The sequence below is a fragment of the Nicotiana tabacum genome, chromosome 6 (genome assembly GCF_000715075.1).
Source record: "Nicotiana tabacum cultivar K326 chromosome 6, ASM71507v2, whole genome shotgun sequence".
NCBI lineage: Eukaryota > Viridiplantae > Streptophyta > Magnoliopsida > Solanales > Solanaceae > Nicotiana > Nicotiana tabacum.
This window is the reverse complement of record NC_134085.1, coordinates 12,724,597-12,868,775: the sequence shown is the minus strand read 5'-3', so window position 1 is coordinate 12,868,775 and position 144,179 is coordinate 12,724,597.

Below are 144,179 nucleotides of genomic sequence, written 5' to 3'. Positions count from 1 at the left end.
GGTAATGTCCATACATGGTTCACCGGGTTTTGACAGGAGGAGCCCTCATACTTGCAGAAATGGATGGAGAAGTCTGGCCGAAGCCGATCAATTCAGATGCAGCAAGCGTTACTATATGTAATTGTTATGCTTTCTTTATATGATGTAAATTGAACTACGCCTGACCTGATTCCCATTTAAGAGGGGATACGTAGGCAGACCTATGGGTTCAGTCACAATTCAATAAAGATTTTCATTTCCCCCACAAATTGGAAACTAGGGCAGAATTTTGAGGAGGACCCTCAAAATTCTAAAGTGATTTCAGCCGATCGTCGCACAAGCAACAATTAGAAACATCAACCCATTAAACTAGGGCAGAATTTTGAGGGGGCCCTCAAAATTCTGTATCTAGAGAGGTTGCAATGTCCCGAGCCACGTCACAGTCGTCGGTTCATCTAAAAGCTATTTTTAATTATATGTTTATGTCATATTTTTATAAAATCATGCATATTTATTGTTGAAACTGCTTTGTTTAGCAACGCTACCCCAATGATACATATAGTATCACCAGATCAAAGCCGAGCAGGTCAAGCAAAAGCCAGCAGGGGATACGAACTGACCTGCCCCCCTTACAAAACTCACGATTTCCTTTAGATGCAGGTACTAGGATTGCAAAATCATTAAACATACTGTATGCCCATGAGTAAGACTCTCCGAACCGTTACACTTGCCAACATTTGCTATCAGCACACAAGTAATGCTCCATAGTCGAAATGCTCCCAATAATCACAATGCCATAATCTGCTATCAGCTAAGAAAACTTTACTGTCATTCGCTATTTTATTTTTTTCTTGCATAAGGCTACCATCATGCCTTCCGAGACAAAATGTTGTCTCCAGCTGCATCTGCCTTCCAATTTGCATAAGGCTACCATTCTGCCTTCCAAGACTAAACGCTGTCTCCACCTGCATTCTTGCATAAGGCTACCATTCTACCTTCCGAGACTAAATGTTGTCTCCACCTGTATCTGCATCCTTGCATAAGGCAACCATTCTGCCTTCTGAGACTAAACACTGTCTCCACCTACATCTGCATTCTTGCATAAGGCTACCATTCTGCCTTCCAAGACTAAACACTGTCTCTATCTACATCTGCATCACATAAGGCTACCATTCTGCCTTCCAATCTGCATAAGGCTACCATTCTGCCTTCTGAGACTAAACGATGTCTCCATCTACATTCACATTGCATAAGGCTACCATTCTGCCTTCCGAGGTTAAGCTCTACTCCATCTGCATTCGCATATTTGCATAAGACTATCATTTTACATTCCGAGGCTAAGCTCTGCCTCTAATTTATTTCAAGACTAAGAGCCATCTCAAGTACTATTTATTTTGCTTTTCTTACGGGCTAAGATCTGCCCTTCAATTCGCAAGACTAAGCTCTGTCTTGTCTGCATCATACTACTGCATCCTTCATGGGCTAAAATATCGCCAACTCATCCGAAGGCATCATCGTTCGGAGGCACCATCTTCATAGCCCGAGAATACCATGTCATGGCCTTAGGATCCCTTTCAATCTTTTGCATATCATTATTCAAAGGCGTCATTGTTTGGAGGCACCATCCTCATAGCCCAAGAACATCATTTCATGGCCTGCGAATCCCTTATCATACGCTTCATGGCCCTGGACACCATTGTCTAAGGACGTCATCCTAACCGTCCAAAGACAACATTAATGGTCCAATGGGAATTTGCATCATGTTTAAATTTATGCATAGAATACACTTGTATTGTTTCTAATTGCAGGTAAACCGACAAGCAACAACCATCCCGGTAGGAGCGATCCCTCTCCAGTTCCCACAACCATATCAAACCTAACCATTCCCATAAGCCTATCACTCACCCCGCCCTAGATATTGCATCCGTTTTTGAAATATCTTCATCGGCACACTTCGCAGGTGAATCCTGAACAACATACGACCTAATTCTTGTACAAATAGGGATATGTAGGCAGCTCAAAAGCCAGGGTGCAGCCTAAAATCTTCTTCAAACCGTTCCGCTCGGTCAAAATTGGCCATCATATTTTTACCCGACAACTCTTTCATCCTACCCGGGTAAAGAAAGGCAGCTGTTGATACCCAATTTTTCCCTATATATTTTCAATATGCAAAATAACTTCAAAATAGCATATAAATGCATATATAAGCATGTCTAGATGTTTTATTATTTTTCCATAATTTTTAAAAGGTTTAAATTGATTTATTTTCCCCCTTTTTTATCCATAAAATCTCAATAATTATTTCAAAATTATTATTATTGGTAATTCATCTATTGGATTTTGATATTTATGCCAAAATATGGCTAAAATAAGTTTTGCATATTTTTACAATTTCATTTAGTATTTTTAAAGCTAAATTGCACATAACTGCAATATTAGCCATTTTAAGGTTTAATTGTGTCTTATATTCATAAAATTGAGTCTTTTATATTTAAATTGTTATTTATGTGTTATAAATCATTTTAGTATTTTCAAATTATTTTTAGAAGCTATTTACTATTTTTTATAAATTAAAGAGAAAAAAGTGGCTATTTAAATTTTAGCCCAAATTGGCTTTCAATTTAACCCCAAATCAAACCCAATTCCCCGGCCCAATACCAAGTAAAAACCACTCCTAACACTTTTAATACCAACCTGAACCCGGATCCCCACCTACCCCTTCTAATCTAAGCCGTTGATCATTCAGATCAACGACCACCATTGCCCCTTACCATTTTAACCCCTAAACGATTCCTTACCCTAAATCATTTCTCACCACCCGCCGCCCTTGAATCCCTTCATCTCAAACCCTCTCTGTAACTTCACCTAAACCCTAGCCTCCGCCACCCAAATCCACCCTAATCCTTTTCAATCCCCATCTAATCCATGGACTCCCATGGCGGTTTGAGACGTGTAATCGTCTCCTATGTCAACTGGTTACCTATTTTTATTATTCCATGGACAGATCTCGAAGAGATATGGTCCAGTCCTTGCTCAACCTCTATCTCTGGTCTTTTTCAGCCACCCATGACCGTTCGAGTCAGATCCATGGAGTTTCTAGCTAGATCGGTAACTTTTCAAAGTCTTTCTCACTCTTCTGGGTTCTCTGAAACCCTAGCTTTACGATCTTTCCGATTTTCTTTCAGATCTATCTTAGATCTGTGCATGTTATGAACTTTTTAAGTGTTTTCTCAAAGGCTGTTCGATTTTCTTTCAAAGTGACTCTTCATTTTCAATGATTAGGGTTTTCTCAACCTCTTTTTAAAAGATCTCTTCTCTGATTTCAATGTTATTTTATGGGTTTACTATGTTTGAATGGTTTGCTTATATGTTTTCCTCTACATGGTTCATCGTGTTAAAAACCCTAGGTGTTTTGGTTTTATCCGAGTTCTGAAACTCTCTTTGATTGTTTTACACGCATGCGTGGTTCGATTTAGTTCCTTGTATTTGAATCCTCTTCCTTGTTTGACTTATCTGATTCTGAGTTCCTACCTTTCTAACTTGACTATTATTAAAACCCTAAAAAGGTTTTCCTCACTTATTGCTGTGAGTTCTTTACTTGTTTCTGACTTTCTTTACCTATTAGACTGGTTTCTTCTCTTTGGCTCTACATGTGAGCCCTTACTGCTTGACCTTGTTGATTACCATGCTTTTAATAGTCCCGAGCCTATTCATGTCACTTCTGTCTGTTTATATAATTTTCTTCTTCTTGTCAATATGTTTGACCCTGCATGTCTATACGCCTGTTCATTACTTGCTATTTATATGTTGAATTGCAGAGTCATGATTCTTTCTTGATTGATCTTGATTTCCTCAATGTTACGACTGATTGCAAAAGGTTCCCTTATTAACCCTAATTTTTAGTCATTTGTTTAAATTGATTGATTCCCTTCCTTTAGTTACTGTGATGTTTTACCTTGAATCCTTTCCAAAAATTATGTATATTTTGGACTTAGACTCAAATATTTACCTTATACTTTTACTACCCCTTTATATGGCAAGAATCAATCGTTCTCAAGCTGATTTCTTTCCTTAATTAACCATGTTAGTATCCATTTGAGCAGTAATCCCTTAATTAGAGGGAAGTACTTATGTTAATTGATTCTGATTGTGATTATTTTCATGTCTATGATAAAACCTTACTTGTTACCTTATTCTCTACTCGTTTTCAAAGCTATAAATACCCTACCCTATTTCTTTAAATAGACGATCAATTGAGTTCAAAAACACACTCACACACTCAAAACTCTCTCTTTCTTTACCGCTACTTGTGCTACTGCTTTGTCTATCCGGCTGAAAGCCAAGGCTAGACTGTGGAATCCTTCTTGCTTTACCTTTCTACACCTTGCTTTTCTCTACTGATATGTCCTAGTTAATTTTAAAAGTTTCAACAACAACATGTTTCTTTAATTGTTCCAATTTCTCTCATTCTTGTCTATTTCTGCCTGTGGTTCTGCAGTCAAGTCACTTTACTAGCATGCTATAATGTCTCCCCTTCCCGTTTAGATTAATGCACTCCCTTATGTGTTTTGCAAGGCATACTCTGTAAGTCACTTACTGCGTACTTGCTATCTTATGAATCCTGAACCTCTATCCCCTCCAATGTGTTTATGTTCTTTTGGTTGGTTTGTGATCATGCAGTATTAGCTATTGTTGTGCATGTCCAAACCAGACCCCTGCTAGGGTCATGTGCTTGCAGACAAGTGTATCCCCAAAATCCCTTGACCCCCATTTGTATGACTACTAATTCTGTGTAGTTTTGAGTTTTACTACTATAATTGCTTTCAAATCACCTTTGTTACTGATAACTTTCAACCTAGTTTTTTAGAAAAAACTCTCTTTCAACATGTGTTCTGTACTTCCACTATATTCTTAGAATCTAGGTTCTGCCTCTCTTGTGTGAGCCTTTCCTTGGGACCCTTGAGCTCCCTCTGAACTTGGATACATAAGAGCTGGCCCTTCCACACTGCACTCATTCTATCTGATTATGCAAATCTGGGTGTGAGCACTTCCCGGGATCCCTTGAGATCCTTAGGGAACTCTGACACACCCGAATATGAGAAAGTCCTTAGAATAATATTGGCATTGAAGTGGTTCATTACATAACTCAGAGAGTAAGTCAAGATCAGGCTTCCTTTGGTTGTAATTTCTTATTCTTGCACTTCTTTTGTAATTCAGTCATTTGGTTTGTAATAATTTGTAAACAAGTATGGGGTTGGATAGTGAAAAGGACTGGGAAATGTGCATGATTTAGCTATCAAAAGGGTAGAAAGCTTGTTACTAGGTTTGCATTCCTACTTGCGTAATAGAATCCATGCTTATGACTCATCTCATGCATTAGAGTTCATGCTCCTCAGGATTTACACTTACTATTTTCAGCATGTCCATTTCACTATCATATCACTTAGAAATTCCTGCGCTAAATGTGTTAATAACCAGTGTTTATGCAATCATGTTCCTACTACCATGTATACTTAGAGATCATATTTTAGGTTAACAAACATATCATCTCTGCATATTCTGGAAATCATGTTTTAAACACTGTAATACTTGAGTATATAGAAATCCTGCTTAGGATTCTGCATATACCTCATTCTGCACATTAGATACCATGTCTTTAGGATTTCATTTATATTCGTTTAAGCACATTTAGGCTAACTATGAATGCGTAAAAGGAATAAAACAATTCTTTACTTAGTCTTTACAACCTACTGGCCTTAATTCTATGTGTTGAACACCTAGAACAACATGTTTTAGGTAATAATAATAATCTCCAAATGCCTTAATGATTCTAAATAATTACATATTACTACTTGCGCCTAGGCAAGCCTTAGGTAATTACTTAAACAAAAACTGGAATTGCCTTTGTTAATCATCAACTGCTACAACCAGCAGGCAGACCTGATTCCGACTTCTTTTCTGAGTTATATAATGAATATGGTTCTGACTCAAACACCCTACTTTAGGATTTTAAAATTTAGACCTTAATTGTGTTTAAGTCATGCTATTTCTATGCATTATTTCCGGAGGTATACATGAGCCTTCTAATTGCTTACATGTTTCCCCTTTAAATGTGACTCTACATGTTTTTGTATGTCGCCTTAGCATTTTTACTTTAAACCTGAGAGTCAGCCTAGAACCTCCTTCTTATAGGAATAGAAGTCTCAAATTCCTCCGGGACTGATAGGAAAGGGACGGGTAACATCATGCAATAGAGGTCGAGACCAATCCTTGCTTTAATACCTTTACGGGGTGGAAAGGGTAGATATGGATATGATGACTGGTGCACTAATACAATGTGTATCCCCTCTTCTGAGGATTGTTATACCAGGTATTGCATTGATGTGATCCATATTACAAACAAACCTAGGACCCCTCTTACATTCACAAGCATGTTTAGATTATAACTCTTTTCAAACCTTGACTTTCAGTAATTGTTTTTTTACGCTTGTGTATTCAAACTTAAATCCCCTTTTATTTGAGACTTATCTGTTTTGTTGCTAATTACACAAATTCACAAAAAACTATCTGGACGGGAACCACATTAGTGGATCCTGAGGGGTGCCTAACACTTTCCCCTTAGGATAATTTCAAGCCCTTACCCTAATCTCTAGTAATACAAACTAGTCTAAGAGTTAATCGCTCTAGGTGCCCTAACGCACCTTAAAATCGTTAGGTGGCGACTCTTCAAATACCTAATTCCCAAAAGGAAATGAGTCATTACACCCATGAAAGTCGAAACTCGGACTCCTCTTCGCGGAGGGAAAAAGGGGGGTGCGACATGCACCTATGCGACTCTTCTCTTTTCTTTCCTCCATCTTTTAGCCAATCTCTAGGCTTCACTTTGTGAACATATACAAAATTATGTTAAGTTGTCCCTCTGAAAGTTATTAGCTTTAAGCCATACTATATCATAATTCTTACATCGGCTTATCATTGCGGAGGTCTGCTACCAAATTCCAGCTTACTCTTATTGCTTATCCCATATGTATAAATCTAAGTCCTTTAATACTTTCTCGTTACTGTTCATCTTAAAAATGATGACCTAATGTCAGCTTATACTTTATTACTTTTGTCCATCCATTATGATTTACCTCAATATTGATCTACAACATATCACTGATAATTTGAAACTTCTTACGTAAAACCTTGCCACTATGGCTTACGTTGCATCGAGGAATATTTGAAGTGATTTCCGTAATCGCATTTCATAGTATCTCGATGTGATTCACCTTATGGGGGTATTCTAATCTTGTGCCGTCTGCGAAATCTCTTCTCCTCCTCCTTTGTTTCTTCAAATCATTATTCAATCAAAGGCCCAATCGTCATCTTTTATCTGTCACAATTACACCCTCATTTCATTACCAGGTCAACATTCCATTTCTTCTAAATGTTATGTGTCTTAGACTCCTTTGAGTTCTTTCAAGCTATACTGAGCTTTTTATAACTTAAAGAAATCATCAGCTCTTTTATTTTCCTAGGTTTAATTCCAAGGACTTATCCATTTCTCGTCACCTTCTTACTTGCCCTTTCTTGTCCTTACTCATGTCTTCCCAAAACCTATCTCTTCACTATACTTTAGCTTGCGACCTATACATATCTATTTATATTACTCGCAACCTTCCTTCAACTTGCTTTCACCATAGATTTCCTTGTGTTATTCTGGATCATCAAGTGAGATATCACATCGTCTCTAACTCTTCTTTACTCTCTTTTTATTCACAGAACAACTGCCTAAATGGCAAGAAGAGTTTTAAGGTATTCACAAGAGCTATAAGTTGTGAAAATGATAAGAACATCAGTCAACATTCAAGGACGAATGTTCCAAGGGGGGAATGATGTTACACCCTGCAATATTACATCGATATTATGTCCCGCAGTATAATGTTACGATGATGTTACGTCTTGTAGTATTACATTACGATGATGTTACGCCTTGCAATATTACATTATAATGGTGTTACGCTTCGTAGTATTAAATTATAATGATGTTGTACCCTGTAGTATTGTATGTTGAATTTGTCGTAAGGTAATTTGACATCAGTCCAAGGAAAAGATTATTTGGAGATTATAAGGATTATGCTATTTCAAACAAGTGATGAGTAAGTTCGTGAAGGAGAGGGGAAGCAAGTCAAAGAAAATAAATTTTCGTCCAAGTTTGGCATGTTGAGATAAAATTTGGGCCGAGCGTTAATGTCTGATATTTATGGACTAGTACCATACAAGGTATCACATGGTCATAATAGTAAGACGTACAAAGTGTGTTAAAAGTGAGTAGTATTTTAAATAATTTGAGAAAATTTCTAATTATGTGGATAATTGGATAATTAGTTAATTATTGGTTAATAGGGATTAACAAATTAATTAAGTGGATAATTATTGGATAAATATTAATCCCCAAATATGGCAGCCATACAAAACTAATTAAGTGACTCATACAATCACCAAAGAGGTGGCAAATGTGGATGAAGTTGCCAAGACACTTTGCAACAAATAAGAAGTCAATTGTTGTCTTCTTAGTGGTCATGACAAGATGGATCATGAGACTTAATTATAAACCCCTCTCTTTGAATATTTCTTTATGTAAGGAAAGCCTCCCTAGAAGTTAATCTCAAAAATCCAACAAGAACGATTTCTATGATTATTTTGGTATCAACGGACAGTATTCTTGAAACAAAACAATTGCAACGAGATTTCTTAGCACCATAGCAATGTGAGATATTGCGATTCTAAAAGAGTACGGTTCAACCTGTTCCAAGAATATCATACGGATTTTCCCTACTCCAGGTATGTTAAGGCTATCCCTTCTTTCTTTTTGGCATAATCCAAGTTATACAAAAGAAACGAGCAAACACACAGTTTTCATAAATGACTCTATTCATAGAAATACTAGGGGTCTCTGTGTTCTTGATTCCCCATGTGACATATTATTATATCTTATGTTTATGGGTCTCAAAATAATTCGCAGTTGATAAAGTTTATCCGAAAGGAATATTGAGATTATTAACGTATTTTCATGCATTTCATGCATTTATACATATACATTGACCCATGACCAGATGGAGTTATATACATGTATATTATATGTATATATATATATATATATATATATATATATATATATATATATATATATATATATATATATATATATATATATGTATAAGGGATATGGGAAAAGGTTATGGCGTTATATACGCACCACCACTTGATCAGCAGGTATACGTTGATGATTTTGCCCACAGTGGCGGAGATGATATGATGGGACGCCCTCAGAGGTTGATGATGTTATGAAGCATGTACCTATGCACGACATGATATTCATACGTATATGCATGATACTATAATTACTTCATGATTTACAAAGTTATCCAGACATACAGGTTGTGTCATTTACTCTATATTTCTTCTATGTCTTTTATGTACTTATTTATGTGCCTTACATACTCGGTACATTATTCATACTGACGTTCCTTTTTCCTGGGGACGCTGCATTTCATGCCTACAGGTCCTGATAGACAGGTCGAGAGCCCTCCAAGTAGGCTATCAGCTCAGCAGAAGATGTTGGTGCCCCCCATTTGCTTCAGAGTTGCTTGTTTAGTTAGTATGATTTAGACGTGTATTGTTTGGTATGGCGGGATTATGTCCCGACCTTTATGAAAATTATGTATTCTTAGAGGCTTGTAGATAGATGTCATGTACGTAAAAGATTGTATGGCTTTGTCAGTCTATATTCAGTGCGAGTGGATATTTTGGTCTTATGGGTCCGTATGTCTTATGTATAAGTTGGTATCATATGTTGAATTCTACTTATCTCACAGCAGCTTTCCGGCTCAGTTTTCTATGATAGTATGACATGAAAAGATACGTTATGTATGTACTGAGCTATAATTGGTGGGCATGCCCCTATTGGTCAACCTCTAATCAGATGGTAATTTATATACCGAGCCTACTGTGGCCGAGCGCCTATGAACGAGCCTACTAAGGCAGAGCAGTTATATATATACCGAGCCTTGTAAGGCCGGACATTTATTTTACTTACTATATTGAGAGAGTTGAGTCAGTATCAACAGGTAAGTATACCTCCAGATCATTTTTGACTCCCAGTTACTTTCAGTTATTATATTATCAGTCCAGTTTTAGCTTTCAGTATATAGCCTTACATACTCGGTACATTATTTCATACTGACGTCCCTTTTCTGGGGCACTGCATTTCATGCATGCAGGTTCAGACAGACAGACGGGTAGACCTCCTTATTAAGTGTTGCCCGAGTTCAGCTTGATCGGTAAGCTCCACGCCTTTTGGAGTTTCCGGGTCTAGAGCTTTATGTACATTTTGTATATATATGTATATATGATATAAGTAGGTCGGGGAGCTGTTCTGGTCACAGTATATCCATCAATAGAGGCTTGCAGACATATCCTATCAGTTAGTGCAGTATGTTGGTCTTGTAGGCCTGGTATGTATATTTGGTTGGTTTGTCAGCTGCAATATATATGACGGCCTTGTTGGCACAACTTTATATTGATATTTAGTCAACATTCATAGTTTTCTTGCAATATGGCCCATGGCCAAAGTATCACATCACATGGTCAGAGTTCCTTAGTCGCAAGTTGATAGGAAAGGATAGGTGAGGCACCGGGTGAAGGTCCCGCCCCCAAGTTCGAGGCATGACAAAAGCGGCGCCCGGATGAATAGAGTACCAGTAACTATGGGCCTCCTCTAGAATCAACTCACAAAGTCCATCCACATTAAACACACAAATACGACCCTGCATCCTCAAAACTCCGTCATCTCCAGCTGTAACCTGCTTGGCATCCTCGTGCCGCACCGTATCCCTCAGGACAAGCAAATGAGGATCATCATACTGCCTATCTCTGATATGCTCAAATAAGGAAGAACGAGAGACTGTGCAAGCTAGTACACGGCCGGGCTCAGAAGCATCCAACCTCACGAACTGATTGGCCAAAGCCTGAACATCCAAAGTAAGCAGTCTCTTACCGACTAGAATATATGCAAGGCTGCCCATACTGGCTGACTTCTTACTCAATGCATCGGCCACTACATTGGCCTTTCCCGGATGATACAAGATGGTGATATCATAGTCTTTCAATAGCTCCAACCACCTCATTTGCCTCAAATTTAGCTCCTTCTACTTGAACAAGTATTGCAAACTCTTGTGATCCTTGAACACCTCGCACGACACGCCATATAAATAATGCCTCCAAATCTTCAGCGCGTGAATAATGGCTGCTAACTCCAAATCATGAACTGGATAATTCTTCTCATGGATCTTCAACTGTCGTGAAGCATAAGCAATGACCTTGCCATCCTGCATCAATGCCACACCAAGTCCAATACGAGATGTGTCACAATATACTGTATATGGCCCTGAACCTGTAGGCATACCAACACCGACGCCGTAGTCAAAGCTATCTTGAGCTTCTAAAAGCTTGCCTCACACTCGTCCGACAACCTGAACTGGGCACCCTTTTGGGTCAACCTGGTCAACGGGGATGCAATAGATGAAAACCCCTCCACAAACCGACAGTAATAGCCCGCCAAACCCAAGAAACTCCGGATCTTTGTAGCTGATGCGGGTCTAGGCCAGTCCTTGACTGCTTCAATCTTCTTTGGATCCACCTGAATACCCTCTGCTGATACAACGTGACCCAAGAATGCAACTGAACTCAACTAGAACTCACATTTCGAAAACTTAGCATATAACTAATTGTCCCTCAAAGTCTGGAGAATGACTCGAAGATGCTGCTCATGCTCCTCTCAGCTGTGGGAATAGATCAAAATATCATCAATGACGACTATCACGAAGGAATCCATGTAAGGCTTGAACACTCGGTTCATCAAATCCATGAAAGCTGCTTGGGCATTTCTCAACCCGAATGATATCACTAAGAACTCATAATGCCCGTACAGAGTGCGGAAAGCCGTCTTAGGGACATCGGATGCCCTAATCCTCAACTGATGGTTGCCAGATCTCAAATTGATCTTAGAAAACACTTGGGCACCCTGAAGCTGGTCAAACAAATCATCAATCCTCGGCAATATATATTTATTCTTAATTGTGACCCTGTTCAACTGTCGATAATCTATACACATCCTCATCGATCCGTCCTTTTTTTTAACAAACAACACTGACACACCCCAAGGCGAGACACTAGGTCTAATAAAAACTTTATCAAGCAGGTCTTGCAATTGTACTTTCAATTCCTTCAACTCTGGCGGGGCCATACAATATGGCGGGATGGAAATGGGCTGGGTGCCCGGAACCAAATCAATGCAAAAGTCAATATCCCTGTCGGGTGGCATCCCTGACAGGTCTAAAGGAAATACCTCACGAACAACAGGTACAAAATCCTTAGAAGGAACCTCGGCACTAGAATCACGAACATACGTCAAATAGGCCAAACATCCCTTCTCAATCATACGCCGAGCCTTCATATATGAGATAACCCTATGGGTGAAATGACCAGGAGTCACTCTCTACTCTAAACTAGGTAAACCCGGCAAGGCTAAGGTCACAGTCTTGTCATAACAGCCCAAGATAGCGTGGTAAGGTGATAACCAGTCCATCCCCAATATGACATCAAAATCAACCATATCCAAATGTAACATATCTACTTGTGTCTCAAGACCCCCAATCACATCTATACATGCACGATGCACATGATCCACTATAATAGAATCACCCACCAGTTTAGACACATATACATGGGCACTCAAAGAATCATTAGGCATGACCAAATATGGGGCAAAACAAGATGACACATAGGAGTATGTAGAACATGGATCAAATAGAACTAAAACATCTCTACTACAAACTAGAACAGTACCTATGATAACTGCATCGGAGGCCTCAACCTCTACCCTGGCTGGAAGAGCATAACATCGGGACTGGGCCCCACCACTCTGAATTATGTCACTGGGACAGCCTCTAGCGGCCTAACCTCCACCTCTAATACCTAAACCTCCACCTCTAGCACCTCTACCTCAACCACTAGCTAGTCGAGCGGGCAGCGGAACACCCAGTTCCTGAACCATGGCACGAAAACCCTGATGCTGTGACTGAACACCCACTAATCTCGGACAAGCCCTCCAGATATGACCATACTCACCGCACTAAAAGCATCCACCTGAGTGCTGCGGTGAGGAAATTGAGACTGACTCTGGCGGGTCGGCTGACCATGATGATAGCTCTGAAGAGGAGGTGCTCTGATAGGAGCTGGTTGTCCTAAATGAGGTACATAAGAACCATGTCATACCTCCTTTTTCCTACACCCCCGGAAGGGAGGGTATAAAGGAGTTTTTTTCAATTTAAGTGACAATCGAAACGGGATTATTTATTTTTAAAATTCAGAGTCGCCACTTGGGATAGTTTATGGTGTCCCAAGTCACTGGTTCAAATCCCGAATCGAGGAAAATATTGACTCTGTATTACAGTCCGCGAACACACAAATCCGGGTAAGGAATTCTGTTAACCCGGGAGAAGGTGTTAGGCATTCCCGAGTTCCGTGATTCTAGCACGGTCGCTCAACTGTTATAATTAGCCTATTATCTGATTTTAGTACATGTTTTAACCTATGGTACAATTTTGAACTTTTGAGCCGCTTTTATTTACATATTTTTAGGAAGATTCGACACTATTTAAAACATGCCATGAACCATGTCACATAAATGCACCCACGGTCCACGACACATTTTTATCTAACGTTGTTGAGATTTGGATTTGGGTAACATAAATGCACACCCGAGTTTAGGAAAGTAATTTTAAAATGGTGCGTTTAAAGCAACTACGCACTTTCAACTTTGCGAGGGCCATGGAAATTCAACTAAATGGCAAGCCTCGATTTCTAAGGATTCAAGTATTAATTAAGCGAGGACCATGCATTTTAAGATTTTATTTGGCATGGCGCACCTCAATTTAAGGAGGACTTTATTATTCGAAATTGTTATAATCGGGTTATATGAAATGCACCCCCGATTTGGATTTATGTATCGTGACTATACCACGGTGACCGTACCCATGGACATAAGTTTACGACTTATCATCACAATCATGGAATATTACTTCAGGTTGCAAGCACACTAGCTGTTACACTAATCATTGAAATCCAACATATTCTCTCGTCTCTGTATATGCTAAATTGTCAATTTCAAAATTCCTTCCCCATTTTCAATTTGACATTCCACAACCCATTAAATTGTTTAGCTAACCAATAATATCTACCTTTAAGCTCAAATAACAGAATATACATTCAATTTGATTAACTAAAATCAACGTCACACTAAGGAAAAATTTACTCTATTCAATAGTCAAGCATCAATGAACTCACAGAATCATATCAGACAAAACATCATATATAAGCTTTAAAGGAACAAAGACTAGGGAAGAATTTTGACCTCAGTTTGCTATGTAAACTCGAATCAAACGGATCTGACCTCGACAGGCGACGGACTAACCTAACCTCGTCGGAGAAACTCAAATCTCGCCGACGAACTCAAACTCTATTCGACCCAGAGAACACCGAAACTCAAAGAGCTGACCGAAATTTTAAAAAAGAAAAAGAGCCTCTGCTGGTGGGTGGTTAATGCATTTCAGATATGCGGTGTTTAAAGGCATAAACAATGGAATGAGATTGAGCTTTTCTTATTGAAAATATCTTATCTTACAGCCGCAACTTTTAATTTTTTACAGATGAAATTTTATACTCTAATCTACACGATGAACGAATAGTAGCTTTGAAATGGCTTGAATACTGAAATTGCTACCGTAGCTCGAGCTGAAAAGAACCTCAAACAATTTTTAATTAGCGACCTCAACCTACAAGAACGAAAGCAGTGAGCAAAGGTGGAGCTAATGCCCTTTTATTGTGTTGGATTTTAGGGATTTCATGGCTGTTTTAGAGGTATTTTCATGGAAGTTTTGTGGTATTGGAAGTAGAAGAAGAGGGACGCTCCTGTGCCCTCTCCGTTGCCCTCAACTCTGTTTTTTCCCTCTCTTTGTACCTCTAGCTCTAGGTCTTATGTGTATTTGTGTGTATTTTGCTAATTAGTCCCTAGGTATTTTGTGTTAAGTCCTTAGGGTCTTTTTATTTATTTTTTTGTTCCAAAGAAGCGTCTAGATGGGTCCCTAGGATTAGCTTAATGGGTCTTGGATATTGAGCTTAAAGAATGGGCTAGAAACATGAGCCTTTATGACTAACTATATTTAAAATTAGCTTAATTAACTAAAAGTGTTATCAAAATACTAATTAGCTCTACTTAAGCAAAAATAATTATTAAAATAAGACTGAACATTAAAACAAAACTATTTTTTTGTATTTTTTAAGATTAAAAATGACCACAAAACATTAATGAGCCTATTTTTTGTAATTTTCGTTTTCTTGTAATAAAATAAAAGTAAAAGAGTAAAAATGAGTTGAAATAGCTATATTAGGCCTAAATTAAATATTTACGTGCTAAAATATGAACAATCTTGGGGAGGGTCAAAAATCACATTTCTACAAACCACGCCCCCCTAAAGCCCCATGAGATGCCTGTAGTGCTGAATTAAACATCCTGGAAGGATGGCCCCTACCAAAAGAATCCCTACCTCTAGTCGAGGCACAACTGAACCTGCTAGAATGATGGGGCCTCTTGTCAGACCCCTAACGACTTCCTTGTGATAAAGCCATCTCGGCTCTCCTAGCCACATTGGCCTCATCCTGAAAAGAAATCTTGCTTCCCGTATCCTTAGCCATCTGCAATCGAATAGGCTGAATGAGTCCCTCAATGAACCTCCTCCTCCTCATCTCTCTCTCTCTCTCTCTCTCTTTCTATCTCGGTGGGAAGTATAAGAAGATCATGACGGGCCAAGTCAATAAATCTGGTCTCGTACTGAGTGACAGTCATAGAACCCTGCTGGAGACACTCAAACTGCCTCCGATAGTTCTCCCTCTAAGTGACAGGAAGAAACTTCTCCAGAAATAACTGAGAAAACTGATCCCAAGTCAAAGAAGGTGACCCAGCTAACCTAACCAAACAATAATCCCTCCACTAAGTCTTGACGGATCTTGACAGACAGAAAGTTGCAAAGTCGACCCTATTGGTCTCCACTATCCCCATGTTCCGTAGAACCTCATGACAACTATCCAAATAATCCTGGGATCTTCAGAAGATGTACCGTCAAAAGTGGTCGTAAAGAGCTTGGTGAACTTGTCCAACCTCCACAAGGTATCAGCAGACATAGCTGGCCCCTCATCGGTCTGTGCCACAACACTCGGCTGAACTACTCCAATTGGCTGAGCTGCTGCAATTTGATACTGGGGAGTTATCTTCTCCGAAGTGCGAGTAGCCGGAGTCTTTGCTCCTCCTCCAGCATGAGAGACAGCTGGTACTACAGGAAATATGCATGCTTGAGTGACGCTCTCCATAACGCCCACTAGACGGACCAGAGCATCCTGAAGTACTGGGGTGGCGATGAATCCCTCTAGGACCTGAGCTGGCTCTGCTGGAATGGTCTAGGCTGGAGCCTCCTCCTCAAACTCTACCTGAGGCTCCGCTGTTGGTGCTATTGCTCTAGGTTGAGCCCTGCCCCTACCTAGGCCTCTAGCACTACCTTGGCCTCGTCCTCTGCCCTTCGTAGGAGCTGCCACTAGATGCTCAGGCTGTTGATCAATAAACGAAGAAGCACATGTTCTAGCCATCTACGAAAGAACAGAGTAGAAGTTCAATTAGCATTGAAAAGTCAAATCGCACGATAGAGAAAAATAGATGTGTAGTCATTCCTAAATTTTGTAGCCTCTAGGAGATAAGCACAGACGTCTCCATACCGATCCCTCAGACTCTACTAAGCTTGTCCGTGAATTGTGAGACCTAAGCAACCTAGATCTCTGATACCAACTTGTCACGACCCGGATTTCCACCCTCGGGAGTCATGATGGTGCCTACTAGTGAAAGCTAGGCAAGCCGACAATTACAGATTTTATTTTCTTTTTTCCTTATCTTTTAACAATTTCACAAGTTAACATATGATCAACAACAGAATAAAAAGTGCAGAAGATGAAATTCAACAATTTAACTAAATACTGGCAAGAAATAAAAAATACAACTCCACCCAGAATTGGTGTCACAATGTCATAGACTATCTAAGAATACTATAAATAGGGTTAGAACAAAGAAAAATACATGTCTGTCTATGAAATAAGTAAGAATAGAATAGAAGGGGACGCCAAGGCCTACGGACGTCTGCAGGACTACCTCGGGTCTCCGCTGGACTAAAGGCAACAACTTCACTGTGGTTCAAATGCTCCAACACCGGGATCTGCACACACTGCAGAGTGTAGTATCAGCACAATCGACCCCATGTGCTATTAAGTGTCGAGCCTAACCTCGGCGAAGTAGTGACGAGGCTAGGACAAGACTACCAAATAAACTTGTGCAGTTAAATCAAATACGATAATTAATGATAACAGAAACTGGCAATTAAAGATGGAAGGGGGTACATGCTACGGGGAATATCAAGTACTAACAGAATTTCAGTAGAGAAGCATAAAGAACACCATAACTTCATATCAGCAAGAATAAAGAAAACAGTAACAAGTGCACGACATCACCTTTCATGCTTTTACTCTCATTCTCACCATAAGAATCAATATTCACTTTTATTCTTTCTTGTTGCAGCGTGCAACCCGATCCCAATCATATAATGATGTTGCGACGTGCAACTTGACCCCACCTATCTGCCCTTATTACTCCTTGTTGCGGCGTGCAACCCGATACCATATAATATTGTTGTAGCATGCAACCCGATCCTAATATACAAATCAACACCAATAACAAAAGAATCCTGACAAGGGAATAATGGTATAACAATAATATCCCGACAAGGGAAATAATATCATAAGCAATAACATCCCGACAAGGGAATCAACAATATGCCTCATCTCGTTTCCACCATCACTTCACAACATAAGTCTCAACTTGAGCCAATGCTCAACAATGGTCAATTTCCAAGAATACTTTCATAAGCCTTGTTCAATATTTACAATCATCATATTAAGCATGAACAATACATAACAGAATCACAACAATCATAGTACTTATGGGCATGCTTGACACCAACGTATAGATACTCGTCACCACACCTATACGTCGTACTCAACACTTAACACATAGCAAATATGACCACAACTCCTATTCCCTCAAGCTAAGGTTAGGCCAAACACTTACCTCGATTTCATAGACAAACTAAGCCTCAACTACCGCTTTACCCCTCGGTTCCACTTCCAATTCGCTTGAATCTAGTCATAATGTACTTAACAACATTAATATATGCTAAATAAACAAATTCTAATGCATGAAAAATAGGTTTCCCATTGTTTTTCCCAAAAAGTCAAAAATTGACCTCGGACCCGCTTGGTCAAAACCCAAAGTTCGAACCAAACCCGATCACCCATTCACTCATGAACTCAAATATGTAATTAGTTTTGAAATCAGACCTCAAATCAAGGTCCAAATCCCCAAAATTTGAAAATCCTAACTTCTACCCCAAAACACCCAATTTTCCATGAATAACCCTTGATTTTGAAATGAAATCATGTAAAAAGCTTGATTTTGAAATGAAATCATGTAAAAAGAGGTTATAGATTAAAGAAAATGAGTTAAAAATTACTTACTAATGATTTGGAGAAGAATCTTTCTTTGGAAAATCGCCCAAGAGAATTTAGGGTTTGAAAAATGGCTGAAATCCCGTCAAAAATCTCATTTAGCAGGTCTCAGATGTCGCAATTGCGACATGCAACCCCTTTTGAATCGTGTCATCTTTGCAATTGCGAAGGAAAACATCGCATTTGCGATGGGCAGGCTTCACAATTCCCACGCAGTGCTCGCATTTGCGAAGAGGGCCTGCCCAGGCTTGGTTTGCATTTGTGACGCCTGGGTCGCATTTCCCAAGCATGAGAACTTCGTATTTGCGAAGCATGATCTCGCAAGAGGCCTGGGCAAAAATACCAGATACCAGCTGCAATTTCCTAAGTCTGTTTCACCCTGTAGCCTATCCAAAACTCATCCAAGCCCTCGGGGCTCCAAACCAAACATGCACGCAAGTCTAAGAACATCACACGGACTTGATCGTGCAATCAAATCATTAAAATAACATCAATAACTACGAATTAAATCTCAAATTCATGAAATTCCTTAAGAACATCAAAATTTCTATTTTTTCAAATATAGGTCCGATTTATACCAAACGAACTCCGATTCTTACCAAACTTCATAGATTTAACCAAATTATTATTTTAAACCTGTATCGGGTTCTGAAACCAAAATACGGGCCCGATACCATCAAGAAAATGCATCATTTCACTTCTAAAAGCCCTTTATATTTTCCAGCAAATAATTTTCTTTAAAAAGTCTTTTCTCGGGCCTGGGAACCTCGAAATTCGATTTCGGGCATACGCCCAAGTCCCATATTTTACAACGGACCCTACAGGACTGTCTGATCATAGGTCCGGGTCTGTTTACCAAGAATGTTGACCAAAGTCAACATTAATTAATTTTAAAGGCTAATTTTCTTATTTTACTTAGATTTCACATAAAAGCTTTCCGGAAACGCGCCCGGACTGCCACACAAATCGTGGTGAGACAAAAAGAGGTTTTAAGGCATCAGAATATAGAATTTACTTTCAAAACGATTGATGACCTTTTGGGTCATCACAGGAATATAGGATCTCGATCAGAGACTGTAGAGCTGGGTATGCCATGTAATTTGCACATGTTATCCAAGAAAAGTTAGGCAATTTGGTTGGTTGTATAGGGATGGGTTAGAGTAAAGAAATGAGGAAACTTTGTGTATCTATCAATCACTACCTAGACAACATCTTTTCCATAGGACTTAGGCAGTTCACTGATGAAATTAATTACTATATGTTCCCATGCACGAGATGGTATGGGCAGGGGTTGTAGGAGACCAAGGTAAGCCACATTTTCACCCTTATTTTGTTGGCAGACTTCACACTCTTTGATTTGAATTTTGATGTCTTGGGCTAAACTTGGCCAGTAGAACAGTAACTTCATCCTTTGTTGAGTAGCAAAAATGCCTGAGTGACCACCCCAAGGGTTGAATGCATTTCCTTGATTAGTTTCTATCTAAGAGAGCCATAGTTTCCTACCCATAGCTTACCATAGTGTTTGAGAATCCCTTCTTGTAGCTGTAACCCTAGGACTGCTCCTACATCCTCACTCAATTGTGTGATGAACTTCTAAACTTCATCATCATTAGTGTCTCAATCAATGATATCCTCAGCGCATTTAGGTTGGACTGTTGTAAGCCCACAATAGTCACCTTCCTCAAATCTTCTGGATAATGCGTCTGCAGCCACATTTTCAGCCCCCTTGCTATACTATATCTCGTAGCTTAAGCCCAAAAGTTTAGTCATCCCTTTGTGCTGTAGTGAAGTAGTGATCCATTGGTCCTTTAAAAATTTCAAACGAAAATGATCAGTTTTGATAATGAAATGACTAGGTTGTAGGTAGTGCCTCCATTTCTCCACTGCATGGAGTAGAGCAATCAACTCTTTCTCATATGTTGATAAGCCTAAGTGATTTGAGCTTAAGGCCTGACTACTAAAAGCAATAGGCCTACCATTCTACATAAGTACAACACCTACACCCTTACTGCTAGCATCAACTTCCACCACAAGTAGGGTCGAAAAATTGGACAGGGCCAACACAGGGGCTTGAACCATGGCCTGCTTCAATTCTTCAAAGGCTGGTGTAGCTCCAAAGTCCAATTGAAATGTCCTTTCTTGAGATGGTTTAATAAAGGCTTACTAATGGTGGCAAAATCCTTTATGAACCTCTGGTAATAGCCTGTGAGGCCCAAGAATCCTCGCAATTCCTTAATGGATTTGGGTTGGGCCCAATTCAATATTGCCTCCAATTTAGAACTATCAGTGCTAACTCCTTCACTGGAGATCACATGACCCAAATACTCGACCTTCTTTTGCCCAAAACTACACTTGGACCCTTTAACAAATAACTAGTTAGTTTTAAGTGAACCAAACACAAGGTGTAAATGGCGCACATGGTCTGCAAGCGAAGCACTATACACCAGTATGTCATCGAAAAAGAAAGTACAAAATTCCTGAGGAAAGGGTCAAAGATTTGGTGCATTAAGGCTTGAAATGTGGCCGGAGCATCGGTTAATCCAAAAGGCATAACCCGGAATTCCCAAAGGCCATGACATGTTCTAAAAGCCATTTTAAACTCATCACCATCTTTCATATGAATATAATGATAACTAGATCGTAAATCCAACTTTGAATAGAAGAGAGCTCCATGCAATCCGTCTAACAAATCTTCCATAACTGGTATGGGGTATTTGTTTTTAATCGTAATCTCATTTAGCTTACGATAGTCAACACACATACACCAACTGCATCTTTTTTCTTTACTAACAAGACTAGAGAAGTAAATGGGGATACACTCTTTGTTACAGTTTGTGCCTTGAGCATATCAACAATAATCTCTTCAATGGCATTTTTCTGCTCAAAGGAGTAACGATAGGGCCTGAGATTAATGGGCTTGGCCCCTGGTAATAACTCTATGGCGTGGTCACAGTCACAAGCGGGTGGTAGCCCTTTGGGCTCCTGAAATAACTCCTCATATTGACCCAAAACTTCTGAAATATCTTTGGGGATCTCATTCTGGGCCTCCTTGTCCTCCACCAAGAACAGTTGGGCGACGAAATTACACTGTCCTTTGTAAATAGTTTTAAAAAATAGCCCTGGCATCAACATTGGGTAACTTCCTTTCACTTGGTTCATCCAACAAGGTGACCATCTCATTGGCATATTTAAAGGTAATGCTTTTGGGCTTAGTATGCAACAGTATTGGGGTAACCGAATCAATCCAATCCATTCCTAAAATGATGTCACATCCCACAGCTTTAAGTATTCTTAAATCGAAATGGAATGGCAGTGGTTGCATTTCCCATTAGAAAATTTTGCACACTTGCTTGCTTGGTAGCAATTGCCCATTAGCTACTCGCCTCACCAGGGGCTTGGCCAATTATTGCACATTTCCAACCCACTTCTTAGCCACTTGAGGGTGCACAAATCTATGAGTTGCCCCTGAATCAATTAATACAGAAACCTTGAGCCCTTTGACCCAACCCACTATTCTGATAGTAGTTGGGTTGTCACCATGGCCCAGCATGACATTCAAAGTTACCACTCCTTGTTCAGCTCCTTCCTCCGTCACCTCTACTTCAGGTTCATTGATTTTATCCATAGCATCGACAAACTCTTAGCCTTCCATTGCATTAAGAGATAGAACCTTACACTGATGACCAGGGTGCCACTTGTCATCGCATTTATAACACTAGTTCTTCTCCCTTAAGGTTTCCATGGACATGGTTTTTTGGTTCTGGTTTCTAGTGTGTATAACAGGCAGATTTTTGGGGTAATTAATGGCTAATGTGGGATTTGGGGCTTGGTGTGTGATTCTGGGATGAGATTTAGCATATAGTTGCTGATAAAGAGCATTAAAAGATTTTTCATGTAATGTTGCCTTTTTATAAGCTTCCATAAATGTTTTGGGCTCAACATCTTGCACTAAAGGTTGTATATCAGGCCTAAGGCCTCCAATGATACACAACACATAATATGCTTCATGTACAAAAGGATTAATTAAGGTTAACAAATATCTTAAACTCCTCAAACTTCCTTTTATAAGTGTCAACATCAGTAGTCTGCTCCAATCTATTAAATGCTGCAACAATTTGTACAGGTTGGGTATTGTCGAACCTTTGGCATAAATCAAAACAAAATTGGGCCCAAGTCACTTTACCCCCTCGGTCCAACACATAGCTATCAAACCAGTTGTCTACATAATCCTTTAAGTGAATGGATACGTAGGTCATTTTTTCCTCATCTGAGACTTGGTAAAGGTCAAAAAATTTATCATAATGCCTCAACCAACTTCTGGGGTTCAACTCATCGAATTCTGGAAAGGCTAGCTTCGCTTTAGGCAATTTTGATGATGACCCAACTTGCTTAGCCCTTCCCTGACTCGATTGGCCCAAATCAGCATTATTAGTTGGAAAATTCCCAAAGGGGATCTGAAAATTTGTTGCTAAGGGATAAGTAATTGGTTGGGAAAAAGGGTTAAAGGAGAAGGGGCCAGTTGAGAGATGGTATGAAGAAGAGGGTGGAACAGAAGAACTCATGAAAGTTTGGGCTAGGGATGCGAGGATGTCTGAGGGTAGTATGGGTGAGTAGACATGTGATACGATCCATTAGGAATAAAAGGTTGGGTGGCCATTGGGTATGAGGGCATGATAGGGCGAAAGGACGTAGCAAAAGGATTGAGAGTAGGAGCTGTGGTAGAGTTCGAAATAGGATCTGTATGATTTGGGGCTAGTGTTGTGTTGACAACTCGATTCCCAGTAATGGAAGGGGGCAGAAAGGTGGAGTGTTATCTCTATTGTTACCTTCCACTGACGACTGCCCTGCTTCTACTACCATCCCTCCATGAATGATGGCAACCTTACTCTAGCTATCCATCCGTAACATCAGTTCTTCAATACGTCTCGTGGTAGTTGTAACTTCGCGCCATCTTAGTATCATAACTTGCTTGTTTCTCTTCGATTCAGTCCATTTGTTTCATAGATTCTTTAATGAAATTCTGGAGTTGTACTTCAACTCTTTTCAATCCGTCTTCAACAGACGGATTTCTCTGCTTATCTCCCATGGTGATTTTCAAAATCGCGCTATGATACCAAATTGTAGCAGCTCGGCTGCTATTGTAGAGAAAAAAGAACAAAATACTAAAATGACAAAATAAGAATTTAACAGAAAAGAGAATTCATTTCATTTTGGATGAAAACAAAATATAACGGAACTCTAACATATAGAATGTAAAGGACAATGACAGCTAACTACCTAACAACTCGACACATGGGACGACATGTGTCCATATTCTAGAACCTCCTAATGGACTGGATAGTATAAACCTGAACTGGACTCACTATGGACTAAAAGCCACTTGGGCCTTATTTAAAGAAAAGGGATTTTTACCTATCTATACCATATATCAAACCTTATTACCAAAAATGTTCATAATTTGTTATTTACCCGTTTAGTCCACACTTTTACTACAAATTATATACCAATACAAAAATAGATAGATTTTGCCATAAAAAACGCGCTAAAATGAAGGCACCAGATCTGCGTGTGATTCTGTCAACATTAAATTCGAATTTTGAAACGGAAGGAGATCTCATTGCTGCGTAATTCTCTCCTTCCTCAACGGAAAGAGATCTCTCTTCTCTCACTCAACTACAATTCTCAAAAAACGCAAGCTACTGAAGCTCTAGTAATCTAACGGAAATGAGATTTTTGTTCTTCATCTTCATCTTCATCTGTTCTTCCATATATTTTTCATCATTGATAACCTTTAAAAAGCCTGAAAGCTTTGAATTCAACTTTGGGTTTTCAAAAATCATTATTTGTTTGGATTGGGTATTGTTGTAAGTAATTCGGAATATGTTTAGGAGTTTATATCTCAATTTTGAGGGGTTTTGGTGAAGATTATACTTGGTTTTGACTGAATTTTAGATTGAAACTCGAAGAAGAAGAAGAAGAAGACGTATTTCCAGAAATTGTAGATAAATTGTAGTTAAATTGTAGAATTGTAGATAAATTATAGATAAATTGTAGATTGGGAAGACTAAAACTTTTACAAATCTTCTACAATTATGTTGAAAATGACAATTATGCTACAATTGAAATGAGAATTTGGATATTAAAATTCAATGTATCTATTTTGTAGATATCTTGTAGATAAATTGTAGATTATTTGTATTCTGATTGTAGATGCATTATTTTCTGTTTTCACAAATCCAAAACGACTAAAGCTTCTGCAAAAAATAGTCTACAATTTATCTACAATTTTTCTAATTTGACTACAATTTGACTACAAAATATCTACAAATTATGAAAATATGTATTCTTCTTCTTCTTCGAGTTTCAATCGACTGTGTTAACCAGTAACCTTCAACCACTGCCTAAAAAAAAGAGGTCAAAGATGGAAGTGAATTCAAATCGTGGGGGATACAACTGAAGGTAATTAAGTGCAGAAGAAAGTGATGATAATTGTGGGTGAGAAGAGATTGTACGAGAATGGGGGAAAAACTGAAGGTAAATCGTAGGGGGTGTGGGGGGGGGGGGGGGGGGGGGGTGGGAGGAGAGAGAGGCGGGTAAACGAAATAAAGTGAAAATACGGTCCTAAAATCACGCCTTCAATAAATGAAAGAATAATTATACCCTTAATTTGAATTATGGTATATAAATGGTAGTTTGGTATGCTTAAATGTAATTAACACAATCCTTAAACAATGAAGGTAATAAGGTTTGGTATATGGTATAGGTATGTAAAAATCCCTAAAGAAAACTAACATGGGCTAAACCCAAAACCTTTTCTCAATAACAGACCGAATTCTGAACATAGCCATGACTACAGATAACACTTGAGGCTTTATACTATTGGTTTCGTATCTATCATGCTAATTCGAAATTTTGACTCGCCGGCACATCTATCTATCACGATAGAGTTGAAGCGTCGTGCTGTTGGCACCGATATACTTGCTGCTGAATCGAAAGCTTTGTGCAATTGGCACCGATCCCTATAGAACCAAGAAGCTTCGTGCAATTAGCACCGTGAGCCCCATCATCTCTATCATTTTTTTGTTTAGTTTTTGCAGCATTGGCAAGAGAACTTTATGGAGAATATTATCTGTTATTGGACAAGAAAACACAAGGACCATCTTCTTATTATAGTTGGCCAAAGATGTACATTGTAAATTCCCAATTCTAGTTTTCTCGAAGAAGTGACGAAGCACTCCATTCTTGCAATTTGTCATAGAAGGCCAGATGAAACGTTTCCTCCTTGAGGCTTGGTGAGAAAGAGCCTTGCGGTGACCGTATTCTATCCTTGACGAGCGAGCACGTGGCACATCTCATCCTTGCGGATTGGCACGGAAGATGCTTGAAATTGGAGCGAGCGTATTCTTCTTTGCAAGCGAGCATGTGGCACATCTTATTCTTGCAGCTTGGCAAAATTGATACTACTTGGAGCAGTCCTTTCCAACCTCGGCGAGCGAGCACTTGGCAAATCTCCAAAATAATATTCATCATTTGATGTAGGTGCGATCAAATCACCAGCCGCTTATTCCTAAAGAAACAAAACTCGAAGGGATAAAGCATATAAAAAATTCACAACCAAGTTCCTTGAGGATTAGCCGCAATATTTATTTTTTTAAAATAGATACACATGTTCAGCATTTTGACTTTGCAGCATTATGCGATCTCACCAAAAGATCCATATATCGAGATAGGGGAGCTCCAATTGTTATCCGTTTGATTCCGCAGGATTAGAACTTCATACTCTACAACATATCCAAAATTTAGGGCCAAATTCCATTAGGACAAGCGGGAATAAATTTTTGAAACTGATGCTCTTGTCTGCCATTTTGACTTCACAGCACTATGCGTTCTCGTTGCTAAATTGATATCTCGAGCTAGGTGTGTCCGAATCATGAACTGTTTGTAACATTGGAAAGAAAATTTTGACACCTGTAACACCTGACAATTTCACAGCAGTATTCCCTTTAGAATGGCTGCAATAACATTCTGAAGTTGCTCTTGATGTCTGCCGCACTTGCAATCCAGCTTTGTGCCCTCTAGCTGAGAAATTCATATATTGATCTAGGAGCGTAGGAATTGCTCAGCCATCTGCGTCATTACGAATAAACACAGAGAGAAGAAACACATGAAAATATCATTGCATAATTCCTTTTGGGCTAACCGCAATAATTTCTTGAAGTTTATTAGTTGTCTGCCATGCATTTTTTCAGCTTTGCATGCTCCTGTTGAAAGGTTTATATCTCGAGCTAGGAGATTCCAAATTATGATACATTTATGCCGTTAGAAATTACACTCCTAGAGCTACAACACATATGAATTTCATGGTAGAACTCCTTTTGAGCTGGAAACAGAAAATTCTCAAAATCCGCCTAGGTGCAGTAACTTTTAGATTTGTGTAGTTTCGTCGAAAAAAATCGTATCTTGAGCTAGAGGCTTCCAAATTGCAAACGATTTATGTTGTTGGAAACTAGACATACAAATCTACGATATAAGATGTTAGGGGGCAGAACATCTTCCAGATGGACTGCAATAGTTTTCCAAAGTTGATCCCGGCGTTTGTTGAGCTTGCTTTCCAACTCTATGCTCTCTGAGTTGTCCTACAAATATTTTTTTTCTTCTTGAAATTGACTCTACAGTCTTGCATGTATTAGCTTTCGCTATCATGCATCACAAATCTTATCTCTTCATTTATTTCTTTACAGACTCGCAAAGAAGCTCAAAGGGTCCAGATATCAGACCGAGGTGTCATACAAGATATGGAGCTGGCCCTTCACCAACTGTTGCACTTGATTTGTTGATAGTCTTGAAGTTCATCAATAGAGGCTCCCATAGTGATTGGGACCTTCAACCAACAATTTAGGACTACATCAAATGTGGAGACGTCATACATACTTGGAAAAGTATTTAGACGCGTCAGCAATAAAGCTAGTTTACGATCATCTTCATGATTTAGGATTTTGTATAGAAAAATGTCTAGTTCCTTTTATCTCTACATTTTTGTATATATTGAAGCAATAAAATATATTTTATATGTTAATGCAAATTGTCTCCTTTTTCTCATAGATATGTGCCTCTACACTTGAAAGAATTAATGTAATTATCCAATGTCGCCAAACTTTATTTTTTTAAAACTCATGCAACTGAACTTAGAATGAAAGTCTAAGCTGCCTACGTACCTTGATGGATAGGATCAAGTCATAACGTAGTTCAGAGGGATGAGTTTTGTTTTTTTTATATCCTAATTTTTGCCTATGCCGCCTCTCGCGAGGTTTTCAACCTAGCAGACTTATTTTTTTTGGTCGTACACAGTTTAGACTCATGCAGGCCAGGAGTGTAGCAACATGTAGTTTAGGCTCATGCCTCAAGGAGCGTCATGAATTGCAGTTTAGGCTCGTGCGTCAAGGAGCATAGGCGACTTTCATGAGAAGTACTGCTTCAAAAAGTTTCCGTTGATCGGACCAACTCTGAGACCATCCTTATCGACAATTTTGTATGCGCTACTTGGATAGGCTTCCTTCACAACATATGGCCCATCCCATTTTGAGGTAAACTTGTTGCCTATGCATTTGTTGAGGATTATGGTTCGTCAAACAACTAGGACTAAGTCTCCCACTTGGAATGATCGTGGCCGCACTTTCTTATTGAAGGCTCTAGCTAGTCGAGCTTGATAGCATACCAATTTTTGTTGCACTTCCAATCTTTTCTCATCCAATGCCTCTAACTCTGCTAGGCGATGTTGAGCATTTTCTTCGGACGTGAGTCCTTCTTGGATTGCTATCCGCAATGATAAAATTTTTTGCTCCAACGGCAGGACTACTTTTACGCCGTATACCAAGGAGTAAGGAGTTGCTTGTATAGCAGTCTTGAAGGTTGTCCGGTATGCCCACAAAGCTTCACCAATTTTCTCATGACAGTCTCTTTTGTTATTTGCAACAAATTTCTTCAAAAGGTTACCAAACGTCTTGTTAAAAGCTTCAGCAAGGCCGTTGGCAGGTGCATTATACATTGAAGACTTATGTTGCTTCAAACCGAACTTCTCGCACAGACTCTTCACGTGCTTGTTATCAAATGACATTTCATGATCAGTGATTATGTATCTTGGTGCGCCATACATAAAAATTATATATGACTTGATAAAATCGACAATAGTTTCCTTTTTCACCTCCTTGAGTGAAATAACTTCAGCCCATCTAGAGAAGTAGTCCGTAGCGGCCAATATATACATCTGTCCCTTTGATGATTTGGAAGCAGTCCAACAACGTCAAGTCTCCATGCATCAAAAGGCCATGAAGCCACAAGTGGATGAAGAGGCTATGAAGGTTGATGGATATAGTTGGCATGAAATTGACACGCTTGACATATTTTGGCATGCTCCATGGAATCCTTCACCATTGTCGTCCAGTAGTAGCCCATCCTCTTGATGCAAAAATGGAGCTTGGGACCAGATTGATGTGCTCCACATTAGCCAGAATGTGCTTCCTTCATCGCTTGGCGGGATTCTTCTTTGTCAAGACATAGCAAGAATAGTCCTTCAAAAGAGCAGTGAAACAATGTCCCCTTATAGAAGATTAATCGTGGTGCTCTTCATTTGATGTCTATTCTTTGTCGCAGATCCTCAGGTAACATTCCATGTTCAAGGTACTCTATTAGTGGTTTCCTCCAATCTTCCTCTCCAATCACTCAAACAGACGTATGATGGCTTTTGTTGATTTGAAGATTAAGAAGTCTAGGAATAACCCATTGATGACACACATATACCTTTGTTGACTCATTCTTTCCAAGTGCCATCGTCGTGGCTAAGTTAGCCAAAGCATCAGCCCTGTGATTCGCTTCACCCCGGATATGGTTTAAGAACACTTGGTTGATTTTTTCAAGTAAACCAGAAGCCTATTGATGGTATGGCAAGAGATCTTCCTTCTTTACCTCATAACTCCCCAAAAGTTGGTTGATGATCATCTTAGAGTCGCCGTAGATCTCCAACTGTAGAATCTTCATGTCTAATGCCATTTCGAGACCGATGATCAAAGCTTGGTACTCTGTGGCATTGTTGGAGCGTGTTTCACCTAAAACAAAGGAGAATGGAAAGACTTGTCTTTCTGGAGAGATCAACACAACACCTGCCCCGCACCATTACGACATGCAGATCCATCAAAGAATATTGTCCATGGTTGCAAGTGGATTCAACACAGGTGGATTCAACAAGTATTTTTTTTATTCTTTCAAAAATATTTTGACATGACTGATCCCAATGAAAAGGTATATCCTTCCTCAATAGGTGATTGAAGGGTTGGCACCATCCAGTCAGATTAGAGATGAACCTCCAAATGAATGCTAAGTTTCCTTGGAGACTTCGAAGCTCCCTCAAGTTCTTTGGCTTGAGCATTTTCTGAATGGCGTCAATCTTTGCAGGATCAGCTTCAATTCCACGATGACGCACAATGAAGCCAAGAAACTTTCCTGAGGTAACTCTAAATGCACACTTGAGTGTATTTCATCTTCAGATCAAATTTTCTTAACCTTTCGAAAACAATTCGAAGATCTTCAAGGTGGTAACGCCTACTCTTCGTCTTCACCACCAAGTCATCAACGTAGCATTAAACCCTCTTATGAAGCATGTCATCAAATATGTCTTGCATCACACGTTGGTAGGTGGAACTAACATTATTCAGACCGAAGGGCATCACCTTGTAGCAATATTGTCACGGCCCAAACTGATGGGCCGCGATGGGTGCCCGAGTCCTACCTATTAAACACCTCTAAGCATGCATCTAAGATATAAACCTGAATAATATCTACTGAATTATGAGAATAATATACATGAAGAAAACCTGCCCAAAAGGCATATGTACATATACATGCAACATACGTAGGGCGAGCCGACAAGGCTGCTATAGACAACTATATACCTCAAAACTGGAAGTCAGTAAGGCCACATACTATCCAACTAGACATACTGTCTACAGACCTCTAATAGAAATACAACTATACAAAGATAGGACTGAGCCACGTCATACCCATATATATATATATACACACAAGCATATCATACCAAAATCAATAGCAGCTACGGATCAAGTGGAGCACGCTAACTCTCGCTGATCAAGGATCCTAAGAAGGGGGACCGTCAGCTTGCCTACCTGCACCTAAGAGCATGAAACGCAAGCCACGTGAAATAGGGCATCAGTATGAAAAATGTACTGAGTATGTAAGGCATGAAAATCAGTACGTAAAAGACATAGATGAAACATGGAATAAAGAAATCCATCTGTAAATCTGAATAACTTTGTAAATTCTGAAATATTTATAATATCATGCACGTGCATATAAATGTCGTGTCATGCATAGGTATGTGTATACATAAAATCATCAAGCCTCTGATGGCATCTCGTTATATCATCTCGGCCACTGTGGGCAACATCATCAACATATACCAACTTATCAGGTGGTGGTGCATATATTATACCATAACATTTTTCCATATCCCATATACATATATATACATATAAATACGCGTATATAACACCATCTGGTCATGGGTCAATGTATGTATAAATTCATGAAAATATGCTAATAGTCTCAATATACCTTTTCGGATAAACTTTATCAACTGCGTATTATTTTGAGACCCATGAACACAAGATATAATAATACGTCACATGGGGAATTAAGAACACAAAGACCCCTAGTATTTCTATAAATAGAGTCGTTCATGAAAACTGGGCATTTGCTCATTTCTTCTGTATAACATGGATCATGCCGAAGAGAAAGAAGGGATAACCTTAACATACCTGGGGTAGGGAAAAATCCATAAAGATTGCACCATACTCCTTTGAAACCGCGAAATTTTACGTTGCTAAAAATTCTCGTTGAAATTGTTTTGTTGCAAGAATTTTCGTTGGAAGCCTTTGTGGATTGAGTAGCTTCTGTTCTTGAAATATTTTGATCTAGGAAGAATGGACGTTCTGATTCTTTTTCCAATGGAGAATGGAACAAGAGTTGATAATGGCTAAAAGCTAAACGTTTCAAGATATGAGAAAGAAGGTTAACGTTTTTTTGGATTGAATTTTTGCTTCTTTTGTCTAAATGAAGTTAAACAAGATTTTTAGATTTAATGGAACAAGACTTGTAGTAGGATTGAACTTTTGCTTCTTTTGTCTAAATGAAATGGAACAAGATTTTTAGATTTAATGGAACAAGACTTGTAGTAGGATTGAACTTTTGCTTCTTTTGTCTAAATGAAATGGAACAAGATTTTTAGATTTAATGGAACAAGACTTGTCGTAGTCTTAATTGTTAAATCCTTTACTAACCTTAGGTAGCCACCTAGACATCAAATAACTTAGAGTCATTCTCTTGGTTTTGTGGCCTTCTACCACGTTTTTGGGAAGGATTAATCTTATCCACTAATTTTATTAATTAACTAGGTAATATTTCATTATCCGGTAATTAACCAATTATCCGTATAATTAAGAATTATTTCAAATTACTAAAATTCTATTTATTTTTATTATACTTTATACATCATACTAGGGTGGTCATATGGTACCTTATATGGTACTAGTCCATAAATATCGGGTATTATCGCTCGACCTGTATTTTATCCCAAATCAGCAACCTTCAATGACTCTCATTTTCTTTAATTCGTGTACCCTTTATCCTTCATGGCATTTACTTATTGCTTGTTATAAATAGCATAAATATGTAAACCTCAAGATAACCTCATTCCTGAGTCTATACAGGTTAACTGAAGGCGAAGCTTTAACGTTCTTGAATGTTTAACTATCCGGGATCTGCATAACCTTGGCAGAGTCACCTTTGTAACAATACTACTACCAACTCTTCTTATAGAAACTTAATAATTCAACGCCACATAGGACCACAATCCTTAATAACGACAATGGCCTCATACGGCCAACAACAATAACTGACACCAGAATCCATACATGCACCTTAAGGTTATGACGTCTCAGTCGAACCCTTTTCTGGAGGAGGAAATAAATAGGGATATCTAGACTTCATGTCTTCCTCGGCCATCCAAGTCGTTTCTTCCACATTGTTGTTTCTCCAAAGTACTTTTACCGAAGCTACATCTTTAGTTCTCAATCTTTGAACCTGACTATCTAATATAGCAATGGGAGTTTCTTTATATGATAGTTGCTCTATGACCTGAACGTCGTCAACTAACATGATTCTAGAGGATCTCTTATACATTTACTGAGCATAGACACATGAAAGACTGAATGAACAGACTCCAAGTCCGAAGGCAATTCTAACGCATATGTTACCTGGCCTACCTTGCGTATGATCCTATGTGGTCCAATATACCAAGGGCTAAGTTTTCCTTTTTTTCCGAACCTCATGATATCTTTCATCCGTGATACCTTTAGGAATACCCAATCATCAACCTGAAATCCCAAGTCTCACCATCGATTATCCGCATAAGACTTCTGACGGCTTTGTGCTGCTAATGGCCTTTCTTGTATAAGCTTAATTTTCTTCATTGCCTGTTGTACCAATTCAGGTCTTACTAATGTAGTTTTCCCAACATCGAACCACCCTATAGGTGATCTACACTTATGTTTGTAAAAGTCTTCGTGTGGAGCCATCTGAATACTGGAATGGTAGCTATTATTATATGTGAACTCAATAAGCAACAGATGATTATGCCAGCGAAGTTTATCACACAAGCTCATAACATATCCTCGTGTGTCTGAATAGTACGCTCAGCCTGTCCGTCTGTCTGGGGATGAAATGCCGTACCAAGACTTACCTGAGTCCCCAATCCTTTTTTTTGGAAGGACCTCCAGAAGTTAACTGTAAATTAAGCTCCTCTATCCGAGATAATAGATACAAGGACACCATGCAGTTGTACTATCTCCTAAATATAAATCCTTGCATGATCCTATGCGGAATATGTTGTCCTAACGGGCAGAAAATGTGCTGACTTTGTAAGCCTATCAACAGTCACCTATATCAAATCGAACTTATGCTGGGTACGAGGTAAGCCTACGGTGAAATCCATATCGATTACTTCCCATTTCCAAGTCGGAATCTCCATAGCCTGCAATAATCCACCGGGTTTTTGGTGCTCAGTCTTAACCTGCTGACAGTTAGGACACGGGACAACACACTCCGCTATATCCTTTTTCATTCCTTCCAACCAATATACTTTTCTGATGTTATGATACATCTTTGTCATTCCGGGATATATAGAATAACGAGAATAATGAGTTTCTCCCATAATCTGCCGACATAACCTTGCAACATTAGGGACACATAATCGTCCTCGATATCTGAGGACCCCATCTCCTATAATTTCAAATGGTGTCTTCTCCTTTTGAGGGATGGTATCCCTATAATGAACTAACATAGGATCCTCATACTAGCGTTCCTTTACTTTAGTTACTAAAGAGGATGTTGCAGTATCCTGAATAGTAATTACAATATCGTCTGAGTCCAGTAACCGAACTCCAAGACTAGCTAGCTGATGAATCTCATGGGCTATCCTTTTTTCTCTTTTTCTTTTCTTTTTTTTAATTCTGGCTGTAGATATGATACGCTACCCATAGATCTACGACTAAGGGTGTCGGCTACATTTGCCTTCCCCCGATGGTATAAAATATCAACGTCATAGTCTTTAAGTAGCTCCAATCATCTCCTTTGACATAAATTCAATTCCTTTTGCTTGAAGATATAATGGAGGCTCTTAGAATCCATATAGATATCAATATGAATGCCATACAAGTAGTTCCTCCACATATTTAGTGCATGAATCACCATGACTAACTCTAAATCATGGGTCGGGTAGTTCTTCTTGTGCCTTCTTAGTTGTCTAGAAGCATAAGTTACACCCTTACCATGCTGCATCAATACACAACCCAATCCAACGCTTGAAGCGTCACAATAGATAATGTAACCATCAGTCCCTTCTGGGAGCGTTTGAACCGGTGCTGAAGTTAGTCTGTCCTCTAATGCCTCGAAACTTCATTCACAAGCATCGGTGTATTAAAACTTGGCTCCCTTCTAAGTTAACTTACATGGGTATTCAAATCTTTAACAATTCATGCAATTCCCTTTTTCGAAGGCCCAAACTTTATCCTTTATCTATCACTTTAAGCCCTTATTCCAATACCAAGGCAACATTTCATATTCTAAATGTTACTAGTCTTAGACTCCTTTGAGTTCATTCAGGCTATACTGAGCCATCTATAACTTAGAGAAACCATCAGCTCTCTTATGAGCTTAACCCCAAGGACTTATCCATTTTCGTCACCTTTTCACTCATTTTTTCTTATCCTTCCTCGTGTATTCCTAAAACCTTGTCAAAGGTGCTGAAAGGGAAGAATATACCTCTACAAATCTCCTATAATAACTTGCCAAACCGAGAAACCTACAAACCTCCGTCGGTATTGTGGGTCTCGGCCAAGTCTTTATTGCCTCCTTCCTTTGTGTATCAACCCGGATGCCTTCACCCATAAATGATATTCCCAAAGAAGGATTAAAGAGTTCAACTAGAATTCTTATTTAGAGAATTTTTGCATACAACTTCCCTTTTTTTTAGGACTTTGAGCACTGTACGCAAATGATCTGCATGCCCCACCTCTAAAAGAGAATACACCAATATATCATCGATAAATACAATTACGGATCTAAAAAGGGCCTGAACACACGATTGATGAAATCCATGAATACTGTTGAGCATTGGTCAAACCGAACGACATAACACAAAACTCGAAGTTCTCATATCTGGTCCAAAATGCTATCTTCGGGATATCTTCCTCCTTAACCCTTACCTGATGGTACCCGGACCTCAATTCTATCTTTGAAAAATACTTGGCACCTAGCAACTGATCAAATAAATCATCAATCCTCGAGAGGGGGTACATATTATTGATCGCCACCTTATTCTACTGTCTATAATCAATACATATATGTAAATAACCATCTTTCTTCCTTACAAATAACACAGGTGCTCCCCATGATGATTTACTAAGTCTGATAAAGCCCTTTTCAAGCAAATCCTTTAGTTATTCCTTCAGCTCTTTTAGTTCTACGGGGGCCATTCTATAGGGAGGAATATATGTTGAATACATATCTGGTAGTAGGTCAATAGCAACTCAATTTCTCGCTCAAGTGGAAGACACCAAAGTTCATCGGAAAAAAAAACATCGGGAAACTCATTAACCACAGGGAAGGACTGAATGGTTGGTAACTCTACTTTAACATCCCAAACCTGAACTTAGTGATAAATAAGGTCCTTTCTTATCATCTTCCTTGCATTGAGATAGGAGATAAATTTACCTCTTGACGATGCTGTATTACCTTTTCATTCTAAAATAGGCACTTCTGGGAACTGAAATCAAACCACCTTTGATCTGCACTTGATGTTAGCATAACAAAAGTCCAATCAATCCATACCCATTATATTATCAATTCTACCCAACCAAGCGCCACATACCTTATCCTTATTTATTATAAAACTTATCACGGGCCATTACGGGCACCTCTATATATATACGTAACAATATTAGGACTTAACTTCTTAGAGCTCATCCAAAAAAGAGGTTTATATTGATACATAAAGGCCGACAAGGCCGTAGATATGACATACCCAAAACTATATACAGGATACTATCTGCAGAACCTTTAAAAAAAACATAACCATAATATATATACAAGTCAGGACGGGGCTCCCTACGTCCTCATAAAACAACCGATCACATTCAGAATCCTGACTTGGTAGTACTCCAAGAAGAGGTGGAGCTCACCAACCAAAAGCCGACATCCGGAGGAAGTCTACAGTAGAGGGTCTTTGCCTCGTCCTATATGAGAGCCTCGATCAGACACACTTCGAAGCCGAACCTTCATATCCTTAATAGTTACCTTCCTCCTCTTGGCCCGACTACTATCCTCTTCCTTTGCATATCCTATAACATACACAGATGAACCTTGATTGACAGATTCCCAAGACTGTGAACTATCTAGAACCTCAGAAGAGCTTGTGTCGCAAATATCCTGATATAGTTTTGAACCTGAGGGAAACCTGGCTGTGCCAATCCATGCACTACTCCCCTCATACCCTGATCAACTGGCTGTGATAAAGAAACTAAAGGCCATGGTGAGGTCTGTCGCGCCTCCTTTTTTCCCTCCGTGGAGAGAGGGAGAATTTCGGGTTTCGACATTCATAGGGGGTAATAACTCATTTCCTTTTGGAAATTGGGTTTTGAAGAGTTGCCACCTAACGGATTATGGTGCGTTAGGGCACCTAGAGCGATTAACTCTTAGACTAGTTGGCATTACCAGTGATTTAGGGTAAGGGCTCGAAATAACCTTGAGGGGAAGGTGTTAGGCACCCCTCTCGGTTCACAACGGTGGGTCTCGGCCAAACTTATACTTTGAATTAGTCCTGTTAACAAATAAACGAACACTTGCAAATTAGGAATGTTTTTGACATTCTAAGTACATGTATGGTTCAAGTAGTGAAAACAAGGGAAAAGGTTTGAACATATATAAAGAGAAGTAAATTTGTTTAAAACATATAAGAGTTGGGAAAAGAGGGGTCCTAGGTTGGTTAGCCTATAGGATCACCCCACACAATATCCGGTAAACACTACTCAATGAGGGGATACACATGACATTAGCGTGTAGTTATCATATCCTTACTACCCAATTCCCTCCCTTTGGTCATAGCCTAAAGCGTTCTAATAGCCTTGATAAATGTCCTATGCGTGCACTAACCGTCCCTTCCTTGTGGCCCTGGAGGCATTTAGGACCTCTAATTTAGGTAGTTCTAGACCATCCTAAGGTTTTAAAGGATAAAAATCTAGGCGTCAATATTAAAACAATTAGGACTGCATTTAAAGAGAACAAATTATAGGCTCACAATCACCTCCACCAATATAACAAGTAAGTGCACGTCTTCAAACAACAGTCAGGTATTTAAGAGAAAATTCTAGAACATGATATCTAGGTGAGCAGTGATTATACAATATTGAATTAGGACATAGTGTCAAAGACCTATTTAGCTTGCCTAATGATTTTAGACCTGTTAAATCTGCACAGTCTCAAATAACAAAGCACAGTTTTATAGTTGTAGAATTTGAATCGCCCTAGAGGCTTGCCTAAACGCATAACAGTGGTGTCCTAAGAGTATGATATCTATTAGGAATGCAGTAAAATAATGATCAATTTTTAAGTGGATAATGTGAGATCCTATAGACATGTTTTCTAGCAGCATTAATTAAGGCAGTGTTTGAGAAAACGTGTTTAAAGAAACAGATAGTTAATTAAATCAATTCAATCATAAATTAAACTGATTTGTTTAACTAAACTAGTTTTAAGTTATGTAGGCATGATTTCTATTAGAGATGATTTTAATCCCTATAAGCATGGTTTCTAATACTGTGAAAGTATAGCAAACATAGCAAATACATTTGAATCAACACAACCCTATAGGCATGGTATCTATCTGATTTACCCAACATATATATAACTACCCACCCCTTTTCACTAGCCATCCCCACTGTTGTTTACAAATAATTATTACAGACCAGTTGAATAAATTACATAAACAAATAAGGAAAAGAATAAGTTAACTATAGGGAGCCTGAAGCAAGCCAAAGTGACTTCCCAAGCCTCCAATGGCCTAAAATGCCAAAGTTCCATAGACAATATCATGTCTAGGTGTGTCAGAGTTCCCTAAGGACCTCAAGGATCCCGGGCAGTGCTCACACCTAGACCTTTTCTCAAACAATAACTTATTTAGGTGCAGTGTAGAAAGACCAGCTCTAACATGCCAGAGTTCAGAGAGATATCAAGGATCTCAAGGCAGTACACATGCCATAATGGCAGAACCTAGTATTCTAGGAGTAATGAGAGAGTGCATGATGACTTTGAAAGAGTTCGGTAAAATAGTTAGAAGTGAAAAGATTCAGAAACAACTTTCTTTTAAAAATACTGTGAGCGACTAGTTTTTGAGAAGAATGCTAGGAGTATGAGTAGCAGTTTTGAAATCATTCCGAGGAAAACACACTCAGCAAACAACCCAATTAATCAAAGACTACCCAGATTCACTTAACAAGCAGGCTTACAAACAAGGGGTGAAGGGGATTGGGAAACATATAGGTTTGAGACTACATAAATAGGGAAACTGGTACAACAAATGTCCAGAACAACTAGGAGTATACTTAACAAATTAGTCATAGACATAGAGAAAGAATGTGACAGAATCATGTTGACAACAAAGATATGCTGAACATAATTGAACATAATCAGGATCAATTGAATGCACTAGAAGACTAAATAACGAACAAAGTCATACAAATTAAAGGGAGGGAGAAGGGAACTGGGTATTCATACTGGGCAGATATCAATGAACTTAAATGAAGTCAGTCATGCTAATTAATCATAAGGCAGAATTTAATTATGCTTAATAATAGCAAATAGAGAAACCAAATTGAATAACTAATACTGAAATAAGCATAGATGTATAGGCATAAAACACATAAAGTTGAGTTTCAAAATCTAAATGGAGACATACCAGTTAATGAAGAGAGCACATAATATAGAGGCAAGTGTGGTACAATAACTAGCCTTGGATTACAGCCGGCTAATTCAGTAAGAGTAGCAAGTAACAAGAAAGAGCAAAAATCTTTTATGTGTAAGGGAGAATTGCGGAACTCATTCCTTAGTGAGAATAGAAAGGGGTAAATATATAGCAGTTGAGATCTAGGAAAATAAGGTACGCAATAAATTGTTCAGTAATTGGGGAGTCACAGAATCAATCAAGCATAAAAATCAGTAAGATCTTCCATTAATTAAGGGAGCAATTCACCAATGGTAAAGAACAAGAAACAAATAAGAAAAGAAATCAAATAACTCAGGTACAGAGTAGGCAATTAGGGGTAGATACACAAGGGTTCATTTAAGGAAATAAGTAGTAAAAATCAGTGAATAACACAGTTAGTTACAAATAAGGTAGGAGATAATTGAAGACTGTAAAATATTGAAATAATTGGGGAAAATCAGCACCACAGTAATTCAGTGAATCTGGGATTCAAAATAATACTGGTTTTAAGGAAAATAATATAGATTTTCTATGAATAAGCAAGTAAACCAAGTATAAACAAAAATGATCGAACCTAAAACCCTAATGGAGGCATACTAGGGTAAAAATTTAAAAATACTCTAATTAAACGAGGCAGTAATCATGAGATTTAAATACATAGTAAGATCATGTAGCAAATAATCAAGAATAAACTTAGAATCCAAACAGGGTACCAAAAATTGGGGATTCTAGCATAACTATTTAGGGTTAGGTAAAAGCTTAACAAAAGTAGTCGAAAACACTTAAGAACATGATTAAAACACCTTAAAATCAAAAAACATTTGAAGAACAAAGGTTTTCAAGAAACCCTAGTTTTAGGAAAATAAAACATCGTTTAATAATCAGAAGTTTTCATAGGAAACCATATGAAATAGGTTTGGCTCGTCTCAGATTTGTACAGATCTGAGAAGTTTAAAAGACATAATTAGGGTTTCGAGGAAATAACCCAGAGATGAAAATATCGGCTTAAAAACCATAGGTGTAGCCAAAAAATAGGAAGATCTTACAGGAGATCGAGCCATGAAGGCCCGAGATAGGCTAGGACAGGATTGAGGTAATAAGTGGACTAGCCCTGGTCCCTTGAGGACCTTAGAGATAGCAGAAACCCGACATAGGACAGCCATTGAAGGCTTGAGGGTGGTGATAATCCACCATGATCAACGGTAGGCAAGTAACAGCGAGGGCGATTAGGGTTGGGATTTGAGAGAACTCGAGAGAGAAGGGAGATGAGTGATGGCGGGGGTGTGGTAAGAATGAGGGGTTTGGGCAAGGGATTATTTAGGTTAATTAAAGAAAGATTTAATCTGGGCCGTTGATCAAAACCGATCAACTCCCAGGATTTAGCAAGAATTGGGTCGGGTTAGGTAGGGGTTTGGGTCTGGCGATATTGGGCTAGTTTAGTCAGGTCTTTGGGCTAGTTACATAGGCTACAATTGTAATAATAAAATGGCTATTTATTAAATATCAAAATAAATTAGTTAAAATAATTTGTGAAATAATTGCTAATTGTAAAAAGAAAAAGAATTTCATGCATAGATATGTTTTGAAAATGACTATTTAGCATTTAAAAATATAAAGGACTAATATTTGGTAAAAATGATATGAAATTATATGTATGGGCTATAATTGCAAAGTTATTGCAATTATAGCCAAAAGGTACCAAAATGGGTATTCATGAAATAATTTGGACTTAATGAGACTATAAATAATAAATTAGATCAATAAATGTTTTTTTGAAATCATTTGTGACGTAATTTTGTGATTATTTATTAGGAAATAAATACTGGACAAATTAATAAAATTGTAGGAAAATTGTGGTAAAATACCAATTGAGACCAATACAAGATTTTGAGGGTATATAGGCAATTAAAAATTGTTTTAGGAAAAATTGGGTATCAACAACTGCCCCTCTTTACCCGGGAAGGATGAAAGAGTTTTCGGGTAAGCAAATGATGGCCAATTTTGACCAGGCGGGATGTTTTGAAAGACGAAGGCCAGACTCCGGTCTTCGAGCTTCCTACATAACCCTGGTCTTACAGGAATCAGACCATGTGTAGTTCAGGATTCATCGATGGAATATACCGATGAAGTCATAGCAAGAACGGACGCAGGAGAGGTTATTGTGAACGATTAAGGTTTGAGACAATTGAAGGAATTGGAGCGAGGTTGCTCCTGCTGGGATGGCGGTTTCTTGGACTAATTCACAAAAGATAAGTTCGTTATGGTAAAAGCCTAAAAATATCTCCAGCAGAGTCTCCATGCTGTCGTGCCCCTATTTTTCCCTACGCGGAGAGAGGGAGAAGTCCGGGTTTCCACATTCATGGGGGCAATAACTCGTTTCCTTTTGGAAATTGGGTTTTGAAGAGTCGCCACCTAACGGATTATGGTGCGTTAGGGCACCTAGAGTGTTTAACTCTTAGACTAGTTTGCATTACCAGAGATTTAGGGTAAGGGCTCGAAATAACCTTGAGGGGAAGGTTTAGGCACCCTTCTCATTCCACAACAGTGAGTCTTGGCCGAACTAATACTTTGAATTAGTCCTTCTAACAAATAATTTGCAAATAAATGCATGTTTTTGACATTCTAAGTACATGTATGGTTCAAGTAGTGAAAACAAGGGAAAAGGTTTGAACATATATAAAGAGAAGTAAGTTTGTTGAAAACATATAAGAGTTGGGAAACGAGGGGTCGTAGGTTGGTTAACCTATAGGATCACCCCACACAATGCCCGGTAAACACTCCTCAATGAGGGGCTACACGTGACATTAGTGTGTAGTCATCATATCCTTACTAACAAATTCCCTCCCTTTGGTCATAGCCTAAAGCGTTCTAATAGCCTTGATAAATGTCCTATGCGTGCACTAACCGTCCCTTCCTTGTGGCCCTGGAGGTATTTAGGACCTCTAATTTAGGTAGTTCTAGACCATCCTAAGGTTTTAAAGGATAAAAGTCTAGGCGTCAATCAAAAACAATTAGGACTGCATTTAAAGAAAACAAATTATAGGCTCATAGTCACCTCCACAAATATAACAAGTAAGTGCACGTCTTCAAACAACAGTCAGGTATTTAAGAGAAAATCCTAGAACATGATATCTAGGTGAGCAGGGATTATACAATATTGAATTAGGACATAGTGTCAAAGACCTATTTAACTTGCCTAATGATTTTAGACGTGTTAAATCTGCACAGTCTCAAATAACAAAGCACAATTTTATAGTTGCAGAATTTGAATCGTCCTAGAGGCTTACCTAAACGCATAACAGTGGTGTCCTAAGAGTATGATATCTATTAGGAATTCAGTAAAACAATGATCAATTTTTAAGCGGATAATGTGAGATCCTATAGACATGTTTTCTAGCAGCATTAATTATGGCAGTGTTTGAGGAAACGTATTTAAAGAAACTGATAGTTAATTAAACCAATTCAAATATGAATTAAACTGATTTGTTTAACTAAACTGGTTTTAAGTTCTATAGGCATGATTTTTATTAGAGCTGATTTTAATCCCATTAAGCATGGTTTCTAATACTATGAAAGTATAGAAAACATAGCAAATGCGTTTGAATCTACATAATCCTATAGGCATGGTATCTACCCGATTTACCCAACATATATATATAACTACCGATCCCTTTTCACTAGCCATCCCCAATGTTGTTTACAAATAATTATTATAGACCAGCTGAATAAATTACATAAACAAATAAAGAAAAGAAAAAGTTAACTATAGGGAGCCTGAAGCAGGCCCAAGTGACTTCCCAAGCCTCCAATAGCCTCAAATGCCAAAGTTCCATAGACAATATCATGTCTAGGTGTGTTAGAGTTCCCTAAGGACCTCAAAGATCCCGGACAGTGCTCACACTTAGACCTTTTCTCAAATAATAATTGGTTTAGGTGTAGTGTGGAAAGGCCAGCAGAATAATGCTAGGAGTAGGAGTAGCAGTTTTGAAATCATTCTGAGGAAAACACACTCAAAAAACAACCCAATTAATCAAGGACTACTCAGATTCACTTAACAAGCAGGCTTACAAACAAGGGATGAAGGGGATTGGGAAACATATAGGGCTGAGACTACATAAACAGGGAAACTGGTACAACAAATGTCCAAAACAACTAGGAGTATACTCAATATATTAGTCATAGACATAGAGAAAGAATGTGACAGAATCATGTTAACAACAAAGATATACTGAACATAATTGAACATAATCAGGACCAATTGAATGTACTAGAAGACTAAATAACTAACAAAGTCATACCAATTAAAGGGAGGGGTAAGGTATCTAGGTAAACATTCTTGACAGATATCAAAGAACTTAAATGAAGTCAGTCATGCTAATTACTCATAAGGCAGAATTTAAACATGCTTAATAACATCAAATAGAGAAACGAAATTGAATAACTAATACAGGAACAAGCATAGATGTATACGCATAGAACACATAAAGTTGAGTTTCAAAATCTAACTGGAGACATACCAGTTAATGAAGAGAGCACAGAATATAGAGGCAAGTGTGGTGCAATAACTAGCCTTGGATTACAGCCGGCTAATTCAGTAAGAGTAGCAAGTAACAAGAAAGAGCAAAAAACTTTTAAGTGTAAGGGAGAATTGCGGAACTCAATCCTTAGTTAGAATAGAAATGGGTAAATATATAGCAGTTGAGAGCTAGACAAATAAGGTAAGCAATAAATTGTTGAGTAATTGGAGAGTCACAGAATCAATCAAGCATAAAACTAAGTAAGATCTTCCCTCAATTAAGGGAGTAATTCACCAACGGTAAAGAACAAGAAACAAATAAGGTAAGAAATCACATAACTCAGGTACAGAGTAGGCAATTAGGGGTAGATACACAAGGGTTTATTTAAGAAAATAAGTAGTAAAAATCAGTGAATAACATAGTTAGTTACAAATAAGGTAGAAGATAATTGAAGACTATAAAATATGGAAATAATTGGGGAAAATCAGCACCACAACAAATAAGTTAATCCAGGATTCAAAATAATACTGGTTTTAAGGAAAATAATATAGATTTTTCATGAATAACCAAGTAAACCAAGTATAAACAGAAAGGATCAAACCTGAAACCCTAATAAAGGCATACTAGGGTAAATATTACAAAATATACTAGTTAAACGAGGCAGTAATCATGAGAGTTAAACACATAGCAAGATCATGTAGCAAATAATCAAGGATGAACTTAGAATCCAAACAAGGTACCAAAAATTGGGGATTCTAGCATAACTGTTTAGGGTTAGGAAAAAGCTTAACAAAAGCAGCCGAAAACACATAAGAACATGATTAAAACACCTAAAAATCAGAAAACATTTGAATAACAAAGGTTTTCAAGAAACCCTAGTTTTAGGAAAATGAAACATCGTTTGAAAATCAGAAGTTTTCATAGGAAAACACATGAAATAGGTTTGGCTCGTCTCAGATTTGTGCAGATTTGAGAAATTTAAGAGACAAAATTAGGGTTTCAAGGAAATAACCCAGAGATGAAAATATCGGCTTAGAAACCATAGGTTTAGCCAAATAAAATAGGAAGATCTTACTGGAGATCGAGCAATGAAGGCTTGAGACAGGCCATGACGGGATTGAGGTCATAAGTGGACTGACCCTGATCACTTGAGGACCTCAGAGATAGAAGAAACCTGGTGTAGGAGAGCCATTATAGGCTTGAGGGTGGTGATAATCCACCATGATCGACGGCAGGTAAATGACGGCGAGGGGGATTAAGGTTGGGATTTGAGAGAACTCGAGAGAGAAGGGAGATGAGTGACAGCGGGGTGGTGGTAAGAATGAGGGGTTTGGGGAAGGGGTTATTTAAGTTAATCAAGGAAAGATTTAATCTAGGCCGTTGATCAAAACTGATAAACGACCAAGATTTAGCAATAATTGGGTCGGGTTAGGTAGGGGTTTGGGCCTGGGGGTATTGGGCTAGTTTAGTCAGGTCTTTGGGATGGTTACATAGGCTACAATTGAAATAATTAAATGGCTATTTGTTAAATACTCAAATAAATTAGTTAAAATAATTTGTAAAATAATTGCTAATTATAAAAAAAGAATTTCATGCATAGATATGTTTTGAAAATGATTATTTAGCATTTAAAAATATAAAGGATTAATTTCTAGTAAAAATGATATGAAATTATATGCATGGGCTATAAATGCAAAGTTATTGCAATTATAGCCAAAGGTGCCAAATTGGCTATTTATGTAATAATTTGGACTTAATGAGTCCATAAATAATAAATTAGATCAATAAATATTTTTTTTTGAAATCATTTGTGATGCAATTTTGTGATTATTTATTAGAAAATAAATACTGGATAAATTAATAAAATTGTAGGAAAAATACCAATTGAGACCAATGCATGTTTTTGAGGGTATATAGGCAACTAAAAATTGTTTTAGGAAAAATTAGGTATCAACAAGGTCGGAACTCCTTTCACCCCATCTGCTGCCGGAGTGGTCGAAACAGCTCGAACAAATGACTTATATGGATCCTCGGATGAATCCTCCTCAATAGAACCCATGATTTCCGATGGGTCTGACTCCATAGTGTAACTTATATCTGTTTATAAACTTTCGTAGCCTTCTGACCCATACTAGTGGCTGTAGTCTTCAGAGGCATCACTGAAAACATAACATATCGTTAAGGAACATGAATTCTTATATCGCACGATCTAAGATAAAAAGAGAGGATAATATCCTATATGTCATGTAGCCTCCTGTCTATAAGTATGGTATACAACACACCCATAAACAAGACTCTACTAGATACGGTCTGTAGACAATCTTAGGACAGAACTGCTCTGATACCACTTTTGTCACGACCCAAACCGATGGGCCGCGACGGTTTCCCGAGTCCTACCTGTCAAACACCCCTAAGCATGCGTCTAAGATATAAATCTCAATAACATCTGCTGAATTATGAGAATAATATACATGAAGGAAACCTGCCCAAAAGCACATGTACATATACGTGCAAAATACGTAGGGCGAGTCGACAAGGCTGCTATAGACACCTATATACCTCAAAACTGGAAGCCAGCAAGGCCACATACTATCCAACTAGACATACTGTATACAGACCTCTAATAGAAATACAACTGTACAAAGAGGGGACTGAGCCACGTCATAGCCGTATATATATACAAGCATATCGTACCAAAATCAAAAGCACACAAGCATATTGTACCAAAATAAAAAGCAGCTCCAGATCAAGTGGAGCACGCCAACTCTTACTGATCAAGGATCCTAAGAAGGGGGACTGTCACCTTGCCTACCTGCACCTGCTGGCATGAAACGCAAGCGCCGTGAAATAGGGCATCAGTACGAAAAATATACCGAGTATATAAGGCATGAAAATCAGTACGTAAAAGACATAGATGAAACATGGGATAAAGAAATCCATCTGTAAATTTGAATAACTTTGTAAATTTTGAAGCATTTTTAATGTCATGCACGTGCATAACATCATCAACATATATCAACTGATCAGGTGGTGGTGCATATATAACGCCATAACCTTTTTCCATATCCCATATACATATATATACATATATACACGTTAAGAATCTCAATATTCCTTCCGGATAAACTTTATCAACTGCGTATTAATTTGAGACACATGAATAAAATATATTATAATATATCACATGGGGAATCAAGAACACAAAACCCCCGAGTATTTCTATGAATAGAGTCGTTCATGAAAACTGTGCGTTTGCTCGTTTATTCTGTATAACTTGAATCATGCCGAAGAGAAAGAAGGGATAGCCTTAATATACTTGGGATAGGGAAAAATCCTTAAAGAATACACCGTACTCCATTGGAACCGCAAAATTTTGTATTGCTAACAATTCTCGTTGGAATTGTTTTGTTGCAAGAATTTTCGTTGGAAGCTTTGTGGATTGAGTCGCTTCTGTTCTTGAAATATTTCTAACTAGGAAGAATGGACGTTCTGATTCTTTTTCTGAAAGAGAATGGAACAAGACTTGAAAATGGCTAACAAAAGCTAAACGTTTCAAGATATGACAAAGAAGGTTAACGTTTTTTTGGATTGAATTTTTGCTTCTTTTGTCTAAATGAAATGTAATAAGATTTTTAGATTTAATGGAACAAGACTTGTAGTAGGATTGAATTTTTGCTTCTTTTTTCTAAATGAAATGGAACAAGATTTTTAGATTTAATGGAACAAGACTTGTAGTAGTCTTAATTGTTAAATCCTTACTAACCTTAGGTAGCCACCTAGACATCAAATAACTAAGAGTCATTCTCTTGAATTTGTGGCTTTCTGCCACATTTTTTGGGGATTAATCTTATTCACTATTTTATTAATTAACTAGGTAATGTCCTGTTACCCAATAATTAACCAATTATCCGTATAATTAAAAATTATTTCAAATTACCTAAAATTCTACTTATTTTTAATATATTGAATACATCATACTAGTATGGTCATATGGTACCTTGTATGGTACTAGTCTATAAATATCGGGTATTATTGCTCGACCCGTATTTTATTCCAAATCGGCAACCTTCAACGACTCTCGTTTTCTTTAATTTGTGTACCCTTAATCCTTCATGGCATTTTCTTATTGCTTGTTATAAACAACTTTAATACGTAAACCTCAAGATAACCTCATCCCCGAGTCTACGCCGGTTAACTGAAAGCGAAGTTTTAACGTACGAAAACGTGAGATGTAACATCATTCCCCCCTTAGAAATATTTATCCTCGAATGTTTAACTCTTTGAGATCTACATAGCCTTGGCAGAGTCCCCTTTGTAACAATACTACTACCAACTCTTCCGGTAGAAACTTAATAATTCAACGCCACATAGGACCACAATCCTTAATAACGATACTAACCTCATACGACCAACGACAATAACTGACACCAGAGTCCATACATGTACCTTAAGGTTATAACGTCTCAGTCGGACTTTTTTCTGGAGGAGGAGATAAATAGGAATATCTAGACTTCATGTCTTCCTCGGCCATCCAAGTCATTTCTTCCACATTGTCATTTCTCCAAAGTACTTTTATCGAAGCTACATCTTTAGTTCTTAATCTCTGAACCTATCTGTCTAATATAGAAATGGGAGTTTCTTTATATGATAGTTGCTCTGTGACCTAAATGTCGTCAGCTGCCACGATTCTGGAGGATCTTCGATAAATTTACGGAGCATAGACACATGAAAGAATGAATGTACAGACTCCAAGTCCGAAGGAAAGATTAACTCATATGCTACCTGGCCTACCTTGCTTATGATCCTATATGGTCCAATGTACCGAGGGATAAGTTTTCCTTTCTTTTCGAACCTCATGACACCTTTCATCGGTGATACCTTTAGAAATACCCAGTCGTCAACCTGAAATCCCAAGTCTCGCCGTCGATTATCCGCATAAGACTTTTGACGGCTTTTAGCTGTTAATGTCCTTTCCTGTATAAGCTTAATTTTCTCGATTGCCTATTGTACCAATTCTGGTCTTACTAATGAAGTTTTCCCAACATCGAACCACCCTATAGGCGATCTACACTTCTGTCCGTAAAAAGCTTTATATGGAGCCATTTGAATACTAGAATGGTAGCTATTATTATATGCGAACTCAAAAAGCGACAAATGATCATCCCAGATACCCTTTAAGTTTATCACACAAGCTCGTAACATATCCTCATGTGTCTGAATAGTATGCTCAGTCTGTCCGTCTATCTAGGGATGGAATACCGTACCAAGACTTACCAGAGTCCCCAATCCTTTTTTTTGGAAGGACCTCCAGAAGTTAACTGTAAATTGAGCTCCTCTATCTGAGATAAAAGATGCAGGGACACCATGCAGTCGTACTATCTCCTTAATATAAAGCCTTGCATAATCCTCTGCGTAATATGTAGTCCTAACGGGCAGAAAATGGGATGACTTTGTAAGCCTATAAACAACCACCTATATCGAATTGAACTTATGCTAGGTACGAGGTAAGCCTACGATGAAATCCATATCGATTACTTCCCATTTCCAAGTCGGAATCTCCATAGCCTGTAATAATCCACCGGGTTTTGGTGCTCAGTCTTAACCTACTGATAGTTAGGACACTAGCAACACACTCTGCTATATCCTTTTTCATTCTGTCCAACCAATATACTTTTCTGATTTCATGATACATCTTTGTCATTCCGGGATAGATAGAATAACGAAAATAGTGAGTTTCTCCCATAATCTGCCGACATAGCCTTGCAACATTAGGGACACATAATCATCCACGATATCTGAGGACCCCATCTCGTATAATTTCAAATGGTGTCTTCTCCTTCTGAGGGGTGGTATCCCTATAATGAACTAACATAGGTGTATGCGGCAAAAATCAGAGGACTTGATTTCTCTCTATCAAGACATTTCGGAATAATGCCTCGAGACCCCGAGGACGTGGAGCCACGACCGGTACCCTATCTCAGGGCTTGTCGAGGCCCGTCTCAAAGAAGATGGAGATCGAAACTAGGACAGAGGGGGAAGCTCCCAAGGCACACAACTAAGTCTGACGGGGCCGGCCTATCTAGGGCCTATGTTGAGGTGTCGCGTAAAGCCATCCCATCTCCATACTTTATAATTACTGCCCATGTACTAGTAGCCGAGTTCCCCTCCTATATAAAGGAAACTTGCACTACACTATAGGGGACTGATGGTGCTTCATTTCTCCATAAGTGCAATAATATCTCTCTCTCTCTCTCTCTCTCTCTCTCTCTCTCTCTCTTTTCTTTCTAAACTTGCTCATTCTCACTGACCCGAGGCCACTTTAATATTTACCGCTTTCTTACTTGTTCTTCATTTTATCACTTGGTATTGGCCATAAAGAGCTTTATTAAATCATATTTTAACTGTTATCCCATTCCCGATTGCCCCCATAGCTCAAGCTCGACCCGAACACCAACCTCGAGGTCCCCCATCAACCAGTCCTGCATCCGGGTAACAGGCCCCTCGGTTTGATTACTGCCTCGTTTTAGCTTGCATTTCATCGTTAAACTTCACATTCTTAGCATCAATTTCCTTAAACAACTAGCTCGAGATAAGATCAGGTATTTTTAGAATCCCTTTTACAAATTTAATTGTTGTTACCATTTTCACGACAAACAGTTTGGCGCCCATCGTGAGGCTAAAAATAATAGTGATTATTTTCTTGCTGGTTTCATTGCACAAACGCACGTTATCTTTCACACTTTTTCTTGTCTAATGATCTCTTGATTTCTGGTCAAAATGTCTAGCTCGGTAAACAGAGTCGAGAACGACTACCCCGAAAATCACGGCAAAAACGGTGTGGTTGTTCCAGTGATTGGCGCGACTCCGCAGAACTCCGATAATGCATCTGGGCCGATTCCAGCGGACGTGGTTTTGCGAGCCGCGCAGCAGGTCGACGAAGCCTCGCACACCGATGGGAGCATACAACATATCGACCAATAGGAGGCCCAACAAACCCTGGCTCGGGAAACACGTGAAGTTAGTCTTCAGAATATTTTTGAAATGTTGCAGGCATAGCAGTTGACTGTCACTCAGTAGCAGAACCATCTGAAAACTCCCAGCAGAGTAGCGCCAGAGACAGCTCCCCCCGCCAATCAAGCAGGGGCGGATTTAGGGGGCAAGGGTGTTCACCCGAACACCCTTTGCCGAAAAATTACACTGTATATATAAGGTAAAATCTATTTTTTATCTCTATATATTAAGTTTGAAAACCCTTAACATAAACCAAAAGTGTAGTTTAGTGGTCAAGGGGATTCAAAATCTACATAATGTCATGGGCTCAATTCCCACTAGCTACATTTTTTTTGAACCCCCTTCGTAGAGATCCTGCTTCCGCCACTACGATCAAGTACCTGAGAGATCAAGAAACAACGGATCGATAACAGACCCTGCCATAGCGAAGATGCTTGGGGATCTCTCCAAGAGGATTGAGTCAGGTTCGTGGAAGTTTATGCAACAGTTGTCCCCCGAGGAAGCGGTTCTGGAACCCGTTTCACAGAAATCCGGAATGCCGGAACTCCCTAAGTACAACAAGACCTTGGATCCCGACGAGCGCATCACCACTTACACATGCGCAGGAAAAGTCAGCGACCTTCAAGATGATGAGTTCGAGCCCGTCTCGTTGAAGAAGTTCGGGGAAACACTCTCAAAAGGAACCATGATATGGCACCTAAGCCTAGCGCCTGACCTCACAAACTCGCTTACCATTCCAGTAGATTCCTCTGCAGAGGCACAAACCGATGCCATCAAAGCAGCAACGGGAGAGCCCGACACATCTGAGGCCGAACAAAGAAAGAATGAAATGCCATAGGAAGTCGCACCTCATTCCCTAATAGAACAAATGAGATCGCTCCTGGTTTCGGATGACTGGGCAACATAGGCCTTCTCCCGAAGACTAAACGAACCATGCCCGACGACTCAAGGATATTTCAAACTAAGCCTGATCAGATACCTAGCCGAGATCTGGTCGGATACCCGACCCGGCACCAGCCTCAAATCAGGGCCGTGGACGACTATCCAGGAGCTCCCTCGGGCTCAGTATACCCAAGTAGGATCCCAAAAAAGAAACTAATCCTAAACAGATGGAGGTACCATCCATGTGCCGCGGATAGGAGGAACGCCAAAAGATGCAACCTACCTAGCAAGGATCAAGAAATGGCTCGGGGGAAACATCCTCGATCAATCTTCAGTAGAATCAAAATCAACGGGCATGGACAGCAGGGGTACCCCACCCAGTAGAGTACGATTTCAGCATTGCTATACCAAACATCGTGATCACCATAAGCAAAACCAGGGACACCGAACGACTCAAACCTATTCGACCAAGACCCCTCAAAAGAAACCGCAACTTGGCACGAGAACTGCAGGGAGCGCGCGACTATGGAGTTAAAAATGGCTGCCTGATCAAGAGGACGATAGCCGTGCTACTCAATAAAAATCACCACCGAATACCATCGAGCAATCAATCTCGAATCCAACCCCAAGGGAGGAAGGCAACCGAGAAGAATGAAGCAAACAAGCTGCGACGTATTACCACGACAGTGAAGGAGCGGTGACACCCTACAGAGACTCATGAAATGAAAAGTAAAAATGTTCATCGCTAGGGAAAAATGGGTCCAAGGAAATATTCCATAGGACACCCTTACATCCAGAGAAAAGGACACCGAGACTTCGCCTCAGCCTCACACTGACGTATTGGTAACCCTCTCCCTCTTTTGATCTATTTCAAATAAAACATGTCTTCATGAATTCAGGTGGTTCGATCAAGCACACCAATGATGTCAGACCAAAGTCAATGGGGCGGTCCAGGCTAACGGACCAAATCGCTATCGTATCTCGAATCCCTAACGGATTCCAAATGATGATCGCCACAAAGACCATTCTCTTTATATAGTCTGTCTGAGCTCGGGCTGGAACGCAGAGCTCTATACCATCTAAGATGGTGCAAGGCACGTGCGACTTACTCAGATGGCCACGAGCACTTCACCCAGAGAAAGTCGGCCCCATTTCGCCAAAAGAATGAAATCCCACGCAAGGGGCAGAATTAAAATGGTCGATAGGGAGCAATACACGACAAGGAGAAATTCCTCGCCATATTGTGCATCGCCGGCATCAATACCTCCACCCTCAGAAGGATCAAAGGGTAAGAAAACCACATCTTTAGCTGAGCCTGATCAAACACAACAGAGAGCTATATTAGGGCTCATGCCTCGAAAGGACAGGAACATACCAAATCTAGAAATGTCGTCTACGCATCCTGCGGTAAGGAAGAACCACTTCACTCATTTGTTATTTTTTCACTAACCTATATGCAGACAACCGACCGGGACATTCAGAAGTTCTAACTCCACTAGAAGATCTCAAGGCCTTAATAGGGCCCGCCGCGCCTTTTCCCCTCGATCGAACTTCCGCCCAAAGAGGGTCTCGCTAGCAAGACTATTAGCAGAGCAACATACCCCCAAAGGAGGATCCGACAAGATCACAAGCCTTCTTCTACAGTCAAACGATGAGCGATGATCTTCTTTCAAGGGCGCCATCCCCTTAGAAGGACCGGGGAACGACATCCCTTCAGAAGGACCGGGGAACGACAAACTAAGTTTCAATAGGGAATCATGTACGAGACCAAATGGTCCGAGGAGCCACGCCCGCGCGGGCCGAGCTGACAATAGTGAAATGATATGTGTTGACGCCAAGCAATAAAAGAATATCTTTCAGCATCTCATTCTCCAAACAAGGAAATCGCAGTGTATTTTCGGCATGAACCCTTCCATCGAATGCATCCCGAAATATTCGGGGACTTAGCGCCAACACTTTGGCACCCACACGACCCCAGGTTTGAAACTCCGGGATCATAAAACACCAGCAAGGTAAATCTGATCTCACGAATAAACGGCCTTTGAGCCTAAGCAAACTCGATGACTCGAAGACTATCGCCAATCGCCATGCACTGGGAAATACCAAAACTGTAAGACCCCGAGCGGGAAGACTCGGTGTAACCGTACCTATTCTACAAAGCAACACAAACTGTAAGACCTCAATAGGCTTGACAAAATTGTAAGACCTCAACAGGCATGATAAAACTGTAAGACCTCAACAGGCATGAAAAAATGTAAGACTTCAACAAGCATGAACATCTCGAAGTTTAGGCTATACGTCGCATTTGTAAGAATCCCGAAAGGGCATACCCTCGGTGTAGATGCCTAAACTATCACTCGGGATCAAAAATAGGTCCGGCCAAACACATATGACTACAGTCAAAATGCCTGATACAGTCATATTAATGCAACTCGGGGACGCCCAACGGTCGCTTAACAAAATCGCAGGCCATTACTTTGAATATACTTAAAAAAAACTGGTTAAAATAGGCTTCCCTCAACATATAGAAAAGAGCTTCGACCATGTCAACTCCAAATCACAAGGCTTCAACCTACTCATCCTACAAGCTATGAACATTCCAAGGTGCTCGAACATTGCCGATAACGACTTAAAATTGAGGTTCTTTCCGAACCGATGACGGGTCAGGCAAAATTATTTCAAAAAGACGTTAACGAGTGAAAAACAAAGCCTACAAAAAGCCCATGGGCAAAATGCATAAGAGCCATTGTCGCCAGCCAAACGAGTCTCCGGGCCGCATATTAAAAGGTCTTCACGACCAAACAACGTAAGAGCCATTGTTGCCAGCTTGAAAATTGACAACTTGAGGATTAAAATGAGCTCGAGTCGTAACCCGATTCGGAGACCAAATCCAAAATAGTTAACTAAACAAAGCCTCCGGGACACATACTGAAAGGTCTTAATGACCAAAATGGTGTAAGAGCCATTATCGCCGGCTAGAAAATCGAGAAAACTTGAGGGTCAATTAAAGCTTGAATCGCAACTCGACTCGGAGACCGAACTCGAAATAGTTGAAACAAAAAATGCCCAAGGGAGAGAAATGAAGGCCACCATTGTCCTCCCATGCAGGCAGGAAAGAATTTAAGGGTCAATTAAAGCTCAAATCGCAACGCGACTCGAAGACTGGACCCGAAATAGTTGAAACAACAAACGCCTGAGGGCGAGAAATGAAGGCCACCGTCGTCCACCCATACATGTAGGAAAGAATTAAGGGTCAATTAAAGCTCGAATTGCAACGCGACTCGGAGACTGGACCCAAAATAGTTGGAACAGGAAATGCCCAAGGGTAAGAAATAAAAATAATCACTATCTGCCCGTACGGGAACAGGAGATTGAAGGCTGGGCAAGCTAGGTCAAGGCCTGACTCGGAGACTAAGGCTAAATAGCTGGGCAAAACATGGAGGCCCCAATGCCTGTCACGTCAAGAATCGCACATAAAAGCCTCCAGGCCTGCCTTATTAGTTCCAAACCTACGAGGATCCCGCTAGACACTAAAACCAGCCCACCTGGTCAAAAGCAATACAGAAAGAGATGCATAAGAAATAAAGCGTCAAGTTTCCTCTTATCTTATATACGCAAAAAAGGTACACTCTCCATCTACAAATATGCTCGACAAGTATCAAATACAAAGCAGAAAAATAGCAAAATCTACACTCCGCTCCAAAGGGCTACAACTTGGAAGATTAGCTCTCTACAACGCCAGCAAGAAGTGACCGAGCGTCATACTCGTCTGCCCTTGCTCGAGCCAATTCCTCCAAGAGAACGAAGCCCCTTGCACCAATCTCCTCGAGTACCTCTCTTTGGGATCTACAATGAACATATTCCTCGATCCTCTTCTCCCGGTCAAGGGCTCGCTTCAGCTCGTCTTGGGCATCAACATTGTCCTTCATACGAATTGTCATCTCCTGATCAGCCTTGGTTTGGCTTAATTCTGCTTCAGCCCGAGCATCAATTATCTCAGCCCTGATTTTCGAGAGATCAGATTCAAGCCTCCCAATCATAACCACTTGAACTTTGGCATTGTTAGGAGCCAAGCAAAGTTGGGCTTCGAAGGTAGGGAACTTGGCCAAAGCGCCTGTCTTCTCTAAAGGTTGAGCTTGCACCTGAGCCCTTAGCTCACCAAAAGCATTGCTGATGCGGTCGATATCGCCCTTGAGGTACTCCAAGGCCACCGTCTTTTTCTGCAGCTAATATAACAAAAAGGGGTTAACCTTAAGGCTAAAAAAGAGCGAAGCACGTGCTACAAAAGGTTACCTGCTCCATCAGATAGCTCTCATAATTCGAGCTATGGTACGCCTCATATCGCCAATGCAACAACTCAACCTCCTTCTCCTCGCTAAGGAGCCTAAGGGACTTGCCCTTTGAACAGAATTTTCTGAAGCCTGGCCCCTTGATGGAGCAGCTCGGACCTAAGCCTATCATAGGCCTACAAAAGTAAAACTCAATAAAGGGAGGAGGACCCGGAATATAGGAAAATTGCACCTAAACTCACCATGAAGTGAAGCCGGCGGACTTCATCGAAGTCAGAGCACACTCCTGTTGATCCTGCCTCTTCGGCCCTAGGAGAACCAACATTGGGCAAAGCATATTAACTCAGAGGAACTGCCATCCGGGAATCAGGTACTCCGAGAATAGTAGGCTCGAACAATGCCCTCTCCTCGAATACACGGGCCCGTTCAGCGCCACTAAAATCTCTATCACACTGCTGGTGCCAATCCTATTTATCGCCATAGTCCCTTGGCTCGGAGGCCGACGCCTCCTTCCCCCCTTCGGAAAAGCACTGCCTCATCCCAAAAAAACCGCCCAATACCTGCAAACAGCAATGGCAGTACAAAAAAAGGGGGAAAGGTTACCTCAAATATACGAAGACCAAGGCAAAGGCAGCGTTCGCGCATACCTTGGTATTTCACTCCCTATCCGATGCGGATACAGCTCTCCACCTGTGCTCATCACAGGTCGAATGGGTCACCAGCCTCCGGACCCAGCTGGGCAGATCAAGAACATCGCCCGGCATCCATGAAGTTGCTGAAAAAGGGGGAAAACACAATTACTCAACTGATTTTCGCTATAGGAAAAATTTGAAAAAGTACCAGACTCTCCACTCACGTGCATAATTCCATCCATTAGGAAATGGCAAAAGCTCCATAAGGATAATGTCGGCTGTCCGGACCTGGATAAACCAACTGGCCCACTCTCGATCCCCATCTTCTTCGTCATTGATAACAAAGGGGGTAGATGAACGACACCTCAGGGTTAGCAAGCCTTGGTGATGAAAGGGTCGATATAGCCTGATGAGGTGGTTAAGTGTGAATTCAAACCCAGCCTTCTCCGCAAAGAACTTCATCATCAGCACCACTCGCTAAAATGACGGATGTATCTGCGCCAAAGTAACCCGATACTTTAAGCAAAAATCAAGTGCGACCTTATCAACGGGGCCAAATGCGAAAGGATATAGGTATACGCTCAAGAATCCATCAGCAAAGTCCGTAATATTCTCATCTAGGGAAAGCACCTATAGCGTAATCCCCTCGCTCCATCCGTAGTATCTCCTCACCATCTCCAGATGCTCCTCTCTTATCAAAGACACGGTCTTCAGAGCAAACTCCTGCAAATCCCGAGCGCCGGGAGCAGCACTCCCCACTCCCTGCCAGGCCGGCCCCGAAGTAGTTGCCATGACTATGGTAAAATTGGCAGACCGGAGAAAGGACGTGCGCCAAAGCCTTTTGTGCCTGAAGAAATGAAGGACCCTATGCTAAAGCAGAAGGGCATCTATCTAAAATAAGTGAGGTCTTTCAAATAATCCAAAGTTGCCCCGCATATATGCGAGAAACAACGATGATTCGCCTGTCCGAAATGAGCCCTGGGAGGCTAACGACCTGGACGTAGATCGATGGGGTGATACCCGTTCCCGGAAGCATCCTCTGACGAGAAGCCAGGACTCAAGGAGTCGGCCATATTATCTCCAATTTCGAGGCAACATTATACCTCGAGGATCCCCGCCAAAATGAAGTCGAATTTCAGGAAGCTTTCAATGCCATCAATCAACTCAAGGTAGTACCCGGTCTCATGGTTTCCTTTTCTAAAAATAGGAATAAGAACGCGAAGCTCCGATCATGAAAGCTCCACAAAGGTTCGAGGCAGTGCCTGAGTACAGGGAACTCCTCAACAGAAGTCTATCCTATACGCTTTAAAAAGCTATCTGCATCAAGATCAAAAGGAACCCTTAAGTACCCAAAGCTGACCTTCATTCAGGATAACATTCTCGAAAGCTCCGAAACTCGGCGTATCATCTCCATACAACTTGAAGAGCCTGATAGCCCGAGCCTATCAAATCAATTCAGACTCGGTCCAAGGTACGACGATGGGCTTGGAAAAGAGCCATGTCGATTAGTAGAGGATCAAAAAGAACGCTCGCATTCGAGTTAGATATCAGCGGTCAACAATAAAGGAAGATATTCGAAAGGCCTCAAAGGGCATGAAAGCATACAATTATAAGGCAAGAATCGAAAAGTAGAAGTCAATGAGGTATATTCCTCTTCATAAAAAATCAATGTACAACAGTCTTCGAGGGATCCTTACATATAATTACAAAAACCTACAGAGGTTCTCTACGCCTAAAATAGAGGAACAGAAGGATGTACATGTGGTGTAACCCGAGAGCCCGGTCCATCCTCGAAAATCCATCTCCAGTATTAGCATCCTCGGGTGCCGCCCCCTCGAGCAGCATCCTCGAGGGCGATTCCTCTGACTGCCACCTCCTATAGGTTCCCAGCTCAATCCCCCAGGGTATTCCTGCCGGAGAAGATGAAGAAAAGGAAAAGGCAGGGACTTAGAGGAGGCAAAGAAAAGAGACATGGCCCGCCGAAGCCAAAGGTCGAAGATTCGGCGGGCCCTAGCCCCAATGGCTGGTAATGCCACTTTATCCCTTGGGAAGGAAAAAACCCAAGGGATAAAGTTCCATACCAGGCCTAGGTAGGAGAGTGAGCAACGGTGTACAATCCAAACGACTATCTATATAAGGGGGAAACCGACTCCCTGTCCGTCATCATCTCGGGCCAACAACAGCAACAATGACAAGCATATCAACGACCACCACAGCGACGAGATAGAATGATCATGCTCGACAAAGGAAAGCCCTGGAAAAAGGCCACAACACAATCTAAGGGAGTTCTGCCAAACGGCCTTGAGGCCATGATCCCCAAGCATGATGCTCAAGGATAGAAGAAGATGATAAGAAAGAATGGGCAAATAAGCCAACGAAAGAATTGGGATAGGAACAACAAATGCTGAAACACCCCCATTTATAGGGGGTTACGAGATGGTCATTCTTGAAAAATGGCGGTACATTCACCTTGGGGAACGGGAATCGGCAGTGCATTGAATGAAGTCGAGATGCACAAGGCAGTGGATGCCCCGATTACCACAAAAGATCGCGGCACAAGTTGCACCATTGATGTGACGTTGCTATAAGAAGCTCAAGGAGTCAAGTGTCATAATCATTTCCCTTTGCTTCGTTCTGGGAAACACGGAGACTATCTGTATGCGGCGAAAATCAGAGGACTGATTTCTCGCTATCAAGACATTTCAGAAGAATGCCTTAAGACCTCGAGGATGTGGAGCCACGACCGAGTCCCCTCCCTCGGGGTCATCGAGGTCTGACTCAGAGAAGACAGGGATCGAAGCCAGGATAGAGGGGGAAACTCCCAAGGCACACGGCTAAGTCTGATAGGTCCGGCCTATCTAGAGCCTATGTTGAGGCGTCGCGTCAAGCCGTCCTATCTCCATACATTATAATTAATGCCTATGTACTATTAGCCGAGTTACCCTCCTATATAAAGGAAACTCGCACTACCTTATAGGGGACTGATGTTGCTCCATTTCTCCATAAATGCAATAATCTCTCTCTCTCTCTCTCTCTCTTTCTCTTTCTCCCCCCCTCTCTCTCTCTCTTCTTTCTAAACTTTCTCGTTCTCACTGGCCCAATGCCACTTTAATATTTACCGCTTTCTTACTTATTCTTCATTTTATCACTTGGTATTGGACATAAAAAGCTTTATTTAATCATATCTTAAATGTTATCCCATTCCTGATTGCCCCCTATAGCTCGATCTCGACCCGAACACCGACCTCAAGGTCCCCCATCGACCAGTCCTTCATTCGGGTAACAGGCCCCTCGGTTTGATTGCTGCCTTGTTTTAGCTTGCATTTCATCGTTAAACTTCACATTCTTAGCATCAATTGCCCTAAACAACTAGCTCGAGAATAAATCACGTATTTTTAAAATCCCATTTACAAATTTAATTGTTCTTACCATTTTCACGGTAAACAACAGGATCCTCGTACTGGCGTTCCTTTACTTCAGTTACTAAAGAGGATGTTGCAGTATCCTGAATAGTAATTACAATATCACTTGAGTCCAGTAACCGAACTCCAAGACTAGCTGAATAGTAATTGTTGTAGATATGACAAGCTACCTATAGATCTATAGCTGAGGGTGTCAGCTACTACGTTCGCCTTTCCCGGATGGTATAAAATATCAACGTCATAGTCTTTAAGTAGCTCCAATCATCTCCTTTGACGTAAATTCAATTCCTTTTGCTTGAAGATATATTGGAGGCTCTTAGGATCCATATAGATATCAACATGAATGCCATACAAGTAGTGCCTCCACATATTTAGTGCATGAATCACCGCGACTAACTCTAAACCACGGGTCGGGTAGTTCTTTTTGTGCCTTCTTAGTTGTCTAGAAGCATAAGTTACACCCTTACCATGCTGCATCAGCATACAACCCAATCCAATGCCTGAAACGTCACAATATATAATGTAGCCATTGGTCCTTTCTGGGAGCGTTTGAACCGGTCTGAAGTTACTCTGTCCTTTAATGTTGGAAAATATGTTCGCAAGCATCGGTCTATTAAAACTTGGCTCCCTTCTGAGTTAACTTACATGGGTATTCTAATCTTTCACAATTCATAAAATTTCCTTTTTCGAAGGCCCAAATTTCATCCTTTATCAATCACAATTTTGACCTTATTCCAATACCAGAGCAACATTTCATCTACTCTAAATTTTACTAGTCTTAGACTCCTTTGAGTTCATTCAGGACATACTAAGCCTTCTTTAATTTAGAGAAACCATCAGCTCTCTTATGAGCTTAACCCCAAGAACTTATCAATTTTCGTCACCTTTTCACTCATTTTTTCTTATCCTTCCTCGTGTCTTCCTAAAACCTTGTCAAAGGTACAAAAAGGGATGAAAATCCATCTACAAATCTCCTATAATAACCTACCAAACCGAGAAAGCTACGAACCTCCGTCAGTGTTGTGGGTCCAGGCCAAATCTTTATTGCCTCCATCTATTTTTGGATTGAATTTTTGCTTCTTTTGTCTAAATGGAATGGAACAAAATGTTTAGATTTAATGGAACAAGACTTGTAGTAGGATTGAATTTTTTCTTCTTTTGTCTAAATGAAATGGAACAGGACAAGTGAAAATGTAACAAGACTTGTAGTAACCTTAATTGTTAAATACTTACTAACCTTAGGTAGCCACCTAGACATCAAATAACTAAGAGTCATTCTCTTGGTTTTGTGGCCTTCTGCCATATTTTTTTGGGGAGATTAATCTTATCCACTTATTTGATTAATTAATAGATAATGTCCCGTTACTTGGTAATTAACCAATTACCCGTATAATTAAGAATTATCTCAAATTACTTAAAATTTTATTTATTTTTAATATACTTTATACATCATACTACTATGATCATATGGTACCTTGTATGGTATTAGTCCATAAAATATCAGGTATTATCGCTCGACCCGTATTTTATACCAAATCGGCAACCTTCAACAACTCTCATTTTCTTTAATTCGTATACCCTTTATCCTTCATGACATTTACTTATTACTTGTTATAAATAGCATAAGTATGTAAACCTCAAGATAACCTCATCCCGAGTCTACGCCGGTTAACTGAAGGCGAAGCTTTAATATACGAAAACCTTGTAGCAATATATCCCTTTTGGAGTTTGAAAAGCAGTACACTCTTCATCTTTTGGGGACATTTTGATTTGATTGTATCCGGAGGACCCATCCATGAATGACATAGCTTCATGCCCTGTTGCAGCATCGACCATGAGTTCAATAATTGGTAGTGGAAAGTCATCTTTTGGACATGCCTTGTTTAGGTCTTGAAAGTCAACATAAACACGTATATGACCATTCTTCTTCTTGACAGGTACAATATTCGATATACATGATGGGTACTTCACCTCTCGAATAAATCCCGCCTCGATGAGCTTGTTGACTTTGACTTCAACTCAGGTCGGAACATGCGTTGTGACTGCTTCACAGGGCGTGTTCCACTTTTGATCCCCAAATGATGAACAACTACCTTAGGACTAAGACATGGCTTTTTTTATATGACCAAGCAAAGACATCTTTTTACTCAGTCAATAACTTGGAGTATTCCTCCACCTCCCGAGGCGTAAGAAGCGCACTAATGAAGGTGGGGCATGGATCTTCCGGAGTGCCTAAATTGAATTCCTTAAGCTCATCCACAGTTGATTGTATTCCATCTTTTAGTTGAGGGGGAGCCTCGTGTACTTCATCATCAACGTCAAGGCATGAGCTATCTTCCACAGTTATGTGATAGGATGTTTCCATAAAGTCTGACTTTTCTGTTTTACTTCCTTGGATAGTCAACATGGCTTTTTTCTCTTTCTCTGATTCTTTAAGAGCCTGCTAAGTGTAAACAATGGTTCTCCTTTGCACCTTCAGTGGACCATCTATGGATATTGACAAAATAGACTTCCTCGTTATACATGATAGGAAAGCACTACAGATTTCTTTGTCAGCAACAATTTTAAAATGATTCCGCTCCTCATGGACTTAATCCTTATGTTTTGCCAGTATCTTTCTAGATGGTGACTTCCTTGTGTTTCTCAAGCGACAAAAGACAAAGGTCTTTGAGGTAGTGAAAACTTCCTTTATATGTTTGGAAGATACACGTTCACCTTTGTGACTTAGCCTTTGAAACACCGAGACCTGACAGATTGACCCTCCAATGCGATCAAACACTGAAGTCCGTTATTTTATTTTCATGCCCTTAACTTCCTTCATTTCCTCTATCGAGGCGTATTGTGATGAAGCTATCTCTTTTCTTCTCTTAGTTGAAATTCAAAGAGGCTCTGTAGAACTTAATCCCAACCTAAACTTTGGAGTGGCGACATAGTGCCCTTGCTTTCTCAACTTCATTTGGGACTCATTGAGCCCATATATCGTTTTGCCAGTGACTTCGTCTTTGAGTTCTTCTAGTCTTGATAGATTGGAGAAGTCATAACAAGACTTTTCAAGCAGTATGAAGGCCTTAGGATCAAAGTGCCGTTTTATCTTATCAGCTTGGAGATTGCCTTTAGCAGACTTGCAATTCACGGATGGGATTTGTGCAACTGGGACAGTCATATGCTCCTTCAAATCATGTATCGCTATGTAACTCATTTTATTCTTTGCAGTACATTCTTCTAACAGGGGTTGTCCTTTATTTCGACGCTCACGCGGAACATAGTGAAAAACTAGATGCTCCTTATCAATCTTTGTTTGTATGTCACCTTCAGATGATGATAGCTTAATGGAGACTTCTTCAGTTCTCTTCTTAGACAGCTTGGCAGCGATTCATTGGGCCTTATTTTCATCTTCTGAATTGACATCTGCTTCGTCGACTAATGATGGTCTCTCAACTTTCAGTTCACAAGAATCTAAGTAAAATTTTGCGCCTGCAAAGTATGACTCCATTTCAGTGAAAGACATGATATTTGCATCAATTTTGACCGTCTCTCCATCCCTTATGTACTTCAGACATTGATGCAAAGTAGATTATACCACCCCATTCTCATGAATCCAAGGACGTCCAAGCAATAAGTTGTATGATGTTTTAGTATCTATGACGTGAATTAGGGCGTTTGACTTCATTTCACCAATGGATAATCCTATGCGGATCATACCTATGGCTCGTTGTCCTCTTTGGTTGAAACCTTGGATTGTTAAGTTACTTTTGGATAGCTCATCGATAGAGATCTCAAGGATTTTTAGCACCATCTTTGGCATGATGTTGACAGCCAAACCATCATCAACAAGTATGTGATTGTGATGACCCAGTCAGTCGTTTCATGAGTTATCGCTCCGTTTCCCCCATTTCTGCTTCCTTATGCTTCGTTATCGTATTTTATGGGGTCGAGTTGATTGGTTTGCGTTTGGTGTGGTTTTGGTAAGAAATGAGACACTTAGTCTTTTTTAAGAAGGCTTAAGTTGGAAAAGTCAACTGGATGTTGACTTATGAGTTAGAGGGCTAGGATATGATTTCCGATGGTTCAGTTAGCTTCGGGAGGTGATTTGTGACTTCGGAGCGCGATCAGAATGTGTTTTGGAGTTGTAGAAGAGATTTAGGCTTGGATTGGCGAAATTGATATTTTGGCAATTTGGGGTTGATAGGAGAGATTTTGATGTAAGGGTTGGAATGGAATTCTGAGAGTTGCAGTAGCTTCATTGTGTCATTTGGGATGTGTGTGCAAAATTTCAGGTCATTCGGACGAGATTTGATAGACTTTTTGAGCGAAAGCATAATTTAAAAGTTCTTGGAGTTCTTAGGCTTGAATCTTATATTAAAATGGTGATTTGATGTTGTGTTAAGTGTTCCGAAGTGTTGAACAAGTTTGAACGATGTCATGGGATGTGTTGGCACAATTAGTTTGAAGTTTCGGGGGTCAAGGTTCCGGGATGTTTTCGGCCGGAAATCATAGCTGCAGCAGGTCTAGGAGGGTTGCAGCCCTCGGAAACCACCCGCGCGGTCATCACAAAAAGAAGTGAGGCCGTGGTATGTGCTATGCGGACCGCACAAAAAGAAGTGCGGCCGCGGTAGATGTCATGCGGAGCGCACAAAATGGTGTACAGCCGTGGTAGGGAATGATTCGCTGGTCCTACTTTGGAAGCACATATCTTTTGATCTACAAGGAATTTCGAGAATATTCAAATACGAAAGTTGTAGCCCTTTGTGTCTATTTTCCATAAAGATAAATATATTGCAATTTGGACATCTGTAGAAAAGGTAATGGCCAAAATACTAAAGCCTGTCACTGCAGAGGAAGGCCTGTGCGGTCGTAGTTGTTTTTGCACGGACCCCACTGGCTTGTGCGGACCGCGGTTGATTTGGTGCATCCCGTAGAGGCTGAAATCTGAGGAGTACTCTATAAATACGAGGTTTTTGGTTTTATTTAATATTTTAACCTAGAGAGCTCAGATGTTGGCGATATTTCGAAGGTTTTTCAAGAAATTCATCGGGGTAAGTGATTTTAACTCAGATTTGGCTAGAATACATGAATCTATCACTGAATTTATCATTTAATTTGTGATTTGGGATGGAATTTGGGAAGAAAATTGTGAAACCTTTCAAAAATGTAAAATGATGATTTAAAAGACCAAATGGTATCGGAATTGGATAATTTTTGTATGGTTAGACTCGTGAGGGTATGGGGAGTCTGAAAATATAAATTCTACCCGATTCCAAGATGTGGGCCCAGGGCTCGGGTTTTGCTAATTTCGGGATTTTTGTTATTTTTTCGAATGTTTTCGCTTGGGCTTTGATCCCTTAGCATATTGTGACGTATTCGTTCTGATTTTGGATAGATTCGACGCGCGTGGAGGCCAATTTGAGTGGCAAAGGCATCGCGAGCTAGAGATTTAGCCGGTTCGAGGTGAGTAATGATTGTAAATGATGTCCTGAGAGTTTGAAACCCCGGATTGCACATCGTAGTACTATATTGAGGCAAGATACGCGTGCTAGATGTTGAGCATGGGGTCTTTTACTACTGGGGATTGTGACTTGGTCCATACCGATTGATGATTTTACCGCGTATTTGACTGAAATTTATTTGTTATTATCACGATTTGGGCTGATTGCCATATTTGGGTTTCATGCCAACTACTTGAACCCTTCCGGGATTTATCACTGTTTCTTCACTACTTGACTTATTATTTGAACTCAATCTTGTTGATATCTACTGTTTTACAAACTCAGCCACTTTTACTCAGATTTGAAACTTAAATGATATTTCTACATCATGTTTTGGGCTGAGAACTACTGTTTTACTAATGCCCAAGGGGCTTGTGATGATTTTTGGACTGAGTGAGGCCGAGGGCCATATGTGAGGATATGCTGAGTGATATGAGGCCGAGGGCCTGAGATACTTTATATGCCACGAGGTGGCTTGAGTGATGTGAGGATTGCTGAGTGATGATGCCACGATGTGGCTTGATATAGCGCTTGGACCGTAAGGGGCCCCTCCGGAGTCCGCACACCCACAGTGAGCGCGGGTACCCATTGTTCTGAGTGATTGATGCTATGCCCGAGGGGCTGATATGAGTGATTGTGAGGTAGCCCAAGGGGCTAATACTGTACTGAGAGTGAGCCCGAGGGGCTGATACTATTCTGAGCGATTGATACTGTGCTCGAGGGGCGGATTTTCTACTTGTTATTTACCTGTTAAATTGCCTGTTTTACTTGTTTTAAAAAGGAATATCATTTGATTTCTTCACTGATTTACTAGTTTAAGTGATTTTTACTACTTGATATGGAATAGCTTTGTGCCTTTACGTGTTTTCATACTTTCATCCATTATTTATAATTATTACTCACTGATTTGGAGTACTCACATTACTCCCTACACTATGTGTGCAGATTCAGGCATCGCAGAGTCTGCTCTTGAGTGTTGATCCTCCCAGTCCAGGTAGTGTTTTTGGAGACTACGAGGTAGTTGTTGATGTACGCAGCCCCTGTGCCTCCCTTATCTTATCATTTCTATGTTTTTAGAATTATTGTATCGAAATTAGTGTTCAGTAGACTTGTATCCAGATTTCTTAGTTGCTCATGACTTGTGACACCCCGGTTTAGGCTGTGTCGGGATGGTTTCCACTGTTGTTATCGTTAAATTTTCGCAATCTATGGATATTATATTATGTTTGTTACTGTTTATGATAATTAACTGCTTAAAGAGGTGTTCCATTTTGGTCTGACTGGCCTTGTCTTCATGAGAGGCGCCGTCACGATCGGGTTCAGGAATTGGGTAGTGATAATTTGGTATTAGAGCCTAGATTACATAGGTCTCATGAGTCATGAGCGGGTTTAGTAGAGTCTCGCAGATCGGTACGGAGTCGTCTGTATTTATCTTCGAGAGGCCGCAGAACCTTTTGAGGAAAAACTTCATATTCTTGAAACTCTTGTTGTGCGAACTTGTTGGTCCGAGTACTAAACTTCTGTTATTCTATTCTCTCATAGATGGTGAGGACGCGAGATATCGGACGAGGTGGCTGACCACCAGTGCCACCATCTGAGACCACCAGAGGCTGTGGACGCGGTCGTGGTCGTGGCAGAGGCAGAGCAGCAAGGGCAGCACCTGTAGATCCACCAGCTGCCCTAGCTCTAGATCAAGCTCCAGCTATGGATGCTCTAGCAGCACCAGTTCAGGCACCAACTATGCCCATCGTGATTCCGGGTCTTCAGGAGGCCTTGGCACAGATCTTATCAGTTTCATTGGCCTGGCTCAGGCAGTTTCAGCCACTACAACATTAGCTACTTCACAAGCCGGGGGAGGCAATCATACCCTCATTGCTCACACACCTGAGTAGGTAGTGCATGGACTACAGACACTGGGGGCACCTCCAGCTCAGTCGGTTGCACCAGATCAGGATTTTGTTGTGCCAGTTATGCCGGATGATGAGCAGCGTCGTCTTGAGAGGTTTGGTAGACTCCATCCTCTATCATTTAGTGGTGCTGAGGGCGAGGATGCCCAGGGTTTTCTTGATAAGTGTCGTGGATGCTCCGTACAACAGGGATTCTTGAGACTAGTGGTGTGGCATTTACCACCTTCCAGTTTACTGGGGCTGCCTTCACTTGGTGGGAGGCGTATGAGAGTCGTAGGCCGGTTGGATCAGTGCCCCTTACTTGACATGAGTTCTCCATTCTCTTCTTGGAGAAGTATGTACCACAGTCCCGCAGAGAGGAGCTGCGTAGATAGTTTGAGTGGTTGCGATAGGGGGATATGACTCTGTCATAGTATGAGTCAAGGTTTTCTGAGTGGGCTCATGATGCCATTTGGGTGGTTCCGACAGATCGTGAGAGGATTAGGAGATTTGTTGATGGCCTTAGCTATCATCTTCGTATTCTTATGAACCGCGAGAAGGTGTTAGGTGCTACGTTCGAGGAGGTGGTTGATATCGCTCGCGAGATTGAGACGGTTTGCCGTCAGGATCGAGAGGAGAGGGAGGCCAAGAGGCCTCGAGGATCTGGCAGTTATAGTGGTGCTCCTACGAGGGGCCAGTTTTAGCATGGTAGAGGTCATTCTTTCAGGCCTGCTCAGTCAGCTCGCCCAAGTTATAGTGGGGCATCTTCGGGTCATGGTTATCACGATACTCAGCAGGGCCAGTCATCACTTAGTGCCCTCTCAGCCCAGAGTTCATCTCGTGCCCCATCAACTTAGGGTTCTTCTATGCCGAGTGCATCAGCCGGTCCTTCCGATATGAGGGGTTACCTTCATTCCCCTTCTCCAGCACCTGGGAGTTATTTTTAGTGTGGAGAGTTTGGACATGTGTGGAGGCAGTGTCCTCGTCGTATTGCTAGTTCATCTCAGTAGAGGGGTCAGCGCTCGACTTTTGCTCCAGTTACCTCACCACCCGCCCAGCCAGCTAGGGGTGGAGGTCAAACAGCCAAGGGTCTCCCCAGAGGGGGAGGTCGATCGGGGGGCGGTCACACCGGTTTCTATGCACTTCTAGGCAGGCCAGATGCTATTGGTTGAGATGCTATCATTACAGGTATTGTTTTAGTTTGCCACAGAGATGCCTCTGTATTATTTGATCCTGGTTCCATCTTTTCTTATAAGTCATCATATTTTGCTCGTTATTTCTGTATGCCCCATGAGTTTCTTGCTTAACCTGTTCATGTATCTACCCCGGTGGGCGATATTGTTGTTGTAGACCGTGTGTACCGGTCAAGTGTGGTGACTATTGGGGGTCTGGAGACCTGATTAGATCTATTGCTATTGAGCATGGTGGATTTTGATGTCATTTTAGGCATGGATTGGCTATCTCCGTGTCATGCTATTCTTGACTGTCATGCTAAGATAGTCACTTTAGCTATGCCGGGTGTACCGCGGATCGAGTGGCGTGGTGTGACTAATTATGTTCCTAGTAGAGTGATATCTTTCTTGAAGGCCCAACGTATGATTGGGAAGGGTTGTCTTTCATATCTAGCGTTTGTGAGGGATGTTAGAGCTGAGACTCCTAGTATCGATTCAGTCCCAGTTGTGAGGGATTTTCCCTATGTGTTTCCTGTAGACCTGTCGGGCATGACACCAGACAGGGATATTGATTTTGGTATTGACCTAGTACCAGGCACTCAGCCCATTTCTATTCTGCCATATCGTATGGCACCAGCAGAGTTGAAGGAATTGAAAGAACAGCTTCAGGAACTCCTAGATAAGGGGTTCATTCGGCCTAGTGTGTCACTTTGGGGTGCACCTATTTTGTTTGTGAAGAAGAAGGATGGCACGATGAGAATGTGCATTGATTATAGGCAATTGAACAAAGTAACAATTAAGAACAAGTATCCTTTGCCTCGCATTGATGATTTATCTGATCAGCTTTAAGGAGAGAGAGTGTTCTCCAAGATTGATCTCCGTTCCGATTATCACCAATTGAAGATCAGGGATTTAGATATTCTTAATACTTCCTTCAGGACCAGATATGGTCATTATGAGTTCCTTGTGATGTCTTTCGGGCTAACCAATGCCCCAACAACATTCATGCATTTGATGAACAACATGTTCCAGCCTTATCTGGATTCGTTCGTTATTGTATTCATTGATGATATCTGGTGTACTCGCGTAGTCAGGAGGAGCATGCAGAGCATTTGAGAGTTGTATTGCAGAGATTGGGGGAGGAGAAACTTTATGCAAAATTCTCCAAGTGTGAGTTTTGGCTCAGTTCAATGGCTTTCTCGGGGTACGTGGTGTCCAGCGAGGGTATTCAGGTTGATCCGAAGAAGATAGAGGCAATTCAGAGTTGGCTCAGACCATCCTCAGCCACATAGATTCGTAGCTTTCTTGGGTTGGCAGGCTATTATCACCAATTTGTTCAGGAATTTTCGTCTATCGCATCGCCCTTGACCAAGTTGACTCAAAAGGGTGTTTCATTTGTATGGTCAAACGAGTATGAGGAGAGCTTTAAGAAGCTCAAGACAACTTTGACCACAGCTCCAGTGTTGGCTTTGCCATCAGCTTCAGGTTCATATACCGTGTACTATAATGCTTCGAGAGTTGGGATTGGTTGTGTATTGATGCAGGAGGGTAGAGTTATTCCTTATGCTTCTCGTCAGCTGAAGCCCCATGAGAAGAACTACCATGTTCATGATTTAGAGTTGGCTACCATAGTTCATGCATTGAAGATTTGGAGGCATTATTTGTATGGTGTATCTTGTGAGGTATTCACCGATCATCACAGTTTTCAACATTTATTCAAGAAAAAGGATCTTAATTTGAGGCAGCGGAGATGGTTGGAATTGCTTAAGGATTATGATATCACTATATTGTACCATCCGGGAAAGGATAATGTGGTCGCCGATGCGTTGAGCCGAAAGGCAGTGAGCATGGGGAGTTTGGCATATATTCCAGTTAGGGAGAAACCCCTTGCAGTTGATGTTCAGTTCTTGGCCAATCGGTTCGTGAGATTGAATATTTCGGAGCCCAGTCGGGTGTTGGCATGTGTGGTTTCTTGGTCTTCCTTAGATGATCGCATCAGAGAGCGCCAGTATGATGATCCGCATTTTCTTGTCCTTAAGGACAAAGTTCAGCATGATGATGCCAGAGATGTGACCATCGGTGATGATGTTGTGTTGAGGATGCAGGGCCGGATTTGTATGCCCAATGTGGATGGGTTTAGAGAGTTAATTCTGGAGGAGGCCCATAGCTCGTGGTATTCTATCTATCCCGGTGCCACGAAGATGTGCTAGGATTTAAGGCAGCACTATTGGTGGAGAAGAATGAAGAAAGATATTGTGGGATTTATAGCTCGGTGACTCAACTGTCAGCAGGTAAAATATGAGCATCAGAGACCAGGTGGCTTGCTTCAGCAGATGGTTATTTCCGAGTGGAAGTGGGAGAGAATCACTATGGACTTTGTGGTTAGACTTCCTCGGACTTTGAAGAAGTTTGATGCTATTTGGGTGATTGTAGATCGGCTGACCAAGTCCGCGCACTTCATCCCTATGTGTACTACCTATTCTTCAGAGCGGTTGGCAGGGGTTTATATCCGGGAGATTGTTCGGTTGCATGGTGTTCCGGTTTCCATCATCTCAGATAGGGTACTCAGTTTACTTCCTAGTTTTGGAAATCTGTTCAACGAGAGTTGGGTACTTAGGTGGAGTTGAGCACAACTTTTCATCCTCGGGCGGACGGATAGTCCGAGCGTACAATTCAGAAATTGGAGGACATGTTGCGTGCTTGTGTTATTGACTTTGGAGGTTCATGGGATGAGTTTCTACCACTTGCAGAGTTTACTTACAACAACAGCTACCAGTCGAGTATTCAGATGCCTTCGTATGAGGCTTTGTACAGGAGGCGGTGTAGATCTCCAGTTGGTTGGTTTGAGCCCGGCGAGGCTAGACTATTGGGGACAAATTTGGTTTAGGATGCCTTAGAGAAGGTGAAGGTGATTCAGGAGAGGCTTCGGACAGCGCAGTCGCGTTAGAAGAGTTATGAGGACCGGAAGGTCGAGATGTGTCCTACATGGTCAGTGAGAAGGTCTTGCTGAAGGTTTCGCCCATGAAGGGTGTTATGAGGTTTGGGAAGAAAGGGAAATTGAGTCCACGATTCATTGGGCGTTTTGAGGTGCTTCGGAGGATTGGGGAGGTGGCTTATAAGCTTGCTTTGCCACCCAGCCTGTCGAGTGTGCATCCGGTATTTCATGTTTCTATGATTCGGAAGTATATTGGGGATCCGTCTCATGTTTTGGACTTTAGCACGGTTCAGTTGGATGATGATTTGACCTATGATGTGGAGCCAGTAGCTATTTTAGGTCGTCAGGTTCGGAAGTTGAGGTCAAAGAATATAGATTCAGTGAAAGTGCAGTGGAGAGGTCGACCCGTGGAGGAGGCTACCTGGGAGGCCAAGCAGGAGATGCAGAATAGATAGCCTCACCTATTTGAGGCTTCAGGTATGGTTCTTGACTCGTTCAAGGACGAACGTTTGTTTAAGTTGGGGAGGATGTGACGACCCGGTCAGTCGTCTCATGAGTTACCGCTCCATTTTCCCCATTTTTGCTTCCTTATGCTTCGTTATCCGTGTTTTATGGGGTTGAGTTGATTGGTTTGCGTTTGGTGTGGTTTTGGTAAGAAATGAGACACTTACTGTCTTTTAAGAAGGCTTAAGTTGGAAAAGTCAACGGATGTTGACTTATGAGTTAGAGGGCTCGGATGTGAGTTCCGATGGTTCGGTTAGCTTCGGGAGGTGATTTGTGACTTCGGAGCGCGATCGGAATGGGTTTTGGTGTTGTAGAGGAGATTTAGGCTTGAATTGGCAAAATTGATATTTTGGCAATTTTGGATTGATAGGCGAGATTTTGAAAAAGGGTTGGAATGGAATTTACGAGAGTTGCAGTAGCTTCGTTGTGTCATTTGGGATGTGTGTGCAAAATTTTAGGTCATTCGGACGAGATTTGATAGACTTTTTGAGCGAAAGCATAAATTAAGAGTTCTTGGAGTTCTTAGGCTTGAATCTTATGTTAAAATGGTGATTTGATGTTGTGTTAAGTGTTCTTAAGTGTTGAACAATGTCATGGGATGTGTTGGTAAAATTAGTTTGATGTTTCGGGGGTCCCGGGATATTTTAGGCCGAAAATCATAGCTGTAGCAGGTCCAGGAGGGTTGCAGGCCTCGGAAACCATCCGCGCGGTCCATACAAAAAGAAGTGCGGCCACGGTAGGTGTCATGTGAACGGCATAAAATGGTGTGCGGCCGCGGTGGGGAACGATTCGCTGGTCCTACTTCGGAAGATTATATCTTTTGATCTACAAGCAATTTTGAGATGATTCAAAAACAAAAGTTATAGCTCTTTATTTCTAGTTTCCAGAAAGATAAAGATATTGCAATTTGGACATCTGTAGAAAAGTTTATGGCCAAAATACTAAAGCCGATCACTGCAGAGGAAGGCTTGTGCGGTCGCGGTTGTTTTTGCGCGGACCGCACTGGCTTGTGCGGACCGCAGTCGATTTGGTGTGGCCTGCGGAGGATGAAATCTGAGAGCTCAGATTTTGGTGATTTTTTGAAAGGTTTTTCAAGAAATTCATCGGGGTAAGTGATTTTAACTCAGATTTGGCTAGAATACATGAATCTATCACTGAATTCATCATTTAATTCGTGATTTGGGATGGAATTTGGGAAGAAAATTGTGAAACCTTTCAAAAATATTAAATGATAATTTGAAGGACCAAATGGTATCGGAATTGGATAATTTTGGTATGGTTAGACTCGTGAGGGTATGAGAATTCCGAAAATGTAAATTTTACCCGATTCCGAGATGTGGGCTCGAGTTTTGCTAATTTCGGGATTTTTGATATTTTTTCGAATGTTTTCGCCTGGGCTTTGTTCCCTTAGAATATTGTGACGTATTCGTTCTGATTTTGGATAGATTCGACGCGCGTGGAGGCCAATTCGAGGGGAAAAGGCGTCGCGAGCTAGAGATTTAGCCGGTTCGAGGTGAGTAATGATTGTAAAAGATGTCCTGAGGGTTTGAAACCCCGGATTGCACATTGTAGTGCTATATTGAGGCAAGATACGCGCTGGATGATGAGCATGGGGTCTTTTACTACTGGGGATTGTGACTTGGTCCGTCCCGATTGATGATTTTACCGCGTATTTGGCTGAAATTTATTTGTTATCATCACGATTTGGGCTGATTTCCATATTTGGGCTTCGTGCGAACTACTTGAACTCTTCCGGGATTTTTATCACTGCTTGACTTATTATTTGAACTCAATCCTGTTGATATCTACTGTTTTACAAAGTCAACCACTTTTACTCAGACTTGAAACTTAAATGATATTTCTACGTCATCTTTTGGGCTGAGAACTACTGTTTTACTAATGCCCAAGGGGCTTGTGATGATTTTTGGACTGAGTGAGGCCGAGGGCCATATGTGAGGATATGCTGAGTGATATGAGGCCGAGGGCCTGTGATATCTTATATGCCATGAGGTGGATTGAGTGATGTGAGGCCGAGTGATGATGCCACGAGGTGACTTGATATAGCGCTTAGGTCGTAAGGGGCCCCTCCGGAGTCTGCACACCCACAATGAGCGCGGGTACCCATTATGATCTGAGAGTGAGCCCGAGGGGCTGATACTACTCTAAGTGATAGATACTAAGCCCGAGGGGCTGATAGTGTTCTGAGCGATTGATACTATGCCCGAGGGGCAGATTTTCTACTTGTTATTTACCTGTGTTAAAAAGGAATATCATTTGATTTCTTCACTGATTTACTGCTTTAAGTGATTTTTACTACTTGATATGGAATTGCTTTGTTCCTTTACGTGTTTTCATAGTTTCATCCATTATTATAATTATTACTCACTGAGTCAGAGTACTTACATTACTCTCTGCACCATATGTGCAGATTCAGGCATCGCAGAGTCTGCTCCTGAGTGGTGATCCTCCCAGTCCAGACAGTGTTTTCGAAGACTACGAGGTAGATGTTGATGTCCGCAGCCCCCGTGCCTCCCTTATATTATCATTTCCATGTTTTTAGATCTATTGTATCAGAATTAGTGTTCAGTAGACTTGTATCCGGATTTCTTAGTTGCTCATGACTTGTGACACCCCAGTTTGGGCTGTGTCGGGATGGTTGCCACTATTGTTATCGTTAAATTTTCTCATACTATGGATATTATATTAAGTTTACTGTTTATGATAATTAACTGCTTAAAGAGGTGTTCCGTTTTGGTCTGGCTGGCCTTGTCTTCACGAGAGGCGCCATCACGACCAGGTTCAGGAATTGGGTCGTGACAGTGATTGAGATGTTGTTCCCGAATGGTCCCTACAACGAACAAAGGTCTGTTATGTGGCTTAGACCCCAACAACAAGTCATCACCCGTGAAGGAAATTGTTGCACAACATGTGACAACTTTTCCGCTATCATGATGTTCTTGTATTTTCATTGGAGCAAGCTCATCGTTGCTTTCCTTTGTTTCGTCAGTACTAGAAACTACATGAGTTGCACTAACGTAACCTCCATGAAGGAATTTTTCAGGAAAGAATTCATGCAATGTGATGGGCTTTCAGAACTTCGGCGATAAGGCATCGATTAATCTTCTTGATAATGGAAGATTTGATAATTCTTGGTGGTTGTAGCCTATCCACATCGCTTAGTTTTGCTCTTGGCTTAGAAAGTGGTAGCCTTAGAACTTCTTAATGTCTTCTTTTCTTATGAGTGACTAGAGTCCAACCCTCATCGTCTTTGTCTTTGGACTGAGTGTCCAGCTCTAGTGCACCTTCAAGAGTTTTCCTTGGAAGATCAACTTCAACAAGCTCGAAACTTCCAAATTGTAAGAAGGTAGTGCTTGACACGTTCTGCAATCTTGAACACTCCTTTTCTTTGAGTGCGATAGTTGAATGATTTGCTTCTACTGTTTCATCCATGTCTATGATGATTTTTCCTTAACTTACAAGAGTTATGATATTTTCCTTCAAGACGAATCATTTTTCTGTAGGGTGGCTAATAACGCGATGAAACTTGCAGTATTTCGGATCGCCAACTTTACCAATTTCCTCTACCCTTTTTGATTTAGGGAGATCGATGACTTTCTTGTCTAGAAATTCATCAAGGATTGTGGGTACGTCTGAATCTGGAAATGGATAAACCTTCACCACTAATTCCTTCAAGGTGGGACGACGTTTCTCCTCTTTGGGATATTGACTTGGGGTCTTATCCTCCTTCACCTTTTGCTTGGTTGTGACTTTCATAGAAGTTGCTTTCACCTCCATAGATTCTTTGGTTTGGTGCTTTGATGCAACATTTTTCTTGAACTCCTTCTGATCAGCAAATGGAGATGCTTTTCCATGACTTGTGATGCTTAACTCCATGTCATGTGCCAATGTTTCAAGTTCTTCAAAAGTTCGCGGTTTGATCCCTTGTAGGATGTACAAAAGGCCCCAGTGCATTCCTTGAATACACATCTCCACAGCAGATATTTTTGAAAGACGATCCTTGCAGTCCAAACTTAACTCCCTCGAATGATTAATGTAATCCACCACGGGCTCGTCCTTCCTTTGCTTGGTGCATGTAAACTCTATCATGTTTATAGTTCTTCGGGTACTGTAAAAACGATTGAGGAATTCCTTCTCAAGTTGCTCCCAGCTATCAATAGACTCGAGATCCAAGTCAATATACCAGTCAAATGCGTTCCCTTTCAGAGAACGAACAAATTGATTTACCAAAAGATCACCATGCGTTCCAGCATTGCTACAAGTCTCGACAAAGTGGGCAATATGTTGCCTTGGGTTCCCTTTGCCATCAAATTGATGCAGCTTTGGTGATTGATAATTGGTTGGTATGGTTAGATAGTCAATACTCTTAGTATAAGGCTTAGATTAGTACAACGAACTTTATGATGGTCTGCTATATTGAGCTCTGATGGTGTTTGTTATAATGTCTTGCAATTGTTGAACTTGGCAAGTGAATCCTCAATAGTCGTCTTTTGTGAGGTGGAGCTAGGTGAATGAGGAGGGACACGACTTGACTCTCCAGGTACATAGGCCTCCAATTTGTTCATGAGTTAAGCGATTTGAAGGTCTTTGTCTTCAACAGATTTCTTCAAGACTTCTATAGTCTGTTCCATTATGGAAAACTTCTATCCACGTTAGTTGCATCAGTCATTAAGGCGTTGAATTTCGTTGAAATCGGAGAATCCACCAAATCCTCAAATTCCCCAAGGTTGGAGGTTGTTTAAGAAAATTCGTCAAATAGCGAGAATGAGGTGTTGCCCCCAAAGATTGCGGTTGCATATGTCGTGTGATATCTCCTCTTCTTTGCCATCTCCAAGGAGGCGAAGTATTCGATTTCATCCAAGCCACTAGCCTTGAACTTGCTTTGAGTGATTGGGCCAATATGACTGAGCTCACCCGACGTGGCAGCAGTTGCATCTTTGCATGAAACATCACACTTACGGAAGGCCATTATAGTAGTAGATCTGAAGTTTGTAGTTTTCAACTTGCAAGAAGGAGAGATGAAGAGTAGAATTGGTCCCACCAATCGTGCCAAAATTTGTCGCAACAAATTTTTGTTGTATGGAAAACAATTTTCAACAAAATTAATATGAAGAAAAAGAGATTTTATTGATGAGTATTCTGAGTACAATTCTTTGTATCCCTTGATTCTCCTCTATGAAATTCTCCATGATTCAAGGGCTTGAGAAGCCCCTTTTACGAATGTAGGACGATATAGACCTCCTTGTGATGTGTTTAATCGCCAAGAACATCGAGCAATACTTTATTATTTCGGGTTGATCTCCGGGAAGAACATCGTTGACCACTCATTTGTAGAAGAACTTTGCACTTGATAATTGATCTCTCCCAACTGGCAAGGTCCTTAAATGATCCACCGTGTGCTAACAAGAGGAGCACTCATACTTGCAGAAATGGACGGAGAAGTCTGGCCAAAACCAATCAATTCAGACGCAGTCAAGAGATACTATGTTTACTGTTTACATATCTTCATCTGATGTAACTGAACTATGCTTGACCTGATTCCTATTTAAGAGGGGATACGTAGGCAGCCCTATAGGTTCGGTCATATCTTAATAAAATTTTCATGTCCCCCAGCACCAGAAACTAGGGCAGAATTTTGAGGAGGACCCTTTAAATTCCGGAGCATGTCCAGCCAACGACATCATACGCCAGATAGTCAGAAATTGGTTATTAAACTGGGGCAGAATTTTGAGAATGATTCTCGAAATTCCGGAGAAGGTTCAACAATTTTCATCGCACGCAAAAACGGTCGAAGGATCATTTACTAAACAGGGGCAGAATTTTGAGGAGGACCCTCAAAATTCTAAGCTGCAATGTCTCTAAAATGTGTTACAGTCACTAGTTCATCTAAAATTACTCGATATTTCACTATGTTTTCTAAAAATAACTCCATTTTTATCGATAAATGCATATTTTTGAAAACCCTATACTTGTGAAAGCCAGACGCTACCTAGGGCAACTCAAACAGGACCTCTAGAATAGAGCAAAGCACCGCCTGCCAGCAGACCAAGGCACGAACCAACCTCCCCTTACAAAACTCATGACTTTTCTTTGGGTCGAGGCACGGTGGACATAACAGGAGTACTCGCAAACATACACATATCAAAGTCACTATCAATCAGGCCACCAGACGCAAATATAACTCCAACTAAGAAATATTCTACTCCTATTTGCTACATGTTCACTGCATAATGCTAAACACTGCCTTCTCTTTTCATGAGCCTAAGCCTTGTCTCAAATCTTGCATGAGGCTAAGCCCTGCCTTCATATTTGCATAAGGCTAAGCATTTCCTTCCCCTTGCATGAGACTTAGCCCTGTCTCCAAACTTGCATGAGGCTAAGCCTCTGCCTCCCTATCTATATGAGGCTAAGCCTTGCCTCCGTATTTGCATAAGGCTAAGCATTGCCTTCTCATGGGACTAAGCATTGTCCCTCCCCTACATAAATGTTGCTCTATTCTAAACTTGGCAATATCTTCTTCCCTCGGGCTAAGCTCTGCCCCCAAACTCCGCACAAGACTAAGTTTTGTCTTGCTATCTCTTTTGGCATCATGTCTCTACATTTAATGGGCTGATGTATAGCCAATTCGTCCAAAGGCGTCATAGTCTGAAGGCATCATCCCCATAGCCTGAACACACCATGTCATGACCTGAGAATCCCTTAAACTTGCACATCATTATTCAAAGGCATCATAGTTCAGAGGCACCATCATCATAGTTCGAGAACATCATTTCATGGCCTGCGAATCTCTTATCTCATAATTCATGGCCCAGGACATCATAGTCTAAGGATGTCATCTGCACCGCCCGAAGACAATTTTTCATGGTCGAAGGGAAATTTGCATCACGTTTAAATTCTTGTCGTAACCTATATACTTGCATGCATCGTATTTTGAGTTTTGCAGGTAATCCAAGAGGTAACCGTTCTTCAAACATGAGAAACCTTTGCTCTGGTTTCCATTCATAGCATTTTCACTTTGCCATTATAACTGATCCCCATCAATTGCCCACCTTACTCTATGACCATTCATGTATCTACCCTATAATACATCTGTTATGCTCCAAACTCACAATCATAACTCTATCCGGCATTACTCTTCACAAAAGAACCCTTCACATCGGCTTCATTCACTGATGGGTCCAGAACAACACATGGCCTGATTCCTATACAACCTGGGATAGGTAGGCAACTCACATACCAGGGTTCGGCCTCTATTTTTCAAAACACCCATTCGGTCAAAATCGATCATCATTTATTTACTCGAAAACTCTTTCATCCTTCCGGGGTAAAGAGGGGCAGCTGTTGATACCCATTTTTTCCCTCGTATATTTTAAAATGTTCATACGTATTGTTAAAATATTTTACCTGCATCTACAAACATGCACACGTGTTTTCACAATTTTTCTATAGTTTTTAAAGGCCTTAAATCAATTTATTTCTGTATTTTTAATTATATAAATATTCAATAATTATCCCTCATATTACTTTACAATGATTTAGTCATCTAAATTCATCATTTTTTTCTCATATAAGTGTTCAAATATTAATTGCATTTATTACAATTACGTTTGCATTTTTAAGACTATAATTGCATATTTTGAAAAAATAGCCCCCACAAAAGCATAACTACATTATCTATACAAAAAATAACTTTTCATATTTTTTATAATGTTAAGTAATTATTTTAAATCGTCTTCATGCATAAAAATCATTTTTTATCAGTTAATTAGCTATTTTTGCAAATTGTTTTTTAATTAATTGGGTATTTAACAAATAGCCCTTTAATTAGGTCTAAATACGGACTCCCCCTAGCCTAATTTATATTAACCTAAGCCCAACCACCTCAATCCAAAACCAAATGACCTCTACCCTATCCAAATCCCTTCTAATTGTGGCTGTTGATCTTTGAGATCAACGACCCCCATCCCCCCTTTCCTTTTTTAACCCAAACGACCCCCTAACCCTAGCCATATCTCTGAAGAAAGCCGCCCTTAGATCCCTTTATTCTCTGGTTCTATCTGAAAGTAACCCTAGCGCTGTCACCTAAATTTTCCCCCCAAACCCTTCAAGTATTACCCATTCCATAGGGTTCCCTCGTGATTTGAGGCCCCTACCAGCCTCTTACCTCTTATGGTTGTTCGATTTTTGTTATTTCAAGAAGGGATATCGATGAGATCCAACCCAGATTTTGTTCGAAACAGTTTAAGAATCCAGTTACGGTCATCTCTTGTGAGTACTATTATCTTTTGTTTATGGCTCAAATCTCTGGTTCGAAACCAGATTTTCTTTCATCTTTGTCATTTTCTCTAAACCCTCATCTCTTATACTTTGAATTTGTTCAGATCCTTCGAGATCTGAAACGTTTTCAAGTTTATATGGTAGTTTTTTTTTTAAATTTTCATGTTCTTCTTATCATCAACCGATTTTAATGTTCCTCCAAATTAGGGTTTTGATTCTTTATTATTTGCTGTAGATCTGAAGTGGTTTCGAATTTCTATAGTATTTTTCTTTAAAGGTTTTCTGCTTTTCTTACTGTTAATCGATCCTAATGTTTCTCTAAAGCTAGAGTTCCACTTCTTCTTATTTTTGCAAAACTTTTTCTAAAGTTTCTAAGTGTTTGAATCTGATTATCTTTACTAGTTCTACCGACTCTTTGATACCTATGTTCTAGTCCTTTGTTTGTTCATTTGTCTCACTGTCCGCTTCAATTTTTTCCCGTTATTGTTTATCTTTGTCAATCAAAATAGATTGACTGATTTTATTTAGGGTTTGGATTATATTTTTTCCTGTTAAAACTAGTACTTCCCCGTGATTTTACCTATTTTTCTCATTTATGACTTTTCATTGGTACTACTTGCCTTATTTAGATTAATTAGTCTAATCTATGGTCTTTAGACTTATTGCTTACCTTATTTAACTTCAATCATGCCTACTGACTGATTTCGTATGAGATTCTCCCTAATTTAAGTGATATTTCCCGGATTCTATCTTATTAATTGATTAGGTTTAGCCCTAACTGATTGGTTAATTGATTTGCATACTTTATTTATGTTCTGTTAATTTTCCTTGCCTTATTTGTTTACTCTTCTCAGCTATATAAGCCTCATTCTTTTTCTTTAACACACATGTACACAGACATAGAAAAGTACACAAAGTTCTTGCTCTCTTCTTCTATCACAATCTTCTATTCTTTGTTTGTTGCACTATCTAGCCGGCTAGAAGCTAAGGATAGACCTTTGGACCTTGTTTACTTCACTCTTCCATTGCTATATCTTAACTGGTATGCTTTCACTACTTCTATTCAATTAAACCTACATGTTTCCTTATAATTAGCATGTCTTTCTTTTGTTTAATCAACCCTACGTGTTTCCCTGTTCAGCATGTTTGCTGCTATTCAATTTAACCATATGCCCTATTATCAGCATGTCTACTTCAGTTTAACCTATATGTTCAGCGTGTCTACTTCAGTTTAACCTATATGTTCAGCATGTCTACTTCGGTTTAACCTATATGTTCAGCCTGTCTACTTATGTTTAATTAAACCTATGTATTTCCTGCTTTCAACATGTCTACATGTCTGTTTATATGTAAATCAGACCTATGTCTATTTTTCTCTCAACTAACATGTTCTTCTTGCCCTGTTTTGAGTACTCATCCCTAATAAACTCCTGATTGATTCATGATTTCTATGTTCTCAACCTTGTTACCTTCCTTTATGACCATCTGACCCCAGCATGCTGCCCAATGACCAATATCTGCATATATGATTACCTAGTAATAGTTAATGATTAAGGCCATGCGAAACTTTGCCTTGTCTGTTATTGATTGATGGAGTACAGTGTTGAACCCCTTCCATTAAGTGTGTGCTGCTTATGATTCTTGTGATATGTTAATATGCTTTTATGCACTTCTGAAACCCAAACTATCTTTCTAAAAACAAAACTGTCTCCTATTTTTATACATTGTTTTCAATTCCTACTCTTAGAACATCTAGGGTACTGCCCCTCCAGTGTGAGCATTGTCTAGGAGTCCATGAGACTCCTCTGAACTTTGACACGCTGGGGCTGGCTTTCCGAACTTGCTCACAAAAGGTTTCTTTAAAAGTTTTCTGGTGTGAGCATTGTCCGTGGTCCCTGAGGCCCTTGGGAACTTTGACACACCAGGATACCATTGGGTGCACTATGAGAATATTGGCATATTCATACTTGGTTGAAGGCCTAGTATTTCCAGATTTACTTTTTGGGCCTATCCAGGCTCCCTATAGTTTAGCAGTATCACTTTTGTAATTCATTATTTATGTTTGGTTTGTAACAATAATATTCTTGTAAAACAGATATTGGGGATATTAGTAAATATATATATATATATATTATTGGGAAAGGATAGATACCATACGTATAGGATTTAGAATTAGTCCTGCATTCTAGATACCATGCCTATAGGGTTTAAAATTAGTCCTACATCTTAGATATCATGCCTATAAGTTACTGCAATGTTCATTTATTTAGACACCATGCCGGTAAGTTTAGAATCATTATCTGCATACCAGCAAGGCTTAAATAAGTTTCTGCATGCCTATAAGGTTCAAATCAGTTCTCACATTTAGATACCATGTCTATAAGTTTTAAATCAGTTTCTGCACCTAGACAACATGCCTATTGGGTTTAAATCAGTTTCCCGCATCTGATACCATTTCTATGAGTTTAAAATCAGTTTCTACACCTAGACAATATGCCTATAAGACCTAATGAACCAAACTGTCTGCTTAAAATTATTTACTGGTTTATTGCGGTTCTAATTAACGATTAGATATCATGTTCATAGGACATCTCTGATCCACGCCTAGGCAAGCCTGTAGGGCGATTAAAATCTGAAAATTATAAAAATTGTGCTTCGTTTACTGTTTTCCGAGAAATCAGTAGGCAAACTGATTAAATACCTTATGCCTCACTTTAATAAAAACACTGCATATGTTCTACTTTGTGCTCACCTAGATATCCTGCTATAGGATTTTTGAAGTGCCTGAGATACTGTTGTTTGAGACGTGCAATTGCCTACTTATTTGTGGAGGTAAATGTGAGCCTTTAACTGTTTCCTTTATCTGACAGTCCTATTTGCACTTGTCTCTTAGATTTTCTCCTTTTAAGCACTATAGGAGAGTCTAGATCCACTTTAACTAGAAGTCCTAACACCTCCAGGACTATAAGGGATGGGTAATGCACCCGTAGAGTACGTTTAATTAGAATCACTTATATAACCATTAAGAGGAGGGTAATTGGGTAGTAATGGATATGATGACCTGTGCGCTAATGCTATGTGTAGTACCCCAGCTTGCGGACGATTACTAAGCATTGCACAGAAGTGATCCTATAGGCTAAAAAACCTAGGACCCCCTTTAGTCCTTGTTTTAAACAAAATATCTATTTGTCTAAATTGCTTTGTTTGCTTATAAGACTAATTCACCTAATTTGAGTTTGGTCGGGACCCACCGTTGTGGACCTCGAGGGGTACCTAACACCTTCCCCTCAAGGTTATTTCGATCCCTTACCCAATCTCTGGTAATACAAATCGGTTTATGAGTTATTTGCTCTAGGTTCCCTAACGCATCTTAAATCTGTTAGGTGGCGACTTTTCAAATTTCATACCCAATTCCCAAAAGAAAATGAGTTGTTCCCAAATAAATATCGAAACCCGAACTCTGCGATGAAAAAGGGGCACGACAGTACTTTAAAGAGGCTTTATATTTTGTTCGATTGCATCTTCTCTGATCTTTTAGGCTTGTTGGTGGGAACCTCAAGTGCGATCGCACTTTTTGGTTTGCGGACCATACTTTAGCCAAAAATCCATGAAGCTTCAGATCTTTGTTTGCGGCCACATTTCATATTCTGGGGATGCATTTTCTTTTTAGGCCACATATAAAATTTTGCAGACCGCGCTATTCTTTACATTTTTCCTCTTGATTGATCTTAGCTGAAATTGTCAAGACCAAAAATCCGCTAGTCATGATGGCACCTAACCCAACCCGCTAGGTAAGCCAACAACCATATAATAACAATAAAATCAAATAGCATGGTTTAATAAATTGAACACTGAAAATTTCATGAAATATCTGAGAATATGGCCATAATACTACTACCACGAACCCCAAAATCTGGTGTCAATGAGTACATGAGCACTATTGAATTTCAAAGTACAAGGCCAAATCCCGAATAGTAGAGTAGAAATAATAATAAAGATGAAATATAACTTCAAGATCTGTGGATGGTATGATAGCTACCTCGTAGTCTCCTAAAGCTGACTGTGAAAGAACTCTAGAGATCACCTCATGCGTAAATACCTAAATCTACACACGAAGTGTAGAGTGTAGTATGAGTACAACCGACCTAGTGTACTCAATAAGTAACAAATCTAACCATGGAATAAAAGCAGTGACAAGCTCAAAAGAAAATGTCAGGAACTAATACAACACCTAGTAATAACTCAGATAAAGAAGTAACAGTATTGTGATTACCTTAGTAATATCATGCTCAACGCGTTCACATTTCCAGAATTTAGACATGCTCTTCAATTATAACATATAAAGTCCAATGCAGATAAAATACCCTAATTATCAGCTAGCATGAGGAAAGTACATCTCTATACCTACATGTCAAAATAATAAGGTCACAGCGGATCCGTCAAATAATCACACTTAGCACTGTACGGGTACCTGGCATATCTACCCATCATCAAGTACATGTATAAAACATTGTACCTGCGCTTATTGCTGGTATGTTAGACTCCGAAGGGGCGGATCCTACCCAAGCGCTAATCATAATCATTTAGCCTAATAGTGAGTCTTGGTGCACGCGTCGCCTCAAAACAATAACACTTAGCCCAATATGGGCCTGGCGTACGCGTTACCTCAAGATCAATACAAAACCAGCTCTATCACCCAAACTCACTCATTTACCGTTCAAGTGTTAGATAAACACATCTCACAATATTCAGTTTAACAGTGTTACACATAAGAGACATCTACAACATGTGAGGAATTGAATATGAAACACTGAGACAGGGACATTATACACGTATATGGCATCATGACTGAGAATATGTGTACAAATAAGGCAAATAGCTCAGAAACGGCAAAAGTAGCCCTATCAAGTATCAAACAAATATCACATTGCCTAGACATGGTGTTTAACATGGATTATAGTTCAAATAACCGAACAAGTAGGGAAAACACTGATATAACAATGTAAGACAGTAAAACTAGCCTGGTAATAAGCGAAAAGTGACCTCTAATCATGAACACATCAGTGCACGTACACGAGCCCATCACCTAGTACATACGTCACACCCCAATACCACATAAAGTAGTTCCTAGGGTTAAATACCCTCAAATCCAAGTTTAAAAATGTTACTTACCTCAAAACACGGAAATCAATACTCCAAAAAGGCCTTGTCACGCGTATCAGCCTCCGAATGATTCGAATTTAGTCACAATCAACTTAATACCATCAATAATATCTATAGGAAACAATTCCAAAAGATAAAGCTAAGGTTTTGAATGAAATAAGAAAAGTCAACCTAAAAAGTTAACCCCAAGCTCACACCTTGGAACCCGACAAAATTCACAAATTCCGAACATCAATTCAATTAGAGTCCACCCATACTAATTTCATCCAATTCCATCCAAAAATCTACCTTCAAATTCTCAAATCTTACTTTCCAACAACATAGTCTAAAATCTCCAATTTTCACTTCAAAATCACATAAACTAGGTGTAATAATCAATGGGTACAACAACAACAACAACAACAACAACCCAGTGTAATCCCACAAGTGGGGTCTGGGGAGGGTAATATGTACGCAGACCTTACCTCTACCCCGAGGGGCAGAGAGGCTGTTTCCAGGAGACCCTCGGCTCAAAGAGGCAACAAGAGACACTATATTAGTATTATCAATAGACTCATAATAAAACAACATAAAGTACCATAAAATCCATAACATAACATAAATACCATAAAAACAAAGTAACAGCAATATAAGAGATATAGGAAATACGAGAAAGATGTAAGGTATTAATACACAGGAGATAAAGCCCATCATCAGTAGTTGATCAATAGCATCCTAAGACTACTTCTTAACTGGCTAGTCTCACTCTAGTGCGCTGTAACAAAGACATCACAATTTCCCTAACCTACCACCTTAATGCTCGATCTCCACAATTCCCTGTTTAGGGCCATGTCCTCAGTAACCCTAAGTCGCGTCATATCCTGCCTGATCACCTCTCCCCAATACTTCTTAGGTCTCCCCCTACTTCTCCTCGTACCCACCACCGCCAGTCGTTCACACCTTCTCACCGGTACATCAGTGTTCCTCCTCTGAATGTGCCTGAACCATCTGAGTCTTGCTTCCCGCATCTTGTCCTCCATGGGGGCCACACCCACCTTCTCTCGAATATCTTCATTTCTAATCTTATCCTTCCTTGTATGCCCGCACATCCACCTCAACATCCTCATCTCTGCAACTTTCATCCTCTGGATGTGTGAGATCTTCACCGGCCAATACTCGGTCCCATACAACATAGCAGGCCTAACCACTGCCCTATAAAATTTACCTTTCAGTAACAGTGGCACTTTCTTGTCACACAGGACTCCCGTCGCTAACCTCCATTTCATCCACCCCACCCCTATACGGTGTGTGACATCCTCGTCGATCTCCCCGGACCCCTGAATAAACGACCCCAGGTACTTGAAACTACCCCTCTTAAGGATGACTTGAGAATCAAGCCTCACTTCCACTCCCGCTTCCGTCGGCTCTGCCCCAAATTTGCACTCAAGGTATTCCGTCTTTGTCCTGCTCAACTTGAAACCTTTGGACTCAAGGGTGTGTCTCCAAACCTCTAACCTCTCACTGACGCCGCGTCGTGTCTCGTCGATTAGGACTATGTCATCAGCAAATAGCATGCACCATGGCACCTCCCCCTGAATATGATGCATTATAGCATCCATCACCAGGGCAAATAGGAAAGGGCTGAACGCAGACCCTTGGTGCAACCCCGTAATAACCGGAAAATAATCTGAATCGCCTTCTGCTGTCCTAACCCGAGTCTTAGCTCCATCATACATGTCCTTAATCGCCCTAATGTAGGCAACCGGGACCCCTTTAGCCTCTAAGCATCTCCATAAGACCTCCCTAGGAACCCTGTCGTACGCTTTCTCTAGATCGATAAACACCATGTGGAGATCCTTCTTCTTATCCCTGTATTGTTCCACCGTCCTCCTAATAAGGTGGATAGCTTCTGTGGTAGATCGCCCCGGCATGAACCCGAACTGGTTGTCTGAAATAGACACCGTCCTTCGCACTCTCATTTCTACCACTCTCTCCCAGACTTTCATGGTATGACTTAGTAATTTAATACCCCTATAGTTGTTACAGATCTGGATATCGCCTTTGTTCTTATACAACGGGACCATTGTACTCCACATCCACTCTTCGGGCATCCTATTAGTCTTGGATATCATATTAAGCAACTTAGTAAGCCATTCCACGCCTGCTCTACCCACACACCTCCAAAGCTCAACCGGAATTTCATCTGGTCCGGTAGCTCTGCCCCTTCTCATCTTACGCATTGCCTCCATGACCTCATCGACCTCAATGTCCCGACAATCACTTAGTTCATGGGGGTTGTCGGCGTTCCTCAATTCACCTAGTACAATATCCTGATCCCCTTCCTCATTTAGAAGTTTATGAAAGTAGGTCTTCCATCTCCTCTTTATCTGGTCATCCCCCAACAAAACTTTGCCGTCCTCATCTTTTGTGCACCTCACTTGGTCCAAATCCCGAGCCGTCCTCTCTCTCACCTTAGCGAGTCGGAGTAACTTCTTCTCCCCGCCTTTGTTCCCTAGTTCCTCATACAAACGAGCAAAAGCTGCCGTCTTTGCCTCCGTCACTGCCATCTTTGCCTCCTTCCTAGCTACCTTATATCTCGCAATGTTCGCTCTCTTCTCCTCCTCTCCAGTGCTCCCCACTAACCGCAGGTAAGCCACCTTCTTCGCTTCCACTTTACCTTGTACAACTGCATTCCACCACCAGTCTCCTTTGTGGCCACAAGTGCGGCCTGAAGATACCCCTAACACCTCTCTTGCCGCCTTCCTTATATAGTCCGCCGTCGTCGACCACATAGTGTTTGCGTCCCCACTACTTCTCCAAGCTCTCATTGCTGACAACCTTACTTCCAACTCCTGGGCTTTAACCTTAGTCAAGGCGCCCCACCCAATCCTCGGGCGGCCTCGTACTGACCTCTGTTTCCTTCTTATCATAATACTAACGTCCATCACCAAGAGCCTATGTTGCGTTGCAAGGGTCTCACCTGGGATAACTTTGCAATCCTCGCACAACCTTCTGTCGCATCTCCTAAGGAGGAGATAGTCAATTTGAGTCTTCTCCACCGAACTTTGGTAAGTAACCAAATGCTCCTCTCGCTTCGAAAAACTCGAGTTTGCAATCACTAGATCGAATGCCTTGGCAAAATCTAGCAGTGAGATGCCCCCTCCGTTCCGTTCCCCGAAACCAAAGCCGCCATGCACCTCAGTATAACCACCTGCAGACGACCCAATATGACCATTGAAATCCCCTCCTATGAATAACCTCTCGGAAGGCGGAATACTACGAACAACGTCATCCAACCCTTCCCAAAAATGCCTTTTAATCTCCTCATCACAACCTACTTGCGGTGCGTACGCGATAACGACGTTTAAAGTACACTCACCCACCACCAATTTAATAGTCATTAGTATATCATTCACACGCCTGACCTCTACCACCGACTCCCTAAGATGGCTATCTACTAGGATACCCACTCCATTCTTACCCCTCACGACTCCGGAGTACCACAACTTATACCCATCCGCGTTTCTCGCCCTCGATCCGACCCACATAGTCTCCTGGACACACGCTATATTAATCTTCCTCTTCTAAAGGATCTTCGCCAACTCTATAGACTTACTCGTTAGCGAACCTATGTTCCATGACCCGATTCTCAACCTATAGGCTCCCTTGCCCACTCTACCTCCCCTGCCTCCCGACCCACCCCCTAACCCCGAGCCCACTCTTTGTCCCCCCCTCTGCCCCACCTGAGGACATGCCTTTAATCTATCATCCCAGACTGCCACCACTACACCTACGACAGATCTACAAAAGACTCGTTAGTGTACCACGGACAACGAATCAAACTAGAAGGAAAGAAGTGACTACCTGTACACCTATTGAATGATTTAACTATTGTGAACTAAATTAACATCAATTTATCTAACACCAAAAGGAAAACAGTAGAACGGGAGGTACTAATTCCCGAGAACTAAACCTGTGTTGATTTGCAGCCCTCGATATACTTGCAAGCTCACGCAATGCTTCCCACCGCCCTTTGCTGATGCTCGTCCAGGTTGCTCTCCTTTGCTAGTGCTCGTGCGCCCAACTTGTCTCCAACCACTTTGAGAATTTCCCTGAAAACACAGAAAATACCACGACCCAAAGACCAACAAGGGCTATCACCGCTACCACTGGTGTAGCACCGAAAGTAACTAGCAGCCGAAATTAACTGAAGAAAAACAACAAGCAAGCTTCTGAAATAGGCGAGGAGATCCGGCTATTTCAGAAGTTCTCATATAAAAAATCGGATAGGAGTGGAATTGACCAAATGCTCAGTTCTGAAACTTATGCAATTTTAAAAGAAGATGGTTTATGCAAACTTATGGTTTGAACTTAATTAACAAACACAAATTCCAAAAAAAAAACCCAAAATCAGTAATGAACGAGTACCCAAGTAATAAAACCTTCAAAATGAGCAAGAAAACTCTATCCTACTAAACATCCCAGAAAGCTACACGATCTCGATGTGGAAAAACAACTTACAAACCCCTAATTTTTGGAATTAAAAAGCAATTGCAGCATCAGATTCTACTCAAATTATGAATATATAAAGCACAAAAAGCAGAACAAAATGGAAAATCAATGGGTAATCAATAAAAGTGATTAATATTCACTTAGCTCTTCAATTGTAGAAAAAGCCCCTAAACAATCTCCCCTAGCCTAGTCCCAAATCTCTCCAAATGAGAGAAACCACGAAACCTTTTGAATAAAAAATTTGTCTAGCAAAATCGCACTTGCAGTCACAATGGTCGCACCCGCAACACCGCTTTTACTGTCCCAAGTATGTTTCTGTGGAATTCACTTAAATTTCTGACCCAAGCGCACCTGCGGGACCGCTTCTGCGGTCCAACCTCGATATCTGCGGCAATCCAACCTTACCTCTGATGTTGCATCTGAGCTCACACGCTCGTATCTACGGGCACGCAGATGCCGAAAAAGCCTCGCACCTATGCTCCTTCCAGCTCCAGTCAAGACCCGCTTCTACGAACTACGAAGCGCACATGTGCTTCCGCAAATGCGGCTCCATGTTTGCATTTGCGACCACTGACAAGCCTATTTTTTCTCCACTTCTGCGACACATCTATTGTTTATACGGTTTCGTACATGTGGCCAAGACCTCGCAGGTGCGATCACACCAGAAGCCATAAGCTTCAGCAATACACCAAGTCCAAAAGCTAATCCGAATTCAATCTGAATCACACCCGCGACCCTCGCGACTCCATCCAAACATACCAACATGTCCTAAAACCCGACACAAACTTACTCGAACCCTCAAATCACACCAAACAACACCAAAATCATGAATCGCATATCAATTCAAGCCTAATGAAACTAATGAACTTCCAACTTCTAAAACTAATGCCGAACCATACCAAATCAACTCCGAATGACCTCAAATTTTACACACTAGTCCCAAATGCCACAACAGACCTATTTCAACCCACATAACCAAAAGTCGAACAGGGTATCAACAAAGTCAACCCTTGGTCAAACATCTGAAACTTTCAACTTTCCAATTTTCACCTAAAAGCCTTAAACAAACCTACGGACCTCCAAATCAATATCCGAACATATAAGTCCAAAATAACCATACGAAGCTATTAGAACCATTAAAACTCCATTCTACAATCGTCTACATAAAAGTCAAACTCGGTCAACTCTTTAAACTTATGTTTCGAACCTTAGAACTAAGTGTCCCAATTCACTCCTAATCAACCCAAAAACTAAGCCAACCACCTAGCAAGTCACATAACTACAAATAAGTGTAGAGGAGGTACTAATAAGTGGTTAAAATCCATACTTATCAACTCCCCCAAACTTAAGCTTTGATCCACTTACTACATAACGTGTTTAGAAGGGTTCAGGTGCCAAGAGGAGATCATGTTCAAAAAGAGTAAAGGTTTGCATCATGGTTATCAACAGAGAAAGGCTAAGGCTCAAATGGGTTGACTAGGGATAACGATTATAGGGTGGCAGTAGAAAGCTCAAACAGTCTAAGGAAACCCTATAATTATCTTTCAAACCAAGCAATCTTAAAATTCGCCTTGAAACACATTCACGGCAAGTTTTAGACTATTCACTCAAGTACTTGGACTAGCAAAAACATTTCATCTCACCTTTCATACAAATAGATTGTAAAAGAGGATAGAGTCTATAACCCAAAACAACCACAATCAAGTTAAAGATCTTTATGGTCCACTTAATCACCTAATGCTTATCAAAATATAACTCAAGAGCCTCAAAGTCACTTTTACTAGAGTTACTTCTTTAAAAAATTACTCACAACAACCTTATCTTAAACTATAAGCATGCAGTTAAGTATGTTGGTACCACATGAAACATAAATAACTCATTTTCATAGACTAACTTGCTTAGGGGTTTTATTCATTACTACTTACTACTACTATTATCTAAACATGAAACGAACTCATTCCCTTAATAAAGTTATTACACTATCTATCCTCGAGAAAAGTTATCCGGTTCCTACAAGAAACTATCTTTGGAAAGAACTGTGGCATTAAGAAAACCAAAGGTTTATTATCAACAAAAGAAGGAAAAGCATAATATTTACACTACCAAAACAAACAAAATTATAGATTACTACGAAATGTATCAAACTACTAAAGATACACAAAATAAATCATCCAATTATTACATCTAGTATCATCAAATGTATCAATCATCCAATATCAAATTCTCCATCTGCCCCAAATAAAAGGAAGTTTTGTCCCCAATGCTAAGCAATATAAGATCAAAGAGCAGAGAGGGACGAAGAAACTCCCTAAGGGTCCTTGGTCATCAAGTTAGCACCAGCAGGATCAGTCTGAGCTGACTCAACTAACTGAATAACGTCATCATCCTCTGCAGGAGCTGCCTGTGAGGTGAACATATCATATACTGCAACAGCAGTGTTAGATGCAACGCAAGGCACCTCAGTTTGAGCATTGGGATCCTCACGAGTAGGCTGATCTAGGTGAGGCTGGGTGGGGGCCTAGTAGCAAGTAAAAAAGGCAAGTTACCGACCTCAGCTATCCTAGTCACCTCAACTCTGAGTGAGTCAATTGATTTCTTATTGGCCTGTGTCTTTCTCATCTTCTTCACCTGTTTGGTCAACCGCATGATCACTGCACCATGTTGTACTAGCGTATTCATAATCACCTTCTGGTTGTCCAAGACTCTGGTGAGATTCATGTCAATATCAAAAGGGTCCGACTGTGTAGAGGTCTGCCCTGTAACTGTACTAAATATCTCAGATAGCTTTGATGTAGATATCTTCATCTATTTGTTGAAACTCACCAGCATTTGAGAAACCCTTAAAGTAGATAGTGGGCCCGTAGGCAAAGTACTGGCCTCGGGGATGGTGTAGGCAATAGAGTAGGGGTTGATGGTATCTCATGAATCATATCTCTGGCACTGGTGGAAGTCTTAACTGAAGTGGAAGGAATATCACAGGGAGTAGGGGCTACTACTACTGCCTCATCAGATTGGTTGGTAGTACTAGAAGGTCAACTGGTTTTTTTTCGGGTTCCTTAGGTCTTGCAACTTATATAGATCAAAGGGACTAGTTGGCTTGACTTTAATATCAAATGGCCAAAACTCCACCTTCGAATCTGTCAAGTACTCAGTGATGGTACTGGGGTAAGGGTAGAAGGTATTACTTTATTGAGCTACCAAGGTGATATTTGCTGACATAAAAGAACCCGCATTGATTGGGTACCTGACCAAGATAGAACCTACTATCACTGCTCTTGGAAATTTCAAGTTGTTCTCGTTCAAGAATGGATCAAGTATTGTACAAACAAACGTATGTCACCCCTTTGCCTCAAAACTTAGAGTCTGATAGAGGATTGTCACTCCTATACCTATCCAAAAGAGAGTAGGCCCAAGTATAATAATCATTGCGATCCACGGTCTTACCTCCTCATTCTCAACCAACTTAGCTAATTACTCCTTCGCTTCCACACCTTCAAGTCCAAGGTAAATGTTCAGAGTGTGTTGATCAGATATCACTTTAAAGTTGTGCACTTTTGTAGCCTTGGTCCCTTTAATGACATGCGCCGTGTTGGCGTAGAATTCCCGAACAAGGTGTTCGTTGACATCTACCAGCTTCTTCATGAACTACATCCACCCTTTCCTCTTAGTAAACTACTCCAAGACTGCTGGATTGTACTTGTCTAAATCCTTTATGAGGAATTGCCTTTTGTGAGTAAGGGATCTTTCCTTCCACCATATTCGGAAATCTAAATATGCGTTTAGGCTCTAATAACGATCTTTCTAGACCACCTTCTTCTTTGTTCTAACTATGCCATCTTTTGCAACCGCTCCTCCTTTTCCGTCATCAGGGGAATCATCATCAGAGTCCTGAGCATCTTCATTTGACTCATGACTGGTGTTAGTTATGCCTTAGGAGGTGCTTTGTGATGTAGAGGGTACGACTTGGGGCTCAGACTGCCCCTGTGGCCTAGACTACTCCTCATTGTGTTCTTCGAATAGAGACACAAAATTTTCGTTGGAGGTTTCCCTAGAAGGGATGTAAGAATCAGACTCTGAGAGGATTCTACCTCTACCTTGGCATGCATTTGTCTTCTTTGGAATTGCCTTTAGGGAACTTGGGTGCATGGCACCCACCGCCTGTACATTTACCTTGGCCACCCTTTTCTTCAGATTAGTCTCTTTTTCCTATTGATTACACCATTATCTTTGTATGCACAAAGAGAGTTGTCATTTGATATACAAGTTGCAAAGTAGTTAAGATACATGCTAGCATTGGAGGACACCATAGAAGCAGTAGGGTTTCCAGTTTTTAACATGCAATGGACATGGTTCAAGTGCGGTCCGCATTTTTTTAAGTGAGACCGCATGTTTGTCAACCTAGTTTTAGTGACTTCAAATCTAGTTAAAAACAAGAAACAAAATCTAACTAGAAGAGAAAAAGGAAAAGAACTTGGGTTGCCTCCCAAGAAGCGCCTTATTTAATGTCGTGACGTGACGCAATGTCATAGCCTCCTCAATTGAAGTAAAGTACTGCCACCACGTGGCTTTCACTAACTTTTCCCAAGTAGTGCTTCACTCGGTGACCATTGACCCGAAATATTTCATTTTTCTTGTTCTTCAGGTCCTAAGTACCAAAGGGTGTCACACCAACAATTTCAAATGGACCACTTCACTTTGACTTGAGCTTCTTGGAAAACATTCTCAACCTTGAGTTGAACGACAATACTAGATCACTGGCCTTGAACTCCTTGTTCCAAATATAATTGTCATAAAGGTAATTCATATTTTCTTTGTACAAGGACGAACTCTCAAATGCATGATACCAAAATCCATCCAATTCATTCGAATGTGCATCCTACAAGTTAGCGACTACATCCCAATCAAGATTCAATTTCTTCAAGGCCCACATTGCCTTGTTTTCTAATTCCACCGGAAGATGACAAGCATTTTCGAACACCAACGTGTATGGAGACATTTCGATAGGTGTTTTATAAGCCATTCTATTCCCATATATCATCATTAATATTCTTAGACCAATACGTCCAATTTGCATTTACCTTCTTGGACAAAATACTCTTTATCTCACAGTTAGAAACTTTCACCTGACCACTTTCTTGTGGATTATAGGGAGTTGTCACTTTGTGAGTGTCACCATACTTGACAAGTAAAGTGTCCAAAGCCTTGTTGCAAAAATGTGACCATCCATCACTTATTATTTCCCGCGGAATCCCAAACCTTGCGAAGATGTTCCTTTTCAAGAAAGCCACCACAATTCTAGCCTCATTATTGGGTAAAGCAAAGGTTTAACCATAAAGACACATAATCTACCGTGACAAAAATGTAGGTGTTTCCACAAGAACTCATAAATGGCCCCATAAAGTCAATGCCCTAAACATCAAAGATATCAATCGCCAAGATAGTTGTAAGGGGCATCTCATGTTTCTTTGAAATTTCACCAACCCGATGACATTCATCACATCTTTCGCCAACTCATTTGCATCTTTGTAGAGACTAGGCCAATATAAACCACAACTTAGGACTTTAGCCGTTGTTCTTGCTCTACCATGATTACCACCATAGAGCGAAGAATGACAAGCCCCAAGAATATCCTTTTGTTCTTCCTACGGCACACACCTTCTAATCACCCCATACATGCGAATACGGAAAAGGTATGGTTCATCCCTATAGTAGTCTTGACAATCCCTCTTTATCTTCTATGTTTGGTTTGAATAGAACTAATCCGGCATGATACCACTTACAAGGAAAGTGCCAAAAATTTCTCATCGGGGAAAGAGTCATTGATTTCGAGGCCATCATGTGGCCTCCCCTCCTCCTCCAAACAAGACAAGTGATCCGCTACTTGATTTTCACTTCCCTTCTTATCTTGGATGTCTATATCAAAATTTTGTAACAAAAACACCATCTCATCAAGCGAGCTTTAGATTATTTTTTACTCATAAGATTAGTGAAGCACCGGATGATCCATGTGGACAATAACCTTGGCACCTATCAAGTATGGGCGGAACTTTTCAATAGCAAACATAATAGCAAGGATCTCATTCTCTGTAATGGTATAATTTACTTGGGCACTATTCATAGTCTTACTAGGATAGTAGACCGGATGAAAAACTTTATTGATACGTTGCCCCAAAATAGACCCAACCACTACATCACTTGTATCACACATGAGCTCGAATGAGAAACTCCAATTTGGAAATGTAATGATAGGGGTAGCTGTCAACTTGAGTTTCAATTGTTCAAAATCTCTCATACAATCATCATTGAAATAGGACTTGGCGTTCTTCTCGAGAAGTTTGCACAAAATATTCACCACTTTAGAAAAATCTTTAATAAATCGCCGGTAGAATCCCGCATGGCCCAAACAACTTCTCATACCCTTCATCTGGAAGCTTAGAAATAACTTTAATATTTTTTATATCTACTTTAATACCATTCTTCGAAATCTTATGGCCAAGGACAATGCCTTCCTCAATTATGAAATGACATTTCTCCCAATTGAGTACCAAATTTATTTCCTCACATCTAGCCAACACCTTGTCCAAATTAGAAAGGCAATCATCAAATGAATCCCCAACCACCAAAAAATCATCCATAAAGACCTCAAGGTAGTCTTCCACCATGTCTGTAAAGATAGCCATCATACACCGTTGAAAATTCGTCGGCGCATTGCACAATCCAAAAGGAATCCTTTTGAAAGTAAAAGTACCATATGGACATGTCAATGTGGTTTTCTCTTGGTCTTATGATGCAATAAGAATTTTGTTGTAGCCCAAGTAACCACCAAGAAAGCAATAGAAGGTACGACCGACCAACCTATCAAGCATTTGATCCATGAAAAGGAGAGGAAAGTGATCATTCCTTGTAACTTTGTTGAGCTTACGATAATCCGTAATGCACTCTCTAACCGGTGACCGTCCTTGTAGGAATCAAATCATTCTTATCATTGGTAACAACCTTCATGTCCCTTTTCTTTGGGACACATTGGACCGGAAAAGTCCATGAACTATCGAAAATGAGGTAGACAATCCTAGCATCCAACCATTTGATAATATCCTTTTAACCACCTCTTCAATAGCTTCATTGAGTCTTCTTTGATGTTCAATGGATGGTTTGATACTATCCTCCAATTTAATCTTATGCATGCAAAATGCCAGGCTTATACCTCGAATATCTGTCAAAGTCCATCTAATAGCTTTCTTCCTCTTTTGTAAGACTTCCAATGTGGAATCTACCTACACATTAGTCAAACAAGAGGAAAGAATAACAGGTAAATTAGAAAAAAGGCCAAGAAATTCTTATTGAAGATGAGGTGGCAATGGTTTCTACTCCAATGTCAAAGACTCTTCAATTGAAGGCTTTGCAGGAGGAGTCTTCATATTCTCAAGATACAATGACAATGTCCAAGGTGCATAGTTGTAAGACCTCATTTCATGTAATGAATTCACACTCTCCATGCAACCATCCATCTCATCATTATCAAAGTTGAGCAATATGGCTTCCAACATGTCACCAACAATGATTGTAACACTTTTGTCATCAATAATAACATCGGTCTCTAAGTCCACAAAAGAGCACACCTTATTACTATTTGGTTGGCGCATAGATTTTCACACATGAAATACCACTTGTTCATCACCAATCCGAAGAATGAGTTGTCCAGCTTTAACATCACAAAGGGCCTTACCCGTCGTAAGGAAAGGCCTCCCAAGAATGAAAGGCACTTCATAGTCAACCTCACAATCTAGAATCACAAAATCCACCGGAAGATTAAATTTATCAATTCAGACCAATATATCCTCAATCAATCCCAATGGTCGCTTCAAAATCAGCCATTTTCCACCTCATAGAAGTGGGTCTTGGTTTTCCAATCCCTAAAGTATTGAACATCGAATAGGCATCAAATTGATACTCGCCCAAGATTCACAAAGAGCTTTAGCAAAATTGGCACTTCTAATAGTACAAGGAATTATAAAAGAACAGGGATCCTTTAAAAACAGAAAAAATTGCATGTCTCTGAACTCCACCAGTACGGTCCGCGGTCGTTTTCGTGCGGAGCATGGTGGAGACCTATGCGGCCGCGGTCCATTTAGTGTGGTCCGCACAGGGGATTGGACCGCAGTACTTCAGGAAGGCATGTGCGGCTGCAGTCCATTTTATGCGGTCTGTATAGGGAGTTTTAGAGGGGTATAAATAGACGGGATTTTCAGTCATTTTTCATTTTTCAAAAACTCAAAAACATAAGAGGCAATTTTTCAAAGAACCTTCCTTCTCCAAATCAAACGTAAGTCGTTTTTTAACTAGTTTTCTTCAATTATTAACATCTTTTAACATGATTTCAACTTCAAATCAATGATTTTAATGGGAAAATTGGGTGTTTTGGGTAGAACCTAGGTTTTTCAAAAATTGGGGATTTGGACCTCGATTTGAGATCCGATTTCAAGACAAATCATATATTTGGGTTCGTGGGAGAATGGGTAATCGGGTTTTGGTTCAAACCTCGGGTTTTGACCATGTGGGCCCGGGGGCGATTTTTGACTTTTTGGGTAAAACTTTGGAAAAACTCATTTTCATGCATTGGGGTTGATTCATTTAGCGTTTATTGATCTAATTAAGTAATTTGTGACTAGATACGAGCGAATTGGCGGTGGAATCAAGGGGTAAAGCTATAATTGAAGCTTGAGTTGTGTTCGAGGCATCGAGGTAAGTGTTTGATCTAACCTTAGCTTGAGGGATTAGGAGTTGTGTCCTATTTGCTATTTGTTTCTTGTCGAGTACGACGTATAGGCATGGTGACGAGTATCTATGCATTGATGTCAAGCATGCCCGTGAGTCTTATCTTGTGATTTTCATGATCTCGTTGTATTATTCATGCCTTGGTGAAGACTTCTAATTGTTGTGTAATGTTGTGGAAAGAGTTGTGACCTATGAACATTGAGGAGAGTTGGCTCCAGTTGTATAACGAACTGTGAAAGTATAAGTGATAATCAAAACTCTAGAGCACTGGCTTGAGTTTGCGAAGTGAATTGTGAAGTAAAAGTGAGAAAAGAAGAGATCATTGTGTTTCCCCCTTGACGGGCTATTGTTGAATTGAGGTTTCCTTGCATTGTGTTCTTAATTGTTACCATGGATGCTTAGGTTGATGATTCTTCATGTTAGGTGTTGTACCAAGTTTAGTTATAGCTGAGGTAGTTAGATGTTGAAACTAGTTGAGTTATAGTTGAGATAGTTAGGTGTTGGGACAAGTTTGGTTATGGTTGTTCCTCCCTTGCCGGGACGTATATACTTGTACTATTGAGTTCCCTTGCTGTGATAGTGTAGTCTATTGTTGATCCCTTGCCGGGACGATTAATTATGATTATTGCGGACTGTATATTTGGAACGGATTGCGTGCCGCAACATTATTAGATATTATATTAGATAGGGTTGCACACCGCAACAGCTATATATGTGGATCGTTTTGCATTCCGCAACAACTATATATGTGGATCGGTTGCACACCTCAATAGATATTATATTGGATCGGGTTGCATGCTGCAACAATATTAAATAATAAGGGATCGAGTTGCACGCCGCAACAATGTTAAATGATAAAGGATCGGGTTGCACGCTGCAACAATGTTAAATGATAAGGGATCGGGTTGCGCGCCGCAACAGTATTGTTATTGTATTGATTGTAGACATCGAGTGTTTCTCCATACTTTATTAAGTTTCTAATTGAATTGATGTGTTTCCCCGAAACATGTTTCCCCTCCCTTTAAAACTGTTATTACCTGTTTATATTTCTGTTGTATATTATATAATTGCATAGGTTTATCTGGAGTCTGGTCCTAGACTCGTCACTACCTCGCCGGGGTTAGGCCAGACACTTACCAGCACATGGGGTCGGTTGTGCTGATACTACACTCTTCACTCTGTGCAGATAACGGAGCGGCACTTGATCAGCAGCAGTATCTAGGGAGCCAGCCTTCAGCCCACCGAGACACTGAGGCAGCCTTGCAGGCGTCCGCAGGCCTCGCGTCTCCTCTATCTTATTATATATTCTGTTATCTCAAGTATTCGAGACAAACAAGAATGAATTACATTTGATTTGGAGAAGGAAGGTTCTTTGAAAAATCGCCTCTTATGTTTTTGAGGTTTTGAAACCCGACCGGTCATTTTGAGATTTTGCACTTTGCTCGCTAGTTCTTGGGCATTACTTGCCCCGTGTGGTGTATTATGACTTATGTAAATTATTGATGTTGGGTTTCAGGTTAATTAGAATGAATTTGGAATAATAGTCTCAGTTGAAAGCTTTGAATTTGAAAGGCTTGACCAAGAGTTGACTTATGTGTAAATGATCTCGGATCGGAATTTTTATGATTTGTCTAGCTCCATTAGGTTATTTATAACTTAGGAGCACGATCGGAATTGGTTTTGGAGGTCCAGTGTGGAATTTGGCTTGAATTGGCGAAAGTAGTATTTTAGCGATTTCCGGTTGATAGGTGAGATTTTGATATAAGGGTCAGAATGGAATTCTGAGAGTTTTTGTAACTTCATTATTTTATTTGGGACGTGTGCGCAAAATTTCATCTCATTCGGAGGTGATTTGGTCGGGTTTTTGATCAAATGCATGTTTCGGAAGTTTTTGGAAAACTTAGGCTTGAATTCGATGTGAATTGATTGTTTTGATGTTGTTTGAGGTGTTTTGTTGATTGGAAAAATTTGAATGATGTTATGGGGTGTGTTGGCATGGTTGGTCGGGGTCCCATGAGGCTCAGATAAGTTTTGAAAGTGTTTTTAGAAGATTTTGCCGTTTTGAGCATAAGCATGTAATGATCCAAAGGTCCATTTTTAGTTCTAAAGATTGAAATTTGATTTCGAGACTTCTAGAATTTTGATAATGAATTATAGGACTGATCTGAAAAGTTTGGTCTAATTTCATCAAGTCAAGATTGGGGTTTTCACACGAAACATGAGTTAATTGTTTAACGAGTGAAATGGGTATTGAACTGAGCAAATGAGCTCCGAATTGAGTTTCGACTGAAGGGCTATATTTATATCATTATTTGTGACTCATAGGAACAAGAATCATCGAATTCCGAGGTCCCAGGCCCGAGAAATGAATTTTTCAGTAAAATTATTTTCCGAAAATATTTAAGGAAAATGGAAATGAAGTTTGATTAGAAAGTGATGATGTCAGGTCCGTATTTTAGTTCTAGTGCCCAGTACAGGTCTTATATAGGGTTTAAGCACTTTCTGTAAAGTTTGGTTGAAAACGGACGTCATTTGACGTGTTTCGGACTAAAAATGGAAAATTTGATGTTTTATGAAATTTGAAAGAATTCTTGGATTTTAAAGTTTAATTCATGGTATATGACGTTATTTTGGCGATTTGATCGAACGGTGAAGTTCGTAGGATGTTGTTGAGTTAGTGTATATATTTGGTTAGGAGCCCCGAGGGCTCGGGAGTGTTTCAGAGGTGTCTCGGAGTGATTTCGCACTTAGGAAAATTTGGAGAAAAACTGCAGAAATAGTACCTAGTGAACAGTACCGTGAACAGTAACTGCACGGGGGTGAACAGTGACCCCGTGAACAGTGCCGTGAACAGTAGCCCGTGAACAGTACCGGACCGAATATTAAGTTCGAGAGATTTTTCCATTTTTGACGATTTGGAGCTCGGGTGAGGTAATATTTTGAGAGATTTTTAGGGAGAACAACGGGGTAAGTATTCTTAACTCAATTTTGGTTAGATTACTCGAATCTATTACAAATTTTGGCATTAAATCCGTGAATTTAGCGGGAAAGGTTAGAAACCCTCTCGGATAGAATTGAGGATTTGAGGGTTGAAATGTTATGGGAATTTGATAATTTTGGTATGGTTAGACTCGTGGGGAGACAAGGAACCCGTTGATGCAAAAATTTCTGAGTTTCGAGACATGGGCCCGGGGCTCGGGTTTTGCCAAATTCGTTAATTTTGATATTTTTCGATTGGGTATTGTCCCTTTAGCATAATGCGACATATTCGTTGTGATTTTGAGCAGATTCGTCGCACGAGGAGGCTAATTTGAGAGGCAAGGGCATAGCGAGCTAGAGCTTTGGCCGGTTTGAGGTGAGTAATGAGTGTAAATGATGTCCTGAGGGTTTGAAACCCCGGATTGCACATCATAGTGCTATATTGAGGTGAGACACGCGCTGGATGAAGAGCGCGTGGTCCTTTACTACTGGGGATTGTGACTTGGTCCATTCCATATTGATGATTTTACTGCATATTTGATTGAAACTGATTTGTTATCATCATGATTTGGGTTGTTTGCCATATTTGGGCTTCGTGCCAATTATTTGAATCCTTCGGGAATTTCTGTCACTATTTCCTCACTATTTTGACTTATATTTAAACTCAGTCCTATTGATGATTATTGTTTTACAAACTCAACGACTTTTATATACAGATTTGAAACTCAAATGATATTTCTAAATGATATTTTGGGCTGAGAACTACTGTTTTACAAATGCCCAAGGGGCTTGTGATGATTTTCGGACTGAGTGAGGCCAAGGGCCATATGTGAGGATATGCTGAGTGATATAAGGCCGATGGCCTGAGTTACTATTTATGACATGTGGTGGCTTGAGTGATGTGAGGAGGCTTTCAGGCCTTATGAGTGATGTGAGGAGGCTTTCAGGCCTTATGAGTGGAGTGAGAAGGCTTTCAGGCCTTATGAGTGGAGTGAGAATTGTAGGAGCCCCTCCGGAGTCTGCACATTCACAGTGAGCGCGGGTACCTATGTGATTTGAGACAGTGGTAACAATGACACTGTATGATGCAATTTGGCCAGGTAAGAATGACTGACCAGGAGAGTGGTAACAATGACACTGCATGATGCAATTTGGTCAGGTAACAATGACTGGCCAGGAATAACACCGTGAGGTCAGGTAATAATGGCTGACCAGGAACTAATTTGTGCCCGAGGGGCGAGGTTTATATGTTCATTTTGCATACTCACTTGTCTTTTACTTGTTTATCTGTGGTATTTGTGCCCGAGCGGTGGATTTCTGTGCATAGCAACACTAATTGTTTCGAAATTATTTCACAACTGTTGAAAAGATCATTTTCAAAAGAGGTTTAAAACTGAGCCAATATTTTCTAAAGAATTCACAGTTTCACTGATTTTTCTCAAGGAGTTTTACACTGCTTCTATATAGCATGTTGGTTGCTTTACGTGATTTCTTGCTGCTCAGTTATTATTTACCTTTATTACTCACTGAGTTGGAGTACTCACTTTACTCCCTGCACCTCGCATGCAGTTGTAGGTATTTATTCACCCGGTAGCGGGTATTGGTTGCGTGGAGGAAGAGTTGTAGAGGTTTTAGCGAGGTGACTGCCAGCGTTCGCAACACCACTGTCTTTCTATGTTATTCATTATTCTTGTTAAGTGTATTTCTAGACTATAAAGTGGAAATTTCATTCTTATAGATGCTCGTGACTTGTGACACCCAGGTTAGGGCTGTGTCGGGCTGGACTTCCACATTATTGTCTATATTTGTGTTAATTAACTGCTTTAAAAGATGAATTGGGTTAGACTGGCTGGCCTTGTCTTCAAGAAAGGCGCCATCACGACCGGGTTCGGGGTTAGGTTCGTGACAAGTTGGATCAGAGCCTAGGATACATAGGTCTCACGAGTCATGAGAAGGTTTAGTAGAGTCTCGCAGATCAGTACAGAGACGTCTGTATTTATCCTCGAGAGGCTGCAGAACCTTTAGGAAAACTTCACATTCTTGAATTCTTATCGTATGTCCTTTGATTCAGCTTGAAATGTAACTCTTTGAAATCCTTCCACGTGTTCGTGTGTGTACATGAGCTCTCAGTATCAGATGTTCCTCGATGGCTTGTAATTCCCCGATCGAGGGGCGAGATATGATCTCTATAAATTGATGTTGGGCCAGTCTGAAGGACTTGAGGCCAGATCTTTACCTATGGCTTGAGCATCGAGGTGCTGATTGTGTGAGCAAGTGTTTTGAACTTATATGTTCGGTATTGTCCCTATTAGTGGAAGTGACGGTTGAGTAACTATGTGATGAGTATGTTAGTACTGCGAGATGTATTCATATGATTTGGAAACGACAAGAAGGGTCTGCTGGAAGATAGAAGAACTATTAGGTGCTTGAATTCCATCTTGATTCGAGATATAGCCTCGAGTTATAGGCGTGTGAAGAATCTTTTCTTGTTTCCCAGTTGTGAGTGAAAAAAAATTCATGTTGCGGTATGAGTTCAGACTCGGGAAGACTAAGTGACAGCATACAGTTTATGATGGTGGGAGGTATACATAAATGTTAGTTAAGGCGAAGCAGGTGGGTTATCCCCTGCAAAGAATTTTGGGGTTGTGTGATCCTTATGTGTCCATTAGAAGATCTCATTTACCAGTGAAATATAAGTGTTGAAATTTGAATGTGGGATGCTTAAGAGAGTGGGTTTAATTGTTTGAGAGTTAATGTGAGATTTGTAAAATATATGAAGTACCAGATGGTCTGTGTGCCACGAGCTTATGAAGGTTTGAGTTTAATCTCACTATCGTATTATGGCATCAATAGAGTATAAGCGTTATGAGTTATTGAGTGTGTGTTGATCTATGGCTTCGAGCCAAGTGGGGGAGATGCTATTGATTAGGCAATTGCATGGTTAGGCGCTATGTTGGTTCTAGTTTGAGGCGCACGGGCGAATGAGTTATGGCTTGCCGAAATTGAGACCGAGGATGACTCGAGTAGAGGAAATTTTTTTGACAAAGGTTATATTATGCTTCATAAAAAAATCACGGAATGTCTAGAGTGTTGTTGGTAAAGAATGCTCGGCACATAGAGTAGGAAGTTGCTTGGTTGTATTGGGATGAGGATTTCATTTTGTGGTATCGGAGTACCAATGAGGCACGGGTGGTTATGTTTATTATGTCAGGTAAGTTGTAGTTTGAATAGGAGTGAATGACTTTCAAGAATGGTTTTAATGTGTTCGAGATTCTACAGGGAACAATCGGGTATCTTAAGGTTATGTATATGGTTAGAGACTGTATTTTCATTGGAAGAGGTCAAGACTTGTGGCATTTTTATGTTAATTATGGAATTCTATGTATCAGTATCAGGAAAGTAAAGGTAACAGATTTAGATTCGCAGGAAGTTCTTCAGAGTAAAGTATTCTAGAATGTGGTGTTTCTGGGAATATTTTAGAGAGTATTCAGCGGCTTATGGGTCTTATATAGTGTGGTCTTGTACTCGGGTCTTGTGTAGTGAGCCTGGGTTGAGGAATTGTGGTGCTACAGCAAAAGGGAATATCAAGTTGAAAATGAATCAGAAGGGAAATTAGATATATGGAATAGCTTGATAGTAGACCGAATCAGTATGGTAAGGATATGATTAACTCTTTGTGCGTGTTCGCGGTAATGAGCTCTTACAAGTATTTTGCATCAATGCTCTTGGGTTTTAATGGCTTGCTTAGCTTGGCCGAGTTAGAAGGATTCAGTCCTGGTAGGTCTGATTTGTGCAAAGAGAATTCGGAGAGTTCTTGATGGTTTTACCGTGGATCATGGGATGTGTAGTGACTTTTCTTCTACATGGGACCAATGGAAAGTTCTTGATTAGTTAAGTACGTATATTCATGTGGCTCGGAAAGGAGATGAAGTTCTCATGTTATACTAGGATGGTATGGTATGTGCGGTATGTATTGGAGGATCGATATTTGCGTGTGTAGAGTTACAGTTCAGTTCCGAAAGGAAGTTCATAAAACTCTTAGGCAGCGGGTAGCCTCAGATGGTTAAGGGAATGATATTATTAATTAGAAGTGATTTGACGATAGTATATGCTCAGAAAAAAGGGTAACATGATAAAGTGGATGGCACTTCGGTAGTATTGCGGCACTTTCTGGCTAGATTGACCGCTGATATTAGAGTTTGCTTGGTGGCACAGAAGAATGTTTTTGTATCTCTCGTGAAGTGATTGGGTAATAGAGGTGAGTTATATATGAGAGTGGCAGAATTAGGATCAGATATGGTAATTCATCTGTTTTATGGACTTGGAGACTAGGAGTTCTCATATACAAGTTAGATTGTAGTTGTGGATGGCAAAATGTGGGTAAGTTAGTCAGATATTAGTATGTGCTATGATTCAGTCATTGTGGACTTTCGAAGGATTATTTATCGGTTGTGTGTAACTGGAGTTGATGTATGGTCCATTGGTAGACCAATATGGGATATGTGTCCGGCATCGAGACGGTTTTGTTGACTTCGAGTTGCTGTTGGCGGAGGATGTGTTGCTTCGGTTGTTTTGAGCTATTAGCAATTATGGGGATCTATGCGTTACCTTTTAGTGTTGTGAGACATTACGATCTGTTGGTTATACGTACCTATGGTGCAGTTCTATCGGAGTTTCATAATGGAAGTCGAGCGGGAAGAGTAATTGTGTTGGATTAGATGAGATCATTAGGATCATCAATGAATACAACAGATTCGGTTTCAACATGTTGGAAGGATAATATCGAGGTTCGGCGCAGAAATTTGCTTTGGTATTTGCCATAAAAAAAGTGGCTTCATGAATGGTTGATCTGGGAAATGGTTATGGCTTATTGTGTGTTTCATTATCATTGGCAGTATATGAAAGTGCTGGAATGAGACTTTAGTTGATAAGAGGTTTTCTACCTGTATTCGGTTGTTGCGTACAACTGCTATGAATGGAATTTATCTCTACATATGTTTGAGTTATGTGGTATGTCATATAATTGCACCTGACGATGCAGGTATGGGTGAATACAGCTTGTTCGGACTTATTCAAAGTATAGATGTTAGATTCTGATCTTATAGATAATTTCAGAAGTGGAAATGTGGTTCTAAGGTTTATGTGCTAGGTTGGATTGTGAAAGTTCAGTTACATTGTGTTATCGGACCTATATGAGATAGGGTGATGTAGGATCACCCCCGGGTATATGCATGGTAAAGTTATTCAGCTATTGGTTGGCTTTTAGAACAACTCTGAGTACGTTCGAAGACGAACGTGTGTTTAAGTGGGGGAGGATGTAACGACCCGACCGGTCATTTTAAGCTTTTGCACTTCTCTCGCCAGTTCTTGGGAATTACTTGCCCCGTGTGGTATATTATGTCTTATGTAAATTATTGGTGTTGGGTTTCAGGTTAATCAGAATGAATTTGGAAGAATAGTCTCAGTTGAAAGCTTTGAATTTGAAAGGCTTGACCAAGAGTTGACTTATGTGTAAATGATCTTGGATCGGAATTTTTATGATTTTTCTAGCTCCATTAGGTGATTTATGACTTAGGATCACGATCGGAATTGGTTTTGGAGGTCCGGTGTGGAATTTGGCTTGAATTGGCGAAAGTAGTATTTTAGCGATTTCCGGTTGATATGTGAGATTTTGATCCAAGTGTCAGAACGGATTTCCGGTTGTAGCTTCATTATGTGATTTGGGATGTGTGTGCAAAATTTCATGTCATTCGGAGGTGATTTGGTCGGGTTTTTGATCAAATGCGTGTTTCGGAAGTTTTTGGAAAACTTAGGCTTGAATTCGATGTGAATTGATGGTTTTGATGTTGTTTGAGGTGTTTTGTTGATTGGAAAAAGTTTGAATGATGTTATGGGGTGTGTTGGCATGGTTGGTCGGGGTCCCATGAGGCTCGGATAAATTTTGAAAGAGTTTTTGGAAGATTTTGCCGTTTTGAGCATAAGCATGTAATGATCCAAAGGTCCATTTTTAGTTCTAGAGATCGAAATTTGATTTTGAGACTTCTAGAATTTTGATAATGAATTATAGGACTGATCTGGAAAGTTGGGTCTAATTTCATCAAGTCGCGATTGGGTTTTTCACACGAAACATGAGTTAATTGTTTAACAAGTGAAATGGGTATTGAACTAAGCAAATGAGCTCCGAATTGAGTTTCGACTGAAGGGCTATGTTTGTATCATTATTTGTGACTCATAGGAACAAGAATCATCAAATTTCGAGGTCCCAGGCCCGAGAAATGAATTTTTGAGTAAAATTATTTTCTAAAAATATTTAAGGAAAATAGAAATGAAATTTGATTAGAAAGTGATGATATCGTGCCCGTATTTTAGTTCCGGTGCTTGGTACAGGTCTTATATATGGTTTAAGCACTTTCTGTGAAGTTTGGTTGAAAGCGGACGTCATTTGACGTGTTTCGGACTCAAAATGGAAAATTTAATGTTTTATGAAATTTGAAATAATTCTTTGATTTTAAAGCTTAATTCATGGTATATGATGTTATTTTGGCGATTTGATCACACAGTTAAGTTTGTAGGATGTTGTTGAGTTAGTGCATATGTTTGGTTAGGAGCCCCGAGGGCTAGGGAGTGTTTCGGAGGTGTCTCGGAGTGATTTCGGACTTAGGAAAATTTAGAGAAAAATTGCAGAAATAGTACCCAGTGAACAGTACCATGAACAGTAACCATGCGTGAACAGTAGCCCGTGAACAGTGCCGGACAGAATGTTAAGTTCTAGAGATTTTTCCATTTTTGACGATTTGGAGCTCGGGTGAGGCAATATTTCGAGAGATTTTCAGGGAGAACAACGGGGTAAGTATTCTTAACTCAATTTTGGTTAGATTACTCGAATCTATTACAAATTTTGGCATTAAATCCATGAATTTAACAGGAAAGGTTAGAAACCCTCTCGGATAGAATTGAGGATTTGAGGGTCGAAATGTTATGGGAATTTGATAATTTTGGTATGGTTAGACTCGTGGGGAGACAAGGAACCCGTTGATGTAAAAAATTTTGAGTTTCGAGACGTGGGCCCGAGGCTCGGGGTTTTTCCAAATTCGTTAATTTGATATTTTTCGATTGGGTATTGTCCCTTTAGCATAATGCGACATATTCGTTGTGATTTTGAGAAGATTCGTCGCACGAGGAGGCTAATTTGAGAGGCAAGGGCATAGCAAGCTAGAGCTTTGGCCGGTTTGAGGTGAGTAATGAGTGTAAATGATGTCCTAAGGGTTTGAAACCCCGGATTGCACATCATAGTGCTATATTGAGGTGAGACATGCGCTGGATGAAGAGCGCGGGGTCCTTTACTACTGGGGATTGTGACTTGGTCCATTCCGTATTGATGATTTTACTGCATATTTGATTGAAACTGATTTGTTATCATCATGATTTGGGCTGTTTGCCATATTTGGGCTTCGTGCCAATTATTTGAATCCTTCGGGAATTTCTATCACTATTTCCTCACTGTTTTGACTTATATTTAAACTCAGTCCTATTGATGATTATTGTTTTACAAACTCAGCCACTTTTATACAGATTTGAAACTTAAGTGATATTTCTAGATGATATTTTGGGCTAAGAACTACTGTTTTACAAATGCCCAAGGGGCTTTTGATGATTTTTGGACTGAGTCAGGCCAAGGGCCAAATGTGAGGATATGCTGAGTGATATGAGGCCGATGGCCTGAGTTACTATTTATGCCACGTGGTGGCTTGAGTGATGTGAGGAGGCTTTTAGGCCTTATGAGTGATGTGAGGAGGCTTTCAGGCCTTATAAGTGAAGTGAGAAGGCTATCAGGCCTTATGTTATTATTGCACTTGGGCTGTAGGAGCCCCTCCGGAGTCTACACACCCACAGTGAGCGCGGGTACCCATGTGATTTGAGACAGTGGTAACAATGACACTGTATGATGCAATTTGGTCAGGTAACAATGGCTGTCCAGGAATAACACCGTGAGCTCAGGTAACAATGGATGACCAGGAACTAATTTGTGCCCGAGGGGCTGGTACTATTCTATATGATTGCCCAAGGGGCGAGGTTTATATGTTCATTTTGCATACTCACTTGTCTTTTACTTATTTAACTGTGGTATTTGTGCCCGAGGGGAGGATTTCTGTGTATAGCGGCACTAATTGTTTCGAAATTATTTCACAACTGTTGAAAAGATCATTTTCAAAAGAGGTTTAAAACTGAGCCAAGGTATTTTCTAAAGAATTCACAGTTTCACTGAGTTTTCTCAAGGAGTTTTACACTACTTCTATATAGCACGTTGGTTGCTTTACGTGATTTCTTGCTGCTCAATTATTATTTACCTTTGTTACTCACTAAGTTGGAGTACTCACTTTACTCCTTGCACCTCGCGTGCAGTTGCAGGTATTTATTCACCCGGTAGCGGGTATTGACTGCGTGGAGGTAGAGTTGTATAGGTTTTAGCGAGGTGACTGCCAGCATTCGCAGCACCACTGTCTTTCTATGTTATTCATTATTCTTGTTCAGTGTATTTCTAGATTATAAAGTGGAAATTTCATTCTTATAGATGCTCGTGACTTGTGACACCCCGGTTAGGGCTGTGTCGGGCTGGACTTCCGCAATATTATCTATATTTGTGTTAATTAACTGCTTTAAAAGATGAATTGGGTTAGACTGGCTGGCCTTGTCTTCAAGAGAGGTGCCATCATGACCGGGTTCAGGGTTAGGGTTGTGACAAGTTGTGTCCCATTTGCTTTTTGTTTCTTGTTGAGTACGACGTATAAGCATGGTGACGAGTATCTATGCATTGGTGTCAAGCATGACCGTGAGTCTTATCTTCTGATTTTCATGATCTCATTGTATTATTAATGCCTTGGTGAAGACTTCTAATTGTTGTGTAATGTTGTGGAAAGAGTTGTGACCTATGAACATTGAGGAGAGTTGGCTCCAATTGTATAACGAACTGTGAAAGTATAAGTGATAATCGAAACTCTAGAGCACTAGCTCGAGTTGCGAAGTGAATTGTGAAGTAAAAGTGAGAAAAGAAGAGATCATTATGTTGCCCCCTTACCGGGCTATTGTTGAATTGAGGTTTCCTTGCATTGTGTTCTTAATTGTTACTATGGACGCTTAGGTTGATGATTCTTCGTGTTAGGTGTTGTAACAAGTTTAGTTATAGCTGAGATAGTTAGATGTTGAAACTAGTTGAGTTATAGTTGAGATAGTTAGGTGTTGGGACAAGTTTGGTTATGGTTGTTCCTCCCTTGCCGGGACGTATATACTTGTATTGTTGAGTTCCCTTGCCGGGATAGTGTAGTCTATTGTTGATCCCTTGCCGGGACGGTTAATTATGATTATTGTGGACTGTATATTTGGAACGGATTGCGCGCCGCAACATTATTAGATATTATATTGGATAAGGTTGCACGCCGCAACAGCTATATGTGGATCGGTTTGCATTTCGCAACAACTATATATGTGGATCGGTTGCACACCGCAATAGATATTATATTGGATCGGGTTGCACGTTGCAACAATATTAAATGATAAGGGATCGGGTTGCACGCCGCAACAATGTTAAATGATATTGTTATTGTATTGATTGTAGACATCGAGTGTTTCTCCATACTTTATTAAGTTTCTGATAGAATTGATGTGTTTCCCCGAAGCATGTTTCCCCCTCCCTTTAAAACTGTTATTACCTATTTATGTTTCTGCTGTATATTATATAATTGCACAGGTTTATCTGGAGTCTAGTCCTAGCCTCGTCAATACCTCGCCAGGGTTAGGCCAGACACTTACCAGCACTTGGGGTCGGTTGTGTTGATACTACACTCAGCACTCTGTGCAGATACTGTAGCGGCACTTGATCAATAGCAGTAGCTCAGGAGTCAGCCTTCAATCCAACGAGACACCGAGGTAGCCTTGCATGCGTTTGCAGGCCCGGCATCTTCTCTATATTATTATATATTCTGTTATCTCAAGTATTCGAGACAAACAATGTTATATTTCTTTCAAATGGTTGTATTTAGTACTCTTAGTAGTCCGTGTATGTTGTGACACTAGGTTCTGGGTAGAGGCATGTATTGACTTTCGAAACATTCTGATTTTAAATTTATTTAAGACTTTCGCTTAAATCTCATATTTCGTTGTTATTTAACTGTTTATTTCCTTGTTAATCTAATTGGTAAGAAGTTTTAAAATAAAGGAGTTAATGTTTTCTGTGTTTATGACTTGCCTAGCTTTTACGAGTAGGCGCCATCACGACTTTCGAGGGTGGGAAATCCGGGTCATGGCAAGTTGGTATCAGAGCTCTAGGTTACATAGGTCTCACAAATAACGGACAAGCTTAGTAGAGTCTGAGGTATCGGTACGGAGACATCTGTATTTATCCCCAGAGGCTACAGAGTTAGGAAAAACTTCACATTTGTTCTTTCATGTCGTGCGACTCTGTTTCTCAATGCTAATTGAATTTCTACTCTGTTCTTTCGCAGATGACGAGAACACGTGCTTCCTCATATACCGCTCAGCAGCCCGATCCCCCAGCAGTAGCTCCCACGAGGGGCAGAGGGTGAGGCCGAGGCCGTGCCAGAGGCCGAGGTAGGGGTAGAACTTAGCCCCGAGCAGTAGCCCCAGTAGCGGAGCCTCAAGTTGACTTTGATGACGAGGTTCTGGCTCCAACAACTCTGGTGGGACCAGCTCAGGACCCATGGGGGTTTATTGCTACCACACTTCTTCAGGATGCTCTTGTCCGATTAGTGGGCCTCATGGAGAGTGTCACCTGAGCGGGCTTGCTTCCTGTAGCACCAGCCGTCTCTCAGGCTGGACGATGGGCTCAGACTCCTGCTACTCGCACTCCAGAGCAGGTAGCTCCTTAGATTCAGACTCCTTCGGTTCAGCCAGTTGGAGCAGTTCAGTCAGGTGTGGTAACATAGACCGGTGATGGAGTGGCTATGTCTGGCGATGCTTTGTGGAGGCTGGATAGGTTCACTAAGCTCTTTACTTCCATTTTCAGCAGTACATCTGCTGAGGATCCCCATGATTATCTAGATAGCTACCACGAGGTTCTCAGGAACATGGTAAGGCTGTTCATTCGGATCGGATATCCGAAATCCGAACCGATCCATTCAATTTTAAATTTCGGATTTCGGATTGGATTGGATTTCGGATTATGTTTATTAAAATTTCGGATTTCGGATCAGATTTTGGATTGGTATATTTTAATCCAATCCAATCCGAAATCCGAAATTATTAGGACATGTATAAATACTACACTTTAATTTACATCAACCTCCAAGTTATTACCTTTACAATTGCTAGATTTAGCTATATTGGCACCATAGTACTCTCATAATTGCATAAACATGAATTTTTCTTAATGTATTGCCTCTTTTACAAAGAAAATATACATATTAGTTTAACTTTGAGGCATAATAATACGATCCAATATCCGATCCGATCCAAACTTTAAAATCTGATCCGAACCGATATAATTCAGATCGGATTCGAATTGCATTTTCTAGAATCCAAAATCTGAAATTCGAATCTGAAATATGCTAAATCTGATCCGATCCGATCCGTGCACAGCCCTAGAACATGGGTATTGTTGAGACCAACGAGGTCGATTTTGCTACATTTCGCTTGTCTGGATCTGCCAAGACTTGGTGGAGGGATTATTGCTTAGCTAGACCAGCCGAATCGCCAGCCTTGACTTGGGAGTAGTTCACACAGCTATTTCTAGAGAAGTTTCTCCCCATTACTCAGCGAGAGACTTATCGGAGGCAGTTTGAGCGCCTCTAGCAGGGTTCCATGACGGTTACCCAATATGAGACCAGATTCATCGACCTAGCTCGTCATGCTCTTGTCATACTTCCTATCGATAGAGAGAGGGTGAGGAGGTTTATTAATGGTCTTATTCAGCCGATTCGCCTTCAGATAGCTAGGGAGGCTGGGAGTGAGATCACCTTTCAGGAGGCGGCCAATGTGGCCCGTAGAGTGGTGATGGTCCTGTTGTAGGGAGGTAGTCATGGGTCGGATAAGAGGCCTCGTCATTTAGGTAGATTTAGTGGTGCCTCGTTTGGAGGTAGAGATTCATATGGTAGAGGTCATCCTCCTAGGCCCTTTCAGTCAGCTCTTCAGGTCTCTCACGACGTTTTAGGTAGCTGTGGTCCGCAGATGCGGTATTCCGATTAGCAATCCTACAATGCACCACCAGCTCCTATTAGTGCACTGCCACTCCAGAGTTTTCGGGGTGATCATTTGGGTTGCTTGGTTCAGTCTCAGTTTCCTCAGCCACAACACTCAGGTGGATGTTTTGAGTGTGGTGAATATGGTCATATCAGGAGGACTCCGAGGTTTGTGGGTACTCAGTCGCAGCAGCAGGGTTCCAGTGCTATGGTCTAGGCACCAGGTGTTCCATAGACCGCCCAGCTAGTTAGGAGTAGGGGTAGAGGTGCTAGAGGTGGAGGTAGAGGATTTAGAGGTGGAGCTCAGGCCACTAGAGGTGGAGGCCAGCCAGCTGCAGGTCGTCTAAGAGATGGAGCCCAAGGTGGTGGGGCCTAGCCCCGATGTTATGCTCTTCTAGCCAGGCTCAAGGCTGCGGCTTCAGATGCAGTTATTACAGCTACGGTTCTGGTTTGTGATAGAGATACTTCAATGTTATTTGATCCAGGGTCCACCTACTCGTATGTGTCATCTTATTTTGCACCGTATCTGGTTACGCCTAGTGATTCATTGAGTGTTCCCGTTTATGTGTCTACACCGATGGATAATTCAATTATAGTTGATCGAGTCCATCGTTCTTGTATTGTGGTGATTTGGGGTCTTGAGACTCGGGTAGATTTGTTGCTTTTAGACATGGTCGATTTCGATGTTATATTGGGGATGGACTGGTTATCACCTTACCATGCTATCTTGGACTGTCATGGAAAGGCTGTGACCTTAGCTTTATTGAGTATGCCTCGTTTAGAGTGGAGAGGGACTCCTAGTTATTCTACTCGTAGGGTTATCCCTTATGTGAAGGCTCGGTGCATGGTCGAGAAGGGGTGTTTGGCCTATTTGTCATATGTTCGTGATTCGAGTGCTGAGGTTCCCTCTATTGATTCGGTGCCCATTGTTCATGAGTTTCCTGAGGTATTCACTTTAGACTTGCCGGGTATGCCACCCGATAGGGATATTGACTTCTGCATTGATTTGGCTCCGGGCACTCAGTCCATTTCTATCCCGTCGTATCGTATGGCCCCGTCTGAGTTAAAAGAGTTGAAGGAGTAGTTGCAAGACTTGCTTGAGAAAGGTTTCATTAGGCCGAGTGTTTCGCCTTGGGGTGCGCCGGTATTGTTTGTTAAGAAGAAGGATAGATCGATGAGAATGTGTATCGATTACCGGCAGTTGAATAAGGTTACAATCAAGAATAAGTATCCATTGCCAAGAATTAATGATTTGTTTGATCAGCTTCAGGGTGCGAGGGTATTTTTGAAGATTGACTTGAGATCTGGCTACCATCAATTGAGGATTAGGGCGTCCGATGTCCCTAAGACAGCTTTCCGCACTCGGTACGGGCATTATGAGTTCTTGGTTATGTCATTCGGGTTGACAAATGTCCCAGCAACGTTTATGGATTTGATGAACTGGGTGTTCAGAGCATCTTAGAGTGGTTCTTCAGACCTTGAGGTACAGTTAGTTATATGCTAAATTCTCGAAGTGTGAGTTCTGGTTGAGTTTAGTTGCATTCCTGGGTCATGTTGTGTCAGTAGAGGGTATTCATGTTGATCCTAAGAAGATTGAGGCAGTCAAGAACTGTCCTAGACCAGTATCAGCTACAGAGATTGCGGAGTTTCATGGGATTGGCCGTCTACTATCATCGGTTTGTGGAGGGGTTTTAAATTATCGCAGCCCCGATGACTAGGTTGACCCAGAAGGGTGCCCAGTTCAGATGGACGGACGAGTGTGAGGCGAGCTTTTAGAAGCTCAAGACAGCTCTGACTATGGCACCGGTGTTGGTTTTGCCCACAGGTTCAGGGCCTTATATAGTTTATTGTGATGCTTCCCGTATTGGGCTTGGTCCAATATTGATGCAGGATGGCAAGGTCATTGCCTATGTTTCGCGGCAGTTGAAGATTTATGAGAAGAACTATCATGTTCATGATTTAGAGTTGGCAGCCATAGTTCACGCATTGAAGATTTGGAGGCATTATCTATATGGCGTGGCATGTGAGGTGTTCACGGATCACAAAAGTCTTCAGTATTTGTTCAAGCAAAAGGAGTTGAATTTGAGGCAGAGGAGGTGATTAGAGTTGTTGAAGGATTATGATATCACTATCTTATATCACCCATGAAAGGCTAATGTGGTGGCCGATGCCTTGAGTAGGAAGTCAGCCAGTATGGGCAGCCTTGCTTACATTCTGGTCAGTAAGAGGCCACTTGCTTTGGATGTTCAGGACTTGGCCAATCAGTTTTTGAGGTTGGATATTTTTTAGCCTAGTCGGGTATTAGCTTGCACGGTCGCTCATTCTTCTTTATAGGAGCGTATCTGTGATCGGCAGTATGATGATCCCCATTTGTGTGTCCTTAGAGACACGGTGTAGCACGGAGGTGCCAAGCAAGTTACCCTAGATGATAACGAAGTTTTGAGATTGTAGGGTCGAGTGTGTATGCCAAATATGGATGGGCTTTGGGAGTTGATTTTAGAGGAGGCCCATAGCCCCCGGTACTCTATTTATCCGGGCGCCGCAAAGATGTAGTAGGATTTGCGGCAGCATTATTGGTGGCAGAGAATGAAGAAGGATATCGTAGCATATGTGGCTCGTTGTTTGAATTGTTAGCAGGTCAAGTACGAGCATCAGAGGCCTGGTGGGTTATTTCAGAGGATTGAGCTTCCCGAGTGGAAGTGGGAACGGATCACTATTGACTTCATTACTGGACTCCCGTATACTCGGAAGACGTTTGACGCAGTATGGTTCATTGTTGATAGGCTGACCAAGTCAGCGCATTTCATTCCTTTGGTAGTCTCCTATTCATCTGAGAGGTTAGCTGAGATCTATATCCGAGAGATTGTTCGTCTTCATGGTGTTCCTCTATCTATCATTTCGGACCAAGGTACGCAGTTTACCTCACATTTTTGGAGGGCAGTTTAGCGAAAGTTGGGCACCCAGGTTAAGTTGAGTACAACAATTTCATCCTCAGACAGACGGGCAGTCCAAGCGAACTATTCAGATTTTGGAGGATATGCTCCGATCTTGTGTCATTGACTTTGGAGGCTCGTGGGATCAGTTTTTGCCTTTCGAAGAGTTTGCCTAAAACAATAGTTACCAGTCGAGTATCCATATGGCTCCTTATGAGGCTTTATATGGTAGGCGGTGTCGATCTCCGGTTGGATGGTTTGAGCCGGGAGAGGCTCGATTGTTAGGTACGGATCTGATTCAGGAGGCTTTGGACAAGGTTAGGATTATTCAGGATAGGCTTCGTACAGCTCAGGCCAGGTAAAAGAGTTATGCAGACCGCAAGGTTCGAGATGTGGCTTTTATGGTTGGAGAGCGGGTATTGCTCCGAGTGTCGCCTATGAAGGTCGTGATGAGATTTGGGAAGAAGGTCAAGCTTAGCCTTAGGTTCATCGGTCCGTTTGAGATTCTTGATCGAGTGGGAGAGGTGGCTTATAGACTTGTATTGCCGCCGAACTTATCAGTCGTGCATCCAGTGTTTTATATGTCCATGCTTCAAAAATATCATGGCGATCCATCCCACGTGTTAGATTTCAGTACTATCCAGTTGGATAAGGACTTGTCTTATGAGGAGGAGCCGGTAGCTATTCTAGACTGGCAGGTTCATCAGTTAAGGTCGAAGAGTTTTCCTTCTGTTCGTGTTCAGTAGAGAGGTCAGACTCCTGAGGCATCGACCTAGGAGTCTGAGTCCAATATGCGGAGCCATTATCCCCATCTTTTCCCCGACTCAGGTACTTTCTTCTTCTGTTCGTTCGAGGACAAACAATTGTTTTAGAGGTGGATAATGTAAACGAAACTCCATGTTCTGAGGCCTTGAAAACCTTATTTAGAGTCACCTTGATTTGCGTGCGTAGTCCGGGCATGTAGCCGGAAAGCTTAAATGTGATAATCTGTGAAAAATGATAAGTTTTGATTATAGAATGAGCTAATTTGACTTTGGTCAACGTTCTGGGTAAACAGACTCAGACCCGTAAAATATGGGACTTAGGCGTATGCCCGGAATCGAATTTCGAGGTCCTGAGCCTGAGAAATAAATTTTTAAAGAAAATTATTTTTTGAAACTGTTCATAGAAATTTGAAATGAAATTCGATTAGAACATGATAGCATCAGGCCCGTATTTTGGTTCCGGCGCCCGATACAGGTCTTATATATGGTTTAAGTCATTTCTGTAAAGTTTGGTTGAAAACGGACGTCGTTTGACGTGATTCAGACCTAAATTGCTAAATTTGATGCTTGATGAAGTTTGAGAAAAAGTTCTTGATTTTTTAGGTTTGATTCATGGTTATTGAGGTTATTTTTGTAATTTGGTCACACGAATAAGTCCGTAGGATGTTGTTGAGGTTTTATGTGCACTTGGTTTGTAGTTTCGAGGGCTCGGGTGAGTTTCAAGTAAGCTTCGGGATGTTTTAAGCTTAAAACCAGAAAAAAATTGCATGTCTCTGAACCCCACCAGTGCGGTCCGCGGTCGACCTTGTGCGGTGCGATGTGAAGGTTGTGCGGCTGCGGTCGGCTTTGTGCGGTCCGTACAGGGCACTGCAGTGCGGTCCGCGGTCGGCTTTGTGCGGTCCGTACAGGGCACTGCAGTGCGGTCCGCGGTCGGTTTCGTGCGCAGCGTAGTGGAGACCTATGCGGACGCGGTCCATTTAGTGCGGTCCGAATAGGGGACTAGACCGCAACACTTTTGGAAGGCCTGTGCGGCCGCAGTCCATTTTGTGTGGTCTGCACAGGGGGTTTGAGGGGGGTATAAATAGATGAGATTTTCAGTCATTTTTCATTTTTCAAAACCCCAAAAACATAAGAGGCGATTTTTCAACAACCTTCCTTCTCCAAATCAAATGTAAGTCGTTTTTTAGCTAGTTTTCTTCAATTATTAACATCTTTTAACATGATTTCAACTTCAAATCAATGATTTTAATGGGAAAATTGGGTGTTTTGGGTAGAACTTAGGTTTTTCAAAAATTGGGATTTGGACCTCGATTTGATGTCCGATTTCAAGACAAATCATATATTTGGGTTTGTGGGGGAATGGGTAATCGGGTTTTGGTTCAAACCTCGGGTTTTGACCATGTGGGCCCGAGGGCGATTTTTGACTTTTTGGGTAAAACTTTGGAAAAGCTCATTTTCATGCATTGGGGTTGATTCATTTAGCGTTTATTGATGTAATTAAGTAATTTGTGACTAGATACTAGCGAATTGGCGGTGGAATCAAGGAGTAAAGCTATAATTGAAGCTTGAGTTGTGTTCGAGGCATCGAGGTAAGTGTTTAATCTAACCTTAGCTTGAGGGATTAGGAGTTGTGTCCTATTTGCTATTTATTTCTTGTTGAGTACGACATATAGGCATAGTGACGAGTATCTATGCGTTGGTGTCAAACATGTCTGTGAGTCTTATCTTGTGAATTTCATGATCTCGTTGTATTATTCATGCCTTGGTGAAGACTTCTAATTGTTGTGTAAAGTTGTGGAAAGAGTTGTGACCTATGAACATTGAGGAGTGTTGGCTCTAGTTGTATAACTAATTGTGAAAGTATAAGTGATAATCGAAACTCTAGAACACTGACTCGAGTTGCCAAGTGAATTGTGAAGTAAAAGTGAGAAAGAAAAGAGATCATTGTGTTGCCCCCTTGCTGGGCTATTGTTGAGTTGAGGTTTCCTTGCATTATGTTCTTAATTGATACTACGGATGCTTAGGTTGATGATTCTTCGTGTTAGGTGTTGTAACAAGTTTAGTTATAGCTGAGGTAGTTAGATGTTGAAACTTGTTGAGTTATAGTTGAGATAGTTAGGTGTTGGGACAAGTTTGGTTATGGTTGTTCCTCCCTTGCCGGGACGTATATACTTTTACTGTTGAGTTCCCTTGCTGGGAGAGTATAGTCTATTGTTGATCCCTTGTTGGGACAATTTATTAGGATTATTGTGGACTGTATATTTGGAATGGGTTTCGCGCCGCAACATTATTAGATATTATATTGGATAGGGTTGGACGCTGCAACAACTATTTATGTGGATCGGTTTGCATTACGCAACAAATATATATGTGGATAGGTTTCACACCGCAATAGATATTATATTGAATTGGCTTGTACGCTGCAACAATATTAAATGATAAGGAATCGGGTTGCACGCCGCAACAATGTTAAATGATAAGGGATCGGGTTGCACGCCGCAACAATGTTAAATGATAAGGGATCGGGCTGCGCGCCGCAACAATATTGTTATTGTATTGATTGTAGACATCTAGTGTTTCTCCATACTTTATTAAGTTTCTGATAGAATTGATGTGTTTCCCTGAAGCATGTTTCCCCTCCCTTTAAAACTGTTATTACATGTTTATATTTCTGCTGTATATTATATAATTGCATAGGTTTATCTGGAGTCTGGTCCTAGACTCGTCACTACCTCGCCGGGGTTAGGCCAGACACTTACCAGCACATGGGGTCGGTTGTGCTGATACTACACTCTGCACTCTGTGCAGATAACGGAGCGGCACTTGATCAGCAGCAGTAGCTCGGGAGCCAGCCTTCAGTCCAGCGAGACACCGAGGCAGCCTTGCAGGCGTCCGCAGGTCCCGCGTCTCCTCTATCTTATTATATGTTCTGTTATCTCATGTATTCGAGACAAACAATGTTATATTTCTTTCAAACGGTTGTATTTAGTACTCTTAGTAGTCCGTGGATGTTGTGATCCCAGGTTCTGGGTAGAGGCATGTATTGACTTTCGAAACATTTTAGTTTTAAATTTATTTAAGATTTCTGCTTAAATCTCATATCCCGCTGTTATTTAACTGCTTATTTCCTTATTAATCTAATTGGTAAGAAGTTTTAAAATAAAGGAACTAATGATTTCTAAGTTCATGGCTTGCCTAGCTTCTACGATTAGGCGCCATCACGACTCCCGAGGGTGGGAAATCCAGGTCGTGGCAGTATTTCAGCTTCATTTCTTATCCTAATGAAGAGCATCTGAAATATAGTAGTAGTAGTTAACTGTTTACTACGACTTTTGTGATTACTATTATTTTTATTTTTTTCAAATACTTAGTACTTTGTTTGTTTCATTTATAGTGTCATTTCAATTTAACTTGTTAGAGAAAGTTACTTGTTTTTTCTTAAATTTTACTTGCTATGAGTAATTAACTGCAATAGCCTTTCAAGTAACATAATAGGGTAATGAAATATAGGTTTCCTATTCTCATAGAAATCAATGGAATTCTGTTGCTTTAATTAAGTTTGTATGTGAAAAAGTTGTTTTCCTATCCTTGTGCATTAATAGCCATTTCTCCAAACAGTTTTCATGAAATATATGCTTACAAGTTTCTAGCCTTTTTAAGTGACTAGGAAGTGAAGATACAAAAGTGTAAAAGAAGACAAAAACAGGTTATAAGTCTTGTGGTAACTTCATTTGCTAATCTCTAAGTTGGTTTCAGTTGTTAAATGTAAGTTAAGTTGTTAAATTGCTAGAACAACTATATGAATTTATATTGCTTTTACCTTGATAAAAAAATCCTTTATTGTGAATATTATATCTATCCTCCAATTTTAAATTTATTTATGGATGATAACCAATGTGTTAGAATCTTGGTTCGACTTTTTAAACTGATTCCAAGAACTTAATAGGAGCATATCTATGAAAAAGTACTTTTCATTCATAGTAACTTGATCTAGAACCATAGTCTTTTCTTGACTTATAAAAAGACAAATAAAAGTTAGTTCTTTAAGGTATACTATTCATAATTAATTGTACACTAAGTGAGTTCTTTAAGGTATACTATTCAAGATTAATTGTAACCTAACTTGAAACAAATAAATCGTTCTAAGTCTATTCATTTGTTTGTGTGTATTTGTGTACTAGATGAAAATTGAACATCGTAGATGTATGTACGATAGGAATCATCCTAATCGTTGTGCATTAAAGGAAGAATTTGTTCTTCATATGGCCTATTGGTATCGAATCTCTAATTATTTTTGTAAAGGTATATATTGTGAGACTCTGAAGCTTTTTTAGTCAAAGTTTTGTTCCATAACTTGTGGTTTAAATGATTTCATTTAGTTGATTATGCATTTTCTTATGCTTTTTGGACCTGAACAATTCCAGTAATATGTTATGATCTTTCTTTGTGGTCTTTTTTGCAATTTTTGGAGTTTCTAGTTCATGTTTGAAGTATGGCTACATCAGTTATTGTTATTATTAATCTTTTTGGCTCCATATTTCTGGAATACAAGGTATATAAGTATATGCCTAAACTGTTGTTGTTGTTGTTGTAACTAATTACACGGTTAACTAATTTTTTTGAAGTTTCATGGACATAGCACTTTAATTTTGCTTTTATCATGTTTTATTTAACATGAAAAGTCTTTAAAAGACCAGCTACTCAAGATGAGGTATTTTACACATATGAAGAAGCTAAAGGATGGAACAAAGACAAATTGGATCGAGCCACGAGCCGAGACAACCTATGTAAGATTTCAAGTTACTTTTTAATACTTTTCATTAATTAAATTTATTCATATAATAGTTGTAACTTTTTTGCAAAATACTTTCAAACAATCCTTGGATGAGTTCATTCAAAGCCAACCAACTGATGATCAAGGAAAGCCAATCCATCCATCTCAGGAGAATTATATGGACTTGTGGATTAAGGTGGCTGGTGGCATACATAAGGGAAGAGTTTACGGGCTTGGATCAGAGTTTAGTTTCGGTCGTCAGTCTTTTGGACCTGGTGGCTCTTCTTCCTCAAGGTCCTCGATTAATCAGGAAGAGTTTGAGCTATTGAGTAGAAGAATAGTAGAGATCACTTAGTTATATGCACAGGAAAGGGCTGCGCAGAAGGAGGAGGCAGAAATGAGGCAAAATGATGCTGCATTTACACATGTCACTGGTGACGTTGAAAGCCTCAAGACCCAGCTAAATTACCTCTTAGCATCTAGTGCATTTCCTGTTCCACGTTCTACATCACGCTCTAACAAGACTAAGGAGTAGTTTCTTTTATTAATATGATTTTGAGTAGGATTATGATGTTGGATTTTATGTATCAATTGGATAAGACTGAATGCTAAATTTCTTATTTGAATGTTAAGTTGCATTATTGGTTTCTAGTATTTTCAGTTTTGGTTGGTTGTTAATTAACGAAATGGATCGGAAGATGTTGATTTTTGTGTGTGAATGTTTAATTGAATTTAGGTTGTTGGTGGTTGTATTTTTTTGTTTGGCAGGTGGTGCAGTATATTTACAATATTGTGCACAAAAATAATTTCCATATTTCCCACAGAATTGACACTGATTCCGTGGGAAGGTTCGTCACTTTAGTTGCAGAACTTGCATATTTCCCACTGATATCGGTGGGAAAGTTCATACTTTTTTTTTTCATAATTTGCATTTATCCCACTGATATTGGTAGGAAAGTTCATACTTTTATTTTCAAAATTAACACATTTCATGCAGATATCGATGGGAATGTTCATACTTTATTTTTCAGAAATTGCATATTTCCCACGGTTTTCCTGATAACTCATTTCGGTGGGAATGCAGTGTGCAAACTCAATTTTCCCACCAGTTTCCCTCTAATTTTGCCACCGGAAATCCATGTGTTTCTAGTAGTGATGTAAATAGTGCATTCTTGCATGGTGGTTTGGATGAGGAAGTGTATATGAAACTTCCTCCTAGATTGTCTGTTCCTTCCACTTCCTCATGTGGTACCCTCGTGTGCAAATTGCAAAAATCTCTATATAGGCTAAGGTAAGCTTTCAGGATGTGGTATGCTAATCTTTCCCACGCCTTATAGTCTAGGGGCTATGTTCATTCCTTAAATGATTATTCTTTATTTACTAGAGGGTCTGGGGATTCTCTTATTATCTTGGCTATTTATGTAGATGACATAGTTCTTATTGGGACTGATTTAGATGAAATTTCTACCTTGAAAGCCTTCTTGCATGCTGAGTTCAAAATCAAAGACTTAGGCTTGTTGAATAATTTTTTTGGTATTGAGGTTTTGTACACTCCTTCTGGTGTTTTACTCTATCAACGCAAGTTCATTCATGATCTCCTGAAAGAATTTTTTTCTGATGTGTCTTCTTTTGTGGTCTGCCCTCTTGAGTTAAATGAGAAATTGAAGGCCAATATGGGTGATCGTGTACCCAGTCCTGAGTTGTATAGGAGTTTGATTGGCAAGTTAAATTTCTTAACACATACTAGGCCAGATTTGTCATTTTCTCTGCAGCATCCTTGTGTTCCTCATATGAAAGCTGCCTTGCACCTCTTGAGGTACTTGAAAGGGACTTCTGATTTTGGGTTGTTCTTCAACAACTCCTCTAATTTTTCTCTTGAAGTTTATTGTGACAGTGATTTGGGTTCTTGTCTTGATAGTAGACGGTCAGTGACTAGTTTTTGCATTATGTTGGGTGGCAGTTTGGTCAGCTGGAAATCCATGAAACAATGTATTGTCTCTCTATCCTCTACTGAGGCTGAGTATATGTCCTTAAGCAAAGTTGTGGCTGAGGTTACCCGGCTATCTAGAATTTTATCCGATTTTGGGTTTAATAATATTTCTTCTATTCCTGTCTACTGTGATAACTAGGCTGCCATATACATTGCAAAGAATACTATTTTCCATGAGCGGACCAAGCATATAGAGTTGGATTGTAACTTTGTGCGCACCAAGCTGAATGATGACTTGATTTCTATACTACACACTTCTAGCTCTACCCAAATGGCTGACATTCTCACCAAACCTCTACTTGGGGTAGTCCATCATCTCCAAATCAACAAGTTGGGAGTGTTACCACCCTCCAACTTGAAGGGGGAGGGAGGGGGTATTGAGTTTAATATTTGTTCTGATGTGGGCTGGTTAGTGTAGTTAGTACAAGCCCCCATTTTTATTTATAGCTTTAGTGGATTGAATGGGTCATATAAATATAGTGGCCCACATTCTATTTTGAATAGAAGAAATATTTTATTTTACATAAAAAGATGAGAAATAAAGCTCTGCTCAATCTCTCTCTTTCTCTATGAAACTTCAAGCCCTAGTTAATATTTTTCCTCAAAATCCATGTCGATTCCAGCTAGTAAGAGGGTGCAGCCGTTTCCTGGATCCTACGTGAACACTGGATGTTTCATGCACCGGACTACCCTATTTTGAGCAAAGCCTTAATGATTCTCACTTCATACACCCATCCCATTCCTCGAGAGATCTATGTAATTTGAATTATTTACTAATTTCTATCTAATAAGAACATTACATATACATTGATATAACCAGATTGTTAATGACATATATTTTAATAAATCTTACGAACAAGAATAATATTAATTTGAATCAAATGTCATGAAAAGTCTCATAAATTTAATTAGATAATAAAGAAAATAACTGTCATTTATGAACAAAACAACAATTGTCAGTAATGTGTTTAAAATATTAGGATATGATATTGTATACAGTCAAAATTATATGCCCCCGATTTATAGGATCAAGGTTCCGTTCTAGGCTCGGGTCCGGGCGAGGTCGAAGTTCAAAACCGGTGGACCAGACCCGAGGTCGAAGACAAACTGCGATGCCCGAAGATAGGAGTTCGGGGAATACCGAGGCCAAGTGTGCTCGACCCCAAAATAGTACCGTTATGGGTTTCTAACAGAATGAGCTAGATTCCTTCCACGTCCCCAAGATCATGGCGTGAATCACGGAATAAGATTGTACGATTTCGTACTAGGCGGTTAGATAGCTGTATCAAGAATATTCCCAACTGTAAATAGAAATATTCTTTATTTAGGGTTCCCTTATTATATAAAGGGGATCCCAATCATTTGTAACATGATCTGATCACTAAGAAAAGAATATATTCTCTACTATTTGCCTACTGTTCGTCAACATTGTCCTTTAGCTCTATTGTCTTTACTTTACTTACCTTATTTTATTGCTATTAGTCTATCTCGAGGTCACAATCTCGAGGTCACTACCGCTACCGCTAGGTTACGTTGGTTTGATTCACTAATCTCTTTCATCTTTACTTCTTATTTCTTGATTATTAATTGGTATTGAACTAAACCACATATCTTTAAAACCACAAATCAAATCTAATTATTACTTGTATTTTCGAGGTAAACAGTTTGGCATCCATCGTGGGACTGAAGATAATAGTGATTATTTCTTTACTGATTCTCGTTACATACGTTGTTTTTACATTTTTTCTTGCAAAGATTTTTTGATTCTAAGGTTGAAACATGTCTAGCTAATAAAATGCACCCATCCATGACAACAAAAGTCTTGGAGAAAACAGCAAGCAGGGGTCGGTGTACCACCGATAAACCCAAGGGAAGTGCCAAATGTGGAACCCATTGATGTTAGTTTGCACATCTCTTTGAAGGCAGATCTAGGCATGGATACCAAAAGAAATGAACACATGGAAGCCCGATCCTTTGGCCAAAGAACACAAGGAATGGGAGATAGAAGAGTCACCCTCCAAGTGATATTCGACATGATGCAAGCTCAGCAAATCTCCATCGCTCAACTTCAGAGTAAGAATAAAACTCCAAATACAGACGAACCAGTAAACACTCAGCGTACTAAACCAGCATCGGAAAGGCCCGATGGAAGTGGGTCGGGGATTGACCCCACGATTTTGAGGATGCTCGAAGAGCTAACCAAGAGGATTGAGTATGGGAAAAAAATTGAAGACAATGATAAAAATGCGGAAACTTATAACTCCCATGTAGACCAGATACTAGGGGAACCTCTAATTTTGAAAGGTTTAGATGCTAAAAAATTCATACAAAAATCATTCCCTCAGAGTGCGGCTCCGATGCCCATTCCCAAAAAAATTTGCATGTCTGATTTACCCAAATATAATGGAACAACCGACCCCAATGAGCATATTACTTCATACACTTGTGGAATCAGAGGAAATGATTTGAATGACGATGAGATCGAATCAGTCTTGTTAAAAACGTTTGGAGAAGCGTTGTCGAAAGGAGCTATGATTTGGTATCACAACTAGCTCTAACTCTATTAACTCGTTTGCTATGTTAGTAGATGCCTTTGTGAAAGCACATGTCGGGTCCATAAAGGTTGCCACGAGAAAATTGGATGTCTTCAAAATAAAACAAAGGAACGATAAGATGTTAAGGGAGTTTGTGTCCAAGTTTCAGATGGAAAGAATAGAATTACCACTAGTCTCTGATGACTGGGCAGTACAAGCTTTCATGCAGGGTTTGAATGAAAGAAGCTCGATCGCATCTTGGCAATTAAAATAGAATTTGATCGAATACCTAACTGTGACATGGTCAGATGTGCACAATTGCTACCAGTCAAAAATTAGGGTCGATGATGACCATTTGGGAGCCCCCTGGGGTTCAGGTCATCCTAACAGATTTGGAGCCAAGCCCCCTAGGGACACAGATCAGGAATCAAGATTCAACAAAGAGCGGTATCAGCCGTATGTCGATTGAAGGAACAATGGCTCGGGTCGGAACACTCCTCGGAATGATTGAAAAAAAGATCGAGGCCACAAGTTCTCCGGGACTCACAAGTAAGAGCGGGTTCGATAAGCATACTGACCTCGCCAAGGCTCTTCGATTATCGGAATACAACTTCCGCGTAGATGCATCGGGGATTGTCTCAGCTATTGGAAGAATCAAAGACACAAAGTGGCCTAAACCTATACAGATCGATCCTTCTTAAAGGAACCCGAACTTGATGTGCAAGTATCATGGATCACATGTTCATAGAATAGAAGATTGCAGGCAACTAAGGGAAGAAGTTGTTCGGTTGTTCAACGAAGGCAATCTTCGAGAATACCTAGGTGATCGGGCTAAGAATCACTTCTAGGAGAGATATGCAAGGAGAAATGAGCAAGAAGAACCACAATATGGAATCCACATGATCATTGGAGGAGTCGATGTCCCTCAACGACCTGTGATCAAATGCACCAAGGTGTCGATCACGAGAGAAAAATGGACTCGGAGCTATGTTCCCGAGGACATCCTATCATTCTGCGATGAAGAAGCAGAAGGCGTATCTCAGCCCCAAAACGATGCCCTAGTAATCTCTATCCTTTTAAATAAATTTCAAGTTAAATGTGTTTTAGTGTATCCAGGCAGCTCAACAAATATAGTCGGATCGAGGGTCGTGGAGCAACTTGGCCTACAAGATCAGATTGTACCTGCATCCCGGGTCTTTAATGGCTTCAACATGGCGAGCAAAATAACAAAATGAGAGATTATCTTACCAGTAAAAGTTTCCAGGATCATACAAGACACCAAGTTCTAGAATCGACATGGATTTTGAGGAAAAATACTAACTAGGGCTTGAAGTTTCATAGAGAAAGAGAGAGATTGAGATTGAGAAGAGCTTTATTTCTCATATTTTTTTTTGTAAAATAAAATGTTTTTTCTGTTCAAAATAGAATGTGGACCACTAGATTTATATGACCTGGTTCAGTCTACTAAATCTATAAATAAAAACGTGGGCCAAGCCCAAATACACTAACTACACTAACTAGCCCACATCAGTACAAATATTAAACTCAACACCCCCCCCCTTCAAGTTGGAGGGTGAAAACACACCCAACATGCTGATATGGAGATGATGGGCTGTCCCAGGTAGAGGTTTGGTGAGAATGTCAGCGATTTGGGTAGAGCTGGATGTGTGTAGTAGAGAAATCAAGCCATCAGCCAGCATGGTGCGCACAAAGTGACGATCCAACTTTATATGCTTGGTCCGCTCATGGAAAACAATATTCTTTGCAATGTATATGGCAACCTAGTTAGCACAGTAGATAGGAATAGAAGAAAGATTAGTAAGCTCAAAATCAGATAAAAGTCTAGAGAGCCAGGTAACCTCAGCCACAGCTTTGCTCAAGGACCTATAATCAGTCTCACGAGGAGGATAGAGAGACAACATGCTGTTTCTTGGATTTTCAGCTGACCAAACTGCCACCCAGCATAATGTAAAAACCAGTCATTGACCGTCTACTATCAGGACTAGAACCCAAATCACTGCCACAATAAACTTGAAGAGAAAAATTATAGGAGTTGTTGAAGAACAACCCAAAATCAAAAGTCCCTTTCAAGTACCTCAAGAGGTGCAAGGCAGCTTCCATATGAGGAACACAAGGATGCTGCAGAGAAAATAACAAATCTGGCCTAGTATGTGTTAAGAAATTTAACTTGCCAATCGAACTCCTATACAACTCAGGACTAGGTAAATGATCACCCATATTGGCATTCAATTTTTCATGTAACTCAAAAAGGCAGACCATAGGAGAAGACTCATTAGAACAAAATTCTTTCAGGAGACCATGAATGAACTTGCGTTGATGGAGTAAAACACCAGACGAAGTGTACAAAACCTCAATACCAAGAAAATTGTTCAACAAGCCTAAGTTTTTGATTTTGAACTGAGCATGCACGAAGGCTTTCAACGATGAAATTTCATCTAAATTAGTCTCATAAGAACTATGTCATCTACATAAACAACCAAGATAACAAGATAATCCCTAAACTCTCTAGTAAACAAAGAATAATCATTTAAGGAGTGAACATAGCCCCTAGACTGTAAGGCATGGGAATGATTGTATACCACTGCCTGGAAGCTTCCTTTAGCCCATAGAGAGATTTTTGCAACTTGCACACGAGCATACCACATGAGGAAGTGGAGGTAACAGACAATCTAGGAGGAAGTTTCATATACTTTTCCTCGTCCAAATCACCATGCAAGAATGCATTATTTATAACTAGTTGAAAAAGAGGCCATTTCTTTTTTACTGCTACAACAATAAGAGTCTTAATAGTAAACATTTTCACAACAGGAGAAAGTTTCATGAAAGTCAACCCTCTCAACCTGAGTATCACCCCTAACCACCAACCTAGATTTGTACCTCTCAATGGTGCCATTAGCTTTATATTTAACCTTGTATACCCATTTGCAGCCTATGGGTTTCTTACCATGGGGCAATTAAATAATTTCCCAAGTTTGATTTCCTTCCAAAGACTCAAGCTCTTTCCTCACGGTATCCTTCCACTCAGGGACAAGAGCTACCTGAGAGTAAGTGAAAGGCTCAGGAATAGGCTGCTGACTTAAAGGAGAATTAGAGGAAATAGTACTAGAGTCTAAGGATGAAGAGTGACATACATAACTTTGAAGGTAAGAAGGCTGCTTATGCACCCTAGTAGATCTTCAGAGTGTAGGAGGAGAAGGGGAAGAGGGAGGTAAAGGAGGAGAAGAGGAAGGAGCAGAAGCATATGGAAAAGGAGAAGCTTAAAAGATAGAAGAGGATGAAGAGGGGGATATAGGAGTAGAAGAAGTAGAAACAGGAGTAAGCAGGGGAGAACCATTACAAATACGAGATGAGGTAGGAGATGTATAAGGAACATAGGATGAGGTAAGGGGAAAGTCATCAGAATAGTCAGAAAAAGGAAAAGCACAAATGTTAGGAGCACTAGAAGAGTATTAAAGAAATGGAAAAATATGCTCATGAAAAACAACATCTCTAGATACAAGGCAAGTGTTAGTTTCCAAGTTATACAGTTTGTAGCCTTTCTTAGCAAACAGGTACCCCAAAAATACACAAGACAAAGCTCTAAGCTGAAACTTGTCTTTATCTATTTTAGGAACAGTAGAGTAGCAAAGACAACCAAATGCCCTAAGGTGAGAATAGCTGGGAGGTTTACCATATAAGAGTTCATAAGGACTTTTGTGATTTAGTAATGGAGAAGGGAATCTGTTGATTAAATAAGTGGCAGTCAAGACACAATCTCCCCAAAATTTAATAGGTAGGTGGGATTGAAAAAGTAGGGCCCTAGCAGTTTCAAGCAAATGGCTATGTTTTGTTTTCACCACTGCATTTCGTTGTGGAGTGTGTGGACAAGAAGTTTGATGCACAATGCCTTTATCTGAGAAAAATTGAGATCCTGATAAACTAGACCCTGATTCCAGTGCATTATCACTCCTGACAGTTTGCACCTTAGAATGAAAATGGGTTTCTACCATGGTAATAAAAGCCTTTAAAAGATCAAAATCATTGCTCTTGGCACCTAGTAAGTGAGTCCAAGTAGCTCTAGTATAGTCATCAACAATGGTCAAGAAATATTTTGATCCATCATAAGTTGAGGCATGGTATGGGCCCAGGTATCAATGTGGATTAACTTAAATGGTACAACAGTTTGTATTGAACTATCAGGAAATGGTAATCTGGTTTGTTTAGCCAGTGGACAAACAAGAAAAGTGAAAGATTGTTGGAAGACAATTTGGCATTACAATCAAAAGTACATTTCATCTTAGAAAAAGCTAAGTGACCAAGTCTATAATGCCAAAAACATCCTCTTTAATGACTTTATTCGATAGTGCATGATCAGTATGTACATGTGCATTAGAAAACATATTTGCACCAATACTAGAAATATTGGAACATTCAACAAGAGAAACATTACAAGGGATGGAACAAGGTATGATACTCGAAGTGGAAGAATTACAAGAGAAGGATATTGTAGGAAGCTGAAAGAGCTTGTAAAGTCTATTTTCTGGTCTACCAAGTACCAGGTCTAGCAACTAATTTGTAAACAGAAATTAGATTATAATGGAATGAAGGAACATATAGGACATTGTGGAGTATTAAATCAGATGACAAGGTCAAAAAACCAATATTAGTGACCTTAACTTTATATCAATTGGGAAGTGAGTCAAGATAAGGAATATGAAGAGTTTGAATATTGAAAAGAAGAGATTTTTCAGAAGTCACATGAACAGAAGCTCCAGAGTCTATAATCCATACTATGTTCACTATTTTAGTAAGCAAACAAGTTCTGAACAAACCACTTTCAGGCAGTAACTCACTGGAAAAGTTGGCTGAAGCCAAGTGATTTGGAGTTGAGCTTGAAATAGACAGATGTGACTGCTGCAGCAGAATCATTAACAGGGAATATTGTTCTTTAGTTAAACCAGGCACTGTAGATAGTTTTTCAGAATGAGATTGGGGATGGTCATCAGAACCCCCAGAAGTACCAAGAAAACCAGATTTGTCCACTTCAGTATTGGCAGCCATTTTCCTTAGACCAGTAGTTTTGGAGAATTTGAAGTTTGGAGGAAAACCATGCAATATGTAGCACTTTTCAATAGTATGGCCTAGCTTTTTACAATACTTGCAAATAAGAGAATGTTTAGGAGAATCAAAGCTGACTTTTGACTGAAAATTCTGCTCGGAGACACCAACATTGAATGAGGTAGAACTCGAGGAAAAGTGAGAGGCATAAGAAACTTGTATCTGCTTTTATCACTCAGCAATATGCTGTATACAATGTACGTGGAAGGAAGATGCTTTAAAATAATTATGTTGCTCCTAACTTAAAGATAGGTCTCATTGAGTCCTATCAAGAATTGATACACCTTTTGCTCCTCTTTAGCCTTTTTATTTCCTCCACAAGTACAAACACTAAGATGATTGACATAAATAGAGGCTATTTCATCACGTAGTTGTTTGATTTTATTAAACTAGGAGGCAATATCTAACGACCCTTGGGAAATATGTGCTAGTTCTTTCTTTAATTGAAAAATCCTAGCACCATCAGCGTTTTCATATCTCTCTTCTAATTAATTCCAGATATCTTTGGCAAGTTCTGAGTATTCAACACTAAGAAAAATTTTCTTAGTGAGAGAATTGGTTAGTTAGGATACCACCAAGTCATTACAACGTTGCCACTGTCTAGCAAGTGGAGAACCAACAGGAAGTCTCTCAGTAGTACAATTTATAAAGTCTAGCTTATTGTGCACAGATAAGGCAACTAGTATATTCCTTCTCCAACTACCATAACAAGTACCATCAAAAGGAACAAAGACTAAAGAGGCCCCTAAGATATCTGAGGGATGTACATAGAGAGGGTGACAAGGATGAGTAAAATCATCAAGATGAAAAGCAGTGTGACGAGCAGAGAAGTTAATTGGAACAGACGAAGACTCAGAAACACTTTTGTTTGCAATAGGAGTAACATTACCAATCATCACTTTTACTCAAATGATATCAACAAGCTAGACATGCAAGTGAAAAAAATGAATAGAGATGAAAACAATGTTACCAACTCTTTCGCAACTGGAAAGACACGACCTTGAACGAGAAAAAAATGAAGGAAATAGCAAGCGGAAGCCAAAACCCTAGAATCCGATGAGAGTCCAGTTGAAAAGTCCTTACTGTCCCAATCTCTTGTAGGAATCAGACTGATAAGCCCAGACAACAACGAACAAATGAAAAAATTTGAAGAATCAAAGGCCGAAACCCTAGAAATCAGAAAATGCCTTTGATGAGAGAACTCAAACTAAACTCCAGCCAGAATTTACATGGGTAATATCGAACAATAGCCAAGGACGAGCTCTACCATAATCCAGCTCTGATACCATGTTACAAGCTGGAATCGACATGGATTTTAACGAAAAATACTAACTAGGGCTTGAAGTTTCATAGAGAAAGAGAGAGAATGAGCAGAGCTTTATTTCTCATCTTTTTTTGTTGTAAAATAAAATGTTTCTTCCGTAGAAAATAGAATGTGGGCCACTATATTTATGTGACCCAATTCAGTCCACAAAAGGTATAAATAAAAATGTGGGCCAACCCAAATACACTAACTACACTAACTAGCCCACATTAGTACAAATATTAAACTCAACACACCCCAAGGAGGTGTGATATAGACGGCCTATCCTAATGCATCAGTGGATGATTCCACGACTCGAAATTATAACCTATAAAAAAGGCTCTTTCAATTGCTAAAATTATTCTACAACTAGCACTCTGTTAATCAATTTAAGTAACTCCCTAAAGACATCCTTTAATACTGATTAGAAAAAGAAATCATCCACTTTATACCGTATCTTAATATATTCTTCTTTTGTTATGTGCTTCATGTTTCCTTAATGTCTTTTTTGCTAGCAAATAAAATTGGTTTCTGCCAACCGGTCGATTTGTATTTTGCCCCCTTTCTTTTAACTTTTGCATTGGAAATTTGGAATAAGAGATTTTTCGCAATTTCGGATCTAGCATTATAAATTTATTATTTTCGATGAAAATGGATTTTCTTGGACTTGATATATTATGTTATATTTATACGATAAATTTAATGCTTTAGCTAATAAAGTTCCATGGCCATTGGGCGTGAATTTTTTATTTTCAGCATTTAATCTAAAAATATTACTCCTATATAAAAAATTCCTTTACTAAAATCAACTAACTGTTTTCTCTTCTCCCAAGAAATTAGTCTCTATTTACATTATTACATTCTTAACTAAAGATTGGCGCGTGGAATTACCTGGGAAAACAAAATTAGGAAACAAATGATGTATAACGTTTAACAAAAAACTTCAAGTTTAACCGCTCCTCCGCGTGTAACAAAAAAGGCTATACTGTTTTGGTTTCCTAAATTTATTCGGAAAAGGCCAACAACTCTATATAATACTTCATCTCTAGTTGTTTAGCATATGTTTAGGGTTTCGATTCACAAATTATATTAATTTCCATTGCCTTTTCCCTACACTCCACCAGTAAAACTTTGCAGTAGTACTATGCCAATGCCAATGGCTATGAGAAGACAGAATATGCCCATTACCCATTCCCTTTTGAATAGTAGAAAAAGAAAATACACTAAAGACGTGATCAGTTGTTGCGACAAGAAATCGATGCCTTCCGAACAGAATTCAAATCTTGCAACAGGAGTTCGGACAATGCACAGCTTTGATAGGTTTGATGATCAGAGTACTCGCAAATTGAAAAGGATCGTGGAAACTCAAGATGCAAGATCGACGTCAGTAAAACAAGACGTTATTGCATTGTGCTCTGCCAATAAAAAACCAAAACGAAGTTGTAGTACTAAAGTTGATGATTCAGACAAGTTTTTCAATAGTGATTTGGGTCAGGCACTAGCACTACCAGAAAAGGAGGTTGTTCGAGATACCGGCAGAAACGGGGAACGCGACGAAGAGGCAAAGTTAAAATTGCAAGATCAAACGGTTGCAGAAAGGATTAAAACGGCAAAGAAGTTAAAGTTGCAGAAACGTAGAGAAGCTGAAAGGAATGCTATAGAAAAGATGGTAAAGACAGTTGAATTTAATGACGATGTGCAAGTATTGAAAGATTTTGAGAGACTGATTAGCATTCGAGAGAATGATCAGCATTACGTACCCTCTGGAAAGTTTTGGCTTAATGGATCTTCTGTATCAGTTTTCTTTCCAATTGCTACTGTTTAGGAAAAATGTGTTTGTCATCAGATGCTATTATATATGTAGCACACTCTTGTAAAGACTTTGCTTTAGTCAAAGATTGAGGTGTATTTTAGCCACTTGTTGTGGTTCATTAGTTTTCGTATGATCTGTATTATTGACATCTTTACACTTTCTATTTGTATTTTATATTGTGTCTTAATGTATTCTGCTTCTATTATTTGCTAAGCTTTTTGTTTTTTTTAATGAAATGGATGAGTTAAAGAAAATTTATATTCAGACCATGCACAAAAAGATAAGATGCTCATAGAAAATCTGGTGTAATTCCTTAACAGTAGAGTGAAGCATTCAGAGCATACATTCTGTTGTTTGCTGGGAAATCTGGTTTATGTGTAGATACTCCACCTATATTACAAACTACTTGTGAGACACTCTTTGTTAAGCTTCGTTACATTTTTCTTTCCGAGAAAAATATAAAGTAAACATCAATTTGGTATAGGAAGTAAATCCTTATATCCAAACTTGTTTAGAATTGTCAAAATTGACCGATATTACTTAAGAAAAATTCTGCAATATGCCAATGCCAATGGCTATTCATCAAAAGAAAAGAGAGAATATTTGCGACACTAAATCGACTATAATGCCATCAGAGCAGATGTTTCGGACAATGCATAATGGTATTAAAAAAAAGGGGCTTGATTTCTCTAGAGAAAGAATTATGTAATACTAAGAGCTTTGATAGATTTGATGACCAGAGTAGATGCAAATTGAAGAGGATCGCGAAAACTCAAGATTCAAGACTAACATCAGTGAAACAAGATAATGTTGCATTGTACTCTGTCAATAAAAAGCCAAAACTAAGTTGTAGTACTAAAGTCGCTAATTCAGATAATTTTTATAGTGATTTGGGTCGGGCACAAGCAGTACCAGTAAAGGCTACTGTTCGAGGCACGGGCAAAAAGGGGGTTGTGCAACATGCAAGAGAGATACAGAAAAAACAGCAACAACTTGAATTAGAGAAAGTCATGATTAATCAAGAGGCGAAGTTAAAGTTGCAGAAACAAAGAGAAGCAGAAAGAATTGCTTTAGAAAGGATGATAAAGACTGTTGTATTTAATGAAAATTTGCAAGTATTGAGAGATTTGAGAGACTGGTTGGACAAAAATAAGGAGAAAAAAAAAACTGATTGGACAACCGAGTATGATGACCCTTTGGAAAGTTTAGCAAAGTGACATGTATAAAATACTCTAGGATTAATGTTAGAAAAATTGTGTTCCCTACGTCCAATATGTCTGTTTACCTCGAAAATACGAGTAACAATTAGATTTGATTTATGGTTTTAAAGATATGTGATTTAGTTCAATACCAATTAATAATTAAGAAATAAGAAGTAAAGATGAAAAAGATTAGTGAATCAAACCAATGTAACCCAGCGGTAGAGAGCTCGAGACGGTGACCTCAAAACAGACTAATAGCGGTAAAATAAGGTAAGTAATGTAAGAGCAGTAGAGCAAAAGGACAATGCGGACGAACAATAGGCAAAAAGTAGAGATTATATTCTTTCCTTAGTGATCATATCATGTTACAAATGATTAGGTCCCCTTTATATAATAGAGTAACCCTAAATAAGGAATATTTTTATTTACAGTAGGGAATATTCTTGATACAGCTGTCTAATCGCCTAGAACGGAATCGTACAATCTTATTGTGTGATCCGCGCCATGATCTTGGGGATGTGGCAGGAATTTAGATCATTCTGTTACAAACCCATAACGGTACTATTTCGGGGTCGAGCACACTTGGCCTCGGTATTCCTCAAACTCCTATCTCCGGGCATCGCACTCTATCTTCGAGCTCGAGTCTGGTCCATTGGATTTGAACTTTGCCTCGCCCGGACCCGGGCCTAGGATGAAACCTTGAGCCTATAAATCGGGGGCATATAATTTTGACCCTATAAAGATAGTCCTCGCGTTTCTTAGAATTAGATGAAATGAAACGATTAGAACCTCAATATTGGTTTCCTAAAGGCTTCTCCTAAATTTATTCGGAAAAGGCCAACAACTCTATATAATACTTCATCTCTAGTTGTTTAGCATATGCTTAGGGTTTCGATTCACAAATTATATTTCCATTGTCATTTCCTGTTTTTGTTGCTTTTCCCTATTAAAACGTAACTTTGCAGTAGTACTATGCCAATGCCAATGGCTAGCTATGAGAAGGCAGAAATATGCCCACTACCCATTCCCTTTTGAATAGTAGAAAAAGAAAAAAACACTAAAGACTGTTAGTTATTCTGAATTTATAAGTGACTAAAAAACAGGAAAAATAAATAAATGAACAAAATTGGCAGTATTATGTCCCGAGCCCACAAATTTCTTGTGTGTCCTTAAAGAATCTTATTCCCTCACTGTTGCCCAAGGTTCACGGATAAATTCTTCCCGGAATAGAACAGAACATTCAACTTAGCGGTAGCGGCACTTCAAACCACTAAGTTATCAGCGAACTCAAAATAATTGTGTAAATCACACGACCGACTTACTTTGTTTTGAAAGTAATGATGCAGAAAGAAGAAGGAGATGAAGCAGAAGATTTCAGGATGAATAATTCTAAAGAAATGATTGCTTATTTATAGCCAACGAATTTCTGGATTGAAAGGGTGTGAAAGTGGTTGTTCACAGTGCAGGTGGCTATTCGTGAAATGCAGCCTCTCTAGTGGTTGTTTAACGCGGGAATATTTAAATAAAATTAATGACGGAAATTAATTAATTTATCGTTACAAATAACGGTCACTCAAAATATTAATATAAAATATTAATAATTAATTTCATTTTATTGGTCCAAAAAATTAAGTCAATCAATATATCAATTGACCGAAGCCGAAGCCAAAGTCGAACCGAGCGAGCGACGACGACGACGGCGCGAGGCCACTTCCTCTTAGCTCCTTTTAATAGCTTAAAGAGGTGCTTCTATATTTAAACCCAACAAAATCCTTGTCTTTAACCAATGAGGGACAAAGTGCAAAAGCCAAAGTTGCCTTTTCACCTTCCTTCCTCATTTCCCATTCACACTACCACACGTCAACCCCAACAATCCCCCATATGAATGGGGAATAATGAACATGCATGAAAATTTTTGTGTGATTCGCAACTAAGGACTAATTGCATCGGGATAAGTAGGTTTCCCTTTGAACTTTCCGTAGTGAGCATATATCGGATATACTCGGTCAATCGGTAGATTTGATATCTTTGAACCGTCGAGCTTTAGTGTATACCTAGACAACATATGTCGCTCAATTAATCCTTATCCATCTTTTGGTTCTCATTGTTGTGTTCGTTTTATCCATGAACACCGCCTGGTTTCATAAGTGTGTAGATAACTGGCCTTACAATATTCTCTTTGAAGCGGCTTACACTTCGCACTTATATAGGTGATTCCTAAATGTTTTATCCCGTACATACACTATTTAATATACCTCATATCAAACATAGAAATCATTAAAAAGTCCTAACGCTTTATCCTTGGTACTGAACATCGTCTGCATCACGAGAATGAACCAAAAATTTTATTTGACAATGTTGGACCGTCACTAATGACTTTCTTTGATCTCCTTGAACCTAGATCTTGGGATCTCCAGTCTTCTAGGTAGAGTTACCGCCATGGTGACTTGTCCTCGGCCATAGTCCCATTCCCTTTGATGACTTCTCAACCGCCTCTCTAGATAGGCCTTTTGTAAGTGGATCTGATACATTATCTTTTGACTTTACATAGTCAATTGTGATAATTCCACTAGAGAGTAGTTGTCTAACGGTATTATGCCTTCGTCGAATGTAACGAGATTTCCTGTTATACATAACACTCCCAGCCCTTCCTATTGTTGTTTCACTGTCGCAATATATGCATACATGTGCCAAAGGTTTGGGCCAAAAAGGAATGTCTTCTAAGAAATTCCGGAGTCATTCAGCTTCTTCACCGGCCTTGTCTAAAGCTATAAACTCAGACTCCATTGTAGAGCGAGCGATGCATGTCTGTTTGGACGACTTCCAAGACACTTCTCCTCCACTAATGGTACAAACATATCCACTTGTGGATTTTGTTTCCGTTGATCTGGTGATCCAATTTGCATCATTATATCCCTCAATAACTGCGGGATAATTATTGTAATGCAATGCATAGTCTTGAGTATTTCAAATATCCTAAAACTCGTTTCATTGCTATCCAATGAGCATGGTTGGGATTACTTGTGCATCAACTAAGCTTACTTATTGCACAAGCTATATCAGGTCGTGTACAATTCATAATATACATCAAACTTCTCAACACTCGAGCATATTCCAATTGAGATTTGCTTTCACCTTTATTCTTTACAAGAATATGGTTTAAATCAATTGGCGTTTTTGCTTCTTTAAAGTCCAAACATTTGAACTTTTCAAGAACCATTTTAATATAATGAGATTGAGACAGAGCTAGACCTTGAGGAGTCTATAGGATCTTAATTCCTAAAATTAAATCGGCAACTCCTAAGTCTTTCATATCAAACTTACTTGTAAGCATGCGCTTAGTAGCATTTATGTTAGTAATATCATTACTCATTATCAACATATCATCCATATATAAATAAACAATGACTATTTGATTTGGAGCATTCTTAATGTAAACACATTTGTCACACTCATTGATCTTGAAACCATTTGACAATATTGTTTGGTCAAATTTCGCATGCCATTATTTTGGTGCTTGTTTTAGTCCGTAAAGTAATTTAACAAGTCGACAAACCTTCTTTTATTTTTCGGGAACTGCAAACCCTTCAAGTTGTTCCATATAGATTTCTTCCTCTAAATCCCATTTAAGAAGGTCGTCTTTACATCCATCTAATTGATTTGAAGGCCATACATGGCAGCTAACGCTATTAACACCCAGATAGATGTAATCCTTGTTACCGGCGAGTATGTGTAAAAATAATCAAGACCTTCTCATTGTATAAACCCTTTAACAACTAATCTTACCTTATATTTGTCAATAGTACCATCAACTTTCATTTTCCTTTCGAAAATCCATTTAGAACCCAAAGGTTTATTTCCCGGAGGTAGATCAACCAATTCCCAAGTATGATTACTTAATATGGATTCTATCTCACTATTGACTGCCACTTTCCAATATTGTGCTTCCGAGGAAGACATTGCTTCTTTGAACGTTTGAGGCTCATTTTCCAATAAGAATGACAGAAAATCTGGTCCAAAGGAAGTAGTTGTCCTTCGACGTTTACTACGTCTTGGATTTTCCTCATCAAACGTACTTTCCTTTGCTTCTTCCCGAGGTCGCTTAGATTTTTCATTAGGCGACTCACATTCCATTTTATATGGATAAATATTCTTAAGTAATTCAGCATTATCCGATTCAATTACCGTATTAATATGAATGTCGGGATTTTCTGATTTATGAATCAGAAACTGATATGCCTTACTATTTGTTGCATATCCTACGAAAATGCAATCAACGGTTTTTGGTCTAATTTTTTACCCTTTTTTGGTTTAGGAACTTGAACTTTAGCCAACCCCACACTTTAAAATATTTTAAGTTGGGTTTCCATCATTTCCATTTTTTATATGGAATGGATTGTGTTTTGCTATGGGGAACTCGATTCAGTATTCGATTAGCTGTAAGAATAACTTCCCCTACAAGTTCTGAGGTAAACCAGAACTTATTAATAAGGCGTTCATCATCTCTTTAAACGTTCTATTCTTTCTTTTCGTAATTCCATTAGATTGCAGTGAGTAAGGGGCAGTTGTTTGGTGAATAATGCCATTTTCCAAATATATTTCTTTAAAAGGAGATTCATATTCGCCGCCTCTATCACTTCTTATCATTTTGATCTTTTTGTTTAATTGCGTTTCAACTTTATTTTTGTATTGCTTGAATGCGTCTATTGTTTCTTCTTTACTATTAAGTAACTAAATATAGCAATATCTAGTACTGTCATCAATAAAAGTTATGAAATACTTTTCCCACTACGAGATGGTATTGACTTCATGTCGCAAATATCCGTGTGAATTATGTCTAAAGGATTTGAATTCCTTTCAACTGACTTATAAGGATGCTTAACATACTTTGATTCCACACATATTTGACATTTCGAGTTATTGCATTCAAACTTAGGTAATACTTCCAAATTAATTATTTTTCGCAAAGTTTTGAAGTTGTCATGGCCTAAATGTTCATGCCAAATATTATTTGGCTCAAGCAAGTAAGAAGAAGCTGAAATTTTATTCATATCAATGGAAATTACATTGAGTTTAAAAAGGCCCTCAGTCAGATAACCTTTTCCTACATACATTTCATTCTTACTAAAAACATACTTAAAGCCATTCTTGACTAGAAGTGATATCGAGACTAAATTCTTCCGTATTTCAGGAACATGAAAAACATCTTTTAGAGTCGCAATCTTTCCCAAAGTCATCTTCAAAGCCACCTTGCATGTTCCTTCAATTTTTGCAGTAGCGGAGTTTGCCATAAACACTATAAGAACCTTGCTTGTTCCTTCAACTTTATACTTATAAGAACCGATGATTTAATCTTCCGTGTATAAGCTAAACTCTATACACAAAATCATCTACTATATAAACAAAGGACATAGACTAATATATGATCTATTTAAAACTGAATAAACAATTGTTTCATAATAAATACTATATCTAAGCCAAACCCATGTTTAATAGTATATATCCCAACAGTTAAGACATCTGATGAAGCCAAAATACCCAAAAATTTCATTGAGAAAACATCTGAGAAAGGATTAGCGATAAATTGGAGTCCACAACTAAAAGTAGGGGTGTACAAATCGAACCAGAAAACCGCACCAAACCGAAAAGTCAAACCAAATCGATTAAAAAACCCGATTAGGTTTGGTATTGAGTAAAAAAACCCTGAACCAAACCGACATATAAATATATAATTTATAATTTTATATACACTTTTAAGACTTTATATAGAATTTTCTTTAAAAGATATCTAGAAATATTTGGGATTATCTTGCGGGATATAATATTTAATAGTATATGAAGTGCTCCATATTTATTAACCTTAAATAATGAGTTGTATGATCACTTTCTCATCAAGTGTTACTGAAATGCGTCAATCTCTTTGTTCTTCCATATTCATATCATATGTTAAGATTTACTAAATTGTTATATCTTTTTCGAATGTGAAGTGATTATTATTATTTAGGTATCATATGATTTTATGTTTAATTACTAAATTCGGTTAACGTTGAAAGTGTACATCAACGAAACATTATTGTCAGACGACTAAAAAAATAACTAGTATGTGTTACTAAGACAATTCTCTCATAAGAATATTTTAATAAATATTATGTTTGTCAATTTTTTTTATATTTTTACTAAATATATATTTACTTATAAAAAAATTAAGAAAGTAAGATTGAAATAATATTAAAGTACCAAAAAAATCCGAATCAATCTAAACCGATATAGTTGGTTTGGTTTGGTTTTGATAAAAACTGAACAAACCCGGTCCATGTACACCCCTAACTAAAAGTCTTATCTAATAAGGCAATTGGGTGTTTTTTCTCACACGGCGGGTGGAATTCAATGACTGAAGCTTTGAGTCTTGGAGTGCCAATGATTATAATGCCACAATGGACTGATCAAACAACGAATGCTAAATTACTACAAGATGAGAAAGGGGTGAGAGTTAATGCTAATGAGAAAGGACTTGTTGGAAGAGAAGAAATTGAGAAATGTGTAAGGATAGTAATAGAAGGAGATAAAGGGAAAGAATTGAAGAAAAATGCCCTTAAATGGAAGGAGTTGGCCAAGGAAGCTGTTAATGTAGGTGGAACATCTGATAAAAATATTGAGGAATTTGTATTAAAATGTACTAAATAATTCAATGTTCAATGATTTAGTCATCGTATTCTACTATTTTTTTTTTTAGCAAATAAGAAAATGAATTCTTCCTGTTTGCTCTCCTCTTGTATGCTTTCTTAATTTTTGTTATCGAACAAGTTGGATCCAAAAGTTTTTATTATCTAGACATCTTTAAGTATGTCTTATTTTTTTATTTTTTTTGATAAACCAGATACTTAGCTAAAATAATAATTACAAAGCAAACATGTTTGTAGAGCTGTCCAAGTGGCCAATATTGTTGGTTAAGTGCTATTAATATTACATATCATAGTTTTTCTACTAAATGTAGTTTCTAAGATAACAACAATAACAATATACCTAGTATAATCTCACATGTGAAGTATTCGATTGAGAGTCCAGCTGAAAAGTCTGTACTGTCCCAATCGCTTGTAGGAATCAGACGGATAAGCTTAGTCAACAACGAACACATGAAAAAACTTGAAGAATCAAACGCCGAAACCCTAGAAATCAGAAAATACCTTTGATGAGAGAACTCAAACAAAACTCCGGCGAGAAGTTACATGGGTAACATCAGACGATAGCCAAGGACGAGCTTTACCATAATCCAACTCTAATACCATGTTATAAGCTGGAATCGACATGGATTTTGAGGAAAAATAATTACTAGGGCTTGAAGTTTCATATAGAAAGAGAGAGAACGAGCAGAGCTTTATTTCTCATCTTTTTTTGTAAATAAAATGTTACTTCTGTAGAAATAGAATGTGGGCCACTATATTTATATGAACCGATTCTGTCCACTAAAGCTATAAATAAAAACGTGGGTCAAGCCCAAATACACTAACTACACTAACTAGCCCACATCGGTACAAATATTAAACTCAACACACCCCAAGGAGGTGTGATATAGGCGGCCTATCCTAATGCATTAGTGGCTGATTCCACGGCTCAAAACTGTGACCTATAAAAAAGGCTTTTTCAATTGCTAAAATTATGCTACAGCTAGCAGTCTGCTAATCAATTTAAGTAACTCCCTAAAGACATCCTTTAATACTGATTAGAAAAAGAAATCATCCACTTTATACCGTATCTTAATTAATATATTCTTCTTTTGTTATGTGCTTCATGTTTCCTTTATGTGTATTATATACCTATAAGATGCATAT